Genomic DNA, 144,179 nt, shown 5'->3' with positions numbered 1-144,179 from the left:
CTGGAGAACCTTGCCCCAGCCCTGCCAGAAATTGCCACCTAGCTGGCACTGTAACTGCATCTTCAAAAGGTCATTCCACTGTACTATCAACCCAGCTGCTTCAGAAACATGATAAGACCAGTGAATTCCGTGAGCATGAGCCAAATACCACACTTCTTTGCCTGTGAAGTAAGTTTCTTGGTCAGGAACAATGCTGCATGGCATACCATGACAACAAATAAGGCATTCTGTAAATCCATGGATGGTAGTTTTGGCAGAAGCATCACATGCAAGGAAGACAAGTTTATACACAGAACAAGTATCTATTTCAGTAAGGGTGAACTACTGCCCCTTACAAGATGGATCAAACTGCCACCAAGTCACTGGCTCATCACCCCAGGCAAGGATACCATATTTGGGGCTTTGGGCTAGACTCTGATGCTGGCATACTGGACACCCAGGAATGGCGGTAGATCAATCTTTCTGAGTGGAAGTCCATGTTGCCGAGCCCAGGCATAAACTGCATTCCTGCCATCATGATCATATTGTTCATGAGCCCATTGGGCAATGACAGGGGTGGCTAAAAAAAGAGGTTGACTGTTATCCACAGACCAATTCGTCCTATCTACTTCATTATTAAAGTCCTCTTCTGCTAAGGTCATCTTTTGGTGAACATCTACATGGGACAAAAATATCTTCACATTCTTTGCCCATTTGGAGAGGTCCATCCACACACCTCTTCCCCAATTTTTTTTCCACCAATTTTCCAATCATGTTCTTTCCAGGCTCCTAACCATCCTGTCAAACTACTGGTTACAGCCCATGAATAAGTATACAGTCACACATCTGGCCATTTTTCCTTCCATGTGAAATGTACAACCAGCTGCACTGCCTGAAGCTCTCTGCACACTGAAGTTTTCCTTTCATGTTCAAGGATGTCCCAGAAAGTTGCTGTTGTGCTGGAGCCATTCACTTTCCAATGGTACTCACTAATGTACAGAATCATCTGTAAATTAGGCCTTAGTCTTCTCTTCCTCTATCAATTAATCATAAGGTACAGCTCATGAAGCCATAGGCTCAAGCTGGGGAACAAAAGGTATTATAGCAAGAGTAGGAACCTTGGCCATTGGGCCACTTCTTCATGCAACTTACTCATGCCTTCAGGACACTCCTGGGCCCAATCATGTATGTTCCACTTCCATTTGAAAGAATATTGCTGTTATGCATGCCTAACTTTAGGACCCTGTGGATCAGATAGCACCCAGTTCATGATGGACAGCTCAGGTTGCATAGTAACTTGGTGGTGGCCCATGGTCAATTATTCAGTTTTCACAAAGGTCTAGTTTCAGGCCAAGAACTCAGACAGTGGTTTGCAGATGATATGGCCTTGCTCCAAACTCCCAGTGGTCTCCTCTGTGATTCACCTATAAGGGCCTGCCAAAGGATCCAGACAACATCCTATCTGCCACTGACACCTCAAATACCATTGGACTTGCTGGATCATATTGCCCAAGTGGCAAATCAGGCTTCACAGCAGTCTGGACCTGTTGTAGAGCCTTCTTCTGCTCTGGACCCACTCAAAACTAGTAACCTTTCAAGTCACTTGGAAGATGGGCCAGAATAAAACAACCAAGTGAGGAATGTGTTGCCTCCAAAAATCTAAATAGATTCACCAGGCATTGTACTTCTTTCTTGTTTGAAGGAGGGGCCAAATATAATAACTTATCCTTTACCTTAGAAGGGATATCTCAGCTGGATAGAGTGGTGTACACCTGTAATCCCAGTATCTGGGGAGGATGAGGCAGAAGGATTGCAAGTCCAAAGCCAGCCTCAGGAAGTTAGTTAGGCCCTAAGCAACTCAATGAGCCTCTGTCTCAAAATAAAGTAAACAAAAATGCTGGGGAGGTAGTTCAGTGGCTAGGCATCCTTGGATTAAATCCCCAGTACAAAAAAAAAAAATGAAGGGATATCTCATCAGGCCCTACACCACTGGACTTCTAGAAATTTCACTGAGGTAGAAGGTCTTTTAATTTTAGATGGTTTATTTCCCATCTTTTAACATGCAGCTGGTTTACTAATAAGTCCAGAGTAGTTGCTTCCTCTTTATCACCTTGTTAAATCAGCATAATGTCATCAGTGTAATGTATCAGTGTGATAACTTGTAGAACAGAAAGGTGACCAGAGTCCTTATGAACTAAGTTATGACACAGGGCTGTCATAACTGGAGACATGGATATATCCTAGAGGTAGGTCAGTAAAGGTGTATTGCTAGTCTTGCCAGCTGAAAGCAAATTGATTCTGGGGGGGTTTATGAATAGGTATGGAAAAAAATCCAAATCAATAGCCACATATTAGATACCAGGAAATGTGTTAATCTGCTCAAGCAAAGAAACCACATCTGGTACGGCAGCCACAATTGAGTCACCACCTGATTAAGCTTTTGATAATCAACTATCATCCTCCAAGATCCATCTCTCTTCTTCACAGTTCAAATAGGAGATTTAAATGGAAATGTGGTGGGGACCACCATCCCTGCATCTTTCAAGTCCTTGATGGTGGCACTAACCTCTGCAATCCCTCCAGGGATGCAATTCTTTATTTACTATTTTCACAGGTAGAGACAACTCTAATGGCTTCCATTTGGCCTTTCCCACAATAATAGCCCTCACTCCACTACTCAGAGAACCAATGTGGGGGTTCTACCAAGCTAATTACATGTACCAGAATTATGCATTGTGGGACTGAGAAAATAGCCACAGGATGAGTTTTCAGGGAACCCCTGGACCAACTGTCATATCTTAGCCAAAATTCCATTGATCAACTGATCTCCACAAGTCCTTACTTTGACTGGAGGGCCATAGTGATGTTTTGGATCTCCCAGAATCAATGTCAATTCAGAGATAATGTCTGGTAGTCCCCAAAAGGTCCAATCATTGCCTTTTCCCCAATGCACAGTCATCCTGGTAAAAAGCCATAGGTCTCTTTGGGAAGCATGGGGGGAAAGATTAACAGTGAAAGCCTTTGGTATTGTACCACGGTCCATCCTCAAGGGGACCTAACCTCCCCTTCATTCATAGGAGGTCATTACTGTTTCCACGGGCAATGTAGGATTCCTTCCCTCATGGAGAGGTGGAGAGTTCAATACCACAGAGGATATGGATGGGGATGTTCCTTCTGTTAGTAACAGTGGGGAGGCTACTTCCTTGGGCAAGGAAAAAAAAAAACATTGGAACATAGGTGTTCAATGTCTCCAGCTTCTTCAGGGTCCTCCTACCACTTGTCTCCATCCCGATTTACAGGATTCCATTCTTTCCCAAGCAATATCCTCACATTAACTACAGACAGCCTTTGAGGCTGAGAGTTAAACTTGCCTCCCAATTCAGCCAATCACAGGATGAGGGTTTGTGTCTGGTTTTCAGCAACCTGAGCCCTATGGCTGCAGGAGAAAAGGTTCTCCTTTAGAGGACAATGAGAAGATTTAAGATTGGTTGTGACAATAAGGAGCTAGAAGGTGAACCTCTAAGTTCATCCTTCTCCTTTGTTGCTTTGTCCTGTGAAACCAGAAGTAACTGGCCAACATCATTATTTTCCTGAAATGTTCAAAAGTATAATGTTTAGAGTCACTAAACTCCTGTGCCTCTCTCAAATGGTGAATTGGGATCATCAAAAACATTTACTTGGCATATCTCTTTAAATAGTTCACAGCATGGGCTATCTGTATTCTCCATACTACCAGCTGGAGAAGCATCTTGAATCCTAACAACTCCAGAAGTCACTCCTGGTACCAAATTCTGTATGTCAGAGTTCTCTAGAGGAACAGAACCAACAGGATATATATATATATATATATATATATATATATATATATATATATATATATATATAATATACGCACACATTTATATATATATATACACACACATTCATATATATATACACACACATTCATATATATAAGATATATATATATATATATATATACACATTCATATATATATATGAGAATGATTATATGATTATAAAAAGGGCACTTATTAGATTAGTTTATAGGACCCGAAGTCAGATAGTCCCACAATGGCTGTCTGAAGGCTGGAGGACTGGAGAAACCAAGAGGGTTGCTCAGTCCAAGAAGTTGGAGCTTCAGAAGAAGGAACAATAATGCAGTTCCAGTCCAGGACTGAAGGCCTAGAAACTCCCTGGAGAATTGATGGTCACAATCCACTTCGGCAGAGTGAAGGACCTAAAGTTCAATATCCTCTGGTGATCACAGGAGGAATCCAAGTACCCATTCAAGAATTGAGCTATGTCTGCACTTGGCTTCTTTCTTCTTCCACGTGTTTTTCATCCAGGGCCCAGGCCTATGGAACTGAGACACCCAGGTTCAGTGCAGGTCTTCCCCCTTCATTTTGCTGTCCCACAAGTCAAATCATCTCTGGAAACACTCTCAATGAACACCCAGAAGTCTCTGAATCTTAAAGTATCTCAATCCAATCAGATTGACAACCCAGATTAATTATCACAAGTGCCTAGCACATAATCACTCCATAAAAATGGACATTCCCTTTCCTTCCTGATTCAGGAAATAAAGTTACTGACCAGAGAGGATGACATCAGGTTACAAGGTAAAGGAGTCAAAAATAAGAAGGTGATTTTACCCAATTTTCCAGAAGATCACAAACCCTGGAAATTCATGCTTGAATTTATGAGGCATTGATTCAATTCCTTTACAACAAGGATGAAACAAACTAAAGGCAAAAATGTGTGAACTTTGGGATCAGATTGCTTTTAGCTGCCATGTCAACAGAATATCCTGCCACAAGATGGCTTAAACAATAAAATATAATGTATTTCCTTACATAATAAGACATCCAGACATAATGTGTGCTATACAGTTAGTCAGCAGTTGAATTATTTCATGAAGGACATGGGGATATTTGATCCCTCTTTTCACTATTTGAAGTGTCCCATTCATCTTAGGGCTAGTTTCTCCTATGATTATAAGAAAGCTGCTTATATTAATCACTGTATGTATACCTGTTCACATCACATGCCTCTCCTTCAAGCATAAAGTAAAAAATATTTTATTTCAGTCTCACTTGGACTCCCATTGCTTGTTATCTATCCCTGAGCATAATAACTATCATCACAGGATTGCCAATCTCTGATTGGTTTAAGTCTTTACTACTAAACCAATCACCAGCAAGAGGGAGGGGATTACCATAATGCTTTACATAGCTAAACCCATGAAAACTAGAGAATTAATCCAGGAGGCCCAATATCCAGCTAATGGGGATTACAAAATAACAGAGGAAATGGAGGGTGAGGAAACAATAACAAATAAATAATACAAATGAATTTCTAAAAATAGGTACAAATCTCTAGATTGAAAGTTCCCCTTGAAAGCCCATCATAGTAAATTAAAACAAAACAAAATACAATTGTATAAACATTGTTGTGAAACATCAGGACACCAATAATAAAGAGAAAACCAAGATTTCTGACAGAGAAAAAGCAAGACTTAAAAACCTGACAGGTATTGGATGTTAGAGCACAAGGGACTTAACACTCCTGATGGAAATTATTGTCATCTAGAATTCTACACCAATTCAAACTATCAAGAAAGTGTTGGGAAGAATAAAGATGACTCATAAAAATCAATTTGCCACATGTTTTGCCTTGGTTCCTTGATAATGTGTTCCAGCAAGCAAAGGAGTAAACCACAGAAGAGACAAATACAAAATCTATGATGTGGTCAATCAGACCCAGGACAATAGTGAAAAAAAGTCCCTGGATGGCAACTATTGTCTTAGAATAGGAGTTCTCAACCAGTGGTGGTTTTGCCACCAAGAACAATTGCTAATGTCTGAAGACATTTTTGGTTGTCAGAGTTGGAGTGTGTGTGTGCATTGCATGCTTGTGCATACATTTGTGTGCATGTGTGATACTATATTTAATGGATATACCAGGTCAAGAATGCCACTAAACATCTTATAAAGCACAGGACAGCCCCTCACAACAAAGAACTATCTGATCTTAATATCAATAGTGTAAAAAACCCAGATTGGAGTATAAGGACAGACAGATTACAGGAAAAGAGTAGGGGGAATAGAAGACTTGATTTTAACAGAAATTTGCAGAAAATTAAGGGATGCAATAAAGACTAATAGTGTAAAAAATAGACAAAAGGGCTGGGGTTGTAGCTTAGTGTTAGAGTACTTGCCTAGCACATGCAAGGCACTTGGTTCGATCCTCAGCACCTCATAGAAATAAATAAAGATGTTATGTCCAACTATGACGATGAAAATAAATAAGTAAACAACCACCACCCTTAAAAATAGAAAAATATGAACAATTTCAAGAAAAATACAATTGTTGGATTTTCCTTGGCTCTTTAAAGAATAGTATTTACATAGTCACAATAATAAAACATTCCTTACTAATTTTAACCATTTGGAATTAAAGACAGAGCATGGACAACTTAATTATTAAAAGTAAAATCAAAAGTACAATGAAAGAAGCTGGGAAGAAGAAAGGGTAGAGGAAAGATGAAATACAGGCTAAGGGGAATTAACATCTTCATCTTACAAAGTGGAGAGTACTATGTGGTAGAACAAAAATGGAGGTGTACCTACGTTAAAATACAAGAATGTCTATTGTATTTGGGGCCTCTCCCAGCAGAAACTTCCCCACTCCCTCAAAGTCAGTTTTGGTAATATATTTTGAGAACTGAAATGTGAGCAAAAAGTGACATATATCATTTCTGGGAGGAAGCTCAAAGAGCCAGCTCATGCTTTGCCACTGAATTTCCTTCTACCACCATCCCCTTAGTGATTATAATATCATCCTGGGACCCAAAAGGGAGGATGATCATGACATGATACAAAGACCTCAGGTATTTAACAATGGAAATGTAGTGGGAGGAATAGCTCTTAGTGATGTTATACCAGTAAGATTTGAGGGGTTATTTGTTACTGCAGTATAATCTAGCCTACACTAATTAATAATAGAAAAGTAAAGTGTTGTAAACTATACTGAGAGTGAAAATTGAAGTAAGAAGTGACCTAAATCCCCATTATGAAGGCAGGAATTCAATAGATAATGTTTCAAATGAAAATAAATAAGCAGTCATGCTATTTAGTGATATGGATGAAAAACCAAAAAACAAACAAAACAACTGCTTAAAAATTAAGTTATTGCATAAGCAACAGGCCTAAGTTCCTAGAACATGCCTCTAATTCCAGCAGCTAGGGAGGCTGAGGCAGGAGGATTGTGAGTTCAAAGCCAGCCTCAGCAATTTAGCAAGGCCCTAAGCAACTTAGAAAGACTCTGTCTCTAAATAAAATACAAAAAGGGCTGGGGGTGTGGCTCAGTGGTTGAGTGCTCCTAGGTTCAATCCCTGGTACCAAAAAAAAAAGTTAATAAGCCTAAGATATGAAAAAGAAAGCAGGAGGAGTCTCATTTCATCATTAACTCTTCCAGACGTTTTATGGTTTAAAGTAATATTCTTGTGTTACTTTGATAATTTTTAAAATTTTCCATTTATTTGACTTTATTTTATATGCACTTTAAAAAATGATCTTTTGGGGCCCCAGGAATGTGTTCATAAAATTCAACTGCAGTCTTCCTAGAAGAGAAGTTGGACTTTATAGGACACAGATCTAATATACCTAATTCGTTCCTGAAGAACACTTCACTTTTGACCAGTTTAGCAGTCAAACTGGTAAACTGACAATTTGTCAACCACCTGCAAAATTAAGATGGGCAGGCCACAGTGATGCTTGTTTATAATCTCAACAACTTTGGAGGCTGAGACATGAGGACCACAAGTTCAAGGCCAGCCTCAGCAATTTAGTGAGATCCTGTCTCAAAAAAGAAAAAAAAATTAAAAAAAGGTCTGAGAATGTAACTCAGGAGTAAAGTGCCCATAGGTTTAATCCCCAGCACAGCACACAAATACACACACGCACACACACACAAAAGGTGGGAACAAAAGGATTCTGTTTATTTTGTGTCATTTAATAAATTTTCAGAGAGAAAAACTACATCACAAGGGTTTCTGCTCAGCAAGTAAAGTAATTTAAACTTGTTGTGGAATGGGCTATTTCTACAGCTGATATTGTTCTTTAATTGATTTTAAAAAAATTGAGCTGCAAAGTTTTCTCTAGTGTATTCCTCTCCTGTTGTGGGCCTGAACCTTTTTTCCAAAGTGTCCCCCACCAACATCAAAGTCTTCAAGAAAATCATCTATTACCTGGCCCCCAGATTGGCCCTTGCTACACTGTCTACCCTCTAAATAACTGAGATCCCAATCTGTACCAATGATATGGTCATTTAGGCAATCCCATTTAGGAATTGCATGGCATTTTCAACATCAGCTCTGTTACGGTATTTTACAAAACAGAAACCACAAGATGCTTTGTTCCATCCAGTCCCATAAATATACTCTTCTTAAAAAATTTTTTTAGTTGTAGATGGACACAATACCTTTATTTTATTTATTTTTATGTGGTGTTCAGGATCAAACCCAGTGCCTCACACAAGTCAGGCAAGCGCTCTACCACTGGGCTACAACCCCAGCCCCATAAATACATTCTTGATATCATTATATTCATTAAAGAGCTCATATATTGGCTCTGTATGAAATGAAAGATTCCCCATATACAGTGTAGAGTTCTCTTTCAGTAATTTTTCATACTCAACATTATCATCACTGAACTGCTGGTCCTGGTAATCACTCAGTTCCAGAAAGGAGACATTATTCAGAAATCTCAAGTCACTGAACATGGTATTGAGTGGACAGAGTGTAAATAGCAGTTTTCAGTCCCCCTTGGAAATAGTGATACCACCACTGCAGCCTGAGTTTGTTTAAAATTAAAAACAAAAAGGAAATTATAAGAAGGGAAATGAAAGTACAAACTTGTGGATATTTAATTCATATCCAAATGCAATGATACCTCAGCTCTTGACCATGTCAAGGCAAACTAAAAATGAGCAGTTCCAGGCCCAAAAAGATGATCATGAAATCCCACTTTTAAAATCTTCCTGAAAGAGTCTACATAGAGTCTGTTTATCTTTGGTTGACTTAAATCTTATATACTTAATCTGTTACCAAAGAGCACTTTTAATAAAACTGAGCTCTTGGAAATTATGGCATAAAACAGTAAAATGGATCAAATTTTCAAGGAAAATGGGCATTACTATCCTTGAATAAGGACTAGGCATTAGGTAAATCACATTTATGATCAGTGTCAAAGCACAAATACTGTTGGGACATATAGTGATAATTTGCAATCCAAGTCCACAATATGGGAATCAAAATATACTGCTGTTATATAATATTGTTATATATATATAATACTGTTATATAGCTCTGTAAAAATGAAAACTCTCTGGTATCATAAATAAATTTGGCCTAAATTAAGATTAGATTTTATTATCAATAATTCCAGTTACTCATCTTCAATTTTAGAAAGTCTTGCATTTAATTAGTTGACTATTCCAAGTCTATTTTTAAAATCTTTTTAGAGAATTTCAACTAATGCCATTTTCTCCCTTTACTAATTTTTCTTACAGAAGACAGAAGCACTAAAAATTATTCAATTGGTTTTGCAACACTTTTCAAAAATAGACATTAGTTTCCTTTCCCTCTCCTATTTTGCAGTGGCTCCCAAATTTTAGGGTGAAAGAAACGCTTACAGAACTAAGTTTAAATGCAGATTCGTTCAGCCCACCCTTAAGAGATTCTGATTCAGTAGATTTGGAGAGGGACCTGGGAATTAACCTACAACCCTCAGTGATCCAGCCGCAAGTAATATAAGGACCACAATTAAAGAAACTGCTGAGGAAGTGCATTCCCTTAACACACATTTAATGAGTACTCTATTTACCAAACATTATGCTAGGTGCTGTGAATACAGAAATACAAAGAAAGAGTGAAAAGCAATATTTTGGAAATCATAGAATCCCAGATACCAACATGATATGACTTGTAAACACAGTAGATAAGCAACAAATATCTGTTGAATGAACAAACAAATGAATGAGTTCATAACTGAGTGATATCAGACAATAAAATACAACATAGTGTGATTAGTACTATTTGAGAGCTATTTGTGGAGGTAGGAGAGAAGGAAACTAATATTTATTGAGTATCTGCTTTGTGACAGACATTGTCTACACTTCCCACTATCTCACACAGGAGGAGTAATAGTTAGCCCAAGTTGAGAACAACAGAGAATGCTTGTAGAGAAAGGGTTCAGACACTGCTTAGCAGAGAATGTGGGGTGTGTGTGCACATGTGCACGTACATTTTGGGGGCAGGAAATATAGGAGTTTAGGAAATAAATTAGGGAGAGAAAAGATGTGGTAGGGAAAAACACAGAGACTAATACAAGCAAAGAAAATTGAAATGGAAACCTAAAATAAATAAACAGGAGCAAAGAGTGATGTACAATTCAAAACCATAAAAGTGGGAGGCCCTGTCTATTTAGATGTCATTTGAAGAACAGTAGGAAGCCCACTGCCCCCCCCCAAAAAAATCAACTTCCTGACAGCCTTTCAATGATGTCTGAAAATATGTCACTGGAAACTCATTACTTTGAGTCATTGACAAATTGCCCTGCTAAAAAACAAATATCCCTCCCAGACTTCATTTCCTTTTTTTGATCTGGTTGCTAGATTGGCATATCAGAGAATGTGATAGTTATAGGGTATTTCATTTCATCCATGCATTGGACAAAGTTTCTTATAATTTCCTTGTAGATGAAATAGAAAAAATATAAACTGGACACTTACACTGTTTGTTGAGATGAGCCTGTAACTAGTTGAATCACTGTAGCCAAAGGAGTAAAAGAATGTTTTGGTCAGACTGGAAGGGAAGTTATAGAAGACAGCCAAAAGGCCCTGTTCCTGGTCATATCTTGTTTGGTTCATTTATAACTTTTACATAATACAAATAAGAGTTTTCTAAATGGTCTGTGCAGTCCAAAGATGGAAATGGCTTCTTTGAAGAGCAGTGAGCACTAGGCACCAAGGGATGCATGCCAACCTTGGAGAACCTCTTGAATGGCAGTCAAGCAGTAAGCAGGCCCCTTACAATCAGTGTGGTATTATGAATCAAGGATGAATTTAGGGGGTGCATACTGGGGATTGAATGCAGCAGAACTTGGTCACTGAGTTTCATTGCCAGCACTTTTTTTTTGTACTTGAGTTTGAACCAGAAGCACCTTCCAATAAGTCACATCCCAGCCCTAATTTTTTTTTTATTTGAGACAGGGTCTTGCTTAGTTGCTGAAGCTGACCTCAAACTTGTGATCCTCCTGCCTTAGCCTCCTGTATCACAGGGACAATAGGCCTGTGCCACCATGCCTGATTCAAGCATGAATTTTGAAGTCAAAAGACCTTGGTTCAAATTTCAGTGTCACCACTTACTAGCAATGTGATCCTGGGCAAGGCACTTATACTTTTTTCAATTTCCTCCTCTATCATCTGGGGATCAAAATACCTACCTTGAAGCAAATGCCATGACAAAATCAAATGTAAAAGCTTGACACACTGTAGGTGTTCAATAAATGGTAGATCTTATACCAATTATTCTGATTCAGTGACTCAGAATAGGAAATATAAATATATCTCAAATCTACCAACGACACAAATATAGGAGGGACTTTGAACTGATCTATGTAGTCATGGAGGAGGCTGAGCCCAAAATGACAATGTGATAATACTCAACAATTATAAGTATAAATTATTGTTTTAGTCTAAATGCATGCAAAAAGGATGGAGTGAGGTAGATATGAAAAGAGTCAAGCTTGGGAGCTCTATTTTACAATTGGGGCATCCCGCATATTAACATTTCTTTACTAATTTCTTCATTCATTCCATAAACATGTATGGGGCACTGTGGTATATTTCGAGGCAATAAGTATAAGATCCAACCCATTCCATCAAATAATTCACCACAATCTCAGAAGAAAGACAACTTAAAAGGTCAATTATAACAAAATGTGATTATTCTAATCATAAAAGCATATAATGGGCCCAAAGGGAATACACAGAAGGGAATGCAAAACTATAGAGGAAGAGATTAAGGAGAAGAAAACTTTCTATAGGATGTGATCCTTGAACCTTTTTTTTAAAAAAATATTTATTTTTGGATAGGTAACTCATACTTTTTTTTCTTTTTCTTTCTTTTTTCCCCCTTTGTGCTTGTATCTGAATACAGAGGGCCTTGTACATGCTAAGAAGCTAATTCAGATTTTTGGTACAAAGTACAAAATGCTAACCAAATTAACTCTTCCACTCCTGTTCCCCAGATACTCAGTTCTCTACAGAGGCAAATCACTACGTGAATCTATCCAGACATATTGAATCCAAGTTTGAAAGCCAAGAAAGGGTATGGCTATAGGACAAGGGATCATTATCAGCACAGACAAGAGTATGTTTGCAGGACAGAGGCACTATGGGGTGTCCAGCTTGATATCATTTGGGCATAAAAATAAGAAAGGATAGCAGGAGATAAGATTGAAAGTGTAGGCAGAGTTAGGTTGTGAGGGGCCTTGTTAGTCCCAGTGAGCAGTTTGAACTCTACTAATAAGAAGTGGGGTCTGCTAGATATAGAATCATATCATCTGCAAATAGTGATAATTTAATTTCTTCTTTTCCTATTTTTATGCCTTTAATTTCTTTCGTCTGTCTAATTGCTCTGGCCAGTGTTTCGAGAACTATGTTGAACAGAAGTGGAGAGAGAGGGCATCCCTGTCTTGTTCCAGATTTTAGAGGGAATGCCTTCAGTTTCTCTCCATTCAGAATGATGCTAGCCTGAGGCTTAGCATAGATTGCTTTTACAATATTGAGGTATGTTCCTGTTATCCCTAGTTTTTCTAGAGTTTTGAACATAAAGGGATGCTGTACTTTGTCAAATGCTTTTTCCGCATCTATCGAGATGATCATATGGTTCTTATGGTTAAGTCTATTGATGTGGTGAATAACATTTATTGATTTCCGTATATTGAACCAGCCTTGCATCCCAGGGATGAATCCAAACTGGAAATCCATATGCAACAAAATGAAACTGAATCCCTTTCTCTCGCCATGCACAAAAGTGAATTCAAAATGGATCAAGGAGCTTGATATCAAATCAGAGACGCGCCGTCTGATAGAAGAAAAAGTTGGCTACCATCTACATTCGGTGGGGTCGGGCTCCAAATTCCTCAATAGGACACCCATAGCACAAAAGTTAATAACTAGAATCAACAAATGGGACTTACTCAAACTAAAAAGTTTTTTCTCAGCAAAAGAAACAATAAGAGAGGTAAATAGGGAGCCTACATCCTGGGAACAAATCTTTACTCCTCACACTTCAGATAGAGCCCTAATATCCAGAGTATACAAAGAACTCAAAAAATTAGACAATAAGAGAACAAACAACCCAATCAACAAATGGGCCAAGGACCTGAACAGACACTTCTCAGAGGAGGACATACAGTCAATCAACAAGTACATGAAAAAATGCTCAACATCTCTAGCTGTCAGAGAAATGCAAATCAAAACCACCCTAAGATACCATCTCACTCCAGTAAGATTGGCAGCCATTAGGAAGTCAAACAACAACAAGTGCTGGCGAGGATGTGGGGAAAAGGGTACACTTGTACATTGCTGGTGGGACTGCAGATTGGTGCAGCCAATTTGGAAAGCAGTATGGAGATTTCTTGGAAAGCTGGGAATGGAGCCACCATTTGACCCAGCTATTCCCCTTCTTGGTCTATTCCCTAAAGACCTAAAAAGAGCATGCTACAGGGACACTGCTACATCGATGTTCATAGCAGCACAGTTCACAATAGCAAGACTGTGGAACCAACCTAGATGCCCTTCAATAGACGAATGGATAAAAAAAATGTGGCATTTATACACAATGGAGTATTACTCTGCATTAAAAAATGACAAAATCATAGAATTTACAGGGAAATGGATGGCGTTAGAGCAGATTATGCTAAGTGAAGCTAGCCAATCCCTAAAAAACAAATGCCAAATGTCTTCTTTGATATAAGGAAAGTAACTAAGAACAGAGTAGGGACGAAGAACAGGAGAAGAAGATTAACATTTAACAGGGATGAGAGGTGGGAGGGAAAGGGAGAGAGAAGGGAAATTGCACGGTAATGGAAGGAGACCCTCAGGGTTATACAGTGGAGGGGGTAGAGAGAGAGGAGGGGAGGGGAGGGGAGAGGTGGGGAGGGGGGAGGGTGGATGATGGGAAAGGCAGCGGAGCACAACAGACACTAGTATGGCAATTTGTAAATCAATGGATGTGTAACTGATGTGAATCTGCAATCTGTGTATGGGGTGAAGGTGGGAGTTCATAACCCACTTGAATCAAAGTGTGGAATATGATATGTCAAGAAATTTGTAATGTTTTGAACAACCCACAATAAAAAATTAAAAAAAAAAAAAGAAGTGGGGAACCATGATAGGGATTTAAGCAGGAGTGGTGTGATTGGATTCACATTAGATTAAACTCATTCTAGCACCAATATGGAAGAAGAACTAAAGTGGAGTAGGCCAAGAAGCAGGGAGACCAGTTAAGAAATTATTTGAATTGTTCAAAAAAGAGATAATGGAAAGCCAGGACTAATATGTTGTAATAACTTCAGGAAGAGACATATCACGTAGATATTAAGAAGACAGACTTAACAGGTCTCAATGTTTGATTGAAAGAAAAAATTAGGAGAACTCTCAAGTTTCAGGCCTGGACAACTGTGTGGATAGAGATTTAAGTCACCAAAATGTTGGCAGTGAGGTAGATAAGGGTGAAGGGCTGGGTTTGAGTAAAGAAGATGAATTTGGGACATACTGAGTTTGGTCTGAAGTTACTTATGGGATGTACCATATTTTACATGTCTAGTACTAATTTAGTATACAGGCCCTAAAGCTTCAAGGGAGATCTCAGGCTACAGATAAAGATTTAGAGATTAATAGCATGGTTGACAAAACCATACGGATGGATGAGTTGATCTAGGGAAAAGGTATAGAATGATTTTAAAAATCCTGGAAAAGACTGTCATTTAAGGGGTGGCAAAGGAAGGGTCCACAAAGGAGCATGAGAAGGAGTAATCAGAGAGGAATGAGGAAAATCAGGAAAGGTACAGAATCACCAAAGCCAAGGAGTAGACAGTTTTAAGAGAGGCATGAGGACAGAAGTAGAATGAGAGCAATCAATTATGTTCCACACAGCAGAGAGACTGCCAGTAATATAAAGACTTAAAATTGTTCATTGGATTTGGCAAATAGGATGTCATTGCTTTTTCTCATCTATAATAGTGGGTCAGAAAAACTGGAGTTGGGCTGAGTTTTGAAGAAGAGGTGAGGAGATGAAACATATATCTACACTTTAGAAAATCTTCCATGGTCATGGAAGAAGAGAATAGGGCAAGTGCCAGTTGGAGATACACTTGAAGGAAAGTTGTGTTTGTTTGCTTGTTTTTAAAGAAAGGAAATTTGAATATATCTAAATACTGATGGGAAGTAACCAGAAAAAGGACAAGTGGTTGAAAGACAGATGAGAAATGGGATTGCTGATAAAGAAAGTTCCCCAAGGAGGTGGGAGATCATGGGCTCCAAAGCACAGGTAGATGGATTAGCTTTGAACTAAAGAGCTATGTTTATTCCTTCAAGACAACAAAAAGAGGCTAGGACATTTAGGGATGAAGTTATGAGGCAGGACAAGGTGAGAGCAGAAAAATTAGCATTAGCATCTGATGGCTTATATTTTTATAATGAAATAAGAGGTAAGGTCATCTGCTTAGAATAAAGTGGAAAATGGAAAGATGATGATGAAGTGGAGTAGAGGTGAAAATGATTGAAAAGATATAGCTTATACCTGGGTCATCTAAAGAAAAGTAAATTCACTTAAAATGGTGGTCAGAATTGGAGTACAGAGGGAAACTATAAATGAGGTAGTGAGGTACTCAACATGTAAAAGAACTGGAGAGCAGCAGAGGGCAATGGAAAGGATCAGAAGAGAGTGGCTGTGCCATTCCCTGGCCCCACATGATAAGAAAGAACAGAGAACCTCTACCATTGAAATTTTTGATAGGTTGGTTATTTGGTAGATATTAGGTACCTGACCCAAAGCAAGTGTTCAATAAATATGAAGAGACTTACTCTTTTTAAAGCTATAACAATTATGAAATTGCTTAAGAAGATCATAGGAAGTAACAGTCCCCAAATTACTCAGTACTTGTCAAGTCATAATAGGGGGCAGTGTGTCCATTTCTAGGGGACATATTTGAAAGTGAATATTTGCAAGCCATAGTGCATCTAGAGAAGAGTCACGAAATCACCAAAGGGTGAGGGAATAGCTCAATGGTAAAATGCTTGCCTAGCATGTATAAGATTCTGAAAAATATAGAAGGAATGAAGGAATAACCAAGAACTGATTAGGAATTGGGTATATTTAGTCTAGCTAAGAGATGATTAAAGGAGGATATGACAGATTTTATGAAACATTTGATGGGCTATTTCTGCCCCATGTGATAAAAGTAAGATTAATGGATAGAAGTTACAGGAGAAGATTGCAAATTTTTTTTCAGAACAGTTTTTAATTCATCCAGTGATGAAATGTGAACTTACCTAGTCTATTCAAGGCTGATTAAATACCTATCCACTAATGGTGTCAGAAAGGCTGCCCCCCAAGGATAACCACCCCAATGGTTAAAGAGAAAATGGAAAAGCAATCCAGTTGTCAGGACCCACAGATCATCAAGCAAATTTGTAGATATTGTGAAAGACAATTTCCTACCAAAAAAAGTAGAGCTTGGCTGAAATAGAAGGTCCTTCCTGACTCTTGCTATTGGGCAAGAATTAGTCATAGACTCTAAAAATAGGGGGAAAAAAGAAAAGTAGCTCAAAATGATCACAATCAAAATCCTAAGGGGAGTAAGGAGAGAAGGTGGCAAGAAAAAGCAAATAACTTTCCAGGAAACAAATTTTACTGGGCTTCTGGAATTGGCCAGAGGATACTGCAAAGAACCTTTTCAATGTCTGCCTTAAACTAATGCCTGTATTGTTTCAACTATGTGGAGGGAATAAGATTTTGGACTCTAAAAAGCCAGACTGTTGCTTGCTTAATAGGAAGCCAGTAGTTCTTCCTCTTCTGAGGAAGGAAATTAGAAAGAGCTGGGATAGTAGTGTTACATGCATTATACTTTTGTCAGAGGGATCCTAGTAGTAGAGAGAGAGCTAAAAGCAGCTGTTGCAGCCTGGAACCCCCTTGGCTAGAGATCTAGCTTGTGCCAAGAGAAATTAATGCCTGTTTGAGACTTCTTGGAGCTCAGAGTGGGAGAAGATGCTCATACATATTTAACAGCTGTATTTAAGTGAGCAGTTGAACATAAACTGAAACAGACTAGCAGATCCAAAGCAGAGACAGTGACCTGGAGTAGCCTGCAGAGGAAAAGAGAACAAGTGACTGTTTTGTGTAGAAGCTGATTTCAATTTAATTAAGAAGCAGGTATTCATGGATATTTATTATTTGCACTATATGGCCCTGCCACTCAAAGTGTTGTCTTTGCACTAATAGGAGTAACATCACCAGAGAGCTTGTTAGAAATATAGGATCTCAGGCCTTTCCCAGACCTGCTCACTGATAATCTGCCTTTTAACAAGCATTGGGTGATTTGTATGCACAGTTCATTTCGAGAAGCACTGTCATATGTGGTTTCTTACTTGAGCTTTTGCCTAGCAAAACTCTAATTTCCTCCTCTTTCTTTCCCTTTGCTCCACCTCTCTTGTTTTCTGATTTTTTCCCTACTGAGCTAGCAAACAACTCTAATCACAGAAAATAACCCTAACAGTAGGGCTCCTAAAATACTCAGGTAAAGAAAAGGGTGGCCACATACATATTTTAAAGCACGGGTTTGGGTAATGGGAAATCATTGACTTGATCTGATGTATTATTTGTGTGCCATCTCTGAGGCTTTTTTCAATCTTTTTGACTTTTCTGAACCTTAGTCTCCTCATCTGAAAAATGAAGGCCATTATAATATTTTCTTCATAATACTATTGTGAAGATAAAAATGAGGAAAAGTTATGCAAACTGCCTAGCACAGTACCTGTCACAATGTAGGTGCTCAGTATATGGTACTGATTATTATTATTTTTTTAATTATTTTATTAGTTGTTGATGGAGCTTTATTTATTTATATGTGGTGCTGAGAATCAAACCCAGTGCCTCACATATGCTAGCAAGCACTCTACCACTGAGCCACAACCCCAGCCCTGGTAGTGATTATTATTAAAAAAAAAAAAAAGTTAGTTTTTCTGGGCATGGTGATGCACACCTGTAATCCCAGCAGCTCAGGAGGCTTAGGCAGGAGGATTGAGAGTTCAAAGCCAGCCTCAGCAACTTAGTGAGGCCTTCAAAAACTCAGTGAGACCCTGTCTCTAATAAAATATAAAAACAAAATGGTCTGGGGATGGGATTTAGTGGTTGAATGCCCCTGGGTTCAATCCCTGGTAACAAACAAAACAAAAAAAAAAAGTTTTGATGTGAAATTAGGAATACTGAAGAACTATGCTACGATCCTCTACAGTCTTCCAAAATTCCTGTAAGTTTTTTTCTGAAGAGCTTCCAGAAATCCCTTTCTACTTCATCTGATTCTACCTCCTTGATGACAGTGCCAAGATTCAAGCTAAAATATTTCTTATTCCATTGGATTTGCTTCTGGTTTCTGCTGAATTACAAGATTTCCTACTTTTTCATTGCAAATGACCCATGCTTCTAGTACATTAAAACTAAAAAATAATCGTCTGTGGGTTGGCCTGGAAATGTAATTCCACTTATAACATTTTTTTTCTCCTATGGAAAAATGCATGTCACCTTCCAAATAATTGACTTCAGAATGAACTTTGAAAACTCAGCCTGTCTCTAAGGTTGGAGACTGCCTGTATGACAACATATGGAGTGGTCACAAAAGACTAGATAAACCAAGTCCAGAATTCCAGAGGTGGCTGAAAGGCAAATGAGAAATAGTACAAGAAGTGGAAAGCAGGGCAGAGAGATCAATCTGAGTGCACAATATCAAGATTTAGAAAGCTAATACAGGAAAGGAGATATACCTTGGGAAGGATATTAAAAAACAGCAACAATGACAACACAAACCATTTTTCTACTACATTATGTCAGGAGCTACTAATCAGTATCTTGGGATCTACGAGCAATATCATGGCCTTTACAAGCTAACTCTCCAAGATGGTCACCCTCCTCCTGCCCCACTCTCTGCAGTTTGCCTTGATTCTCAGCTCAGAAAGGAAGATAGTAAGCAGTATTTCCCATCTTATTTATCCACACACACTGACACCCCATCCCCAAATTCAGCCAACTTCCCTGTGCCTTTAACCTCTCTGTTAGCTTTCCATTGCATTGACTAAAATAAGTGCAACTTAAAGAAGGAAAGGCTTATATTGGCTCATGATTTCAGATCCTGGTAAGCTGACTCTATTCCTTTGGGCCTAAGGTGAGGCAGAATATTATGGTGGAAAGGCATGGCAAAGGAAAATTACTCAGTTCGTGGCAGATGGGAAGCAGAGAGAGGGGAAGAAAGGAACATAGACAAGAAATAACATTTCAGGACACACTCCCAGTGACAGACTTCCTCCAACCATGCCCCAGCTACCTATAATTTCTACCACCTCCCAGCACTCCATTCAAATTGTTAACCTATCAAAAGGATTAATCCACTGATGAGATTAGAACCCTCATGATTCAATTATTTCCTAAAATCCCAACCTCTGAACATTGCCGCATTAAGGACCAAGTCTTCAAAACATGAGACTTTGTAAATCATTCCAGATCCCAAACATAATAACCTCCTCCCTTTTCCTAAAGGAATCATGGTGTCAAAAAGTACAACATAGTTTTTATACACAAAAGGGAAGATAAAATAAGATGACCAGTGAAGACAAGGTCCCCAGGATGGAGAGATATGGAAAGTTAGAAACAAAAGACCACAAAAAAGCAAAAGATGGTCAGGACAGTAGTGCATGCCTGTAACCCAGTGATTCAGGAGGATCATAAGTTTAAGGCCAGCCTCGGCAACTTAGCAGGTCTGTAAACAATTTAGTGAGACCCTGTCTCAAAATAAAAAATAAAAAGGGGCCTGGGGATGTGGCTCATTGGTTAAGCACCTCTGGGTTCAATCCTGGTACAAAAAAAAAGAGGAAGAAGAAGAAGGAGGAGGAGGAGGAGGAGGAGGAGGAGGTGGAAAAAGAAAAGGATTTTTGTGCCTTCTTATGGAAGTCATTAGCAAGAGGATCAACTGTGTCCAAGGGAACTCTGGGTTATCATGGCAACATTATAAATTCCCATTAAAATATCCACAGAGATCTGCAAAAATATTAAAATTTGCACTAGCTTAGGGAACTTGGGGGGGAATAACCACCAATTGCTAGTGGGGAAGGAATTTGGGCCAACCGTCATGGGAGATGGGGTTAGATTTAGGAGCATACTCATGGTCTACATAGAACTCTACCCTTTGATCAGAATAGTTAAACTGCCCAAGAAAAATGGAGATAACTCCTGATTCACTTCTACCAACTTTCTTCAGCTTTGCAATATAGAGACTGCACTGATGAGAAAAGCAGTCATGCCTTCGCTGTACCAAAGATATTTTTGGAGGCAACCAGAGTTCTGCTCCACTTCTTCCATTATCACCTGCTTTATTTTCCATATGCTTTTGGAGACTAGAACTTGAGCATACCATGTGTCTAGTATTGGTGGAACTGGTGGTCAGGGACAGAGATCATCATCAGGAAAAGCTCCAAACATATGCAGGCTTGGAGACATCATATCTGAAATAATGTAATACAATCAACTGCAGAGTCAGACAACCCAGAAGATCAGAGACAAGATTTCATCTCAGTCCCATAGAACCTAAAAATAATAATAACAGTGGCGACACTATCAACTGCCACCATTTGTTGTGCAATGATCATATGCCAAGAACTATATTAAGTACTTTACATATCACGCATTGTCTCATTTATTCCTCATAGCAAACAGAAATTGTTATTGAAGTTGTTTGAAAAGGTCAAGTGATAATAATGACATCTACCATTTATTGAACACTTACTATATTCTAACATTAAGTGTTACACATCAATCATCTTATTAGGTGAATGCCAACTAGGCACTAGAAAATTGGCTCAGGTAAACACTATGGCCTTCTCAATTCATCCTTTAAGGTTCAATTCAAGTCATCATCTCTTCCAGGAAGCCTTCCTGACCCTTCCAGTATTTTAGGTGTGCCTAGGTTGGGTATGTGTTCTTTCTGCCTGCATCCTGTGCTTCTGTCTTTCACAACACACACACACACACACACACACACACACACACACACACACACATATATATATATATATATATATAGAGAGAGAGAGAGAGAGATAATGTGATTGTTTATTTGAATGTACTCCCACCCCTAACACACACACATACACACACACTCCACACACACACACACACACACACACAACTGGACTGTTTACTCCAGAAGAGAGAACTCTTTAATTATTACATGCAACAACATATGACCTCCATAGTTAGTTCTATAAAGAGAGAACCTGGTAGATGTATTAATTCACTTGATTATGGAAATCATTTCACAAGGAACATGTATATCAAAACATCACTTTGTACACCTTACATAACAATTTTTATTTGTCAATTATACCAAAATAAAGCTAGAGGAAATAAATAAATAAAAGGAGAACTAAAATAAGAAAAACACAAAAGAAAACTTTTGCTGAATCCTGTCCTTGGAAGTCTCTGTGGGGATATGAGCTCTGAGCCTTTAGGGACCCAGCTATCCCAAGTCTCCAAATGTGTAGGCTGCTTCTTCAAGCAGCTTATTCTAACAGCCTGTCTCCTCACTCTTGCAGTATCTATCAAAGGGAGTGTGCAGTCCCAGGCACTCATCCTGTACTTAACAAAAGGCAGATATTGTATGGTCTCTTGCACCAGCCCCAGGCATTGGAGTTGAAGCTCTGAGGTGACTTGAGTTATGCTAACCTACTGGTGGAGTCTCAGCATTTTGTCACCAAAGGTGGCTTCTACATAATCTACGGAGAAGAGAAAGAGAGCTGGAACTATAGGCACCAGGATGTCAACAATGATTACCTGAAGCAGAGGGGTAAGTAATGTTCTCTGTGCTCTTATGTCTGTACCATGAATAGGCACATATAAAAAGGGGAAAACTGAGATGAAACCTGCTCTTGGGTGGCAGAATTGTGGGTAAGTCATAAAACTTCATCACATCTTCCCGCATCATCAGTTTTTAAAATGATCTTTGTTACTTTTTGAAAAAAAAATTTGGTAGTTGTAGATGGACAGAATGCCTTTATTTTATTTGTTTATTTCTATGTGATGCTAAGGATTGAACCCAGTGCCTCCACTCATGCTAGGAAAGTGCTCTGCCACTGAGCTACAGCCCCAGTCTCAATCTTTGTTACTTGTATAATAAATAAATATATATATATATATATATATATATATATATATATATATATATATATATTTGTGCTGGGGTTGGGGGCTCAGTGCATGCCTAGCATGCATGAGGCACTGGGTTTGATCCCGAGCACCACATAAAAATAAACAAACAAATAAAGGTATTGTGTCCATCTTCACTAAAAAATATTTTTAAAATTTTTTTTACAGTAAAACATGCTAATTTTTTAGTAAATGTGAAAACTAGAAAGTCCCCCTCCTTCACTCTTTTCCTTCGACACCTCATCCCTCCCTTCCCTGGAGGTAAGCACTATCAACACTTTAAGTGGAATCCCTCCACAGGGGGATCTATTTTATTTTTTAGGCATTTATGTATTTTTTCTATTTGTTAATGGATCTTTTGTTTTATTTATTTACATGTGGTGCTGAGGATTGAATCCAGGGCCTCACACATGCCAGGCAAGCGTTCTACCACTGAACCACAACCCCAGCTCAGGAGGATCTATTTTAATTTAAGCAACAGAAAAATGTGTGAATTCTGAATAGAGTAAACTCTCAGGGTTTTTTGCTGCTGTTGTTGTTGTTTGGTTTTTGTTTTGTGTACCAGGGATTGAATCCAGGGATGCTTAACCACTGAGCCACATCCCCAGCCCCCACCCCCTTTTTTTGAAAGAGAGAGAGAGAGAGAGAGAGAGAGAGAGAATTTTAATATTTATTTTTTAGTTTTTGGCAGACACAACATCTTTGTTTGTATGTGGTGCTGAGGATTGAACCCGGGCTGCACGCATGCCAGGCGAGCGTGCTACCGCTTAAACCACATCCCCAGCCCCCCAGCCCTTTTTGTATTTTATTTAGACACAGGGTCTTTCTGAGTTGCTTAGGACCTCACTACAATGCTGAGGCTGGCTTTGAATTTGTAATCCTCCTGCCTCAGCCTCCAGAAATGGGATTACAGGTGTGCTCCATGATGCCTGGCTAAAATCTCAGATTTGGTAGAAGGATGAAACCTCCAACTTTAGCTAAAATAAAATCATGTTTATAGAAGATCTAGGCTTGCGGGCTATATGAGGACTGACCTCTATGAGACTTTGTGACTTCTCCAGAGTCTACTTTTCCTTGAGAACAGGAGGAAGAGGGAAAAAATGAGAAGAAAAAAAGGAAGATCTAGAAAATGTAGAGATTCTTAAAGATAAGAACATGATTAATACTGCTGCTACTAGTACTGTTACGTTTGTCATTTTTAAAATATCATAATGGTAACCATTTATTGATCCCCATTAGGAAAATGAAGAGAAAGTGGACCTCGATAGAGATGAAGAAATCTATTACAACTGCTCATTTACATGTTCTCCATACAATTCCCCCTCAAACCATCCCCCATATATACAATATCCACTCTCAGCCAAAGCTCCACATAGAAAAAATTTCACAATCACAAAAATGTATATATCCTTTATGTACAAAAATTTTACCCTTGTTTTCTCATTAACTCTATCCCATTTAAATCAGTTCCCAGTAAGTTTGTACCCTGTCAGTTTTTATTTTTTTTAATTTTTTTAAGATATCTCATTAATTTTTATTTTTATTTTTTTTTAATTTTTTATTGTTGGTTGTTCAAAACATTACATAGTTCTTGATATATCATATTTCACACTTTGATTCAAGTGGGTTATGAACTCCCATTTTTACCCCATATACAGATTGCAGAATCACATCAGTTACACATCCATTGATTTACATATTGCCATACTAGTGTCTGTTGTGTTCTGATGACTTTCCTATCCTCTACTATCCCCCCTCCCCTCCCCTCCCCTCACCTCTTCTCTCTCTACCCCCTCTACTGTCATTCATTTCTCCCCCTTGTATTATTTTTCCCTTTTCCCTCACTTCCTCTTGTATGTACTTTTGTATAACCCTGAGGGTCTCCTTCCATTTCCATGCAATTTCCCTTCTCTCTCCCTTTCCCTCCCACCTCTCATCCCTGTTTAATGTTAATCTTCTTCTCATGCTCTTCGTCCCTACTCTGTTCTTAGTTATTCTCCTTATATCAAAGAAGACATTTGGCATTTGTTTTTTAGGGATTGGCTAGCTTCACTTAGCATAATCTGCTCTAATTCCATCCATTTCCCTGCAAATTCTGATTTAGTCATTTTTTAATGCAGAATAATACTCCATTGTGTATAAATGCCACAATTTTTTTTTATCCATTCATCTATTGAAGGGCATCTAGGTTGGTTCCACAGTCTTGCTATTGTGAATTGTGCTGCTATGAACATCGATGTAGCAGTGTCCCTGTAGCATGCTCTTTTTAGGTCTTTAGGGAATAGACCGAAAAGGGGAATAGCTGGGTCAAATGGTGGCTCCATTCCCAGCTTTCCAAGAAATCTCCATACTGCTTTCCAAATTGGCTGCACCAATTTGCAGTCCCACCAGCAATGTACAAGTGTACCCTTTTCCTCACATCCTCGCCAGCACTTGTTGTTTGACTTCATAATGGCTGCCAATCTTACTGGAGTGAGATGGTATCTTAGGGTGGTTTTGATTTGCATTTCTCTGACTGCTAGAGATGGTGAGCATTTTTTCATGTAATTGTTGATTGACTGTATGTCCTCCTCTGAGAAGTGTCTGTTCAGGTCCTTGGCCCATTTGTTGATTGGGTTGTTTGTTATCTTATTGTCTAATTTTTTGAGTTCTTTGTATACTCTGGATATTAGGGCTCTATCTGAAGTGTGAGGAGTAAAGATTTGTTCCCAGGATGTAGGCTCTCTATTTACCTCTCTTATTGTTTCTTTTGCTGAGAAAAAAACTTTTTAGTTTGAGTAAGTCCCATTTGCTGATTCTAGTTATTAACTTTTGTGCTATGGGTGTCCTATTGAGGAATTTGGAGCCTGACCCCACAGTATGTAGATCGTAGCCAACTTTTTCTTCTATCAGACGGCGTGTCTCTGATTTGATATCAAGCTCCTTGATCCATTTTGAATTAACTTTTGTGCAGGGCGAGAGAAAGGGATTCAGTTTCATTTTGTTGCATATGGATTTCCAGTTTTCCCAGCACCATTTGTTGAAGATGCTATCCTTCCTCCATTGCATGCTTTTAGCCCCTTTATCAAATATATGGTAGTTGTAGTTTTGTGGATTGGTTTCTGTGTCCTCTATTCTGTACCATTGGTCCACCCACCTGTTTTGGTACCAGTACCATGCTGTTTTTGTTACTATTGCTCTGTAGTATAGTTTGAAGTCTGGTATCGCTATACCGCCTGATTCACACTTCCGGCTTAGAATTGTATTTGCTATTCTGGGTCTTTCATTTTTCCATATGAATTTCATGATTGCTTTCTCTATTTCTACAAGAAATGCCATTGGGATTTTGATTGGCATTGCATTAAACCTATAGAGAACTTTTGGTAATATCGCCATTTTGATGATGTTAGTTCTGCCTATCCATGAACAGGGTATATTTTTCCATCTTCTAAGATCTTCTTCTATTTCTCTCTTTAGGGTTCTGTAGTTTTCATTGTATAAGTCTTTCACCTCTTTTGTTAGGTTGATTCCCAAGTTTTTTTTTTTTTTTGAAGATATTGTGAATGGAGTGGTTGTCCTCATTTCCATTTCAGAGGATTTGTCGCTGATATACAGGAATGCCTTTGATTTATGCGTGTTGATTTTATATCCTGCCACTTTGCTGAATTCATTTATTAGCTCTAATAGTTTCTTTGTAGACCCTTTTGGGTCTGCTAGGTATAGAATCATGTCACCTGCAAATAGTAAGTTCTTCTTTTCCTATTTTTATGCCTTTAATTTCTTTCGTCTGTCTAATTGCTCTGGCCAGTGTTTCGAGAACTATGTTGAACAGAAGTGGAGAGAGAGGGCATCCCTGTCTTGTTCCAGATTTTAGAGGGAATGCCTTCAGTTTTTCTCCATTCAGAATAATGCTAGCCTGAGGCTTAGCATAGATTGCTGTTACAATATTGAGGTATGTTCCGGTTATCCCTAGTTTTTCTAGAGTCTTGAACATAAAGGGATGCTGTACTTTGTCGAATGCTTTTTCCACATCTATTGAGATGATCATATGGTTCTTATTTTTAAGTCTATTGATGTGGTGAATAACATTTATTGATTTCCGTATATTGAACCAGCCTTGCATCCCAGGGATGAATCCTACTTGATCATGGTGCACAATTTTTTTGATATGTTTTTGTATCCGATTCGCCAGAATTTTATTGAGGATTATTGCATCTAGGTTCATTAGAGATATTGGTCTGTAGTTTTCTTTCTTTGAAGTGTCTTTGTCTGGTTTAGGTATCAGGGTGATGTTGGCCTCGTAGAATGAATTTGGAAGTTCTCCCTCTTTTTCTATTTCCTGAAGTAGCTTGAAAAGTATTGGTATTAGTTCCTCTTTAAAGGTTTTGTAAAACTCTGCTGTATACCCATCCGGTCCTGGGCTTTTCTTATTTGGTAGTCTTTTGATGGTTTCTTCTATTGCCTCAATTGATATTGGTCTGTTTAGGTTGTCTATATCCTCCTGACTCAATCTGGGCAGATCATATGACTTAAGAAATTTATCGATGCCTTCACTATCTTCTAATTTATTGGAGTATAAGGATTCAAAATAATTTTTTATTATCTTCTGTATTTCTGAAGTGTCTGTTATGATATTGCCTTTTTCATCACGTATGCTAGTAATTTGAGTTCTCTCTCTTCTTCTCTTCGCTAGCATGGCTAAGGGTCTGTCGATTTTATTTATTTTTTCAAAGAACCAACTTTTAGTTTTGTCAATTTTTTCAATTGTTTCTTTTGTTTCGATTTCATTAATTTCAGCTCTGATTTTAATTATTTCTTGCCTTCTACTTCTTTTGCTGTTGTTTTGCTCTTCTTTTTCAAGGATTTTGAGATGAAGTATGAGATCATTTATTTGTTGGTTTTTTCTTTTTTTAAGGAATGAACTCCAAGCAATGAATCTTCCTCTTAGAACTGCTTTCAATGTGTCCCATAGATTCTGATATGTTGTGTCTGTGTTTTCATTTATCTCTAAGAATTCTTTAATTTCCTCCTTGATGTCTTCTATAACCCATTGATCATTCAGTAACCTATTGTTCATTCTCCAAGTGATGCATGCTTTTTCCTTCCTTCTTTTATCATTGATTTTCAGTTTCATTCCATTATGATCAGATAAGATGCATTGTATTATCTCTACTCCTTTATATTGTCTAAGAGTTGCCCTGTGACATAATATATGATCTATTTTTGAGAAGGATCCATGTGCTGCTGAGAAAAAAGTGTAACTGCTTGATGTTGGGTGGTATATTCTATATATGTCAATTAAGTCTAGGTTATTAATTGTGTTATTGAGTTCTATAGTTTCCTTATTCCACTTTTGTTTGGAAGATCTGTCCAGTGGCAAGAGAGGTGTGTTGAAGTCTCCCATGATTATTGTATGGTGGTCTATTAGACTCTTGAACTTGAGAAGAGTTTGTTTGATGAACATAGCTGCACCATTGTTTGGGGCATATATATTTATGATTGTTATGTCTTGTTGGTGTATGGTTCCCTTAAGCAGTATTTAGTGTCCCTCTTTATCCCTTTTGATTAACTTTGGCTTGAAATCTATTTTATTTGATATGAGTATGGACACTCCTGCTTGTTTCCGAAGTCCATAAGAGTGATATGATTTTTCCCAACCTTTCACCTTCAGCCTATGTATGTCTTTTCCTATCAGATGCATCTCCTGTAGGCAGCATATTGTTGGGTCTTGTTTTGTGATCCATTCTACTAGCCTGTGTCTCTTAATTGGTGAGTTTAAGCCATTAACAGGGAGGGTTATTATTGAGATATGGGTTGTTCTTCCAGCCATATTTGTTTATTTATGTTACTAAACATGGTTTGTTTTCCTCTTTGATTATTTCCCCCCCCTTACTGTCCTACCTCCCACTGTTGGTTTTCATTGTTATTTTCCATTTCCTCTTCCTGTAATGTTTTGCCGAGGATGTTTTGAAGAGATAGTTTTCTAGCTGCAAATTCTTTTAACTTTTGTTTATCGTGGAAGGTTTTAATTTCATCTTCCATCCTGAAGCTTAATTTTGCTGGATACACAATTCTTGGTTGGAACCCATTTTCTTTCAGTGTTTGAAATATGTTATTCCAGGATCTTCTAGCTTTCAGTCTGTGTTGAAAGATCAGCTGTTATCCTGATTGGCTTACCCCTAAATGTAATCTGCTTCCTTTCTCTTGTAGCTTTTAAAATTCTCTCCTTATTCTGTATGTTGGGCATCTTCATTATAATGTGTCTAGGTGTGGATCTCTTATGATGTTGCACATTCGGCGTCCTGTAGGCTTCTAGAATTTGGGATTCTGTCTCATTCTTCAAGTCTGGGAAGTTTTCTCTTATTATTTCATTGAATAGATTGCTCATTCCTTTGGTTTGGAGCTCTATACCTTCCTGTATCCCAATGACTCTTAAGTTTGGTCTCTTTATGTTATCCCATATTTCTTGGATGTTCTGCTCATGGTTTCTTAACAGTCTTGCTGAGCTGTCTATGTTCTTTTCAAGTTGAAATACTTTGTCTTCATTGTCTGATGTTCTATCTTCTAAGTGTTCTACTCTGCTGGTAGTATTCTCAATTGAGTTTTTAAGTTGGTTCATTGCTTTCTGCATTTCTAGGATTTCTGTTTGTTTGTTTTTTATAACCTCTATCTCCCTGTATAGTTGATCTTTTGCTTCCTGGATTTGTTTGTGTAATTCATTGTCGAAGTGATCTTTAATTGTCTGATTTTGCTGTCTAATGTCTTCCTTGATACTCCAGATCATCTGAAGCATGTATATCCTGAATTCTTTATCTGACATTCCATCTGCTGCAGCTGTTACCTCTTCTAAAGTTGAGTTGACCTGCATTGCTTGTGGTCCTTTCTTTCCTTGTCTTTTCATACTGCTTGCGTTTCTTTCTGCTAGGTGAAACTGTTGTGTTTTTGAAAATTTTCCCCCCTATATATTTATATTGCTCTTGTATAGTTGAAAAGTCTCCCTTGCAGGGTCTGGCGGCGGTCTGCCTACCTTGCAGGCGCGGGCGGCAGCTCTGCTCTGGTCCCTCCTCCAATTGGTGTGAGGTGTCTACCACGCCCGCGGACCCCTAGGCCTGTTCTGCAGGTCAGTCGCAGGTCTGCCTACCTTGCAGGCGCGGGCGGTGGCTCTGCTCTGCCCTTACTCCAATTGGGGTGACCTGTCTACCATGCCGGCGGGTCGCTGGGCTTATTCTGGGTGCGAGAGGCGGCTCTGCTCTGCCCTTACTCCAATTAGGGTGTCGTGACTACCACGCCGGCAGGTCACTGGGCCTGTTCTGGGCGCGGGAGGCGGCTCTGCTCTGCCCCTACACCAATTGGGGTGACGTGTGTACCACGCCGGCAGGCCACCGGGCCTGATCCGCCGGTCGGTTGCAGGTCTGCCTACCCTGCAGGCGCGGGCGGCGGCTCTGCTCTGCCCCCCCTCCAATTGGTGTGACTTGTCTACCACACCCGCGGACCTCTGAGCCTGTTCCGGGCGCGGGCGAAGGCTCTGCTCTGCTCCTACTCCAATTGGGGTGACGTGCCTACCACCCCGGCCGGCCGCTGGGCCTGTTCCACCGGTCGGTCGCAGGTCTGCCTACCTTGCAGGCACGGGCGGCGGCTCTGCTCTGCCCCTACTCCAAATGGGGTGACGTGTCTGTCGCACCGGCAGGCCACTGGGCCTGTCCCGCTGGTCGGTCGCAGGTCTGCCCACCTTTCGGGCACGGGTGGCGGCTCTGCTCTGCCCTGCCCCTACTCCAATTGGGGTGTCGTGACTACCACGCTGGCAGGTCGCTGGGCCTGTTCCTGGCGCAGGCGGTGGCTCTGCTCTGCCCCTACTCCCATTGGGGTGACGTGTGTACCACGCCGGCAGGCCGCTGGGCCTGATCCGCCGGTCTGCTGCAGGTCTGTCTACCTTGCAGGCGCGGGCAGCGGCTCTGCCCTGCCCCTCGTACCACGCCCGCGGACCGCTGGGCCTGATCTGCAGGTTGGTCGCAGGTCTGCCCACCCTGCGGGCATGGGTGGCGGTTCCGCTCCGCCCCCACTCCAATTGGGGTCACGTGACCACCACACCGGCGGGCCGCTGGGCCTGATCCAGGCGCGGGCGAAGGCTCTGCTCTGCCCCTGCTCCAGTTGGGGTGACGTGTGTACCACGCTGGCAGGCCACTGGGCCTGATCCGCCGGTCTGTTGCAGGTCTGCTTACCTTGCAGGCGCGGGCGGTGGCTCTGCCCTGCCCCTCCTACCATGCCCGCGGACCACTGGGCCTGTTCTGCCGGTCGGTCGCAGGTCTGCCCACCTTGCGGGTGCGGGTGGCGGTTCCGCTCCGCCCCCTCTCCAATTGGGGTCACGCGACCACCAAGCCGGCGAGCTGCTGGGCCTGCTCCGGGCGTGGGCGGTGGCCCGGCTCCTCCCCTCTGGCTCGACGACAAAGTGAGAGAGACTCGGGTGTCTGTGACTCACCCTCCCTACCAGGAGACCAACTGTTTCTGTCACCGCTGGTATTGATGAAGTTCTCTCCTCCGCCGCTTTCTGATGACATCAGATCTCTGCCATGTTGGTATCCTATGCGAATGGCAGCATTTCGTTCCCTTTGCCGGGTGACCAAAGCAATGGGTGAGTCCTGACCGGCCCTCACAGGCCCCGTCTCAGTCCTGTTGCCACTGCCCACGAAGGCTCGGTTGGTATTTACCTCCACAGTACTCAGCAGGACCCGGACCGAGAAGCAGTTTCCGCGGGCTTCTTAGCCCTGGGCCAGAGCAGTTCCGGGAGCCGGAACTCGGCCGCTCCGTGCTCGGTGTATGCTCTGATAAGAGCAGGCTCCAAGGAGCAGTTTCCGCGGGTTATTTAGCACTGAGCCTGAGTAATTTGTCTGCAAGCGGCAGGTGAATGGCAGCCTGAAATTACCTGTTCTATGGCTGAATGATCTGCGATCAGTTGAAAACAGGGATGGTGACGTCAGCTCTCCAACATGGTGGCCGCTGGCCTCCTCTGTGGTCTGACCGGTGTGGAGAACCGAATTGGACCGCTTCCTTCCCCCGTCTCGAACCCAGAATTCAGCACTGAGTACGGTGCTTGCACGGCTGGCAGAAACTGCAGCGCTGTATCCCTGCATCACTATCTCCTCGTTTCCCAGCGCGCACCGCAGACTCTAGCTGTGGGGCGATTTGCTGAATAAGCAGTGTGACCCCCCGTGCAACAAATCTCTCACGTTTGAGCCCCCGTAGCCAATCCTCGTGCGATGGAAATCCTTCCTCCAGGTTCCGGAGCACCCCACTATTGCTGGAAATTCCTAACAAGATAGCCTTTAGCCATCCTGACTCGTCATTCTCCCACACAGTGACGCGGCACACGGGGGCAATGCACTCCCCTCGCCGCCATCTTCCCTCCCCTCTGTCATTTTTTTAATATATTTTTTTAGTGTACATGGACTCAATACCTTTATTTTATTTGTTTTTTTTTATGTGGTGCTGGGGATCAAACCCAATGCCTCACACATGCTAGGCAAGTGCTCTACCCCTGAGCCACAACCCTGGCCCCCTGTCATTTTTGTATCTAAAGAAAAGCCAAAGGCCAAATGTTTTCTCTGATATGCACATGTTAATCCACAATAAGGGGTGGTGGTTCATAGGGAAGAATAGAGTTACTTTAGATTAGGTATAGAGGGTGATGGGAGGGGAGGGAGCATAGGGGTAGGAAGGAGAGTAAAATGAATCAGACATTATTACCCTATATGCATATATGACTACATGACTGGTGTAACTCTATATCATGTACAACCAGAAGAATGAGAAGTTATACTCCATTTATGTATAAAAGTGTATCAAAGTGCATTCTACTGTTAAGTACAACTAATTAGAACAAATAAAAAAATTAAAAAGAACTCTATTAAGAAAACATGAAAAGAAGAAGGATGGACATTGAGACCATCTGGTTCAGCCTTCCATCTGCAGAGGTGTTTATTCTATTTGAGATCTTTGACTTATTTTTTATTTGATGGCCCCCATGGACAACTTAAAAATTTTCCTCCACTTGCCCATCTCCACATTTTATTTTCCTTTGGTCAACCACTCAACAAACATTTACTGCTGGGTGTGATGGCACATGCCTATAATCCCAACTACTTGGGAGCTGAGACAGGAAGATCACAAGTTCAATGTCAGCCTCAGCAATTTAGCAAGACCTTGTCTCAATATTTTTAAAAAAGAAAGAAAGGAAGGAAGGAAGGAAAGGTCTAGGGATATAACAGTGTTAGAGCACCCTGGGTTCAATACCCACTATTACAAAAAATTATTGAACATTCATCATGCTCAAGCACTGGGCTAAGAAAGCTTGCAAAAATTATCTGAATGTCCATTAATGGATAGAAAAAAATGTGCTGTGTGTGTATATACACAAAATGGAATATCATCCAGCCTTTTAAAATGAGGAAATCCTGCCACTTAAGACAACATGGATGAACCCCAATAATACTATGCTAAGTAAAATAATCCAGATACAACAATAAAAATACCACATGATCTTGCTTATATGTTGAATCTAAAAAAGATGAATTCGTAGAAGCAAAGAGTAGTATGGTGGTTACCAGTGGGAAGTGGAGTGGGGGAAAGGGGAGATGTTGGTCAAAGTGTAAAAAACTTCAGTTTTGTAGAATGGTGACTATAGTTAATAAAACTGTATTGTATACTTCTCACCATGCACACAAAAGGAAGGTAACTATGTGAAGAGATGGATGTGTTAGCATAACTCTATTCTATGTATTTGTACATCAAAACTTCACACTGTATGCTTTAAATACGTATAATTTTTTTTTAAAAAAAAGAAACTTGTGGTTGGGGATGTTATAGCTCCCAAACCTGGCTATCTGTCAGAATCACCTGGGGGAGTGTTTAAAAATATAGTTCCTTGATCTCTACCCCAAACGTATTGACTCAGAATTCTTGTGGTTGGGGTCTAATATGGGATAACTTATAAATGGTGTCCTCACCCCCAAAATTAATATTTTGAAATCCTAACCCCCAAGTACCTCAGAATGTGACTATATTTAGAGATGGTTTTTAAAGAGTCAATTCAGTTAAAATGAGCTCATTTGGGTGGGGCCCTAGTGAATATGATTAGTGTCCTTACAAGAAGAAGAATGGACATAGACATACAGACAGGAGACCATGTGAAAACACAAAAGACAGACATCTACAAGCCAAAGAGAGAGGCCTCAATAGAAACTTGCTCTACCGACATCTTGATCTTGGACTTTTAGCTTCTGGAACTATGAAAACATAAATTTTTTTACATAACCCAGTCTCTGGTATTGTTATGGCAGTCCTAATAAACTAATACAGGGTCCAAAATACCTGGGTTTTCAAAATAACCTTCCCAGGTGGTTCTAATATAACCATCCCAGTGCCAATCCAAATGTCTGAAGTTTGGTTAAGAGCAAGGGTGGGGCTTAAAATCACACTGACTTAGGGTCAAGTCTCATCTCTTCCATTTGCCAGCTGTAACCTTGGAAGACAATTTCATATCTCTGAAAGCTATAAAACAAGGCTGCCTCACAGACAGCTTCCTTAGGAATAAAAGGAAAATCATTGTAAAGGCTTTAGCACAATACTTGGCATATAGCAAAGGTGTATTCATGTGAGCTATTATTATTAATATTTTAAGGGACTGGTCTAAAATGGGGACTCTTAAAAATTCAGGGAACAAATGAACTTAGATGGAAAAATATTACATCATTATTTTCACCATACTGTAAGTGAAATTTATTTTCCTTCAATTAAAAATGCAGATAACAGATCACAGTAATATTAACAGTACCTGTGACTTTGCCATCAATAGAAATCACTAACAGTTTTATGTCATAATATTGTTAATACAGTATTTTAAAATATATTTACACTTGTTACTTTGAAGTTACCCTGGTTATCAAAGCTGCCTCTAAATCTTGCTATTTACTGCATTAATAATAAGCATTTATGTAACTATGCCACAATTTTCTTGTTTCTATATTTTGATAACTACACTTCAATATAATTGCTTTCTTCTGTAACCCTAAATATTTTATTTTGTGTTATCTAAAACCATTATTCTGAGAAAGGATCCATAAACTTCCCTATATGTCAAAAAGGCCTAAGGCACAAAAGAAGGATTATGAACCACTCATCTAGATTTTATAACTTTGCCAGCTTTAACAGTCTAGAAATCTGTGGTGAGCACTTTGGAAAGGGTTTGAGAAAGTTAATCTCATTCACCTAGTTAAGAAAGCCTAATAGCTGGGTATGGTGGTTCATACCTGTAATCCCAGTGGTTTGAGAGGCTACAGCAGGAGGATTGCAAATTTAAAGCCAGCCTGAGCAATTTAGCAAGTCTCAAGAAACTTAGTGAGGCTCTGTCTCTAAAAAAAAAAAAAATACAAAAAAAGAGGCTGGGGAGGGCTGGGGCTGTAGCTCAGTGGCAGAGCACTTGCCTAGCATGCGTGAGGCACTGGGTTTGATCCTCAGCACCACATAAAAATGAACAAATAAAATAAAGGCATGCTGTCCATCTACAACTACGGGACAAAAAAATTAAAGGTGGGGGCTGGGGCTGGGATTGTGGCTCAGCGGTAGAGCTCTCGCCTAGCACTGGCGGGACTCAAGTTCGATCCTCAGCACCACATAAAAATAAAGGCATTGTGTTGTGTCCATCTACACCAAAAAATAAATTAAAGAAAATTTAAAAATGGGGGGCTGGAGATGTGGCTCAGTGTTTAAGTGCCCCTGTTTTCAATCCCCTATTTAAAAAAAAAAGCTAACAAAATTGAGGATCAGTGATATAGAAACAAACTTGCCTAAAAATCACTTGTGTGCCTTTTTTTAAAACTAACTATTGGTAAATGCTTAAAGGGAAGCTACATATCCTCTAGACATGCTATATGCCCTCTCTGAATCTCAGTTTCCTTGTCTATTAATGGGGATGATGATAGTATCTAACTCACAGGGCTGTTGAGATAATTTAATGGCATGATGTCGTGCAAACCACTTAGCACAGTGCCTGGCACATAGTAGGTCAACAAAAATTCAACTATTATTCTTGTGCTGTCAATTTCTTTCTTGGTTCTCTATAGTACAAATGAAAATCTTTAAACATATTAGTAAATCATTGATTACATGGATTTTTTTTGAATATGCGATCTTGTTAAAATAGATGCTACACTTTGTAAATGTTTGATAAATCCATCATTTAAAATGTCACCTAAAGGGTAAAGGCACAAGCTCCAAAGGCAGAAAGTTATGGGTTGAAATCCAGATTCCACCACTTACTCTTTATGTTACCTGAGAGCTTCTTTATGTTTCCCAAGCCCATGTCATCCCTGGAATCATAATACCTAATTCATAGGATTGTTGTGAAGAGTAAATGAGACAATATATGTAAGTGCCTGGCACACAATAGGGATTTAATAAATTATATATATATATATATATATATATATATATATATATATATATATATAATTTTATTTATTTTCTCTTTTTTGGGGTGCTGGGGATAGAACCTAAGTCCTTATGCATGCTAGGCAAGTACTCTACTGAGCTACATCTCCAGTCCTTATTCTTTTTTAGGGGGTTTACTGGGGATTGAACTCAGGGACAATTGACCACTGAGCCACATCCCCAGCCCTATTTTGTATTTTATTTAAAGACAGGGTCTCACTGAGTTGCTTAGTGCCTCACTGTTGTTGAGGCTGACTTTGAACTCAAGATCCTCCTGTTTCAGCCTCCCAAGTCTCTGGGATTACAGGTGTGTGCCACCATGCCTGGCTCCCAGTCCTTATTCTTTTTACCTATGAATTTTGTCTATGAATCTGTTCTTTCAGTTATACCACAAATTCTTTGGGGTCTAAGGCTGTGTCTTATTTACCTCTGAATTCCCACTAACATAGTACCTGGCACAGGGCAAGAGTGAAAGGAGGTACTCCTGCTATTCCCTCTCTGTTCCACTCAGAAAGCCACTAGCTCTTTCTAGAAGTGAGTTCTCTCTCTGCTTTCTGAGTTTATGCAATAATATTTTTCTGCTTGGAATTTTTCCATTTAACACAATATATGTCAGCAAAGCAAGGTTCCACAGAGGGGAGCCAGGTGGCCCTGCCCAGTCAGCATTCCCTTGCAGAGGTATGCAGTATGTCAATATGAGCTGGACTTGTATGCAAACACATGACAGTTCTCTGAACTTTATCTCTGAACTATCTAGATTTTTCTATATCTCTATTATATTTTTTCTTGATCAGCCTAGATATGGTATGCAAAGCTGTACTGAATTATTAACAATGCTGCTTGAGAACAAGGACCACAACAAGGAAAATGTCAAGGGGACAAAATCTTGAATTTAATGGTGCCAAATGCCAAGAAGGAAATACTTCCACTGGGGCCTCTTCCCAAGGTTATGCACAAGGATAAGAGGACTCAGGCAAATATTAGAAGCAAAAGGTCTAGCAGTTCTCAAAACACAATTTAAGTAAACATTTATGGATCTAATATATTTTGTTATAACATTTAACATAAAATAATTATAAACAAGAGGAAAAATCATAAACACTGTAATTAAAAAACAATTCAGGGGGCTGGGGTTGTGGCTCAGTGGTAGAGCACTCACCTAGCACTTGCAAGACCCTGGGTTCAATCCTCAGCACCACATAAAATAAATAAATAAAATAAAGATATTGTATCCAACTACAACTAAAAAACAATAATAAATTCAGGGGCTGGGGATGCTGCAGTCTGGCTGGGCACAATCAGGAGCCACTTGTCAAAAGAAACTAACTTTATTTTTAGAACCACACACGCCAAACAAAACAGCCTCTCAGGAAAAACCCTCAGAGCCTCAACTGCCACCACCGGCTTTCCACAAGCCTCTCTCTCCCACACCAGCTTCTCTCCACCTCCCACAATCCTCCTCTCTTGAGGCCGATTGGCTGGGTCACGTGGGCGGAGCCAAAAAAGTCCCCCAATGAGCAGCTCCGTGGTCTGAAAGGGCAGGGAAACAGCCCAATGAGCATCACCGCAGAGGAGCCAATCAGCTAGATGTTGCTGGGGCCGAGGAGCCAATCAGCTAGATGTTGCTGGGGCCGCTGTGAGCCAATCATCAGCCAGCAGCTGGAAGTTTGCTGGCAGCTGGAAGTTTGCTGGGGCCCCTTTGGCTGTGGCTCTCAACATGGGGATGTGGTTCAAGCGGTAGTGCACTCTCCTGGCATGAGTGCAGCCGGGGTTCGATCCTTAGCACCACATACAAAGATGTTGTGTCCACCAAAAACTAAAAAATAAATATTAAAATTCTCTCTCTCTCTCTCTCTCTCTAAAAAAAAAAAAATCAGGGGGCTGGGGTGTGGCTCAGAGGTAGAGCACTCACATAGCATGTGTGAAGCATGTTTGATCCTCAGCACCACATAAAAATAAAATAAAGATATTGTGTCCACCTATAACTAGAAAATAAATACTTTTTTAAAAATTCAGTAGGCTAAAAGTCTACACAATGCAGATGAAATTTCATATTCTACTACCTCTTCTGGCTTTTACCCAAGAACATTAAAAAAAAAGACAAGGAAGAAGAAAAAGGGAAAATAATTCATCTAAAGGATTGGCTTTTGAGGGAAGAAATGGAGACTTCTTAGCAGTCTGTGAGAAGAACACAGGGATCATACTCAGTTCTGCTGGTCTTGTCAGTGACCATCAATCATCCCTGACCTTAGAATCCTATCAGGAGCAGAGGTATAGATTGTTTTTGGTTTTCTGGCCACTATAGCAGAGAGTACACCTTCCCCATTCTTATTCCCCTAAATTGGGGACTCCAAATAAGACTCACAGGGCTTTAGGAACAGGAATTAATTTATTGACCACCGTTTGCTCTTAATCACAGGTGTAGGTTATGGCACCTGGAAGAAAATTCAAATCCATGAAATCCAATCTGCAGCTACTACAAAAAGATGTGGTTCTGACCCTGACTGGGGTCCCTGTCTACAGCTTTGCAATGGCGGGCTGGGCTGGGCACTCTCTTGGTGCAGGAGCTCTGCCTCCTCCTCCACCTCTTCCTCCTCCTCCAATGTCTGTTACTGAGAACCAAAGCACTGTGGATTCCACCAGGAGGCACCCCTGGCGTCTGCCAAACATCTAACTTGGTGACGAAGACATAGACTTATTTCATGTCTAGAGCACAAGATGGCAGTATATACTGCTTTATTTCAAAAGTCATGGGCTTGTGAATGAATCGAGTGAAAAGGGGGTGGGGAGTGGGACTGAAATTGAAATCTATTTGAGTTTTATATGGAAACTGAACATTGCGAATATTTTTAATTTTTCCAGGAACCAGTAATTTTTGAATCTTACACGTTCAATATATTCCAAGTCTCCAAGTCCTGAGACACCTTAGAAGCCTACCACTTGCCCACCCAGCACATCCCTACATCTCACAAAGCTGGGGTATGACCCAGGGCACCAGACTGCCCCCTCTGCACATATCTGCCCTTTCACTGTACCTCAGCACCGGATTCATCCTCTCAGATCCCTCCGCCGGCAGTTTCCGAACGCATTGCTTCCCCAGTGCCCCTCAGGCCCGTGAACATTTAATCACCACATCTCTGAAAAGGGTAAGAAGGCCGGAGATTTCCCAAGGTGGCAGGTAGGAGTGAGAAAAGACTGAGGAGAGCAAGTTTACAAAACAGAGGGAGATGAATGAGAGGAAAGAGGGGGTGCTGAAGTGAAGGAAGTGAGGGGGAAATTAAGGGAGCTGAAAGAATTCAGAAAGAGAAAAAAGAGGAAAGGGGAAATGTAGAAGTGGAGAAAAAGAAATGAGAGAGAGAGGGGAAAGAGAAGAACTGGGGTTGGAAGGGAGATAGAGGAAACAGACAGATAAAGAAAAACTAAAAGAGAAAAATTAGCGAAAAAATGGAAAACGTGGAAGGTTCAAAGAAAGTAGGTGACTGTGGAAAGGGAGAAGGGTTAGAGCAGAGGTAAGTCCGCTAGCCAGCTGGCGTTCCAGAAAAACAGGAGAGGTTATTCAAATAGGATTCCGGAGAGAGGGGAGAGAGTAAGGGGGGCGGGGGAGAAGACAAGTGAAGTGAGAAGAAAGGGACAGAAACTGAGGACGAGTTTGACCGTGCTTCTTTGAGTTTGGCTTAAGACATTTACTGAGTATCCCTGACGTGTGTCTGGCGCTGACTATGCAGAGACGACCTGTTCTCCGCACCCCCCAAATAGGGTTTGTGGAGAGCGATGGTTGAAAGCCACGACACGCGGGGGCTCCCAAACGCGGCGTTTCTCCTGTAGGGGGACTCCTCCGCGGTGGGACTAGAAACATTTGCCCTCCCGCCAAGCTCCAGACCCGCTAGGCGGGGTGACATGGGAGGCGCGGCGCTCCAGACGGAGTGCTGGCAGATTTCTGGCGGAGGATGCGCCATGAGCGTTGAGGGAGCCCGAATCGAGGCGCTAGGCGCTCGGAGAAAGGGAGAGCAGGAACGGGTTCCATAGGAGTGCGAGCGGCTGCGTGGGCGCTAGGGTGAAGGCGGGGCGGGGCGAGGGGGCCAGACTGAGCCCGACCTGGGGCCCGCGCCTGCGAGGGAAGCGACAGCGGAGCGCGCTCCGCCGGCCCAGCTGGGGTCATTTACATGCTGTCATAGCCAGGTGCTGACTCCAAGGCGTGCGGCTGGCTCGCTCGCTCGCTCGCTCTCCGCTCCTGCCACCGCTCAGCCGGCACAACCCAAGAGAGCCTGAGAGCCTGTGAGCCAGGGTGGGAGGGAGCATAGGAGGGAGGGAGCGAGGGCGCGCCCCGGTTCTCCCTCTTGCCCTGTTGCCCGCCCTTCCTGCCGCCACAGGTCCGCCCCGAGCCCTGCTCACACTTGGGAAACTTGGGACTGCGCTGGGGCCGTGTGTGGCACCTCAGAGGGGGCGGCCCCGGCCACTAGAGGAGGGGGAGGAGGAGGAGGAAGTGAGCCCGAAGGATCCGCTCAGAGCTGTTTGTCCAGCTGTTTCTATTCGCACCCCGAGCAGTTACAACCAGAAGGGGGCCGAGCCTAGGGTGGCTGGCTTTAGGCGCTAATTTCCAACTCTTCTCCTCACAGCTTGTCTTTTCCAGGCACCCTGGAGTCCCCTAAGGCCAGCCCGGAGGGCGCGCACCTGCCAGCCGCCCCTGACCTCGAAGGCCAGGCGGCCCCCGAGCCTGAGAAGATGGCCCAGTCCAAGACCGACTGCCGCTCACCTGTCGGCCTTGATTGCTGCAACTGCTGCCTGGACCTGGCCCACCGGAGCGGGCTCCAGCGCGACAGTAGCGGGGAGAACAACAACCCGGGCAGCCCTATAGTGAGCAACTTTCGGCAGTTGCAGGAGAAGCTAATCTTTGAGAACCTCAACACTGACAAGCTCAACAGCATAATGCGGCAGGATTCGCTAGAACCAGTGCTGCGGGACCCCTGCTACCTGATTAACGAAGGCATCTGCAACCGCAACATCGACCAAACCATGCTCTCCATCCTGCTCTTCTTCCACAGGTGGGTGGCTGGGCACACGGGTGGGTGCGAGTCCAGGTTCACACCGGCCTCTGCTGGACCTTCACCTCTGACAAAAGGGGCAACCAGGAAGTTCATTAGGGGCACGGGGGAGATCAGGATCACTGGCTTTGGTAACTGGACTTTGAGGCTATTTGGAATCCCACAGAACTCAGGGGAGGACTGGCAGGTGCGAATATTTTGAAGGGGCCTACAAAGGCTCACCAGGAGAACTCTGGGGCCCAGAAGGTCGGCAGACCCCATAGGTATGGAGAGAGCTCTCAGTACCCATTTTCACAAATGCATACATTTCCACAGACCCCTTAGGACATTCTGCCGTGAGGTCCTCTTGGAATCTGAGTTCTACCCTATCCAAAAGCCCATTTCTAAATGCACAAGCTCGGATTGAAACTGCAAGGGCTTTTAAATTACTGAGTAGCCCTAACTGACAGTGAGGACAAGCAAAATGTCAAGACAAATTAGGCTGCAGCTGGTGGCAGAAGGTGGACGGTTGGGAATAAGAAAAACCAGAGACAGGTTAGGTTTTCTTGAGACTCTGGATGGGGGGACTCCATGGATCACAGCCTTTGATTTCAAATGTAGGCAAAAGGAACCCCAGAGAGCACCCTAGGACATCTCCTTGAGTGCCTCAAGAACTGCATATGGCAGTAAGGTGGATGAATCCATATCCATGCAAGCAGTGTTTGAGAGGGTAGGTTAGACTTTCTAGAAATCCTGTTGGGGAGGAAAGGAAGAGAGAGGAGAGGAGAGAAACACAGTGGGCATACCCAAGGCAGCTGTTGTCCCCCAATCTGAGATGATCTGGTAACAATGACTTAACAACTGAGGTCATTTTTTTTAAAATTTGTATTTGTTCTTTTTAGTTATACATGTCAGGAGAGTCTATTTTGACATATGTATACAAACATGGAGTATATGGTATTCTAATTATGATTCCAGTCTTGTGGACGTACACAATGTTGAGATTCACTATGTTGTATTCATATATGTACTTAGGAAAGTTATGTGAGGTTCATTCCACTGTCTTTCCTGTTTCTGTCCACACTCCCAATACAACTGAGCTAATTTAAAGACAAGGAAGGCAACTTTAGGAAACCTTGCCATGGGTTTGGCATTCTTAGTGGCAGGCTGTGTGTGTATGTGCAGGGATGGATTTTATTCATGCTCAATGACACAGGTTATGTAAGTGAAAGCCATCCCTGTTGTGCCAGACTGGATGGTAGTACAAGTTATGGTTCTACTTTTCTGTATGAGCCTGAGCAAGTTGCCTTACCTCTCTGGTCTCTAAGGCTCCTTCTAGCTCTGAGGTTCTAGGTCATGGGTAGGTGGTGTGCACAGACAAAGTGATAAGAAATACTGAGCACTCACAAAGTGCTTGGGTGCCTGTGAGGCTGAAAGGAGAAATTTAAAAAAAACAATAGAGAAAGGCAGGAGCGACCCTCACTTAATGCTAAGATCAGTTTTGCCTCCCTTGTCCCAAGACAAATCCACCATCGCCTCTCCCTCACTCTATTCCCAGTGGTTCCAGAGGGGGACAAGCAAGGCTGCCAACTTCGTTAGTATCACTGTAACAAGTTGTATTTCTCAGGCATTTGTGATGCCTTTCTCATCTATTGTTTCACTTTAGGTGTCAACTTATCTCATTTTCTAAAATAAACCAGGCCATGGATGGAACAGGTTTTGAGAGAATCTTCATTTCTGGTGAAAGATTACTACAAGTGTATTCATTCCACAGACGTTGAAACCCTGCAGAGCAAAATCCCTAACTGGCTCCTAAGGATCCACTCATCTCTGTTGGAGAGTGGCAGAGGGGGAGGGGTGGTACCGAAACCTGGAATTGTGTCTGTAGCATTTGTGTTCTTTCAGCTGGGAGAGAAACTGCCCCTCCAGGGCTTTGGTAAAGTGTGAAAGGGGTCACTTCCTCTGGTTCTGGGCCTAGGAGGATTGAACTTAAGTGAGCAAGGTGTGAAGTTGGGAGCCTGAAGATCAAAATTTTCACCTGTGCCACACCTCAGTGTGTCCTGGTTGTTTGGGTTTCTTGAATGGAAAGACCTCCTTTGTTATTCACATTACTGATGTTTGATTCTTGGTAAAACCTGGAAATGCTACAAGTTGGGGAAGAGGGGAGGTGTTGATGGCACTCATTGAGAAAGGAGAGTGAACTATTAGGAAGGTGCACCTGAGCACCCTGTCTCCTGGAAACAGAGCAACTCAGTGGCCTAAACTGATGAGGAGCAAACCAGCAAGTTGTCAGGCTTCCTTGAGTTTGAGGAGTGAATGGCAGGGTCCTGTGGTAACAATCTTATATTCTCTCTCTCATTTTTCTTGACAACTAGGACCTTAAAGAGCACAGATACTGGGCTGGGGGTATAGCTTAGTGGTAGAGCACATGCCTAGCATTCAAGAGACCCTGAGTTCCATCCCCAGCACTGGAAAGAAATGGGAGTGGGGTGAGGACTGAATTCAGTTTAGGCTTTGCCCAGAATGACATGCTCATTAGCAAACCAGGAGACCATTATTTCTAGTCATGGGACTTTTCCAATGTCTGGATTGGACAGTCTTCTCCTAAGTGAACATTTCCTTTATTACTTCATTTCATTCCCTGGGTTTCTATCACCATACTTCAGCTGCCGTTTTCACTCCTGTTCCTTTTCATGATTAGACATTTCAGGTTCCTGTTTCAGTGCCTTTCTCCTTAACCAACTTTTTCCAGCAAGACTGCCTGTCCTGCTGGAGAAAGTATGCTCCACATCCCTCATCCTGTAGCCTATTCCCTTGCTATGAGGGCTCCCGCATTCTTAGGAAGAGGGCAGGGCACACTCCTGATTTATATCTTGTTTATCTGCTTTGACCTGTCCCTGCTTCCCAGCTTAGCCCTTGATTTCCTTGGAACAAAAGAGTGTAAGAAATTTGCAGGTAGGGCTGTATTTGACTCACTTTGTTTCCCTCAGCTTCTACTTATACAGCCAGTACTTAATAAAGTTTTTTTTTTGGGTGGGGGGAGTGACTACTTAATAGTTGGTGCAGTCCCATGTAAAGATTTTATAACTTCAAATTTGTCCTGGAAAATCCTTATTAAAGTTTAAATATGGTTGTTCTTTTTTTCCCCATTTTTTAACACCACATGCAATGCCTCTAGTACCCTGGTAGAAGTCCTGATAGATGCTTCTGTGTATACACATATAAATCTGTGGCAATGGGTATGTAGCCTTTTGGTCTGTAAATGGTGCCTCTATACTATTGGGTGGAAGATGTGTGTTTTAAACACCATCCCCTCAGTCTTTTGTTATTTAACTAACAACTATAAAGGTTTAATAGCTAATGTTTATTTCATATTTTATAATGTGTACTCTGCATAATTTCAGTTAATATTTATACCAACCCAATGAAATGTTCACTATTATTTCATTCTAGAAAGAACAAAATGAAGGCTGGGGTTGTGGCTCAGTGGTAGAATGCTTGCCTAGCATGTGCAGGGTGCTGGGTTTGATCCTCAGCACCATATAAAAATAAAGTAAGGTATTGTGTCCAACTACAACTAAAATAAAATATTTTTTAAAAGAACAAAATTGAGACTCAGAAAAATTAAGTAACTTGCCCAGTGCTTCACAATGAAGAGTAGAACCTAGACTGTGACTGAGAGCATGAATTCTAGGATCTATGTGCTGTCTATGAAGAAAGTATTAAGAACACTAAAGAAGCTAGGTGCACATGCCTGTAATCCCAGCAGCTTTGGAGGCTGAGGCAGGAGGATCATGAGTTCAAAGCCAGCCTCAGCAAAATTGAGGTGCTAAGTAACTCAGTGAGACCCTATCTCTAAATAAAATACAAAATAGGGCTGGAGATGTGGCTCAGTGGTCAAGTGGCCCTGAGTTCAATCTCCAGTACAAAAAACACTAAAGAAGAACAAACTCGGGCTGGGGTTGTGGCTCAGCGGTAGAGTGCTTGCCTCACATGTGCAAGACCCTGGGTTTGATCCTCAGCACCACATAAAAATAAATAAGTGAAATAAAGGTATTGTGTATAATTTTAAAAAAATAAAGAATAAACTAACACTAGAGACTTTGTTAAACACTAAAGATGGGTCTATGAAGAAGAGGTAAATGTGAGCACACAACTTTTCCAAATGGGCAATATGTCCTTGTTAGGTAAGGGGACCAACAGTCTTGGTCCTGGAACACAGGACTTTCATTGATCGCACTGGGACAAATCTAGGAAAACTAGGACAGTTGGTTACCCTATTATTAGGGGATTTTACCTTGTGATTTGAGTAGGCTTCTACTGCTGGAAAACTTAGGAGGGAGACAAAATAAGCTGGGAACAACTGAAGTTTTCAACTAATGCATTCCTTATTTATTCTTTTTTTTTTTTTTGGTACCAGAAATGCTTAACCACTAACCCATACTCCAGACCTTTCTATTTTTTATTTTGAGAAAGGGGCTGACTGTGTTTCTGAGGGTCTCACTAAATTGCTGAATCTGGCTTTGAACTTGTAATCCTCCTGCCTCAGCCTCCAGAGTTGCTGGGATTACAGGTGTGTGACATCGTGCCTGGCTTATTTTATTTTATTTTGAGACAAGGTCTCCATAAATTACTCAGGCTGGCCTTAAATCTGTGATCCTCTTGCCTCAGCCTCCAGAGCCACCAGGATTACAGATATGTGCCCCCCAGGCCTAGCTGTAAATTCCAGTTTAAATGTAGCATAAACACATGAAAAACCTTGCTAATTTGAAATTTCAAGAACTTTAATTCTTCCACCGATGTGATATACCAAGCTAGAATGAGAGGTTTGGCAATAGTCTGCTGTTGTGATTGTTGTTACTGTAACCTCAAATTTATTTCTAGGATTTTACCCAAAACTTTAAAATCAACTCCATTCTGCCTTCGATCCCAGAGAATACTTCCCCAGTGTAATCTAAAATATTCTGTACATGAATTTCCCTTCAGTTCCTGAAGTCTTAGTATTCTATCTTTAAGCTTCTGACCTAGCACTAACTGGTTCTCACACATAGATGCTAAAATAATAATAATAATAATAATAATAATAATAATAATAGCATATCTTGAGCTGGGGTTGTGGCTCAGTGGTAGAGTGCTTGCCTAACACATGGGTTTGATCCTCAGCACCACACAAAAATAAATAAAGTTATTGTGTCCATCTACTGCTAAAAATATTTTTTTAAAGGTAGCATATCTTTCTGGTTGCTTTATGTGTGCTAATTTATTTAATATTCCCTATAATGCTAATATATAGTAGCATGGGGAAAGAAATAAATTTAGAGATTAGGCTTTCAAGAAAATTTTACATAAGAATATTTGTGCTTTAATTGAGTCTTAAAATTAATGATTTGAAGCTGGACACATTGTTGCGTGCCTGTAATCCTGGCAATTTAAGAGGCTGATGCAGGAGGTTTGTAAGTTTGAGGCCAGTCTAAGCAACTTAGTGAGACCCTGTCTCAAAATATTTGTGTGTGTGTGTGTGTGTGTGTGTGTGTTTGTGTTTCTAGGGATTGAACTCGGGTGCTGTATCACTGAGCTACATCCCAAGCCCTTTTTATTTTTTATTTTGAGACAGGGTCTCATTAAGGCTGGCCTTGAATTTGCGATCCTTCTGCCTCAGCTTCCCAATTTCTGGGATTACAGGCATGTGACACTGTGCCCAGCTCAAAATATTTTTAAAAGGCTGGAGGTGTAGCTCAGTGCTAGAGTGTCCCTGGGTTCCATCCCCACTATCTCCACAGATACTAATAATTTCATAATACATATTCCCGGACCTGGATTCTGAGAAAGTAGCCACTTATGTGGTGTGATATGAGGGGCTGCTTGCTATAGTGCATACATTCATACTATTTAAGATTCAGTTCTCTGTACCCACACTATCTAAAACTCCTCTCCCATAGCGTCAGTTGTATGTGGACCACACCGTGAGAAACCCTGAATTAGAGATTGCAGCCCTTTGTCAACTAATTTACCATTTGATTTCGAGGATGGAATTCTTTGCCATAGAGAGGTTTTGGGTTTCTATGTGGTTAAGCCTGTCATTCTTTGCCTTTGTGATTTTTAGTTTTGGTATCAAGCTTCAAAAGTCCTCTTTAGCCCAAGGTAATTTAAAATAACTATTTCCTGAGCGTTTAGTGGTCTGACAAAGAATAGGCACTCTTGGATTAAGGGACAGTTTCTTTTGAAAACACAAATGCCTTTGCAAACTTAACAAACTTAACATTCATGATTTGGATTCCTCATGTGAACCCCAATGTCTAAGAAATTCTCCTTTTCCTAAGGCAACGTGGAATTGCATATGCTAGGAGGCTAGGATACGGGGGGCAGTCCTTTTGTTGTTGATGAGTCTGATACCCTATAGCACCTACTGTTATATCTGGGTGTGTGTTATATATGTACGTATTGTCTTTAATATATATATTATACTTATATATATTAAGTATATATAACCACTATACATTACTACTACATACATATTATAGACAATGATGTATATATATATATATGTATATGTACATATATAATATAAAATTTGCCATTTTAATAATGTTTAATTTTACAGTTCAGTGGCATCAGGTACATCCACAGTGTTGTACAACCATCACCATTTCCAGAATCTTCTTATCATCCAACGTACCTCTGTACCCATTAAAATGAAAACCCATTCCCCTTTCCTCCCAATCCCTGGAAACCTCTATTTTACCTTCAGTCTGTATGAATTTTCCTATTCTAGATATTTTACATAGGTGGAGTAATACAATATATGGCCTTTGTGTCTTGCTTCTTTGACTCAGCATAATGTTTTCAAGGTTCTTCCATGTTGTAGCATGTAACATGCTTTTTAAGACCAATTAATATTCCATTGTGTGGATATAACACATTTTGTTTATCCATTTATCCATCAGTGAACACTTTTTGGTTGTTTTTACCTTTTGGCTATTGTGAAGATTGCTACTCCTCAGTTTAGCCCAGAGTGGACCCTGTGAGCCCAAAACTTAGAAAATAACTCTTTCCACGGTGACCTTATTTTTCTTCCCTGACTGAAGAGAAGGTTAACACTCCTGCTTATATTTACACTTCAGATAAACTGACAAGCTCTCAATTCCAGGTGGAGTGTTGGCTTCTTTCCAGACCTGGCCCTGAAGAGTCTGGGTAAATGGAGATTGATGTGTCTGGCCAAGGCTGCCAGGGTCTCCAGGCCCCCTGAGTGATGGAGCCCAGCAGAATACTTGCCCCCACCTGCTGGGTTGGTTGAGAGAACCAAGGCCACTGTGTTTGCACCTGGTAGTGGCAGTTGCATTATTTGCTCATCGTGATTCTGCTCCTACCTGAACTTTCTCCTCTTATGTAAGGTATCTCTCAAGATAACTGCAAAGCCATAATCTTCCATGGTTGGCTGGGTTTACATAACAAATTGGTTTGTGTCGTGCAATAGCCTCTTGAGCCCTGAAGAAACCAATGTGCCGAATGAGTCTAAAGCTTGGGCTCATTTGGTGGGGCACTTTGTGTGCTCAGTGTACTCGAGGGAGGAGAGCATTTCATGACCATAGGGGTCAGAAAGATGAAAGATGTCCCTTTTAGATGAAGAGAGCAATAATGGCCCAGGACATATTGTGCTGTCCCATTGCCTACAGTTATGGGACAGGGTTAGGGCTTCACTGTAATGCCACAACTTTCTCAGACAAACCCTCCAAAGAACCCCATGGGCTAACAGGAGCCCTGGGAAAGCCAGAAGGAGAGAGCCTAGCTTTAGAGCAACCTAGGTTGATGATGACTCAGCATGGAGAAAATGGCTTCTGGATGCCACTGTCTCCCATGCCGAAATCCGGCTTAGCTAAGGAGTTGGAGTGGGAATAAAGTGTGGTCTTTGAGAGCAGAAAGCAAATTTTTCAGGAAGGAGTAAATCTTATCAGTAGACAAGGCAAGTTTGCTTGGACCTTCCAGCTAGAAATCCCTGCCCCCAAGTAGCTATCGAACTTCCGGAATCCATCTAGGAGGTATAAGATCCCACCCAACATAGGAGACTGAATGGGAAGCTTCCCATTGTGCAGATGCCAGCCCAAGGGGAAAAAAAAGCTAGAAGCAGGCTTGGTCATTGATGACCCAGGCATGCTATCAGCCTTCCTCTCCTGGGAGCTGCTTTCCTCAAATAGGTCCAGCTTGAAATCAGGCCCCAGCCTATAGACAAAGCATCACAGGGACGTTCCCCATCCTTCCTCGAAGGAAGAATTTTCTCACAAAACAGCCTTAGTATTTAATCCACTTCCTCATGTCTTCTCTTCAGGAGAGATGGAGAGCAGCTGCTCACAGTTTAGGGGTCTGCCTGTATTGCCACTGTTTAGTGCTATCTAGGCATGTGATTGGCTCCAGCTAGCCCTGAAGAAGAAGGGAGTGAGAAATGAGAGGAAGGGAAGTGGCTCGAGTAGCTCCTTCCTGGCTCACCCTCCCCCAGAAACCCCTCCTTCAAGGCTGCCATTTAGCCTTGCTCCCAGCCTATATCAGCCTGAGGGCCCTGACTCATATCTCACACAGTGCCTTATGTAACAGCCAGATTACTGAGGCATCAAGCTTCTGCTTGCTCAGTGGCTGGCTTCCCTGAGGCCAAGCAGTCAGAAGCCTGCTGAGGGTCTATGTGGAGCTCATACTTTCCAAGGAAAAGCTTACTATCCCCATTGTCAGGCAAACAGTCTGCTCAGAATAAGTGCCAGACAGCAAAGGTGAGCCTCCTCAGCCCCCACTGAGCAACAAATATAAGCATACTGGTGAACTAGAGAGGACTTAGTTTGGCTTGAGGCATTTTTGTTGTGGGGTTGGTGGGTGCTCTTCTTTGACCCGATAGTGCACCACTAAAGAGCCAGCCTAGTGCATGGAGGGGTCCCAGAACAGGTCTGTGGAGTTCCTCTTCCTTTTGTTCGTTGATTCAGGTACTGTTTTAGGGACCCCAGGCTGACTGACAGCAGGTGGAAGGGTTTACTGGAAGTTAGAACAGCCTGTTTAAAGGAAGGCACTTCAAGGGGCTGGGGATAAAGGTCAGTGGTAGAGTACTTGCCTAGTATGTGTGAGGCCTTGGGTTCAATTCTGTACCAGCAACCAATTCCAAATCCATTCGTCATGAATCTCAAAGTCCCAAGGCCGATCGGAATTCGCAATGGTTCTTAGTTTTTCCTATTCACAGTTACGTCACCAGCTTGATGCAACTGAGGCCCCCATGAAACCAGGATTACTGGAGTCTCTGACATATTTCTCTAATAAACTAATCTGACTATCTACAACACACAATATTCCCATCAAATATCCCACTGGGCTCAAAGCTTGTGACTAAGCTCTTGTCTTTGCCCTAGCCTGTTCTGCTATGTTTCCATAAGTGGCTAACACCATGAGGGTAGGTGGGGACACTGCTCTGTAGTCTGAGAAAGAGAGAGAAAAAGGAGAAAATAGTAAAAAGCAAAAAAAAAGTGATTTGGAAATTATCAGTAGATATAGTTTGTAGCCCAACTCCTGAGTCCTTGAACAAGCTCAAGATCACCATCCCAGGGCTTAAGAGAGCTGGGCACCCCAAGTCTCTGAGATAGAGGTACAGAATTTTCCCTTTGGGGAGTCCTCCCAGGCTCTAGCACCTCACTTCTCCCTGTCCCTTTTGCCCTTTTGGTTCATCATAGTCAATTAGCAGGGTAAAAAGGAGAAGGAGGAGAAGAAGGTAAAAAAAAAAAAAAGAAAAGAAAGAATAAGAAAAAGAACTGCTCAGTTTTTAGGCAACTTAATCTGCCTGGCCAGATGCACAGAGAAATGAATGATGGTGCACCTTGTACTGAGCCACCAAACACTTCAATTAATCAATCCATCATTTATTGACCAAGGGTCTGCTATTTATTGAGCACTGACCCTGGATCTATTGAATACCTACCTACCGTACTAAGCACTCTAGAGGACCCTGGGGACATCAGAGGCTAGATGAGGGTGTGAGGAGCTGAGGGTGTAGCTGAGGGGAGTGGAGCAGCTGCACCCAAGGCCCATGGGGAACAGAGCACTGGCGCAGCCACAGATCTCTGAGAGCCAAGTTGGGGCTCCTTCTCCTTGAGGGAAAGACCTTAAGCTTAGTGGAACTTGGGCGGTGCCAAAGCAAACTAGGAAGGGAGAGTCTCTTTATGGTGGCGGCTTCCAGCAGAACCTTAAAGAATGGGTTGGCTTTGGCATGTGGGAAGCAGCTGGCTGGCTGACTAGCTGGCTGAGAGACTTTCTGGTTGGGAGAGGGGAGAAGAACCTTTCCAGTCCAGCAGGATTCCTGGTAGGAAGGTGCTGGCCTGGGGTGGGAACACTTTTGATTCTTTCTGGGATGAACCCAATGTCACCAAGCTTCAGGAACAAGAGAACCAGTCCTCTTCCTCGATGTCCTCTCTGCCTTGGGGCAGATTTACCCTATATCCTCTCCTCAGGAACCTGGGCTATTCCTGCATAAATGGAGGTCTTCAGGGCCTGGGAACAGGAAGAAAGTTCCTTGGAACCAGGAGAGATGAGCTTGAGGGTATAGTTAAAGGTGGGCACGCCAGAAGATACTGTGGCTTCATGTCTGTGCATCTCTGTCCTCAGTTTCTGCAAGGCCCCTTCTGAGGTGGGTAACAGAAGTATGGCAGTGTCAGGATGCTTGGGGGGTGGGGGTGCTGGTGGCCCCATAGGATGTCATTTTAGTCTTGATTGCAACTTGGTCAAACCCTTATTCCCTGATGCCCTCTAAGTGAAGTTCCTGAGGTAGGGCTAAGAAAAGTGGGAAAACTCAAGCTGGGAGGGAGTGGGAGGGAGCTAGGGTAGCAAAAGGGACTTCAGGTAAATTAGGGAAAGAGTGTGCTGTCTAAGGTTAAAGTGTTCCATCTTTGCTGTCTGGTATCCTCTCCCTCAGTTAGTGTCCTGGATTCACGTGCCCATAATCCTTTCTTACAAGTGGTCTACAGAATTCATATTCAGGTTCAATATCAGTTTCAATCAACAACAAATATTCATTACACATTTTCCATGTGCCAGGCTCAGTGTTAGGCACTGGGGATACAATAGGAAGTGTACAAAAGGCGTGGTTTAAGCAATCTTAGAATGGTAGTGGAATGGAGGAAACAGTCACTAACCAAATGGTCCCATTAATGAATGTATAGTCACAAACTAAGTGCCAGGAGGGAAAAGGAATAATCTTTGTCAAAGAATATAGCAAAGAGATTTCCTAAGGAAGTGATATCTGAACTAAATAAATGAATCTCTAATGCTGAAATTTTGATCATCAAACCCAGACTAGAGAAGACATTTTCAGACAGAGGACTTTCTAAGGGATCCATGAAGTCATGCCACGTAGGTAGCTCTCTCTCCTCTGGAAATATCTCTAGGACCGAAGTAACCAGCAGGTCCAAAGGGAAAGGACTAAAAACATTCTGACAAGAGATAAGTTTGAAGCCCATGGGGCAACTTGTATTCAATGTCATTCTATGCTAAAAATAGTCTGTGACAGTATGGAAATGTGTAAAGGCTGGCCCTGGGGATCAGTGATAAAGTGGGTATAGCCTGTGGGAAGGAAAATTTGTTTTTGTAAATTATTTTCTGTTCAGAATAAAAGAAAGGGGGAGGTGGGCTGGGTTTTCTTTCCCCTTCGGGGCTCCCTTCTGAGCAATGAATGTTTCTCATTGGACAGAAGCAGTAGGGCACAGAACTGCAGGCTGCACTCCTTTCTGGGGCCCAATGTGCAAATTCTCTGGGCTGCACATGTCAGATATTTGGCCAGGCTGAAAAATAGCCTGATATGGAAGTGAAGGGAGACTATACTCTGAGAAGAGCAGAGAAATTGATTGAGGAACCCCCACACAGGCAAAGCAGGTGAGAGCTGAGATCTCAGTATGATCCAAGTGAATCTAATTGTGATGGGTGCAGATAAAGGAAATGGGACTTGTTTAGCCAACAGGAGGTAAGCCTGGGCTTGAGGGACATGTTGGGCAAAGCTAAAGAAACTAAGATTATAGAGAAATTTAGGGTTCCTGGGGTGTGGTGGGGAATGGGGATGGTGTAGAGAGAGAAGAGAGGTTGATTTTCAAATATAAAAAAAAGTCACGACTCAGAGAGGGTGACTAGCTATTTCCCAGCCACACTAGGAACAGAACAAGAGGAAATGGGCCTACACAGTAGCATGAAGAACTGAGATTAGATAGCAGAAAGAACTTCCTGACTCAAGCGTTCAGAGAAACTAGACAAAATTACCAAGGAATGTTATATGTAATTTTAAAATATGGGAAAGATGGTGACAGTAGCCATTAAGAATTGGATAAAAGAGTGGAGGGACTGGTTTTATAAGGACCATGGACAGAAAGGGGCAGGCAGTTGGGAAAACAAAAGGGTCAGGAACAAGTACGTATAAGGAAAAGGCAAGTGCATGTGTGAAAGATGATGAAAATACTTTCATAATAAAAATGTCAATGAAATTTCCTTGGGAGGCAAGTCATACACTCTTCTCTGAATGGTGTGGGGAATGGAGTAAACTCATTAGGTCTTCCCCAGAATCCATAGACTTTGTCTCAACAGGGCACCTCATGCCCTACTCTTAACATTTTTGGGGAGCACCCCTATGCTGGAAACAATAGAGTAAGACTGCTCACCCCAGCTACTTGTGGGGAAAAACCTTTCTCTTTAATGCACACAACAAAGATTAGACACAGAGTATACAGTGGGAAACACAAACCATGGGCAATCCCTGCCACTGGAAACTTACAATTCAATGGCATAAACAGATGTCAAATAATAATTTCACAAATAACAATATCATGATAATTGATTGTAGTGAAGGAAAAGTGCAGGAAGCTGGGAGAACATAGGCTAAGGGGCTTCACCTAGGATTAAAGAATCTGTGAAAGAAAACTCACTTTATTGATACCTTGGGCACTACATGTGACCCACTGTGTGTCTTGCCCAAAATCAGTATCAAGAAAAGGCAACCTGAGCCCAGTAACTACTAATGTAGAAATGGAGATGTTGTGTGCCTACTGGGATGGGATTTTGAAACTCTTCCTGCTGACTGAAGCCCTGTCAGATAGGAGCAAACCCCCAAGGAAATTTTCTTACTGCCAAAATCAGGCAGCCTCAATTTAGGCAGAGTGATTCTCTAAGGGCCATAATGGCCTATCATCTGAAAGTCCAGATCAGGAAGACTTTGAAGAGCTTATCACCTGCCAGATGAACAGGATGGAGGTCAATGAAGAGAATAAAGAACTAATGTGCAGAAAATTACATTTGAAATTGGCCCTTAGAAATGACCATGTCTCCAAAATGCTGTGTCCTCAAGTCTCCTCTTTAAATATGGGAGGTTTTGCTGGTATCTTCTAATTTTAACTACAAGTTGTATCTGGTGCTGTTGAGCCTGGTCCTGGCAAGTCAGGATCCTAGAGAGGTAGGGCCCAGCTGTTTTTCCCTGTCCCTCTCTCAGAGGGATGAAGGGTTCTGGTACTTGTGAGGAGCTCCAATGGGCTTCTCTGCCCTTGAAAGGACCTGGAGGGGCACAAAGTGGCTCATAGGGCATTAGCATGAAGCACGGGGGCTTAACATCTGTTGGACAATCATTGATAGACTCAGTGGCCTTGGCAAGTGATAGCATTTCTGCATCTCAGTCTCCTCATCCAGAAATTGATGGCAATGTGGCTGGGAAAGTTAAGTGAGAGGATACTTCTAGAAAGTATACAGAATCCTTAGATTATCATTAGGAAAGTCACATTTAGTGCCAGAACACCTTATCTGGCTTGCCTTGCCTCTGCCTCTCTCCCTAAATCCTTACTCCTCTGACACCTTCCCTTTTGCGTCAATCGCATACCCTCTCCAGCCTCAAGCCAGCCCAGGCCTGAAAACCCATTTGGCAAGACTTTCCCCTATCAATGCTTGCACTCTGAACCTTCTGCGTTCACACTCAGTTATAAATGACTGAGAACACTTTGTGTTTCCCTCCTGCTGGGGAAGGAGGTGAACTGGAAAGAGCTTTTACGTTCTTACCAAAGATCAAAACCTATGTACACATAAGGGTGTCCTACTGGTATTGCTAGCAAATGGGAAAGGATTTCTGAGGGCAATGCGGGTGGGGAAGACCTCTTCAAGACCTGAGCTACTCTCCTCCCAAAGTTGGCTGCCTGGGCATGCACCTTGACAGAGACATGGAGGCTCAGAACTGGCAGAAACTTTCTTAGTCATCTGGTCTGAACCCTTCCTACTACAGATGAGGAAACTGAGGCTCAAAGTGGGGTTTGTATCTGCCCAAACCAAACAGCCAATTAGTGAGCAGCTAGAAAGAGAAACCATGTCTCCTGATTCTCTGATCCAATGGTGTTCCAACTTCCCATGGCTGTGCACATCCCATCCCAGTAGGTACACAACATCTCCATGCCAGGAGACCAGCTTCAGGCCCACCTGATGCCAAAAACAGTGTTTTATTTGATTTTATTTAATGGAATTGACCAGTGGTTTTGGTGTTGTGGAGCCCCAGTCCTGGAATCCTGATTCTGCTCAGGCTGGGGCTGCATGCCACAGCCACAGTCATGCTAGGGGGATAGAAAGGCCTGCTGTTCTGGTTGGAAAAGAAATCAGTTGCTGAAACATTGGTCTTTTTGAAAGTTCCAGCCACAGGGGCTGGCTGGCAGAGCTGCTGTCTGGGCTCCCCCAGAGGATCCGGCCCTCCCCTTCAGTCTGGGAGTTAGTTTAGGAAGCTGGCCCGGCCTCGGCAGAAGATCCCCAGGGCAGCACTTGCCCCAGGAGCTCCAGCTTTCGCTCAGAGCCTGGGAGCCCCCGAAGGCACTCAGGGCGAGCCAGCCCAGGCTGGCCCTGAGGTTCCCTGAGCACTTTTTCTTTAGAGCCCGGGAAAGAGTTTTCAATTGCTCCCGCCCTAGCCTAGCAGCTACAAGAAGGGAGGGAGGGAAGAAGGGAAAGAGGGAGGGAAGAAGGAAAAGAGGGAGGGAAGAAGGGAAAGAGGGAGGGAAGAAGGGAAAGAGGGAGGGAGGGAGGGAGGGAGAGAGAGAGAGAGAGAGAGAGAGAGAGAGCATTCAAGTAAGAGAGAGGAAAGAACCAACCCCAGCCAGCCAGGCAATCAAGGTGTCCCTCTGCAGCGGTGAGATGAAGGTGGAAAGGCTGGAGGAGCCCCAGCTCCTTGAGGAGCCCCAGCTCGGGGAAGACCCAGAGCCTGGGGAGGAAGCACAGTTCCTGGAGGAGTTACAGCTTGAGGTGGTAGAGAGTGGGTCAGATTTAGATCCAGAAGATCTGGGTTCGAGTCCAGACTTTGCCACCAATCTGATGCTTGAGCTTGAGTAAGTAACTCCCTGCCCTTCTGTGGGCTGATTTTCCTCCTTAAAAATCGGGGAGGGAGAGGCAAGATGGTCTGTAGGGTTTCTTCCAACTCAGATATTCATTTGGGAACACTATGCCTCTAAAATCTTGATGTGTGGGCTGGGGTTGTGGCTCAATGATAGAGTGCTTGCCTAGCATGCATGAGGCACTGGGTTCGATCCCCAGCACCACATAAAATAAAAACTAAATAAACAAAATAAAGGTATTGTGTCCATCTACAACTAAAAATATATTTTTTAAAAATCTTGATGAATGGGAATGGGATGCACAGAAATTTGAATTAGCTGTTGAACACCTGAATGTCAGAATAGTTTTACAGGGGGCAAAGGGTTCACGTAAACAAGATCAAACAAACAAAAAACAAAAAAAGAAGGCAATAAATGTGTAAGACTCATGAGCTTCAAATGGGGATCCAGGCAGAGTATTAATGAACAGAGTATTAGTTTTGATTTCCAGAATTCAAGGATGATACACTTTAAGCAGGTTAGTGATGAGAACTAGAGTGTTTGGGGATTTCATTAATATGCAGTTGCTAATGAACCCCTCAACCAAATGTCTCCCAGTGACCCCATCAGTCCCCAAATGCAATTGCTTAACCAAATTGCATTTCTTGAGTTCTTCATGTGTGTCTTTGCATAAATTCTCGATTGAATGCTGGGATGCGGGTGATTTTCAGATGTTCACAGACAGATCTAAAAGACAGCCTAAGAAGAGAGATGAAACTGACCACCTGTCTTAAAAACCTACTTTCTTGAAATGAGACCCACTGCTGCATGACTCATTTCAGATCCTTTTGGAAATCTGAAGGCCAATATATATGGCTACCCCCACCAATAATGTGCAGATATGTTTCCAATATGCTTGGTGGGTGTTAGTGTTTGATACATAACATTGCATTCAGATTCCTTTAACTTTGTGTTTATCCCTCCCTGGGTTATAGGATGAATGCCTGTAAGCCATAGCAGGTGGAGTTTCACTAACCAAAGAGCTCTTGCCAGGCCAGCCATGATACTTGGGGTTCCCTAAATGGCAGATCATCTAAGATGTCCTCTGCCTCTCTCCACCTGTTCAGACACCTGCCCACAGTCCTAGTACCCTTATTATCACACAGACTGTGCCCTTGCTGCTGCCCACCCCCCTTCTTGGCTCCATTTATTTGTTCAACAATAATTTCCTGACAGATTTCTGGCCACATAGGTAATCGTAATCAATCATAGATTCCTGAGATTGGAAGGGATCTTAATATTTCCACAGGACAATTGTTTTCGAAGATTACTGTAAGATATAGAGTCTTTCTTGCACCTTAGAGACTGTGGAGAGGGGAAGAAAAGAGAGGTAAGGGCAGAGGTGACTTTGAGGGAGCAAAGAAGAGGAAGAGAGAGACTGGAGGAGGACAAAAAGAAAGAGGAGAGGTAGATTATACCACCACTCTCACCAAATAGAGATTACACTTCAAAATAAGGTCATAGCTGGGTGCAGTGGTGTATACCTGTGATCCCAGCGGCAGGGAGGCTGAGGCAGGAGGATCAAAAGTTCAAAGTCAGCCTCAGCAACATAGGGAGACCCTAAGCAATTTGGTGAGACTCTGTCTCTAAATAAAATACAAAAAGGGCTGGAATATTGCTCAGTGGTTAAGTGCCCTGGGTTTAATCCCCAGTATCCCCCCCGCCAAAAAAAAAGGTCACAAATAAGAATCTACATGTGTTGTTTTAAAGTTTTTAGGGTTTTAGTCCTCAATCTATTTGCATTTCTTCACCAAAAGGTTTTGAAGCTGAGTTCTACTAAACTAGAAGGTGTCTCCACATAGATGGTACATATTAGGAGGTGAATCGACCCCCAAGGGAGCCAGGGAGGCAGAGCTCACAGCCTCAATTCAGCCTCCCTTAGAGCAGTCCTGGTCCTCCTTAAACTTTGTGTCCAAAGACCACAAGAGCTTTTAGGTTAGATTGGTGGGGGCAGGGCAGGGAAGTAAGGATGGAGAAGATTATTGTTTAACAACAACAAAAAATGTTATAAAGCACTGAAGGACCTTAACTCCCCAGCCCCCCAGCTGAACAGGAATTTTGTCTGAAACATCCCCAGGAAGTAGACATGCTGCCTGGGCTTAAAGGCATCTAGTATGAACTGGTTCCCTGGTTGATCCACAGTCCATCTGTTTAGTCCAGACCAAATCAGCACACATCTTTCTTGCTTGCAAAATGCTTTGGCCCCTCCTCTCATGTTCCTGCTGCGGGGCCTCCTTTGTCTTTTGACCACCTGGGGAGCAGACTTAGGGGAGGGGTGGCCCTGGCTGCCTGGGGGAATACGGTGTTCCCTGCTAAGGGTACCACGTGCTCTGTGTGGCCTCTGTGTGCGCAGGGCCAGACAGGCAGACTACTGATGTGGGCTTGCAGCACTCCAGCAGATGCAGCCCCTGGGGCCAAGGCGGAGGAAGTCCACTCCACCAAGGGCACTGGCCGAGTTAAGTGAAGTCTAGTGTGGAATTCTGGGCAGGGGAAATAGCTCGAGGGAAGGAACACTTGACCAGGAATAAGGGCCCAGTGTTCTATAGCCAACTCCAGCTTTGGCTGGGGCTGTCACCTGAAAGGAGAAAAATAATAACAGCCAGGACCCTGTCCCTGGAAGGAAAGAGGGAGGGAGCTAGGCTTAGGATGGTATCCTGGCCATTTGGGGCAGTCTAAAGCTCTGACAGCTTTACATTAGAGAAGAAAATAAAGCCGGGCTTGTTGGTGGCAGGAACCATCTGCACATGCTATACAGAGAGCACTGTTTCCCTGAGTGCGGTAAACATACGCTGGTGGTGTGCAAGATGATTTTAGGTGGCATGTGGACTAACTTTGTTTTTCTATTTTTATAGCTACTTATTTATTTAACATGTATTAGGGGAAAATGTGGCTAGCACATACACCCTATTTTAAAAATATTATTTCTAAGGATGAGGCATTTTTAAAAGGTGACTCTACTTAATTTAGAGAAAATATCTTGACCATGGTAGACAAGTAACTGGAGTTAGAGACATGCCATTGCATTGTGTGTAAGCAGGGGTGGGGCAAGAAGAGCCAGAGGATAAGTGACAGGAGTCATACAGTATGGTTTGAGATTGTCTTTTTCATGTGTACCTAGCTTGAAGTCCTCTTCTGACAGCCTTATTCCAAGTGTAAGAACAACCTGCTATTTTTATATCCCTGGTGTCCTGCTCTGCCCCTTGACACTCAACACTCCAGATTAGCAGCAGGCCCTTCTCTTGGTCGAGGGCACTGTCTCTACCACACTTGGTCAGACATGGGGAAATAGATGCTGGAGAATCAGTGGGGCCGTCCCCACTAGCCTCCACTGATTTCTTCTCAGCATTGTTCATGGGCATATTCAACTCAAATTTAAGGAGATGTTTCTGGGAAGCAAGGCAAGAAGTTCCAATCTTTCTCTGAATGCACAAAACTAGAGGAGAAGGATAGGAAATACGTCACTGCACCAATTTTGCATGGACATGCACCCATTTCCAGACAGACTGGGACAAGATTTCATGGGAAATGTGCATAACATCAAACTGTAAAAGAGGCTTCCCAATTCTGCTGAGAGTTTTTGATGAGCCAGTGTAAATCAGTTTGGTCCACTTCCTCCTTCTGTTGCCTACAGTAGAAAACATGATTCTTAGTCCTGCCTCCTCTTGGAACTCACCTAGTGAATTAGGAGGGAGAACTCTGAGGGGAAGCAGCAGGTGATGAATGTCATGGGACTGGTCTCCTGCCTTCTGGCTTGGTTGTATTTTTCAGGACATATTGTGTGTTTTTCCTATATGGTCCACTCCCTTGAACTGGCTTTAGCGCACAGTTTAATCTTCAAACATCTCTAAGAGAGGAAATAGCACAGTGTCCTTTGGCCATACATTCCAATGGTTGACAACCTCTGTTCCCTGAGATTGTTCCTCCTAGTTCTAGAGTCTTCCAGCTCTCCATATATGCTTAGTCATTAATTACCTCATTGACCTTTTTTTAAAAAAATTAGCTAAATCTATTTTTAAAGAAAACTTTGAACCAGGTTTTGTTTCTTCGTCCTTTAAATATTCTCCAAATTCCCCATCAGAGATTTCATTCCATCTTCTATAAAAGCTGAGAGCATAGCATGAACAGCTTTGCCTTCAGCCAGTCATCCCAATCCCACCTCTGATCAGTGACACACATTTGCAAGACAGCAGGTTAAGAAAGGAGCAAGAGTAACTGGATAGTGGAGGACCTGGTCACCTGTCCTAACACCCTCAACAAGCTATACTATAGGAAACTGGAGCTGTGTAGGGTTTCATTAGTGGCTGATGATCATGGAATAGAGAAGGAAGATGACCTCATGGTTTCTACATGCTTCTTTTCTATTTAGAGCATCCAAGATAATGATTGTTCCTTAATGATATTAAATTGTGTGCTAGCAATTCATTGCAGCTTCTGCCTTTTAGCTGCCCATCCACAGGGTCTCATTCTTTTTGTTGTTGTTCCTTTAGATAGACATGACAGTAGAACATATTTTGACATATTATACATAGATGGAGTATAACTTATTCTAATCAGGATCCCATTCTTGTGGTTGTACATGCTGTGGAGTTTCACTGGTTGTGTATTCATATGTAAATATAGGAAAGTTATGTCAGATTCCCTTCTTATATCTGAGTAGAATCACATTTGGATTATCCCTATATTCATTATCTACTTTGTGGATCATCCATGGCAATCACAAAATCCCCCCATACTTTCTAGCTAGTTTCTTGGAACTCAGGGGTATAAGATCACTTTAACACCAGTCTAAGCAAAACACAAATAAAGAAAGATCTTGTGAAATTCAATTACCCACTCACATATGGATTCCAAACCCAAGTATGTTTGAGTTTCATGTGGCTGCAGTAATGTAGGATATATGTCATAGATAATCCAAAGTATAAGATTAATATGGGGGATATTATGTATAGCTACCTATTTCTTTCAGTAGTTTTGCCTTCCTCCTTTTTTGGCTGATAGAAAAATGAGCTTTTATCCCTGGAGTATAGAGAAACTAGGAGGAGAAACTGGATGTGAGGAGAAGCTAAACTGACACCAAGCATTGCCAAGGATATTTCGCAAAGTAGAAAAGCCACCCAGAAACACTTGGGAGTTGATTTTCCAACACCAAGAAGCCATTTCTGTGTATCTTTGGAATGTGTCATATGGTTGTTTACACCATGGATTTGTACACAAAAGTCTAAGGGGCCTGCCCACTGGGACCTAGTTTGACTTGAGGAGGCAGAGCCAAGGAGTTCCCAGGAAATCAGTAGTTCCCTTTGCCCTCCTCACCACAGCCCAGTGGCTGTATCACTATGCCTGGTCTGATCAACTGGCTTGTGTGAGTCTGCAGGAGGTGGTGCAATTTGTCTGAGGAAAATCATGTCTGAGACAGGAAGGGGCAAGGCAGCCTCTTCAGCCAAGGATTTATGTATCTGTCACAGGAGGGAAGTGTGAGCTGAGAAATGACTCCCAGAAGTGCTAGAATTGGAAGAGGCAGCACTGCTACCTTTCACAGTCAGTGGTGTATTCATTGGGAATCCATGGTACCTCAGGAGACCAGCATCCTGGCCCTTCCTCCATTCCTCAAGTCCATGCTCCCTTCTCTTTCCCTTCCTCCCTCCATCTCTCCTCTCTGGCTCAGCTCTCACTTGGAAAAAAAAAACAGCAGAGTTGGCCAGGTGTATTCTGCCAGCAGCCAAGCAGTAGGTGAAGGAAGGACAGTGAAGAAAGGACAGCAAGGGCTTTTGCTGCTTTTTGCATTTCACAAGGGAACAGACCCCAGACCCTTGAGCCAGCCACAGCAGGCTTGTGGCTGATGCCATGTCACCAGGGCTGGCACTAATGAAAACTTGAGTGGATGGGGTTCCTACATTCCTAGAGCCCACAGCGACCATTCAGCTCACTTAGTTGGGCTCTATCTAGTCTTAATTCTTGCCCTCTTTGTGAATTGATTTTTGCATTTCTACCTGCCATGCATATCATGGCTATGGGCCCTCTGCTGTGCCAGGAACTGAATCTTTGCTCCAGTTCCTTTCCCCCTGTTGTGAGGTTGCCAGACCTGCCCCTTTGGCAACCTCATTAGACTCCAGTGGTGTCTCTGGGAATCTAAGCTGGACAGCAGCACTCATCTTCAGGACTTTATCATTCTTTGGTGGCTTCTAATCTCTTTAATGCAAAGGTACCCCCACCTGAAAAGTTGCATCCAGCTGTCTTGGGGAGCACCCACTCTGTTTAGGTCTGTGACCTGTACTGATAGAGATAGACAAGAAAAAGCCCAGGATTTCAGGCACAGCTTTTGTGCAATCCCTGCCTATTCTTTATTCTAATGACTATTTTTACCTCTCCTCTTCACAGAAGCAAGGGGTGGGCCATTCCAGGCCTTGAAGCTCAGTAGAGAAAGTCAATGCTACCCAGGCTCCAGATCTAGTTACTTCTTACCAGCACATGGCCCCTATATGACATGGGAAGATATGAGTGTAAATACTGGAGAAATGTCTCAGTGTCGAGAAGAGATTTTATCTCCCTTACTGTAAACTTGGTTGCTAAATCACAATCATTTCCAGCCCAGGTAGAAGAAGCAGGCCCATTCCTCAGAAAGCATTGAACTGTATAGTATTTGTTTTTGATACTGTCTTTTCTCCCTTCTATCCCCATTCTCCCTTCTGCTCTGTTCTACCTTCACTCAAACAACCCTCTGCTACTCAGGGCTGTCAACTCTGGAATGAAATATAGCTGATGGTACCAAAATTCCCTCATCCCCTGTCCTGTTAACCAGGGCCTTCCCGGCCTTGCTTTCTGCTAATGCTACTTGACACAATGACACCAGGTAAGGTGTGAACAGCTGACAGTAGCCGAATATGCTTTCCCTCCCAGATCACAATTCTGCTTAAGTGTGGACCTTCAGAAAGAGTAAGCAGAGTGAGTCATATGTTCAGTGGAGGGCAAGTGAATTGAGCTTTTGGGTCATAGTCCCTCCGACCTTTGTCTCCTCAAATCAGACCATGTGGGCAGCCACCTTTACCATTTGTGCATAAGGCCATCCCTGATGGGCTTAAACAGAGATATTGCAGTTGACCTTAATAGAAGGAACTGGGAAAACCTGACTAGGTGAAGTTCCCAGTTTAACCAGTGAAGGGGGTAGCTGGATCTTGCTTAGGCCTCTGGTCACTCCTCTGGCCAGCCAGGTAGACACTTTTAGAAGACGCAGGAAAGAGACCAAAAACACTCCCTCATACATACCTGACTCCGTTGACTTTTTAAGTATCTGAGAACACAAGAGTAAGTCAATTACTTGTAATAGCAAAAACATTCTTGCTTGCAGGGAGGAGTTCTGACCACGTACAGAGAGCAAGGGTTACACTCCTTCCCGAAGGGTCTGCTCTGAATCTATTTTTGGCTCATTTGCTCTTCTTTCCTCCATGAGTTCTGTTCCCTTCTAGGCCCCTCAGGAGCCTCTCTCTCCACCTCCTTCCCGGTGTCTGTGCTCACACAGCTTACGCAGGGGAAGTAATCCCTAGCCAAGTGATTCTCTCATCCAACACATTTTCCGAGATGGTCCCACTGCTCCTTCCAGAAGAGCAGGGACAAAGACTGTCTGGGCCGACATAACGACCTCTTCCCCTCCGCCCAAGCACACCGGAATTCCAAATGCTCTTGTTTCCTTCTAGCACAAATGACTTTTGCTGCTGATCCTCTGCTCTGGGTTACCCATTTCCTGCTCAGCCCTGGCACAGCAAACATGTCTCTGTAGCAGCCACCTCTGGGTAATTTGAGAAGCAGTTCTAGGCCACCACATGTGGAAAAGGAATCAGGGGAAGACACATGTGGAATAAGAATCTCCTAGAGAAAGATGCTGGGCTTTTGTCAGTGGCTTTAATAATATAGAAATACCAGCACTGGATGTTTCTAGGATGCCAGCATAATTTACTCTAAGGTGATTTTTAAATGATTATTATATTCTCCCAGTTTCAGGGATTTTAACAAAATCCCTGACACTATTCCATTTGCCTCAAAGAGTCAGCTACCACCCATCTCTTGGTTTCGTGAAAGTCTTTGGGCACACATACCCCTATCTGTCTTGGAGCCTCCAGCTTGTCCCTGCAGTATCTGATCAGTTTATGCCTAGTCAGTCAGATGTGCCCTGTTGCTGAGCCTGTTTGGTTGGGGAGGATGGGAAAATGGGGCAAGTACTCCAGGAGAGAGAGATTCTGTTTCCCCACCCCTGATTCTCTAGCTCTTTCTTCTTGTTATGTGTCTCCTGTTTCTGGGCTTCCATCCTAGTCAGGCCCAATCCCCCTTGCCTGTAATGCTGGGTTTGCAGTTTTCCTTGCCATACTCAGTCTGCCATCTCCTCCGCCACTTTCACCACTTTCCTTGGCTTAGCCTCTGGGCTGGTAGCAGGTTTCTGCCTGCCTGGCCACTGAGCCCACCTAAAGATGTTTGGCCAGTTCCTCTTGGCTTTTTTCTCCTCACCATGACAGGGATGTTCATTCATGATGGGACCATGGTTGAAAGGCATTGCTTTAGGAGACCTTAGGGAATAACTGCTTCCTTCTGAAATATATGTGTAAAATCAGTGATACTGCTCACATTCACTTGGCACACAGCTTTTTAAAACCCATTTCTGGGCCTATATTTCTTTTTTTTTCTTTCTTTTTATTTATGTAATTGTTTATTTATTTGTTACTTATTTATACCAGGGATTGAACCCAGAGGTGCTTAACCACTGAGCCACATCCCCAGCCTTTTAAAAAATATTTTATTTAACAAGAGGTCTTGCTAAGTTGCTTAGGGCCGCGATAATTTGCTGAGGCTGACTTTGAACTCATCCTCTTGCCTCAGCCTCCTGCGCCACTGGGATTACAGATATGCGCCACAGCACTGGACCTGGGTCTACATTTCTAATAAGCCTCTGACTTGAATTGCCAAAGCTGCAGCCCCATTCTACAGTGACTGAGAATGCAGGACTGTACCCCATACAAAGCTACAAAGCGTCTGAGTAGACAAAAAGTGTCGTACCCAACTCTTTTTGTCTTCTGCAACATTTTCTCACCCCTCTTCTCCATGCCCTGTCTTCCACCTCCTCCAGTGCCTAGGCTGAGGCTGTCCCTGGATGCCCAAGAGCATCAGGTACTAAGCAAGGGCTCTGCTCTGTACTCCCAATTGACAGGTATGCTCCTTTGGAGCCTTAGGGAGCCACTGGATTGATCTCAAGGGCAAGTAGAGAGCCTAGCCAGAGGGACCTAGGCCCTTTCCCCCAATGTCAACCTAAGTAGCCCTGCTTTGGTCTCTTTTATAATTTTAATTTTCCATGTGAGATTCTGTTCAAAAGAAGGTGTCTCTTAATTTTTTAAAGCCACTACTCTTGGCCTTCCTCTCTCCTTATCAAAATTAACCTACCTCTTGTTTCCCCTCTGGCTTTGAACTCTGCTAGCGGACAGTGGGGGTAATGCTAATCAAATAACAATCCCTGCAGATGGGCTCTCTGGCTGAGGTTGGCTGACAATGCCAATACTTTCATCCAGTTTAGATGGTGAGGAGAGCAGGCAGATTGGCACTCTGCTTCTCACATCATGTGGCTGCCTCCCCACCCATCATTAATAATAATTCCTCACATTTGCATAGCACTTGACAATTTCCAAAGCACTTTCACAGACTTTATCATATTTGATCCTCTGGAAAGCCTGTGAAGGCCGCCAGGGCAGGGACTGTTATTTACATTTTACAGACACAGAGACTCTTGAGACCATTTAATCATTGGCTTCTCTGAAGAGCTCGCTAAAGGGGACTAGTTGGGGGAGCTAAAGGGCTGGTTAAAAGGAACAAGAGTTGGAACAAGGGTTATGAAAGGAATGATAAGGGGGGAGATGAGGCAGAAGGGAGGAAGAGACTACAGTGCCCTGGATCCATCAATCCTGTTTGCAAATCATTTCAGAAGCAGTAAGGAACCAATTGGAGGAGGCAAAGATTTCTTCTTCATGACAGTGGTTGATGGGGCTCTGGAACAGGCCACTAACCCACCTTGTCTCATCCCCACTCCACAAACCTGATCTTGTCACACAGCTCTCTAGCAGCTTGTGGGGCAGAATTTCAAGTTCTAGAACTGGAAAGGCCAACAGAGATCATCTAGTCTAGCCCTTCACTTTTTAGGAGAGGAAATAGAAAGCCAGAGACATCAAAAAAAGCTTGCCCAATGTCACACAGAAAAGCAGAGGCATCTCCTAACTTGGCATTCTAGAGAGTTTTCCTCTATAACACATTGCTCTGTGTTTGTGTTTATATGTGTACATGTGGGGGGGGCGCTATATGTGCAGGGGTGTGAAGAAGACCCATGGGCAGTGCCCAGAATGCCTGTCTGGTAAGCTGATGTGGCCTGGACCTTGCATACATATGCAGTGACTAGGGGTTAAAGCCATTTATAGGGCCCGGGGTATGATAGGGTGTGAGAAAGACAGGGTTCAGGGTTTCTCTCCCAAGGGGATTCACCCATATAAACTGCTCCAGGTAATTAAGATCCCAGAAGAATTGGCAGCTGCTTGCTGAACAAATTAGACTCTGCCTTTATGGGCATGTTCTGTGCTGGAGATCAGAGGGCCCTCCCTGATGTTTGGTTCATTAGTCATTGTTCCCTGTCAGAGCAAGCACTCAGAAAATTGGATGTCTGGCAACAGTCTGTATTCAGAAATTCAATAGCAGGAGCAGCAACGGCAAGAGCCGAGTGTCTGGGACAGTGCTTCATGCACAGTAGGTGCTTGAAAAATGCTTGTTAGCTAACTAATGAACTAAGTAAAGAAAGCCTTTAGTCCTCTGTGCTATTCAGAATGAAACAGTGTCAATAACAGATCTGATTGCTTTTCAACTGAGCCACATTTGAACTTTTTAATGGGCAGGCTGGCGGGACATGGGGAAAATCCAGAGTCTAGATTTCCTATGCAGACTACACTGTGCAGATCACAGCACCCACTGCTTAGATGTTGCATTACTTTCTGCTTGGGTGGAGGAGACTCACTGCTCCCTCTGAGCTTGCCCATGACTTCCATCTAGTTGAATCTGAAAGCCTTTTTTCCAGTTCTAGTGGCTTTTTTTGGGGAAAGTGGGCTTTAAAATCAATTTTTCTTCTTCACCATCTTGCCATAGCACAGGCCTGCCAGGTTCATTTGTATAGGCACTTTCATATTGTTCTTAAATGTCAGGGAAAGATTTTTGTTTTTGTTTTGCTTTGTTTCTTATACTAAATGTTCCTAGTTCAAAATACCCAGGATTCCTTGCAAAGGTCAGCTAACATAGCAAGACTAAGAGAATTGTAGAAGCTTTTGGCAGCCACTAAAGGTTACCACTGGTGTCTTGTCTATAGGCCAAGGGAGTGAACTCTGCAAGGGATTTCAAATGTCCTTGATGGACTTTTCCACCATGCTAAGTAACATTAGTAAAAGTACTTATCCAATTCACCTAGCTATCCCGTTGTTTCTTCAAATCCAGTCTATCAAAGAAGAAAGCACTAATAATTTTATTAAGCATGGACTATTTTTGCCTTTTTTTGGGAAAGAATGTATGTGTAACTATATACTGTGTCAGGAATTAAGGAATATGGATGGATGTAAAAAGCAACATCTGTTTACATTATATGCGAAAGGTTAGAAAAATGTATGGTAAACATATTTATGTTGGAGGTTACCTGTATTCATGAAGGGACAGCTAGAAGGATAGCATCTGGGAGGGTTGGTGTTCTAGTGTGAGTGACATATACATGTAACTCCATCTGAGTCTACTCCTGTATGAGACTTGACAGCCAGGATGGTGAGGGTATATGTGAAGGAGGTATATGTGCTTGCCTACCTGAGTCTATGTGTGAGCATGTGTCTGTCTATCTGCCTGCCTGCCTGTCCATCTATGAGAGTGTATGTGTCTGGACTATCTTCAAATTGTAGGCCTACCTGAGAGAACCATCTTGGCTTTTCTTCACTCCCAGACCACTTAGTTCTTTGCCTCTTCTTTCTCCTTCTTAGGGAGATATTTTCTACCACGTTTCCCCATTTCTCTGTTTCATGATCTCTATCATCCCCCTTAGCACCCTTTCTTCCAGGCCTCTTGCAGTCTTCCAACAAAGTGGGGGTAACTACACCAGGGGGAAAGGCGGCACTCAACAATTGGGAAACAATCTCCAAGCCAATGAAATGTCTGCTGAAAGATTGTTCTTGGATCAGTGGGAATCCTGCGGGTCACCCTTGGACAGATTAACATCATCAAGAAACGTAATATAGATATTCAATCCTTGAATTTTGGTGAATTAATTAAAGCCTTGTTTTTAGTTCTGTTCAGAAGGAAAATCATTTGTTATCTTTAGTCTGACCCTGTGCCTTCAAGGAACTCTTATTCTGTGAAAATAAGAGCTGAGGTAGGCAATTCACATGTACTTGTGAAATCTAAGCAGATTATCTCACCAGTGGCTATAACTGTAATAAACTAGAGTGACCTCCGTTTAAACAAACAGATGTTTGGAGCTGACAATTGAAGTGCAAACATGACCCTTAATTAATGTCTTAGTTAATAATAAGTTGTTCAGTCTTTAGAGATATTAGCTAAATTCTCAGCCTTTAGCTATTATTTGTGTCTCCAGGCTACCTTTGGATTCTGTTAAGAAATTTAAAAATTTTAGCTATTCAGTCTGTGATTAGCTGGAGAAGCAGGCAAGAAGTAAAACCTAGAGACAGTTCTGATTTGAAGTATATTTTAGGAAAAGGATTCCTAAATACTCAGGGTCCCCATCCATAAATGTATGCCATTATCAAAACCAGTCCCTTGGTAGGCACAGTGGTGCACACCTGTAATCCCAATGACTCAGCAGGATGAGACAGGAGGATCACAAATTTGAGGACAGCCATAGCAACTTAGTGAGACCCTGTCTCAAAATTTTAAAAAGTAGAATAAAAATAAAGGGCTAGGGATGTGGCTCAGTGCTAAAGTATCTCTGGGTTCAATCCCCCATATTAAAACAAAACAAAACAGTCCCTTTATAACCTCTCATAGGTAAACTCACAAACAAGGTATATGTTAATGCACTTTAATGATTAGGCATCTAATTTCAAATTATTTCCTATCAAAAATACACTGTGGATCCAGTGTAGTCACATGACTAAATTCAGATAGACTGCCACTTCTGGAAAGAAACCTAAAGAGCGACCTAAAGCTCTATTGCCAAAGAGATGAATAAAGCAGAGTGCTGGAAAATGGAATGTCCAGCTCCTAGGCTTAATCATTGCTTAGTGTGAGGCACCCATCCTTGTCCCAACTGCTTATTTGTTATTTCATCAAGATGGGACAGGGAGGGTTTGGTTAAGTCAACTGACATGCTGGCTTTGGGTGGCCCTCCCTGCAAGAATAGCTCTTTCTTTGCTGCAACGGATACATCCAGCTGCAGATTTCCGTCATCACTGGCCACACTTGCAGATGAATTCAGAAATTATACTGGCCTCCCCAATTGTTGTTAGTGAGTTGAACAAGCACTATTGAAACCATCCTCTTGCCCACACCACTGTACTGGTTGCTACAGGAGGAGGGAGGAGGGGGGAGAAAAAAAATGCAAAGGCCTGCTCCCACCTTTCTGAAGCTGTGGGTCATGTTGTGGAGATGGGATACATGCAGAAAAGTCACTCAAGGACAATTACAAAGGTATATGTCTGCAGATGCAAAATAGTACGAGCCAAAATGATGGGATTTTGTGTTAGGTGAAATTAGGTGCCAGTTACAGCTGTCTGGGATCCTAGTATAGAACTTCATTAGTGCAAGGTTAAGACCTTGTTCTAACTCTTATATGTGCACCACAGTCCCAAGCAAGAACAAGGAGAATGGAAGTGGCTAGGGTGGGTTCCATAGCATGTGTTTAAGCTGAAATAGCCATGAAGTTGGCATGGCTTTCTTTCATGCTGAGCTCTTTATTTCAATGGAATGTCTCCCAGATATACAGGTCACCATATCTCAGAAAACAGTATGCAAAATTTCCCCACCGGCCAAAGTGAAGGGTTGGCAGCTTACAATAATGGAAGGTTGGCCATATCAGAGAGAGCAGGGCAATGGTACCATTGACTTCTGATGCAGCCCAGTCCCTGACTTGAGCACAAACCTAATTGATTTAATTTTGGCCTGGGAATACTGGGGTCAGCCTTGTGGACTTTGCCATCTGCCTATAATCTGACTCCAGAGTTTGCTCAAAGTTGAAGAAGTTCTCTATGGCTTATCACCTTTTCAAAGCTGGTAGGCACTCCCACCCACCCACTTCCTTTTCTGTGTAATTTTCAGCTACATATATAGTCCTCAACTGGAGTAATACATGGGAAGGAGAAAGGTGGGCTCTGAATCCCAAAGGAGTGCTAAGGGCTGCATACCTGGGTTTGCCCCCACATTGCTCCCACTGCCAACCAGTGGAAAACTAGGGCTGAGCTTCTCCCTTCTTCCAGAGCTTGAGCCCTGAGTAGGAATTGACTAGAAAGGGTCAAGGCAAGAAAGGGCAAGGGTCCACATTTCCACTCAGGCTTGACGTCAAGCCCAGAGTGTGCTGCTCACCTGGCCTAGTAGTGTCAACAGACATGTTGGTTTACAAATGAAGTGGTCTAGAGTATCCCCAGCCCCACCCTGACATCTTGGTCAACCTCAGCTTGCCAGGATATGCTGTGCACCTCAACTCTGGAGCTGGGTCTACTGCTTCTGGTTCCTGAAATTCTGGCCTGGACCTTGGGTCGGCATGTCTTTTTCCAACCATGGTCAGGACCTAGAAGTGTTTGAGGCAGGGCCCTGACTTCTAGTGTCAATTCTTCTGCTAACTAGAAATCTCTTCTTCACGTTGAGCCTCAGGTTTGTCATCTGTAAGATAAAAGGGTTGAACTAGATAATCCCTAAGGTGTCCTTCTGGCTCCAATGTCTGTTCTGGGTCTAAGTGCCCTCCCTTTTTTATGAGGTAAACATTTTGGGGGGAGTGAGGGACATTTGAGGACTTCCAGTTTGGAAGCTGGGGCAAAGTTCCCAGGCTGTGTTTGTTTTTCCGTCGTGTCTGCTTCTTCCCAACTGGCTTCTTGCATTGCTTAGGGCTAAGGGCCACTCTGGTTTGGGCTGTGGGTGGGTGTGGCAGGGCAGAATGTCCACTGGGTCAGTGGTTCAAGGCCCTGGAAGCCTAGGCTAGCAGGGGAATACTATTGCTTTAGCTCAGCTCAGCTGCTGGAGCCCCCTACTTCAATAACATTGCCACTGACCCCAAGAGGTCATGTGGAGCCCCTCGCAGGCAGGCAGGCAGTGTTGTGGGGCTGATTCCATGTGGGAACAGACACTGTTCTTGGGGCTCCTGATGAGTGGGGATTTCTCGGGGATGATGCGAAGAGCCAGTGCTGATCCCAGGGTAGGATCAGGTTCTCCTCAGGAATCTGGGAAACTCACATGGAGGCGCCATGGGAGCTGGTCAAACTGTGGGATTGGAGGGTCTTTTCATTAAACTGTAAATAGGACTGGGCAGGGGACCCCAGACGTTATACACTTGGGTTCTTCCACAGGCCTGGCTCTTCTTTTTCTGGGGGTGGGGAGTAAAGGAGGGGAGAAAGGCCTTCATAAATACATGGGACAAGGGGTTACAAGAAGGGAGAGCTTGTTGTTCTATCTGATTATGTGATCCTGGGACTCCCCCTATTTCCAGCCTTTTCCAGGGAAGCATTACTGAGTTGGAAACAGCCTAAGCAGGCAGAACAGTGATGATGTGCCACACAGAAGGCAGTGTCGGCTACAACAAACAAGCACAACCTCAGACAAATAAACACAGTATTGAGAACACATTCTGTCTTTCTCTCTCCCATCCGTGTGTATGTGCATGCATGTGTGCAAGTGCACATGCACACACACACACTTACATGTGCTCACAAACACAGAGGCCTCACTGCACACTCATCCCAGGACCTCAAACATGGCTCTGTGACACTGACTTTCTGTGGCGATGCCAGTGGCCCAGCCCATACCACCTGCAGGTACAACATCACTTTGTTTAGGTATGGAGGAGGGACAAAGTTCCTTGGAAGGGGAGGAGCATTTTTGAAGGAAGGAAGGGAGGGAGGGAGAAAGAAAGAAAGGAAGAGAGAGAGAAAGAAAGAAAGAAAGAAAAAAGAAAACAAAGCAAGGCTGAAGTCCTCCCACAGGCAGGCTCGTGCTCCGGGTGTGCTTTCGCAGGCCAGAAACTACAGAACTGGGAGTACTGCCAAGTGCTTTATCAAAGGAAACAGCCCGCCCAACAGCTGGAGATGGGCTCTTGCCAGCTGTGTGTGCCTCTCGGTCTCTCCTTCTCCTTTTCTCTCCCTTTCTCCTATCTCCATCCATCCATCTCTTGAGCCCACAGACAGACTTCCTTGGACCACAGAGAATACCCTTGATGCTAAATAAGTTGAGTCATTGCTGTCCCAGCTGGATGGAGGAGGCTGCCTTGTGAGGGGATATGTTGCCCAAAATCTGGGCTCTAGGCATTGAGTGAGGGGTGCTGGGTCTCAGGCATTTCTGCTGCAACTGGATCATTGGAGAGATACAGTCCAAGAGTCTCTCCTTAGCCTCCCTGTCACCCACCATGGGAGGCGGGTACCTGGCTGGGCAGTGTGTTGGCAGCAGCAGGGTGTTTTTCAGCAACTTTGCCATCCATATTCATTAATTAGTTAATTACTTGGATTCATTTCCCTAAGCCTTGGGCTTCCCAATGGGGGAGGAGACAATGTGGGGACAGGGGAGAGTTCTGAAGAAAAGTGTTCTCTCTTTCCTGGGGATGGCAGGTCTACCACCAGACACTGAGGAGAGAAAGGGCAAGGGGGACCTCCTGTGGCTTCATTCCTTCTTCCAGCCTGCATCCACTTAAGGCTCCTGGATTTCCAGCTAAAGTGGCCAGCACAGCCCTGTAAGGCTGCCCTGAGCCGTGTTTGTAGAAGCAACCCAATGGAATGGAGAATAGGGCCAGCAGAGGCTGCCCAGGACTGGACTCAAGGAGCTGAAGGCAACAGTCCCATCCCTGAAGAGATCCAAGGGCTGCTTTATATTCCCTGAACATACAACCTGCACCCCTTGCCTCAGCCAGCCCCTGGGGATGGCCTAGGCAAAGCTAACATTTCCCTTAAGAGCCTGGCCATATGTCAAGGGCATTATCCTTACTATGTTCATCTCTATATTCCCGAGGGTTGCCTTGTGCCAGGGGCTTAAGTATTATCTGCTGATCTGGACTTGGAGAAACTTTGAAGTTTGGGTCTCAATGAATGGGAGGCAAAATTTGGCCATGTGTATTCCCTAAGGTTGCCATGTTGAGCTTATTTTGCTTTTGTTTGTTTGTTTGTTTGTTTGTTTTGTGTACTGAAGATTGAACCCAGGGTGCTTTACCACTTTTTAATTTTTTTTTATTTTGTGATAGGGTCTCACTAAGTTGCCAATGCTGGCCTCAAACTTGTGGTCCTCCTGTCTTAGCCTCCCGAGTCACTGGGATTATAGGTATGTGCCACCATGCCCAGTACTTATTTCTTCTTTAACAGAGTTCTACTGATGAGATGGCAGGCACCATGCTGGTTGCTATGGGGATTTCCAAGAGGGGTGAGACCAAAAACTTAGATCATCTTAGCTTCTGGCATCTGGTGGGCACCCTGCTAACCACCCTCATTCTCTTTCACTCCCACTCTCTTACCAGGTGGTTCTTCTCTCCTGGCTGAGCTCTTGGATCTTCCCTCTTAGCACTCTCTTCCTTCCTTCCCTGAGGCTTCTTGTACAAATGGGTGCACTCATGCACTTTGTCACACGTGGGTGGCCCTGAAGTATAATGAGTACAGGCTTTGGAGCCAGAGAGACCTCAATTTGAATCCCTAGTCAGCCTCTTCCTATCACTGATGGTATACTTAAGTTGTTCCATTTCTCTGAGCCTCAGATTTCCCCTCTGTAAACTTGATAATGATACGGATAATATGAATCCCATGATTTGAGGAAGGTTAGTTGAGATAACATACCTATTGTATGTGAAGTGCTTTGAGCACTGTTTGGCACAAAGTAGGCACACAATGACTGTTAGCTGCTAGTGTCCATTACTGTAGCCCTGTGTCTGTGTGATAATTAAGGGTATCTGTCACATACAACTGAGCTGATAAGAGTGACTATGTGATAAACCATAGAAAGACTAGAGATCCTGACCGGGACTCTCAGAAAACCTCTTAGTGATTCTGGTTGTCTAGCCCTAACAGCCAAAATCCTGAGTAGAACAAGGTGTAGAAGTCAAGAGACAGGCACAACTCAACCCTTTATTCCTACATCTATCCTTCCCAAGCAAAGCTTCCTCTCAGACCATAGTACACACCAGACTGGCTCCTGGGCATGGGGCCAAATGTCTTCTGGAAAGTTCCACCTTCAGGCTGGGGATGTGGCTCAAGCGGTAGCACGCTCGCCTGGCATGCATGCGGCCCGGGTTCGATCCTCAGCAAACAAAGATGTTGTGCCCGCCAAAAACTAAAAAAAAAAAAAAGAAAGTTCCACCTTCCCCAACTTCTCTGGACTCTGATTTCCTGACTTCACTTATTTGGGGTCTTCTTTGTCCCACCTCTCTTCCCTACCCCATGCTCTAACACACATGTCCTTGCCACATTTTTCTTAGTGTGTGGTCAACCTTCAGTGTATCTTAAAAGACCAGGCTAGAACTTGAAAGGACTGCTTCTATCATGGCCTGTTTATGACCTTCTTCTCCCTGAGGATGTGTGTGTGTGTGTGTGTGTGTGTTAATGTAGAACCTGCAGCCTTAAGGTGCCAGTTCCTCTGTATGTTAAACTTTGTGGCATCAAGATTTCTCATTCCTAGTCCAAATACAGATTGTTCAACCTGCCATCAGCAGTGGCCTCTGAACACTGGGCAGTCAGAAGGAGGCTGACGTGGGTATCGACATGATTTGTGATCTAGGTCTTCACGAATGGAGGTTTGTAGGGTTTGCCCCCTCCAGTTCCCTCACGGGGGCACTTCCGATGGTTGGCACCAGCAGCACGTCAGCTGCAGGGAGCAAATGGTGAGAGGGAAGAGATTCCAGGTCTTCTTTGGCTATGACTGATTCCTTATTTCCTCTCCTTTCCCAGTTTGGGAGCATTTGTTGCTGTTTGAAGGGCTGGGCAGTGCCAACACCACAATAAACAGCTTGTCCAGTACACACAAGCTCTTTGGGCCCTGAAATGTCAGCTGGCCAACTGGCTCACAGCTAGACCCTGCTGCGTGTCGTTTGCATCCGGCCCCGACAATGCCGCTCAGCACTTGTAGAGCCATGTGTCATAGCAACAAGACTGGGGGTGGGGGCCCCCACAGTGACCCAGTCCTAGCTCCGGTAAGCCAAGCTCAAGGGCCACCCTTAGGACCCCTGGGTAAAATGACAGCCTCAGGGATCCAGATTTGCTGGTCTCAGCCCAGCAAAGCTGCTGGCTATCCCCCCTCTCCTGCCCTAGGTCTGGCCCCATGGGCAGCAGCCAGCCAGACTCCCTATGTCCCATATGGCTAGACCTCTGACGGGTGTTGGACAGAAACATCTAGCCCAGTGAATATTAGTGGGGTATGGGACGTGTGCCTCCAGGGGGTGCAGACTGAGCACAAAGGGCAAGGAAACAGAGGGAGTGGCAGCAGGGTCTGGTGGCAAGAGTGCCAGGCCAGGATCCAGGAAACCTGGGCTCTGCTCCCAGCCTCTGCCACCAACTCCCTTGGCGTCCTTGAGCAAGATCACCCAGAGGGCAGGGTTGGGGGAGCAGGCACAGGGCCAAGACCTTGCCTAGAAGATGAGCTGCAAAATCTTGTTCATACACTTGGGAGTTGGGGGTGGGGTGTTTAATCAGGAAAACTTTTCACCGAACACCTACCTCACTGCCTTTAAATGCCTTGGATGCATTTTGACCAGTAATGGAACCAAGCTTAGGTGCCCAGAGGACATATGAGAAGAAAGAAGGTGGCTTCTTCCAAAATGCCTTTCCTTTGATTTGCTTGGGAGACCAACAGGCAGGGAATCCCTGCTGCCAAGACTGAGAGCAGAGAGCAAAGTTGACCATTAGCTATAAAAGTCTATGGGATTGTTCTCACTTCTGCCACTTGCAGCCACCCAGCACAACTTCTCTGGGAATGTGAAGTTTGTCCCTAGTCCTAGGAGTTTTTATAGAAGAAACCTCTCTAGGCTTACAACACAAGGTACCCATGTCTCAATACCCTGATGTTCAGGGATCCACACCATGATACATGCTTACTCTCAGGACCCATCTCACTTATCATCCCTGGACTTCCTCTTCCTGGTAGCAACAAATCTCCTATTTATCTGGCCCTGTGTGCTCAATGGGAACTCATGGGGCATAATAGCATTCAATCACACAAAACACCGTTAATAGAAGCCACCAGTGTCTGACACTGAATTGATGCTCAATATATATTTGTCAAATGAATCCAGGCTTGACTGAACTCATAATATTCTTATATAAAGGACTACATTTAACAGCAGATTCCAAGGTCTGTGGTAGGACCAGTTCAGGGGCAGGAAGAAGAAGCCTGTTTGAGACCATCCAAGAAACAGCATGGGGGCAGTCACCCTCTGTGTGCATGGAGGGAAGGTGGGATACACCCATGGTGTGTAAAGGGGGAGAATGTCTGGGCAAAGGGCCAATATCCACTCCAGTCTGAGAGCCTCAGACACTTCCTAGCACAGGAAGGCCCCATGGTGGTGTCTAATTGGCTTTTGGGTTGCTCTCTGAGTGAAAAGAACCTGTGTGGCAAAGCAGGGTCAGGACTGAGCTTCTAGAATGTCTAGTGAACTTTGGGCAGCTCCTGGTTATTACCAACTAGGTGCCAGTTGCCAGGGAGCACCTTGAATCTGAAGAGCATTGCCAGAGGGAACTGGGAGGGCCTTGGCCAGGGTCTTCACAAATCACTCACTTCAGTATGCCTCCTGTCTCCGGTTGGTTCAGGAACTCTAAAAGTCTGGACTTTGCAGCTTCCCTTGCTGGATTACTGTGTTGTCTGTGCCTTCACAGCAGGGTGGGTAAGAAAGAGTGGCCCAGGAGGGAAAAACAAACAGAGGAAAGGTCCCAGGGTCTGTTGACGTTATAAGTGCTATTGATTGTACAAAATATTTCCACCAAGAGGACAGTGAACTGACCTCGTTTTGCAGCAGGCTTGGACTCTGACGCCACTGTCTAGGCCATGAACTGAGAATCTGAGAGGCTATGGCTTTATCTCAACACATACTTGATAGTCACCACTCTCTGGAAGGCCAAGCTGGGCCTCCCAATGTGGGATGCGGGAGGATGTGGGTGGTTCCAGGCCTCTCAGCAACTTCTACCTTTCCCCAGGGACATTATATGACCCTGAGCTCATACACTCTCAGGTTTTCCAAGACCTAGTTGTTAGAGGAAGGAGGCTTTTCAATCAAGAATGACCAGAGAAATAAAACACAGGTAGGAAGAAAGTGGTGGAAAGAGCACTGAACTAGGAGTTGGTGACTTTGGGCTTGCATCCCAGCTCTGACATGAACTAGCCATCTGAATTCAGGCCATCAATTTCTCCTCTATGGGCCTCAGTTTTCTCATCTGTTAAGTGATAGGTAGAGAGGTTTGAAAATCCAGCAGACCTATGACCAGGCAAGGTGGTGCACACTTATATTCCCAGTGGCTCAGGAGGCTGAGGCAGGAGGATCATAAGTTCAAACCAAGCCTCAGCAATTTAGCAAGACCCTAAGCAACTCAGTGAGACCCTATCTCTAAAATATTTAAAAGAAGGACTAGGGGTGTGACTAAGTGGTTAAGTGCACCTGGGTTCAATCCCTGGTACATACATACATACATATATACATACATACATACATACATACATAAATACATAAAATCCATTAGACTTGTGAAAATGCAGACATTAGGAAGGAGAAGAATATGAAAAAGAGAAGAAGGGACAAAAATGAAAACCTACAGGCAGTACAGAAGGGGAATAATGGGAAAGAAGTGTGTTGCGTCTTGGTCAAGTGAGGCCTTGAGTGGAGACTTTGTGGCCTAGATCTTATTCCCAATTCTATCACTAATAAGCTATATGACAAAAGGCAGGTAACTTCTCCCCTGTGTATGTCATTCAAGTGGGAGGAAGGATTTAGCCCCCTGCCACCTGGACTACTTTGTATTTGGAGAAACTAGATATAAACATGGCAAACAAGTAGTGGTGTGACATGGATAATAGATACATCTGGAGATGGGGAAGGTAATGGTGGTTGGCAGGTTAAGGTTCCTTTCATCTCTTTGAATATGTGAGAAAACAAAGCACAATGAAAAAGAAGCTAGAAGATGCCAAATCAACCAAAGGGGAGAATTGTGTGTTTAGGGAAGAAGCCAGTCAGTGTGGATCAGGCATTTATGACAGAAGGAAAGAAGGATAGCATGCTCAGAGCAATTATGGGGACAGAGAGGAAGGAGGATAAGGAAAAGGCAAGGCAAGGTCATTTCAAAGGAGTGATTAGAAAGGGCATTCATGAATATTTGGTGAGAGGGGGCTTGGCTGGAGGGCATGCTGGTGAGAAGCCACCATGGAATGGAAATTTTTGTATTTTGCCACTGAGCCACATCCGTCCTTTTATTTTAGGGGGGGATACCAGGGATTGAACTCAGGGGGCACTCAACTAATGAGCTATATCCCCAGCCCTATTTTGTGGATTTTTTTTTTTTTTTGAGACAGGATCACTTACCATTGCTGAGGCTGGCTTTGAACTCGCCATCCTCCTGCCTCAGCCTCCTGAACCGCTGGGATTACAGCCATGTGCCACCATGCCTGGCTCCCAATCCTTTTTTATTTTTTTATTTTGAGACAGAATCTTACTAAGTTGCCAAGTTTGGTCTTGAACTTGTGATCCTCCTGCCTCAACCTCCCCAAGTCACTGGAATTACAGGTGTGCATTACTGCACCCTGCAGCATGGAGATCTTAAGCAGGTCTCAAAATAAGATTTTGAGGAAGGTGGTGAGAGCTCCAACAGACTGGCCAAACAATGACCCCCACATGTAACGTAGGGAACTAGAACACCTTCAAACTATCAGACATTCTTCCATTGGGAAGTGTGGTCAAGGGCCCATCACTAAGTGTTTGATACTCTTGGATTTGACACATTACTGATCCTTGCCCAGGACCAGAGATAGAGTCCATGCAGGCGTAGAGTCATCTTGCCAGAAGTGACATGACAATTTCTTGTCAGGGCCAAGAGCAAAGGTTGGTCTGTCTGCTACGTGACCTCTGCCTCTGGATGATCTTAAACAAATCCCTAGTTGTAATATTGGCCCCTTAGAGGGGAAAAAACAATCCCATATAACTGAGCTCAAAGGGCTTAGGAGGCCAAACCCTACTTTCTGGTATCTTATGGGACATTTGATGGCAGGGCCCATGCTTAAGACACAGGCAGTGCGGGCTGGGTGAGGGGGGAAGAGTATGATCTGAGAGTCATCTGAATCCTCAAATCCCAGTTCCTACTGTGTGACCTTGAACTGATCACAACTTCCCTGGGTTTCTCCTTCCTTGTCTGGCATCTGGCATGTCATTTTTTAAAAACATAACATTGTTATGAATAATAAGTGAAATAATGCATGAAGAATACTTGTCACAGTTCCTGGTACATAATAAACTCTCAGTAAATGTCAGCTATCATTATTATTGTGATTATTATTACTATTACCACTACTGATAATAAATATGACAGTTTGCCACTTTTCTTGCCAGCTTCCCATTTCCCTGTTCCCTCTTTGACTTCAGAGTCCTGCCATGCCAAAAGTACATCTGTGGAGCCTTGGACCTCCAAGATCACCTTCCTTAGCTCCATTACAAGAGCAGCTTTCTAAGATGGCCTCTCCATGAAGTACCAGCTTTCCCCAATCTGTCTGCCAGTAAAGGGCCCCAGCTGCAGGCAGAAAGAGGGAGACAGGTGGCAGGGTCCAACAAAACAAGGCCATGCATTACCACTTTGTCACCAGTTCCCTGGCAAGGCCTACCCAAGGTCACCTTTTGCTTCTAATTTCCTCCTTTGGAGAGAGGAGGGTTGAGACACAACACGAGGGAACATTTTTATTTTTTGTGATATTGGGGATTAAACCCAGGGCCTTGTGCATGCTAGGCAAATGCTTCACCACTGAGTTACATCCCTAGCCCTGGAGGGAGCATTTAGATAAATGCAAGAGCTTTGTCTTCACAATTTGGGAGAAACTCCCTCTCTAATATATTCTAGACCAAGAGATGTTCCAGACAAGAGGAATGGCGTCACCTTGCACAGAGGGCGGAACTAAAAGGTCCATGCTATGCTATGGTGGGCCTCATTCTCCCACCCCTAGGCCAAAGCCCCAGTGCTCTTAATTCTGGGGTAGAATACCAGGTTTCTTCAGATGTGAATACTCAGGTGTGGCCCTGCAGAGGGAGCTGATTGTCAGTGCTGGGATATTTAGAAGGTTTCCCAAACTGCTTCCCAGCCTCTCTTCCCTGGGGGAAAAGTGGGGGCATCAGAGAAACTCAATGGCACTAGGCCAGGGAGGATGTAGCATGCAGGTCCTAGAGATCAAATGGCCTAGCCCATTTTCTGGGTTGAGAGATGAAGGAGAAGATGGGAGGGAAGAGTAGACAGGCAGGGCCTGCAGAACCTAGAGGTGGAGCAGGCAATTGTCTACCTGGCAAGATTTCAGGGCCCCCAAAGCAGACTCCACCCCAAACATCTCCTCCAGAACATGTAACCAAACAATGGCATGTCTCTTGAACACATGTTGAGTATTCTGCAACGTCCTTAGCCTTTGGAGAAAATTGTCAAGTCCGTATTACCTCCGGAGTCCCTTCCTCTTTACTGCTTTGATGGGGAGAGCCTGAATGAAGTCAGGGCTGGGAGAGAGTCATGGACAAGCTGGAGAGGGAGAGAGCATGGCAGGAGGCCCTTGCATGGTGAAGGAAGGCCTGAGGGTGGCAGGATGGGCGGTGGGGGGAGACAAGGGTGGGGCAGGAGATGTTCTTAAAGAAGGGTGGAGATGCACAGGAGATCGAATGTGGCTAAGGGCCAAGCCCTGGAGAAGAGACAAGTTAGGAGAGAGGAAAGGGGCAGGCCTAGGGTATGTGGACATTTTTGGTAAATATACTGCCATAGAATCTGAATGAGTCCTTCAAGTATAACAGGGCAGGGAGAGGCATCATAATTCCTGATTGCCATTTGGAAAGCCTCCCTCTGCCATTTGGAAAGCACCCGCCTCTCTCTCTCTCTCTCTCTCTCTCTCTCTCTCTCTCTCTCTCTCTCTCTCACACACACACACACACACACACACACACAGTCTCTAATTTTCCTAACAGCCCTGGCATGGTAGGGGAGGTATAATTACCTCCATTTGACTGATGAAGAAACTTAGACACAGAGAGATTAAGTAATTTACCCAGAGTTTTACAGACTGTTTTAATGGCTGAGATGGGACCAGAGCTTTGGTCAGATGAAGGCCTGAATTGGCCTAATGAATGTCCAGAATAGGTAACCCCCTCCATGGCATTATTTCAGGAATGCTAAGAAAGCCCATTGCCCTCAAAAATCTTTCTCTCCCTACTCACAATTTTACTCTTAAGAGATTTTTGGGGGGGGACTGAAACTGTGGCCCCTCTTATAATGTGAAAGGGTGCTGCTGCCCAGAAACCCAAGGAAGGAGGATCTCAAATTCAAAACCAGCCTCAGCAACTTAGCAAGGCCCTAAGCAACTTATAGAGACCCTGTCTCAAAATTTATATATATATATATATATATATATATATATATATATATATATATATATATATAAAAACAAGGGCTGGGGATGTGGCTCAGTGGTTAAGTACCCCTGGGTTCAATCCCTGGTACCAAACAAACAAAAGGTGCTACTTAAGGCAAGAGTAGAGAGGGCAGGAGAGAATGTCTCAGTAACTCAGAATACAATCTGGGAGTGTTCCTAGGAGAAGGCCTGGGCAATGGAGCAGGGCAGGGGGTATGTAAGAGGGGGAGGGACCCAAAGCTGGCAAACCTCTACCCTTTTGCATAAGGAGGAAAGGAGTGATGTCAGGGCGAATGTGGGCAACCCTGGTAAGGGGGGCAGCTCTGCCCAGAAGTGAAGTTGGACAACTCTAATGGGTGACTACACCAGCTGAGTCCTTGGAGGGAGGTTAGGGAAGGAATTCCATGTAGCCTTGGGAGAACAGGGAGGGGGAGGGCCATGGTGGTGGCTGGAGAAGGAAGCTGGACTTGTGGAGGGGTGGAGTGAGGGTGGGGGAAGCTATTCATGGAGCTGGCCTGGAGCCAGGGGCCAGTCCCAAGGGGGTGAGGGGAGGCTTCAGAGCTCTGGGCCCCATTCCAGCTCCTGACCTTGAGTCACCATGCAACTCCGCACTTTTCCTACCTCAGCCCAGACACCCATCAGGTCTCTGTTATCTGGGCTTCCCGTTTTAAAGAAAACTGTGTAAACGTTACTGACTCCTCCTCCTGACCAATCCTGCCCTTCCTACAAACCTCTTGCCCCCACCCCAATCCAGCATCCTGCAAACCTCCTGGGTCTCATGGAAGCTTGCTTTCTGCCTTTGGTCTCAAATCTGCCCCTCCCGGTTGCAGGGTGCCCCTGCACCTGGTGGTGCAGACACATCCTGGACCTGAGGACAAGGGCCTGAAGTTCTCACTTATCCCTTGGCCTAGGCCTCTTGACTCTGAGATAGAGCTGCAAATATCTGTGTCTCAGAAGATCATGGAAGAGCCTATTAAAACTGGCATCAACTTTAGAAGTCAGTTTTGCTGTCCATTCATTCAGTTCAGCTATTCAGCATACCTGTGCCAGACACTTGAGACATGTTCCTGGCTTCATGAAGCTCTCAGTTTGAATAACTGTATCTTTCTTAAAAGAAGCACCCAAATAAATATATATTTCCATCCCCAATCTTCTCATCTTATAATTAGGGGGAACTAGGGACAGAATGCTTATGGGGCTTTTCAAGGTTGTTCTGGTAGCCAGTGGCAAAAGCAGGCCAGAACCCAGGCTTCCTAATTACTATTCCAGTGTTCTTTCCACTATGTTCTTTTTTTTTCCTTTATTTTAGTCCTGGGGATTGAACCCCAGGGTTTCACACATGCTAGGCAAGCACTCTACTACTAAGTGACACCCCAGCCCTTTTTATTTTTTATTTTGAGGCAGGGTCTTATTAAGTTGCCCAGACTGGCCTTGATCTTGCAATCCTTCTGCCTCAGCTTCCTCAGTATCTGAGATTACAGGCATGTGCTACTGTACCTGGCTTGACTGTATTTTTGGTTTTGATTTTGGTACAGGGAATTGAACCCAGGGGCATTTAACCACTAAGCCACATCCCCAGCCCTTTTTTATATTTTACTTAGAGACAGGGTCTCACTGAGTTGCTTAGGGATTCATTAAGTTGCTGAGGCTGGCTTTAAACTCACGATCCTCCTGCCTCAGCTTCCTGAGCCACTAGGATTACAGGTGTGCACCACTACTCCAAGCTCCTCTGTGTTCTTAAAAGAATACATCATGGGTGAAAGAGGGTAGTATTTACCCCATACATAGAACCAGACATACCAATAGAGTAGAGGGTGATCTTCTTGGCAAGATTTGAAGAGCATTGATAAGCAATCTCCCCTCACAATTGCCACCCCCCACCTATGACTAAAATTATATCATTGACTGAATCCTTTAGATTAAAGCCCCTGTGATCTGACTAAGGAAAACCTGTTAAGCCATTACCTGCCATTTACACAAATTTCTTCGATCTGTGCTTCAGGGCTGTCCCAGATACATTTGATTTGTGGGAGGGAAACTGGGAGTGTCACTTAAAGAGGGCATTGCTGGAGAGGCAAGTAACCCCCCCACCTCTGCATCAGTGGGCCCCCTGAAACTCCAGACAACAGGAAGGCACTGGTTGCCTAAGGGGACAGGTAGGAGGAAGGTACCAAAAGGAAGCAGGAAGGTTCTGAAGACAGGCTCCTACTTCACAGTTTAGCCTGGGGGCCTGTCCTGCACAGACACAGTGATGGGTGACATTTTGTTTCAAAATACATGTTTACATTTGGTCTTTCCTTATACTGGATTATACTGAGTCTTTTGTCCCTTCTCCAGCCTGATGTCTGGGTAGTTTGTACCTATTTGCCCTTTCTGAAGGGCCCATCCCTAAGAATGGGCAAGAAGCTGCCCTTCAACAATCTGCCAATCCCTAAATTGAAATGCAGATTCATCCCATCTTAGAATTCTAGAGGGTGCTCACTCTTCAGGGAAATTATCTGACTTGGTGTTGCTTTAGTCAGTGGAAAGGGCCAGCTTCCAACCAAGGTCTTCCCTACCAAGACCCTGCTAAGGACTCATCAGATTCAGCTGCAGCTGCTGTGAAGGGGCATTCAGTGAGAAGTCACAATAATGCAAGTTCCAGTCATTGCCTAGAATGCAGTTGTGCCTGGAACTCAAAACAAAGTGCAATACCCAGCTAGAGATAGCCCAGCCCTTTGGATTCTCTTCTGGCCTCTGCTCCTTACTAGTTGTGCAGCCCCAGGTAAGTCATTGAACATCTCTGTGCCTCAGTTTCCTCATCCATACTATGGCCTGATGATAACCCAATATCTAATCCTAAGACTGTGGACAAAATTTAAAAAGCTAATGTATATATTATTCTTAGCCAAGTGCCCTCTAAACATTCAGTACTCGGGAGCTGCTGCTGTTATTTGTACCAGATGAGGCTTTGAGATCTCCCAGTGGAAGGTCAAGACCTCACAGTTATCCATCCTTGCCCTCTTGTTAAATGGAGATTTTCATATGTCAGTTTTGCTTAAAGCGAGGCCCACCTGCCGGGCATTCCCTGCTCTGGTGATTCATGGGTGGGATTCATTCCACGCACCTATTTTAAGCTGTTCTACATTTTCTCCCTCCTGATGTGGATGTGTTTACACAGGGGAGGTCAGTCCCAGTCAAAACAAGATGAAAATACACTGCTGGCTGGAAGCCCCAGGCTAACTGGTTTCAGGTCCTCTCCCAGCTGTCAGCACCTCACAACAGGGCCACAGGGGTGGGGGGATGCCCAGTCCTACTCCCCTCACCCTCTTGAGGCCAGCTCTGCCTGGTGTCAGGCAGTTGGCTGTCACCTGGTCAAGCCAGAGGGAGCCCCAGGGCTGAGGATTTTCCAGAGTTTTACAAGGGCAAGAAGGACAGATAATGAGGGACAAGGGCTGCCCTCACCAGCTCTATTGTGAGTATGTCTCCTTCCAGGGCCACCTGGTGCACAGGTATAGAAGACCACAGCTAACAGAGAATGGCAGAAAATGGCCAAACAAAGCTCCCCTGCCCTTCTGCTTGGAATTTCCCTCACTGGACTCATTCCTTTAGGTTATCCAGAGGCTCTTGGTAGAAGAAAATTGTCCCAGGGAAGGAGAATCCATCTAACCTCTCAGCCACAGACTTTCCCAGGGTCAATTTCTCAGCTATGCCACCTTATAAATGAGGTGGTAGAGTTTGAGGAGGACTCATCCAGGAAGGATGTTTTGGTGAGCAAGCAAATGGGGTCTCCCAGGCAGATAAATGTACCCAACATGGCCAAGGCAGCATTGCTGCTTTGCACAGCATCTTCATAACAATGTGCTCTTTTTATTTTTATTTTTTTCAGTACTTGAGTTTGAACTCAGGGGTGCTTTACCACTGAGCTACATCCTGAGCCCTTTTTTTAAACTTTATTCTATGTATTTATTTTTATGTGGTGCTGAGGCTCAAGCCCAGTGCCTCACACATGGTAGACAAGCACTTTACCACTGAGCACAACCTCAGACCCTGAGTCCTTTTGAATATTTGAGATAGTGTCTCATTAAGTTTCTGAGGCTAGCCTCAAACTTAAATGATCCTCCTGCCTCAGCCTCCCAAGTTACCGGGATTATAGTTGCCCATCTCTGTGCCCAGAATAACAGTTTGTTTTTATTTACCAAGAAGAGATGGAAAAAGCAATCACCTTGCATGGTGTGTATGCTATAGGAGAGGAATAGTATGATTGCCATTTCAGTCATGAGGATCTGGAAGCCTTCTATGCAGTCTTCCAGCTAGCTAATGGCCAATGTGGAAAAAGAATTCTGTCCTCCTGACAATTTAATTCTCACTTGATCAAGTTCATCTAGAATGGTGCTACGGCAGTCCTTAGGGAGTCCCTCCCTTAACTCCCTTAATGCATCAGGAGAGTCCCTCTCAATTCTCCTTATCACAACTATTTGTCTGAAGGATCAGTATCAGCCACATGGGTGAAACCCATCATTGCAGCAGCCTATTATTGGAGAGAACTCACCTGGTGACATGACAGATGTCTCTAGGTTATCTCCCAACTGTGCTCAGGAGCCATAAACTCTATTACTCTTTTTTTAATACCTTTATTTTATTTATTTATTTTTATGTGGTGCTGAGAATCGAACCCAGTGCCTCACACATGCTAGGCAAGTGCTCTACCACTGAGCTACAACCACAGCCCCATAAACTCTATTACTCTTAAAGCTGCCCATTCACAAGCAATTTGGGTTTTTTGACAGCTGTTTGGGAGCATTTGCATGTCACCAGAAAGCCCAAGGCCGCCAGGTAACAAGTACCCATTGTGATAAGCCCCCAGCACAACACCAATCTATATTTAGCAAGTCTGAGTCACTTCTCCCAGAAGCCCCCTACTGTTCAGACCAAGCTGAAGAGGTCATCATGTTCCTTCCCTGAGAAAAACTAAATAGTTCCCCCTCTGAGAAAGACCTTTCATTTTAATAGGGCACCTCAAGATTTCAAACCCAAGGATGACATTAATGATTAGGATTTCCTTTCTCTTGGTAAGCATCAGGATATTTTTATCTGGGATTATTTTGTCATTCCCCACCCCTGCCCCATCATTCTAGTTACATGGCTGTCACTCAGAGAATCAGGCCTGCTAGCCCTAAGTCCCTCTTTGATATTGGTGCCAGCTGAGACTTGGCTGCCCTGCTCCTGGGCTTTATCACCCTCTACTGCTCCCTGTGTGTGACCTGTTCGCAAGTGACCCAGCCCCTTTAGCTAAAGATGGAAAGTGACCAAAGTCACAGCATTACTGGAGAATCAGGAGCACATAGCTGGGTAAATTATCCCTTTTATTTAAGAGGTAGGGCCTTGCTTTCAGGTCGTTAGTGACCACTTATTCAACTAAACTGTGTTTGAGTTTTCCAAGTATGTTTGATTTTCACAGGTCTTTCGTATTTTAACTGCAGAATTTCTCTCAAACAATGACTGTTCCCAAATTCAAGTGTTAACAAAACGCTAATACATGAATTTGCCTAGTTCTTCTCCACTGGGGCCCTTAGCAAAATCCTAACACTTAGCCAGTTCTTTTATTTATTTATTAACCACATTTGCCCTGTGTCCGTGCCATGGGGGTACAATGATAGATAAGACAAGCCCCTGCCCTCACAGAACATATATTCTAATCTAGGAAGCCAATGGATGCTTACTTGAGTCTTTTTGTTGCCTGTTGCCCACTTTTAATCATGGGCCTCTCTGGCTGTGCCTGCAGCAATAGAGGTCCTGCTGATGACTGACTTTGCCATCAAAGAGGCTCTCAAGGTCAAAAAGTTGTATAAGTCAGGACAGGCAATGGTGGCACACACCTGAGTTGCTGTAATCCCAGCAACTCAGGAGGCTGAGGCAAGAGGATCTCAAAGTTTGAGGCTAGCCTCAGCAACTTAGTGAGGCCTTGTCTCAAAATATAAAAAGGGCTGGGGAAATAGCTTAGGGGTAGAGTACTCCTGGGTTCAATCCCCAGTACAGAAAAAAATGTGCAAGTTAGAAGTCCTTTGTACTGGAAAGATTGCTATGAACTCCAAAAGAATAATTTAAATACTGATTCATGTTAACAATAATTCCACAAACCACCCTTCCCCATAGGTAGTATGGATAATTTGTGGAACTATGGGAACAAAAATCACAACTGGACAAAAGTTTAGAAGTGTTAGACTTTGAAACAGCTTTGTAAGTGCTACACATTTGGAGAGCCATTTTACCAGGGGTGATTAGGGGATCAGGACCCTTACTCATCACAGAGTTTATCATATTAATATGGCCCTTTTTCACTCTCCGAAGAACTCAAGAATGCCGCCTACAGGATATCCATAAGTTTGGAAACATAAACCAAATATATATAATGCCATCAAGAACATCTTTTATCTGTGCTGGGGTTGTGGCTCAGTGGTAAAGCACTTGTGTAGCATGTTTGAGGCACTGGATTCCATCCTCAGTGTCACATAAAAATAAATAAATAAATGAATAAATAAATAAATAAAGTAAAGGTACTAGGTCCATAAAAATAATCTTTAATCTGTTAAAGACGTAAAATGCAATTACCTATGTTTCCAAACCTTAGAGCATCTATAAACATGTATACCATGCATGTATGTATATGTTATAGGAGAGAAAGAGCACAATTTTCATTTCAGGGATGAGGATAAAACCCTGTAGGATGTTTTGAAGCTTCTGTGCAGTCCTCCAACTAGTTAATGGCCAATGTGGAAAGAGAATTCTGTCCTCCTGACTTAATTTAATTCTCACTTGATCAAGTTCATCTATAATGGGTGCTAGGGCAGTCCTCAGGGAGTCCCTCCCTTCACATATGCATCAGGAGAGTCCCTCTCAGTTCTGCTTATCACAACTATTTGTCTGAAGGATCAGTATCGGCCATATGAATCAAACTCATCATTGCAGCAGCCTATTGTTGGAGAGAACTGACCTGGTGACATGACAGATGTCTCTAGGTTATCTCCTAACTGTGCTCAGGCCTTGGTTCCCCAAGATGTCCAAGGAAGATCTCTAAGACTCCTTTCTTCCCAACTGCTGAGCTAGTAACTGTCTACAGTTGGCTGTTCCTCAGTTTCCATATTTACTTTAGCTCTTTTGCAACTCTGTCAACAAACTCCACAGTATTATTAGTTTTAGCAAATAACAGGATGTCAGAACTGTTGACCAGGATTCAGTAGTTTGCTGTTAGAGTCCTATCCCAGGACATAGGGGCTAGTGTTCCTCTTATTTTTTAAGGTGTATGAGCATTGGCAAGAAGCTTTTCCTGGTCAGGCCCACCATGCTCTGCTGTCCATAGGTCTTTAATGCCTCTCATGCCCATAAAGTTTCCACCCACAAAGACCTGGGCACTTCTGTCTTTACTTGGTGGCATAAAGACATCTGTAAGTAGTTTTTCAAAAATAATCAACTCTGATACTTGGAATTTTCCATTTGTGTGCTTTATCTTCATAGTCATGTATGGCTTTTCAAAGAAGTTTGTACTTGGTAAGGTGACTTCAGTGCTTAGTATTCATGTCATCAGGAATGGTTCGGCGATGATAGTTTAGGCTGGTAGTAAGAATTTCTAGGCTTTTGACCCAACTCAAAATATCTTTTTTTTTTCCAACCCTACCCACAACATGAACTGACTCAAGGAGTGAGAGAAGAGGTTAAAAGGGTCACTGTGCTGCTGGTAGGGAGCTAGGCAGTCCAGGCCTTGGAGGGAAGCATAGCCTTTGTTTATTTATAAGCCCCAAACCTAGCAGGCAGTGTAATTTAAACATAAAAATAAAATACCCAAGCACAGGCCGGATGGTACCACAAAGAACAGTGAATTCCCTTCTCAATCCCCCTTGGCAGTAGGGAGTTGTGAGCAGTAGAGGCAGCCTCATTGCCAGGGAGAAGCTCACAAGCCATGGAATGGGGTGATCATGGAAGGGGCAGGTGAGCTCCAAGCTTGGATCAGGGTGGTGATAGGTATGTTTGTAGTCAGCCTCAGCAGGTTCCTGATGGGGAATGAGTCACCCCCTCCAGTTAACCTGGGAATCAACCCATATTTGACTGGGTGGTGACAGTCACTGGGCTACAGGAAAGCTGGCTTCTGTAGAAGGGAGGTAGGGCTGGTTCATTGACCAAACACAAGAAAAATATTATCCCCTTTCTGTTCTCTGGCCTGGGTTCTTTTCTCTTCCCCACTGTGATGTGCCCCCAAACCCCAACCTCCCAGGTGGAGAGTTCCCACTGACAACTGTGAAGTGTCTTAGAAGAAATTTGTTTCTCATAAGAGAGAGGCAAATTTTGCCAAAGATTTGGATATAAATCAGAGTAGGTTCAATGAAAAGACCGTGCCCTGTGCCCTGTGCTTCTCTTTCTTCCTGATGAGGAGTGTGTATTTGTTGTCAGCAGTTCCTTTGTGTGTGTGTGTGGGGGGGGGGGGTGCTGGGAATTGAACCCAGGGGCACTTTACCACTGATCTACATCTCCAGCCCTTTTTCTTATTTTGAGTTAGGGGCTACACTAAGTTGCTGAGGCTGGCCTCGAACTTGCAATCATCCTACCTCAGCCTGCCAAATTGCTGAGATTACAGGTGTGCACTGCCATGCCCGGCTTTCTTTGCAGGGGGCGGGGGTAGGTTTGTTGGATATTGAACCTGAGCCCTTGTGCATGCTAAGCAAGTGCTTTACCACTGAGCTACATCCCACCCCCTCTTGTCAGCAATTCTTAAAAGGAGTTCTATAAACTGGTGCAAAAAGAGCTATATTGAAATCACTTGAAAAATATCCTCCCCCAGCTCCAGACCCATCCCGCATGACTTGCTAGAGCTAGTGCCCTGTACAAATCTTCTCAGGTGATTCTAGTTTTAAGAATCTCATCCAGATCCATTTCTTTCTCTCCCCAATCCACTCTCAAGGTTTACTTGCTGTGTGTCCAGTTATCTTCTGACTCTGATTCATCACTCACTACCCTGTTGAAAGTAAAACGATAATTTAGGTCATACTGAAGTGCTTGAACTGTTAGTGACTGAATGTGGCACCTTCTCAAGGCTTTTGCATTGAAAAAGAAACTTTTCTTCCTCTTAGTGTATAGAATTGTAGGACAGATCACTGGAAATCAAAGTCATGACTCTGGTGGTGACCTTTCTAGGTACCTCAGTAGCAAGTCTGGGAAACAGCTCTGACTGAGAGGGATTTTTTTTTTTTCTCAATGCCCTTGAGATCATACTTCTGAGGTAGCCAGACACAGAGGGCACTTTTTTCAGGACTGGCTCTAGTTAGAACTGTCCTCAGGAGGAGTCTGTGGGATGCCTTAGGCATCCATGTGATTGATTGTGTACAAATGGTGCTTGTCTTTTATTCTCCCTCATTTAAAAGAGTCCATTATAATGTTTGATTGACGTCTTTGAAAACTGCAGTTCCGGGACTTCCTGTTCACAGGGTGCAGTGTGACCATTCAAGCTGGTTCTCCTTGTGCCCACCTGATTGCCACCCCAAGTTTCCCTTTAAGACCTTGCCACCTATGACCCCTGTACAACATGCAGCCAACTCTGGATGTTAGAGAAAGCAGAGGCCATGACTTTCGACACTCTAGCTTAAACTAAATATCCTGCCTTGCCATCTTGCCACACCTTGTGGCATTACTGCCCCTTTGGGGTCATGGGGAAGCTGGCAACAGTAAAAAGAGAGAGAAAGAGATATGATGACCTATCTGTCTCACTATCTCTGAGAATCAGACTGCGGAAGGCTGGAGAAGGTGTTTGCATAAATGTGTGAGTGCTTTGTGCTTCCCTTTCTTCCTGATAAGGTGTATGTAATTCCTTGTCAGCAATTCTTAAACCAGGCGGGAGGCTTTCCTTAACCCCGCCCACTACTCTTTTGAGTTTCCTGGCACTGTTCCCATGGTTGGAGGGCCCTGCCCAGAGAGAAGCTCACCCTGTTTCTCTCCTTTTTTTTCTGTTTTGGGAGTAGTGTTCCCCCTGCCCCCCACCTGAGGTGGGCGGTCTTCTCTCATCAAGGAAGGGGGGGGGGGATCTGCAGAGCCAGAGGCCCTTTGCAATCAGCAGAGCTGCTCTTCACAAGTCATAGAGTACTGCAACACAGGATCAAGGAGCCACCTCAAGTGAGCCCACAATGAAGAGTGTTACTGTGAGGTAAGCAAGGGCTCAAGAGCACAATATGAGGGCCCTAGGATGCTCGTAATGCTTACCCGTAGTGGCTGAGGAGCTGGAGCCCCTGAAGAGGCCCAGCATTATTAACCATCCTTTTGTTCCTTAGTGAACCTGTACCACTTCAAAGGTCACACATTCTACAGTGGGGCCCACAGTGGAGAGCCAGGTGCTCCACCTCAGGGCCCCTGCTCTCTCCACAGGCCCCTTGTCTGCTGGCTCTGCCTCCCTGACAAGACTCTCCTGGCTTTTTCCAAGCACTGCCCATAGCCCTAAGTCTTTCCTCAAAGTAACCTTGGCAACTGCCGGAGAAAATTACTTAGAATTTTGGCCAGTGGGATGGCTCTACAGAGCAGAGGGGATGGGAAGAGGCCCTGCCAGTGTCCTGTTGGTGGGGATAGGCTGGCGGAGGGCTTCTGCAGAACAGTTAATGTGGATAGTGGCCATGTTTTTGCTGCTTTCTTTCCCAGCCCCAGAAAGGCAGTGTACCAGGATTTCCAGAGGGTGGTCTATGAGAAGGGGGCTTTTTTTTTCTTTCTTTTTTTGTGGTGGTGCTAGGGATTGAACCCAGGGCCTTGTGCATGTGAGGCAAGCAACTGAGGCCATAGAAGGGGGCTTTTTGCATACCTGACAATGCTTACTGGTCTGTAAGGAAGGACAAGGAATTTTATCATCAGCTTTTAAGGAGATGGCACAAGGGTAAGATAGCTGACCAAAGGAGGAAAGCCAAGAGCCCCTTCTCAGAAGGACAGGCTGGCAACTCAGAAAACAAACACCTGTACCTTATTCCCTTGCTTTACAAACTGTTGGTGTTGAGTCAGGTGCAGTGGCACATGCCTGTAATCACAGCAACTCAGAGGCTGAGGTAGGGGGTCAAAAGTTCAAAGCCAGCCTCAGCAATTTAGCAAGGCTCTAAGCAAGTCAGTGATACCCTATCTCTAAATAAAAATAAAAAGGACTGAGGATGTGGCTCCATGGTTAAGCACCCCTGGGTTCAATCCCCGGCACCAAAAAAAAAAAAAAAAATTAAAACAAACTCTTGGTGTTAAGGAAGGGAATCAGGGTAAGGGACGCTTCCTGTCACTACTGGCCACAGTGTCGGAGGGGCTGTAGGTCCTATAGAAACCCTAAGCTTCAGGACTGCTGCTTTACTCCCAGTCAGGAAGGCACTGGCTGAAGGGCACAGTGGGAAGAAGAAAAACACACCCCATCTTTTGGAGTGAAGTAGTGTTCAGGGATGGGAGTGGTGTAATCCTCCTGAACTCCAAGCTACTGTACTGTGCACCTCAGAGCCCCAGATTTTTTTCCTGTAGCAAGCCTTTCACTGAGGTCTAACAAGTAGGGAAATCTTTCTGAATTTGCCACAAACTCGGGATATTTTGGAAGGATGCACAATTCGGGGCTTGTATTCCTGGTTTGCTTTTTAATGCTTTTCTGAAACGTGCCTTGGGCTTTGAATACGTATTCAGTCAACTTAACTGAATTGAATTGAATATTAATGACAGTGAGTGTGGGGAAGAGAAAGGAATGCAATTCCATTTACCGGGGTTAATTTTACAAACCTCTTTTTAAGGAATATCTGTTTTGTACTTGTAGCTGGATAATGGGGAGGGTAGAAAATGAGAAGGTTTAGAAAAATTATGGAGGTAAATTTTCCCAGCTGAAACGCATAAGAGGAAAGGAGACAGGCATAAAAATTGACACAGGTTCATGAAATTTAAGATCCACTAAGCTTTTGACTAAATTCCTGGATAAATCACTAATACTTCTAGTCCAGATGAGATGCCAGGACAGCCCCCCACCATGGTAAGTCATCAAAGTTGGGGTGATAAAGATGATTTGAAGAGTAGTTTTGGGCTTCTCTGAATATGGGTTGGTGGGGTAGGATCCCTTGCTAAAACAGGGTATGGCTCTGCCGCCTGCCATCCTAGTGTCACTCAGAGATTGTTTGTGAAGCTCACACGGGACCCTGTCCAGGAGGAAGCTGAAAGGCACAATTCATTGCTCTTGCCATCATCTAGTACCAGGGTGTGCCCAAAATCATTTGCTAGAGCTGCTTCTCCAAGAGAGTATCCATCTCTCTATGAGGATTCTCCTTGGGCTCCCTCCCATCCCCCATCACTTTCTATACCCTCCTCCCCATTTTCTTGCCCCCTACAAACTCGGGACTCCCAGCCGTGTCCATGCAGGGCACTTCACATATCCACAGAGAACAAGGCACTTTCTCTGTCATCGTCTTTCCTTCTTGCTTCCCTCCTTCTGGACTTTGGGGATTTTCCATGAAGACAAAATAACTATGTAAGTGGCCGTGGCCTTCCTGTCTGTAGTCTCCCACATTGGAGTGGAACCAGAGGGGAAGAGAGAAGATAAGAGAGAAGGAAGGAAAAATTAAACTATGGCATTTCAGCCTCCTTATTCCCCAAGCCTCTTCAGAAAAAGGGACAAGTAAGTAATGAGAACTAGACAGAGCCTCAGTTGGAAGGGGGCCGCAGGATGTGTGTGGGGGGGTGTTTTTCAACCTGTCTCATCAGCACTGTGCGCTCTAGGGCTCAATATCCTTTTTGTATTTCCTTTTCCAGCTCCTAACCCAGTGTTTGCTTTGTGGCTTGTCCCACACCTCTTGCATGGTGTCTTTTTCCACTTCTCCCGACATAGGACCCTGTGTTTTGCTGGCAATGTTGCCGAATCCTTGGGTGGAACATTCCCTCTAGAAAATAAGGAAGACTTGCCTATAAATAATTTCCTTTTGGCTGTATGGTACACAATGCTTCAAATGTGACAAAAGGGGAAGTGAGATGTTCCTCCTCACTGCCTCCCCCATCCAACCGCACCCTCCCTGAGCTTGCTCGCCACCCCCTTGTCAGCATGTTGAGAGTCTTCCTGAGGCTTCTGCTGCTCAGACTTTGCCCAGTCACCCTTTCCCTGTCCCGTGGGAACCGGGAGTTAGAAGGGATCTTGTCCTGAAGAGGGTGGCTTTTGAAGTAGAAGAGACCAGCAGGGATGCTTAGACTCTTCTTCCAGCTCAAAGAGAATAAGTTGGCTTCTAGAATCTCCTGAAATGGGGGGAGTTGGCTCCATCCTCATTATGTTCTCCTCTGCTAGAAGGTTGCCCCTGAGAGAGAGTCAGCAGTGTCTGTTTTGTCACAAAGTCCCATGGCATTAAAGCTAGAACCGAGAGACAGTGAAGGGCCTCACTCATCAGGCGCTTTTTGCTGCACTGACTCTGGATCTAGCCTGTGTTGTAAATTCTGGGATGTAAGAAGGAGAGTTTGACAATATTTATGAATATTACTGTTGCAGAGCTATTTTTTGTTTGTTTATTTTTGGATTTTTTTTTTTTTTTTGCAGGGGGGAATGTAGCAGCGATTAAACCCAGGGGTATTTAACCATTGAGCCATACCCCAAGCCTTTTTTTCAGGAGGGTACCAGGGATTGAATTCAGGGGCACTTGACTACTGAGCCACCTCTCCAGCCCTATTTTATATTTTATTTAGAAACAGGGTCTCGCCGAGTTGCTTAGAGCTTCACTAAATTGCTGAGGCTGGCTTTGAACTTGCAATCCTCCTGCCTCAGCCGCCAGAGCTGTTGGGATTACAGGCATGCACCACCATGCCTGGCTGTTGCAGGGCTATTGAAGCTAGGCCACTGCTTCCTGTATGTGGCCCACCTTCATAGGACACAAGGACACTTAAAGTTTCAAGGATCAGCACATTACTCAGAAATATTAGATTGGATAATGGATATCATGTATAGCACAAACTTCTATACTCTCTAAGGTTTAGTGCAGCTGTTCTGGGCAGAGGAATTTTCTTTCTTTTTTTTTTTTTTTTTTTTTTTTTTTTAGTTCTAGATATTGAGCTGAAGGGCACTTAACCACTGAGCCACATCCCCAGCTCATTTTTATTTTATTTTTATTTTTATTTTGAAACAAGGTCTCACAAAGTTGCTTAGGGCCTCACTAAGTTACTGAGGCTGGCTTTGAACTTGGAATCATCCTTCTGGGCAGAGGAATTTTTTTTTTTATTTTTTGGTACCAGGGATTGAACTCGGGGATGCTCAACCATTGAGCCACATCCCCAGCCCTATTTTTGTATTTCATTTAGAGACAGGGTCTCACTGAGTTGCTTAGTGCCTCGCCTTTGCTGAGGCTGGGTTTGAACTCACAATCCTCCCGCCTCAGCCTCCCCAGCCACTAGGATTACAGGTGTGCACCACAGCCAAGGGCAGAGGAATTTTCTGATGTGCCAAGGGTTTAAAAAAAAAAAAAAAAAAACTTTGGGTTCCTCTTCCTCCTCCTACCCCTACTAACTATCTCTATCTCCCTTGTCCTTGTTGTTAGAAAATCTTTGTATAGAGACATTTAAGTCCATTGTCATCTTCTATTGGATTCTGGGATCTAGTCATTTTAATAATAGAGGATCATAAGGCCTCGGGTGATCATTTCTCACATAACAGAATTAAAGGTAGCTATGTGGATGAGAGATTGGCCCTAACTGGACTGGGACCAGGCATCTTTTTGAAGTTTGTTTTTTTTAACTAAATCCCAGATATGAACTTATTTTCTTGTTGATCTTCTCCCAAAAGCTGAGCATAGCAAGAAGAGAGGGTGGGATCTGGGAGCAGTAACACATGCCTGTAATCCCAGAAGATTTGGAGTTTGAGGCAGGAAAATTGCTAGTTCAAAGCCAGCCTCAGCGACTTAGAGAGGCCCTAAGCAATTTAGTGAGACTCTGTCTGAAAATCAAAAATCAAAATGGCTGGGGATGTGGCTCAGTGTAAAATGCTCCTGGTTCAATCCCTGCTACCAAAAAAAAAAAAAAGAAAGAAAAAGAAAAGAAAAAGGCAGGGACGAATTATTTAAGGGTGCCAGTGAGTAGGGCCTAAGGAACTTGAGGTTTGACTGCACTGTGGTTGTTATTCCAAGACTGCACACCTTATTTGGAATACTGGGTATTCCCCAAGACTATATATCCATTCTGGAATTTGGGTGAATATTTCCTAGGGAGATAGCTTTCTTTGAGGACTATTTGACTGCCTTTTGAATGAATGTGAGTGAACTTGTGCCTTTTCTAAAGCCCATTGGGACAGTTTAGATATTCTTCAGGCCCCAACTGGTCAGAAAACTATCTGTGCTTACAGAATTCAAAGTCAACCTCTGGCCTCTCAAATACTAGTGCAGCCAGCATCCTAGGGACACTTCCCCTGCCCCTCACCCTTTCTTCCTCCATACCCCTCTTTGACACCTCCAACCCATCCCCCAACTGCCTCTACTCATTCATTCAAGTCTCCCCTCATTCAAAAAATCAATCCCCTGCTCCACTGTGCTGATAATTTATGTTTTGACTTAAGATGTTCCGTGTGGGAAATTCTTGATGCTTCTTAGCATGGTTTCATGTTTAAAATACTACACAAGTGGGTTTAAAATACTACACAAGTGGGTGTACTATGAACAGTGTACTATGATCAGGAAGACTTGAACTGAAGTCCCACATCTGCAATTTGTTAGCTGTGTGTGTGTGAGAGAGAGAGAGACAGAGACAGAGACAGTGAGAGACAGAGAGAAATAGATACTGTGGATTGAACCTAGAGATAGTCTACCAGAGAGCTATATCCCAGCTATTTTTATTTTTTATTTTCAGATAGGGTCTTGGTAAGCTTCCCAGGCTGTTCTCAAACTTGTGATCCTCCTGTCTCAGCTTCCTGAGTCACTGAGATTACAGGCATGCACCATTATACCTGTGTGCAATTTATTAGCTCTGCCACCTTGGGCAAGGTAGCCTCTCAGACCCTGTTTCTTCATAAGTGAAATGATTGCACAGCCAGCACAGTGTCTGCCCACAACTGATGCTCCATTAATTGTAGCAATTATGGTCAGTGTGTCTCAAATTAAGCTTGGTTTTTCTTTTTCTTTTCTTATTTATTTGGTATTGGGGATTGAATCAAAGGGTACTTTACTACTAAGCTATACCCCCAGTCGTTTTTATTTATTTTTTTAAATTTTGAGACAAGGTCTTGCTAAGTTTCTTAGGATCTCAGAAAGTTGCTGAGGCTGGCCCCAAACTTGCAATCCTCCTGCCTCAGCCTCCCCAAGTCCCTGGGATTGCAGGCCTGCACCACTTCACCCAGCTTCAGCTTTTTCTGTTTTTTGGTACCAGGGATTGAACCCAGAGGTACTTAGTCACTGGGACACATCCCTAGCCTCTTTTTAATATTTTATTTAGAGACAGGATCTTGCTCAGTTGAGTGCCTCACTACGTTGCTGAGGCTGGTTTTGAACTCGTGATCCTCCTGCCTCAGCCTCTGAAGCTGCTGGGATTATAGGCGTGTACCATCATGCCCAGCTTCAGCTTGTTTTTTAATTGAAGTATAATAAGTGAACAATTCAAACACAGCTCTGATAGTAATCTTAACCCTTTTTCCCATCCCTCTTCAAACTGCCTGGATTTCTCTGCCTCTGTTTTCACCTAAGGGACTCACCCATCAAAAGAGCTGTTTTACTTCTGCCCTGTACCCTGTTTTCCTAGCAGTGTCCTCCCAATCCTGGCCAACCCAGCTTATTTCTCTCCCCTTTTTACCTCACCCTCCCTTGGAATCTTGGGATGGGTAACAATAGTTTAGGAAAAATTAACAAGGCAATGAAAGATCAACCCAGACTCTTCCTGGACCAAGAAAGCTCTGGGTGGCACAAAGAGCAGATTAATATGTCAGGGAATTCCAATATCAGTTAAGCTATTGATTAAAGTATTTTTTTCTCAGATAACTTTTCTGATGACCTATAAATATAGTCTGTACTTTGTTCAGTCTACTGCACACAGCTTAGTGCAAACACCAGGTTCAGAGAGCCTGTGTCCTAATGTTATGTTATACATATTATGTTATGTTATACATAACATTAGGATTCATTTTGACATAATTATACAATATACTTTGATGAGGATCATCTCCCACCTAAAGTAGGAAGAAGTGGGCTAAGGCAGTGGGTTTGCTTGGGTAGTTTTATTGGCTAGCCCTTTGAAAATAATAATGAGCATTTTATACATGTTACCACCACTGAAATCCACCAGTGGAGCCCCGTGCCATAGCCAGAGATGTTGGCTATTTGGTGGCATAACTGTACTGGAAACCCAGATGCAATCAAGGCCTTCAGACTGGGTTTGGCTGGAGCTTTGGCTAGGGTGTTGGTGCCAGGTACCTGGTTAAGAGAAATATCCTGAAGCAAATAATAATTACCCTCTTTGCTGATAAGAGGGCCCAGTACTTTTCCAGTAGCGTGATTGCATTAGGATATTTCTTTGGACCACAGCCTGTGGAACACTGATTTATGGGTACTGGCCTTAACTTTATCCAAACTATTGTATATTTGGTGGAACCCAGTGTTCTCCTTGTGGTCCCCCGTTTGTATAAATAACATGTGCTGTTGCATCACCTATCCCTTTTCCTGCCTAGGTTGCCCTTGTAGATGTAATTGTGCTTCTGTCCACCAGGTGGCCTCACTTAGGTAGGAGAGAAAGGAGCTAGAAACACCTCAAGTCTCCCATGCCTTTTTTTTTTTTTTTTTAAGTTTGAGGCTGAAAAGAATGAAAATATGTTTTGATGGAAACATATATAACTATTATTAGGCAACAATCATATCATTTTCCTTGTGGCCCAGAGTCCTCTTTCCATGAAATACCTTCTACTGCTATATGCATGGCTGGACCCATCACATGGCAGGAGTTTTCCTGGGTGGTTTATATAGTAGTCTTCTTGTCCTTTGCTCTTCATAGGAAAGTAACAAATTTTCTTATGTTTTTATTGTGCATTATAATTATACATAATATCGAGGTTCAATCTGATATATGGTGGAGGAAAGTAACAAAAAATTGTTTCCTTTTAGTTATACATAACATTAGGATTCATTTTGACATAATTATACAAGCATGGAATATAATTTGCTCCAATTCAGTCCCTAGTACTTCCCTTTTCCTTCCCTTATACCCTCCCTCTGTTCCCTTCCTTATGCACTCACCCTGTTCCCTTTACTTAATTTTTAAAATTACTGCCTTGTAGATATACATAATGGTGAAATTTACTTTTTAAAAATAGGGACATGAGATCCCGGGTTATTTTGAATGTATTTTATTTACAGAGTAAGGTGTGGAGACCGAAGAGAAAAGGGGTAGTATCTGTGGTCATTCCTGTGCCCACTCTCATACCCTATCTCTTCTCCACCTCCTCTATTGCCAACCTAGCTGCTCCCCCATACATGTTCATCCACTCTTGTACACCCTCTCCTCCATACACATGCATAAACAGATTAATGCAGACCTCTGTGTGTATTCCTTGCATGTCACCAATATGTGAACCTGTCAGTACACAGGTAGATACTCCCACACCTGTAAATTCTAAGGAAGAAATAGGCGGATGGGTTTTGGAGTTTGGAGCAGGCTGGTAGCCAAGTCAGAGGACAGCTGCATTAGTAAGAGTGAGTGTGCAGGTGACACAGTATATGTGCTGGGGGGAGACTGAGAGAGCAGTCAGAAGGAGAAAGGCTTCTGATGGTGAGGGTGGGTGTCCGTGGAGTGACAATGAGAGCATTGCAAAACCATCAGGGTACTCTGGCTGACACCTGGAGAAGCGCTTTTAAAAGCAGCACCGCCCTCTACTGAGTGCTTTCTGCCTCCTGTTAGGCTGTTGTTTCTCATTTCTTTGCAAAACAGCTCCAGTTTGGGTTTTACCAATCTCCAGAGTCCTCTTTGGAGATGCCAGTTGGCACAAGAAAGTGCTGAACTGTTTACAGCCCCAGTCTAAGGTTCAGGGAGGGGATGTGGTTTTACTGGGCCACAAAGCCCGGTACAGGACTCATTTGCATGGCCCCTGACGCCATGTGACGCAGCCAGCTCCTCCTATATAAAGAAGCAGGAGCCGAAATATCTCTGAGTCTGGGTTGGACTGGAGGCAGTGGAGTTTGTGACACACTAGGTGACACCCCTCGAGGCACTTCCCTTCAACTCCAGCTGGAGCGCCTGTCTGGCTTTGGGTCCGCTCCGCTGCCCTCACCCCCCTCCTAGCTCTAGGGCCAGACTCCAGCGCGGAGCCCAGCCCGGTACAGCTTGCCAGCAGCCAGCGGTTGCCCAGCCCGCCCAGGCAGGCCCGAAGCACTGCCCGAGCTCCCCGGCAATCCGAGCCATGAACACCGAAATGTATCAGACCCCCATGGAGGTGGCGGTCTATCAGCTGCACAATTTCTCCATCTCCTTCTTCTCTTCCCTGCTTGGAGGGGATGTGGTTTCCGTTAAGCTGGATAACAGGTAACGACTGGCCCCAGCTCCAGCCTGGCGCTGGCGGGGGCTGGGCTGGGCTGGGAGCTGGATCTCTGAGCGAGCCCTATGCTGCCGGCCCCAGTTCCCTGTGGTGCAGCATCCTGGGAAGGGGCGGGGGTAAGGGACGCAGGAAGGGGGGTCACCACCGCGCTGGGATCCGCCGTCGTCGGAGCGTCCCTGCGGCTGCTGCGCCGTGAGAACCAGCTGCTGCAGCCGCAGAGGCAGCCAGAGGCAGAGGGATCAAGGACGGGCAGGGGTGCACCACCGGGGAGAAGGCCGGAAGCTTCTGAGCAGAGAAGAAATTCTTAGCTAGGTTCTGAGCCCGGTAGGTTTGCCTGGGACCTTTTGGGCCTGCGGTGGGGGCCTTCCTAGACCTGGCGCCCTCATTGTTTGTGTATCCCTGGGCAGGCTACGCTGGCCCATGTGCCCCAGGACCCGGGCTGCTCAGGTCGGTAGGAACTCCGGGCGGCATCGCTGAGCTAGCCTGGGTGGGGAGGTGCAGCTTCCTGCAGGGGCCAGAGAAGGACCCGCTGCCAAACTGCCTGGAACTCCAGGCCAGGGAAGCAGGGGAGAGGAAGACCCAGGGCAGATGGAAGACTTTGGTCACAACTGCCAGGTACTCAGAGTGGAACCGAGAGGGTAACGGGTCGCTTTGCTTTTGTCTTGACAGTGCCTCCGGAGCCAGTGTGGTGGCCATAGACAACAAGATTGAGCAGGCAATGGTGAGTGGCATCACTGTGTCATTCCCATCCCCAGACTTAGCTGCTGCTTATGTAACTCTGGGCAGAACTGAGGGGGTGGGCACAAAAGCTGTTAGCCAAAGGCCTGAGAAAGCCAAAGCCAGATTCCTATCCTCCCTGGAGACATTTGGTAAAGTCTGGTTAGAGTTACAGCAGTCTACCCTTGCTGGGCTCCCTTTCTCCTCCCCTCCTCCATCCCAGGGCTTTGCTGCAGCCTCTGGCTCCCTCCTGGGCTGCTGCAGGGCAGGGAGCTGAGACTCTTGTATTTGTATCCTGCAGTTGGCAGGGGCCAGAGCAAATTGGATGCAACTGCACTGCAGTGCCTCTGCAGTGACTGGGCTGGGGTCAGAAGTTGGGAGGAAATAGAAAGCCAAGCACCCCACACCATCTCCCTCTGCTTACCAGGTAGAGGTCAGACTTCACTGAGCAAGCAAAATGGCTATAGGGGCTCGGGGCTTCTCACAATTAGAAGCCCCTTAATTGTTCTCTGAAGCCTAAATGACACACTTCCCCACCCCTAGTGTAATCAGTCATCAAATTCAGAGAGGATGGAGCAATCTCTACACCCCCCACCAGCAAATGCCTGTCCAACCAGGCTGCAGGCCAGCTGCGACTCTAATGTGCTGAGTCCTGTGAAGGGGAAGAGACTCCCAAATAACCAATTTTATTTCTTTGGTGAAGATTTGTAAAGGAGACCAACAAGATGGGGTGTGCTGCAGGTCCCCGTGGACCCCTGATTTAGACCAGCAGCTGGGCCAACCAGCAACCAGTAGAATTCTCACTCCAAAAGTCCCTACAACAGCCAGACTTGAAAATCTTTAGGAACTTGCAGAAAGGTGGACCTTTCTTTTTCAAAACATGGCTCCCAACTCTGGCAAGGCCCAAATTCTACAGTACTCCTGTGTGAAGGTTTAAGTGCTTCAGAGAGGAGCTATGAGGAATTGGGCTACAGGAGTGGCATGCTGAGGGAAGGCTTCAAGGCAGTAACATGAAAGCTAGGGCAGGCAGCCCCATGGCAGGGTGAAGGTACTGCAGAGGGGCCTTAATAGCTGAAGAATCTCTTTGTGTGGTTTCCTCCTTGGCAGGATCTGGTGAAGAATCACCTGATGTATGCTGTGAGAGAGGAGGTGGAGATACTGAAGGAGCAGATCCGAGAGCTGGTGGAGAAGAACTCCCAGCTGGAGCGTGAGAACACCCTCCTGAAGACCCTGGCGAGCCCCGAACAGCTGGAGAAGTTCCAGTCTCGGCTGAGTCCTGAAGAGCCAGCTGCCGAATCCCCACAAGCACCTGAAGCCCCCGGTGGTTCTGCGGTGTAAGTGGCTCTGTCCTTAGGGTGGGCAGAGCCACGAAACTTGTTCTACATAGTTCTTTCCGGTTTGTTTTTGGCTCCCCAAGCATCATCTCACGTGGAGAACTTTACACCTAGCATAGCTGGTGCCAAGAGATGTCCCAAGGACATGGCCACCTGGGTCCACTCCAGTGACAGACCCCTGACAAAGAGCAGGTCTCTGGAGGCTGAGTTGCATGGGGCTTCAAAACCCCAAGCCAGTGAGCCTCTAATGCCACTGCGCCCTGGGGGCTCCCAGGGCCTGGGCAACTTAGCTGCAACTGGCAAAGGAGAAAGGTAGTTTGACATGTGATGCCAGTTTGCTCCAGAATGTATAAAGGGGTCTGTTTTTCATTTCCATGGACATCTTCAACAGCTTTACCTGATGACTGTTCTATGAAGAAGCCACTTGTGTTTTAAGCAGAGGCAACCTCTCCCTTCTCCCCTGCCTCGCCAAGGCAGGGGGCACAGATGGGAGAGATTGAGCCAGGTCAGCCTTCTGTCGGTTAATATGGTCTAATGCATGGCTTTGTGCACAGCCCTGTGTGGGATTACAGCTTTGGGATGAGCGCTTACAAAGTTCTGTTTGGTTAGTATTGGCATAGTTTTTTTATATAGCCATAAATGCGTATATATACTTATAGGGCTAGATCTATATCTTAGTGTAGCGATGTATCCATATATACATACACCTACATGTTGAAGGGCCTGACCAGCTTTGGGAGTATTGACTGGTCCCTTATCTCATAAAGCTAATTCTTTGACTGTGCTCATTTACCACGTCAATCCAGTTTGTCCTTTAGATTAAGTAAAACTCAAGAGTAAAGGCAGGGAGAGGAGGGCCAGCCCTCAGAATGCGGCCACGGATGCCTTGCTGCTGTACCCTTTCTTTCCCCAACTCTCCACTGAAGACATGTGAAATCCTTTTTCGAATGCCAAACCCACCATTCACTGGTGCTGACTACATAGAATGGGGTTGAGAGAAGATCAGCTTGGACTTCACATTGTCATTTGAGAACTTTTTTTTTTTTTTTTTTTAATTCTGGTGGAACACTTTCAGTTGAACAGATAGATGGCATCCTGCTGTGGATGAGGGAATGACTTTGATCCCATTGGGGCCTGAGGGATGTGCCCAGGAAATTTGTTTCCAAGGGGGTTCTGTGACAGTGAACTTTCCACTTTCTGACACCTTATCCTGATGTATGTCTCCAGGATTTGGATTTGGATTTTTCAAATGTAGCTTGAAGTTTCAATAAACTTTGCTCTTTTTTTTTCTAAAAATAAACTTGGTGTCTGACTGAGTATAAAGAGACGGGGCAATGGAGGCCCTCACCCAGTGGGGGTGGAGGAGGCTGTTTTTCTGATCAAGCAAATATTTATTGAGCACCCCTAAGGGCCAGGCCTATGCTACGTTCATGGTCATGTGTCATCCACATAACCTCCATATAAAGGACATGTTCTCACTGTTGGTAAGGAAGCTAAGACTTGGTGAGTTGAAGTGACTTACTTGCCCAAAGTTAACACAGCTGCTATGCAAATTTGTCTCAAACTCCCAGCTGTCCCTCTGTCCTGGTCTAGCTTTCATATTAGAGCTTCAGAGTGAGTGTTCAGGTGTCTACTGATACCCAAACTCAGCTTCAGGGGGTGATTTGGGAGGAAGGATATCCCCCAAGAAGGGCCCAAAGAAAACAGCAGGATATATGTGTGAAAGAGCAAGGAGAGAGGAACCAAATAAATAATGACTGGATTTCCTTCTAAAATCACCATACCACAGTGCATTCTCCTTAATATCAATCCACACATGACATTTGATCTTGGCTAGAGGGTCTTAGAAAAAGACAGGGAATTGGGAGGTGACAAAGCCACATCACTGTTCCCTGCTCCTCCCACCCTGCCCAAAGAAAGAAGCCTTCAATCCCTGATTCTCCACTGTGAAAGTTCATTCACCAAACGCATAGTCAGTGTTGGAAGAGTAGCTTCTGACCCCAGCTTCCCTCTTTCACCTCTTTGGGGTTCATGATCACCCACCACCATTTCCCAGCCCTACTTCTCTACCATTTCTTGCTGTTTCTATGATTGGCTATGGATGAGCATTTAGTGTCTCCTCTATCATGCCCCAAAATGGACCCACCCTGGCCCCTGAGCTTTGTAAGTCCACTGTGTTCCCAGGGGAGACCATCACCCCTATTAGTGACTCCCTTCAATCTGAGCTTCCTGTAGCATGAGCCTGCTACCTAACCCTTGGCCACTTGTGACTGATCAGCACTCCTTGATTTACCTCAAGGTAACCAAGATTTCTTGGCCCCCTCCCTTTCACCAGTCATTGCCTAAATGTAATCAAAATGGCACTTTTTTTTTCTGTCAGGTTCATCCACATGGCCTTTTCTTTTCCAATCACCAAGACCCTTCTTTAGAATTTTGCAAACCCTTGGTTGCTGGTCTATCAAATCCCAGTTTCCCTACCCATTTCCAATGCTGCTACTCATGATGCCAAGTTCGTCATCTACACCTGAAAATTTGATCACGGCATGCAGATTGCACAGCTACTGAAAGTTCACCAACTTTGGCCTAGTGAACTGGAATCCCCCAGGCAGCCACGCCCAACCTGCCCAGGTTCTCCCAGTACACCCCCCCACCCCCCCCACCCCCGCAACTAAGATCAGGGCTCTGTGCACTGTTTACACCTGGTTTCCAGCTGAACAACAATGAACAGATGAAAAAAGTAAACCCAGAAAATAACTCAGCAATACTCCAAACCTCTCTGGACATCAAGTCCTTTCTGTACAAGAAAGGGGAAAAAAAACATATCCCATAGTCACATAGTGGTAAAGAGAGAACAATTTTGTTTCCTAGGCAACCCCAACCAAACAGAGACAAACACTGTGACTTCTGAGGCCACAGTGGTTACATGACTAGATAAGAGGAACTTCAGATGTTTGTTGTTCACGTATAGAAGCAAGTCCTTGTTGTTGTTTTTCCACACAAAATGACTAGGCATGGAGAAAGGCCAAAAAAAACATATTGTTCTTGGACTTTTGTGGCCTTTGGAGTTCTGGGCTCAGCTGGTTCTGCTGGACCCAGAACAAGAAAAAGAACAATGAGATCTGTAGCAGTAATCATCCCCTGACTGAGCATGCCACCTCACCTTGTGTCCTCTAATCTACTGCCTCATAGGATCTCAAAGGCAGCCCCTCCAAGCATAGCGACAAGGATGGAAAGAGCACCACTCTGCAGCCCACCCCCAATGTGGAACATTCTGTTTCCTGCCCTTCGAATGAGGCAGTTATGATTTACCTCCATTTGACAGACAAGAAAACTGAGAGCCAGATCCCATCGTTCCCACAGATCCCATGGGGCAATGGTTCCTCTTTTGAATGTCAAAAATATCCTCAGACTTCCCCCAACTCCATGATAGTAGAACTTTTAGTGTTTTTTTTTTTTTTTTTTTGAGAGAGAGAGAGAACAACATCGTGACAAAAAGTGACTGAATTCAGTCGGACTTTTAAAAGAATTGATTGTATTTGTAACAAAAATACAGACATGGGTTTGAAAACTAAAATAGTAATGCATATGTTCATTAGGTATATGTATGTGTACACACACAATTTCAAAACATCATGTTGTATACATGATGTTTTAAATTACATGATGTTTTAAATAAATACATACAATTTTAATAGTTTTTATTTTTTTAAGACAAAGCTAGAACAGAAATCCGGGGATAGAATATTTGTGTAAAATAAAAAAGGACCAGGGCTGGGCTCAGTGGCAGTGCACTTGCCTAGCATGTGTGAGGCACTGGGTTCCATCCTCAGCACCACATAAAAATAAACTAAATAAAGTTATGTGTTCATCTACAACTAAAAAATATTTTTTTTTTTTTTAAAAAAAGGGACTTTTAGGCTGGAGACAACCACAGGGTAAGATGCTCCTGAGAGAGAAGTCATGGAGAGAGCAGATGAGGAGACAGGGCCATTGGGGCCAGGAGTGAAAGGAGAAGGACCTCTGGAAAGACCATAGGAAGGAAGATGCATGACCCTCTGGTATTTGGAAGTTATCTTAACATCATTCTACTTAGTCTGGAAAATATTGCTTTTAAATCTCATTTCTCCTCCTAGTTGGTTAGAAATTAATGGACTAATTAGAGCTTTGTAGACAGCTCAGGTCCTCAGGTTTTCTCATACAGAGAAGCTTGTTGGAATACAAACAATACTTAACTACCTCCACTAGATCAGGAAAGGATTAACAGAGAACCCCATCAGTTAGCTATTCCAAGGAGAATGGTTTCCAGAGAGGAGCTGGCTGGAAGGAATAATTAATTATGATAGCTATCTGGGCTAGGGCTATCACTCAGTAGTGGAGCACTTGCCTAACATATATGAGGCCCTGGGTTCCATCCCCAGTACCACAAAAAATTGTTTCCAATAATGCTAGCTATCGCTTACAAGGCACTTAATTGATGACAGACATAGTTCTAAGCTTTTTATATCTCTTGACTCTTTAACTTCTCTCCACAAACATATGAGAAATATTCTATTGAAATCCTCATTTCACAGAAAATGAAAATGAGAAAAATGAAAGCATTTATGGCACAGAGAGGTTAAGTAGCTTGCCCAAAGTCATGCAGCTAGTGAATGGCACAGCCTCTATGTGGGAGGTGGGGGAAGATGAGATGGATGCATGGAGACACAGGATAAACAATCTGAAATATTGAGTTAATTCCTCCTATGTAACCAGAAGTGTTCCAGTGGTGGTGGGCAAGAAGGGAGACCACTCCAAACAAGTAGAGGGACTAGCATAACAAAAAAAAAAAAAAAAAAAAGACCAATGTGTCTGGGAGAAGTGGAGGTAAACACAGATTTGGAAAGGGGAGGTTAGGAAGTTGACTTTGAATGGCTCCCAGCCAAATGACTTGAGATAACATCTAATAGGTCTCAGGGAGCCATGGTAGGCTTCTGAGCAAGGAAGTGATGTGATGTGAAAGATATTTGTAGAAGATGGGTCCTGGCAGCTGGAGAGGCTAGAACAGAGAAAAGCTAGCAGGCAGCCAGCTGCTGCTGTAATCCAGGTGTGAGGTGATGAGGGCCAGCCAGGGCAGGAATAAAGGGTCATGGAAAGGAAAGAACAAGGCCCAAAGACAGTGAACAGTGGTATTTCTCCAAGTGTGGTCTGCAATCCACCCGCATCAGGTTGATGGGAATTTAAAGTGTAGATGCCAGCTCCTAACCCCATACTACAGAGGCGGGTAGGGCTCAGGAATCCATAACTCTAATATATCCCTGGTGATATGTAACTTGGGAAAGCTGGAGGACCCTCCATGAAGTAAAAAATCAGCATGACCTGATGGCAAAGTGAGTCAGGAGGAGGAGAGAGCAAAATAGCCACAAGTCAAGGATGTCACGAAAGTTTGTGTTTCATATATATATATAAAATTTGCCTTATTTACTTATTTATTCATTTGTTTTTGGTATTGGGGATTGAACCCAGGGTGTTTTACTACTAAGCCTTATTGCCAGTCCTTTTCATTTTTTTTTTCCATTTTGAGCCAGGTCTCACTAAGTTGCTCGGGGTCTTGTTAAGTTGCTGAGGCTGGCCTCAAACTTGATGTCCTCCTGTGTCAGTCTCCCAAGTCACTAGGATTATAGGTATGCGCAACAATGCCTGGTGAATTTAGCAGTTTCAAAGAATTCATCTCTCTTCTGAAAAAATGACAGCTTTTTCTTAAATCCCTGTTTCTATCAGTGCTTCCATGGTCTCCCAATCCCGTAGACTCAAAACTTTCATGGAATCAGAAGTTGAGGCATTAGGGATATTCCAGTCCAGTAGCATTAAATATATTCCTACTGTTTATCCACCTATCTCCAGAACTTTGCCATCATCCCAAACTGAAGTTCTGTACTCATAAAACACCCCTCTACCAGCCTCTAGTGCTATGAAAGTTTTAAATCTGGCCAACCATGGTGGTGCACACCTGTAATTCCAGTGACTAGGGAGCCTGAGGGAGGAGGATCACAAGTTAGAGGTCAGCCTCAGCTACTTAGCGAGTCCCTAAGCAATTTAGTGAGATCCTGTTTTGAAAAATAAAAATGAAAAAAGCTAGGAATGTGGCTCAGTGGTTAAGTGCCCCTGGGTTTAATCCCCAGTACAAAAAAAAAAAAAAAAGGAAGGGAGGGAAGGAGGCAAAGAGGGAAAGAGAGAGGGAATATTTTGAATCTGGAGGATTGGGAGGCCATGGTAGCACTGAAAGAAACAGGGATTTAGAAAAAGGATGTAATTTTTCATAAGGGAGATGAATTCCAGTTTTGATATCTGGCTGAGCTAAGCATATTTACATATAGAAATATACCAGCTGTAGAAAAAGAAAGTGAAGTCAAGGGTTAGAGCATGAGATGTGTGTGTGCCTACATGTCATGAGAACCAAAGTGATGCACAAGGAGATATGCTCCAGAGAAGTAGCTCCAGAGCAGGGTGAGCACAAGGCCAAGAACCAAGAAAAGCTGTGAGGAAAGAGCTAGGGGAAGCTCTAACAGAACACTGAGGTTTGTTGATCTCCTCTCTGTTTTTAATCTTTTGGTGTATTGTTTTCCATGCTTCCTCGTCAGAGTCCTTACCATAATCCCTACCATTTTATAAAATTAAACTAGTCTCTAAATGTCACTTTGTCACAAGGCTGAGACAGCTGGATATTCTAAAAAGAGGTAGTCAAGAGCACACGCCTGTAATCCCAGTGACTCTGGAGTCTGAGACAGGAGGATTGCAAGATTGAAGCCAGCCTTAGCAACTTAGTGAGACCTTTAGTCATCTGGTGAGATCCTATCTCAATTTTTTTTAAATAAAATAAAAAGGACTGGAGACTTAGTTCAGTGGTAAAGTGCCTGGGTTGGATCCCTATTACCAAAAAAAATTTAAAAAGTGAACTCAGCATATATTTTAAAAAGGACTGGTGGTTATTCAAAGTTGTCAAACCATCTTGTGAAACTACAGGGTTTTTAAAATTCTACTTTAAAAATTAGAGTTTTAGCAAGGTGAAATGGCATACACCTGTAACCCAGCAGCTGTGGAGACGGAAGCAAGAGGATCCCAAGTTGGAGACCAGCGTCAGAACTTAGCAAGGCCGTAATTCAAATTTCTAAAAAAGAGCTTGAGATGTAGCTCAGTGATAGAACACCTCTGGATTCAATCCCCAGTACTTGGGGGGAAAGGTCCTGGATTGTAGTCCTAGTCTTTGACTAGTAAATTCTATGACCTTAGGCAAGTCATGTCACGTCTAGATATCAATTTTCCAAGTTGCCAAACAAAGTGGTTCCACAGGATTGTTTCTAAGCCTGTGCTAAGGATCCCTCTGGGCTTGTTCATGTTACCTCATTGGTCTAGGCCTCAGTTTCCCATCTGGCCCTCAAATTCTATTTGGTCTCCTATCTAGATATTATCAAGTTGCACTGTTAAGAGCAGGAAATTGATGCTCTTAAGAACTAATACATGAGCTGGGGATGGAGCTCAGTGATAGACTGCTTGGCTAGCATGCATGAGGTCCTGGGTTTGACTCCCAATTCCAGTTGTTGTAATCCCAGTAACTCTGGAGGCTGAGACAGGAGGATTGCAAATTTGAGGCCAGCGACTTTGTAATTAATCAATGTACAGAGACTTTGATTAATAAGCCAATACACGGTTCAGTGTGTACCACACTCCATGTCATTTTGTAGAGGAAGGAATCATCTGTACAGCCTTATTTCTCAGCCTTTTTCATTTCATGAGCTACTTCCAGTTGACTATATTGTGACAACACACTTTAAAGCTCTGGGTCACCAAATTAGAATGGGAGGGAGACCCTCTTGCATAGGCAGAGGGAACAGGCTTATAATTGAATGTTTTATGATTGCTGGGAATTGTAGCTTAGTGTAGCTTAGTGGCAGAGCACTTGCTTAGCATGTTCAAGGCCCTGGGCCAGTCTCTGTACAGAAAGAAAGACCTGTGATTGGTACAGTTACATGGAGAGGAGAGCAAAGCAACAAAATAAGAGATGAGGTGGAGGGGCCAGGCAGGAGAGAACTAGAAGAGGAAGAATAGGAGCAAAAAGGGTGGCCCCAGCCCATTGGAGCTTCCTTAGCTGGGCTCCCCCACTATTTTCCTGCTGTTCCACTGAGGAACTTGCTGCCTCTACCTAAGAGAAAATGGGATGAATTCACCACCGAAGACTGGATCTATAGGTCCTGATTTCTCTCAAACATGCCTACCTCGCTGCTCATTGCAATCCAGGACCCAGTTGTTTACAAATATAAACTTAATCTGATCATGTATGGAGCCATCTTTAGGCACAAGTGAGTTAAGTCACACCTGGGATCAGAACCCAGAGTACCCTTAAGGGCTGGACAGGGCTCTAGAGATCATCTGTCCCAGCCTCCTCAATTCCCAGATGACATCACTGATGGCCAGAGGGAGAAACAGCTGTTCCAATCACTCAGTCAGTTAGCAGGGACAGGATGAATCCCCTGTGGTGATGACGCTCTACATATGAGCAGGCCCTAGGCCTCAGTGTTCCCATTTGTAAAATGAGGGGTTGGGCAAGAGCAGTTGAAAAAGAGCAATAGTTTTTGTTACTTGTTTGCTGGGGATTAAACCTAGGGCCTTGCACATGCTAGGCAAGCACTCTCCCACTGAGCTACACCTCTTTTTCATTTTCTGTTTTGAGGCAGGGTCTCACTAAGTTGCTCAGGCTGGTCTTTAATTTACAATCCTTTTGCCTCAGCTTCCTGAGTAGCTGGAATTATAGCACCCAGGACAGAGCCATAGTTTTTAGCTTTATCTGCACATGAAAGTCACCTGAGGGGAGTTTAAAGAAATCTGGATGTCCCATCCCCAGACATGTTCCCAAAACTGGTCTGGTGTTGGGACCTGGGTATAAGTGATTCCTGGGTGATCTGTGAGGATTATTCCAATTATTTTTTCAGCACCAGGGATTGAACCCAGGGGTGCTTGACCACTGAACAACATCCCCAGCCATTTTGGTGTTTTTATTTTTGATACAGAGTCTCACTGAGTTGCTTAGAGCCTCACTAAGTTGTTGAGGCTGGCTTTGAACTTGTGATCTTCCTGCCTCAGCCTTTGGAATTACAGGCGTGTACCACCATGTGCAGCAATTATTCCAATCTTGACATCCAGATTCATTTATTCATTCAACAAACAGTGGCATCTACTGCCTGTTGGGCAGTGTGAAAGACACGAGGGATGCACCAGTGCTTAGGTCACTTGTGGCCTCTGTGCTCCTGGGGCTAGTATCATGTATGCCCAAGGAGGTAACAGATGAGGCGGGATGCAGAGTTGGAAAGGTGGAACAGGGCACACAGCCTCACCCCTTCTGTGTTCTCTCAGCCTGCAGAGTACACCGGCTCTGGCCTGCTCTTCCAGCCCAGCAGTAACTGGAGTAGCACAGGCTCTGCCCCTTGGAGACCACTTGCGCTTGTCCACCTGTGGCAGGGACAGGGTGACTGACTAGGGGTTGCATATCAGCAAGGCTGTTTGGCTGCAATTCAATTCCTCTTCTCCCAAATAGCTTTATGATTAATAAAGGTGACATTTTTATCTCCTGCATGACTCGTGTGTGTCTCTCTTGACTGATTCTCATTTCAGGCAGAAGAAAAGAGGTGCTATTTATCAGCCTCCTCAAACTCCATAACACTCTATTGGGCATGACGGGCAGTACACAGATAACCCTATAGCCCCTTCTCAGTTACTTTCGCAGGCTTCTCCTCTTCTATTTGCAGTACCTCTGGCTCAGTTTTGCCTTTTCTGTCCTTCCTCCCTGCTTGGTTCCATCTATTCCCAAAGTCTTAAGTAATGTCACTATGTCAGTGACTCTAACTTCAGTGCTATTACCAGCTCCCATTACTGTGGGCTCCAGGCTTCCTTTGTATATTTCACAAGTACATTAATACCTATGTGACCAAAATCAAAGTTTTTTGGCTTTTTTTTTTGGGGGGGGGTACTGGGGATTGAAACCAGGGGTGCTTAACCACTGAGTCATATCCCCAGTACTTTTTAATATTTTATTTAGAGATAGGGTCTCTTTTAGTTGCTAAGTGCCTCACTAAATTGCTGAGGCTGGCTTTGAACTCCTGATCCTCCTGCCTCAGCCTCCCAAGCCACTGGGATTATAGGTGTGCACCATGGTGCCCAGCAAGATCAAAGTCTTGACTCCTGCCTCCCACAATGGAATCCATATAGCTGCTCAAACCAGAAGCTTTGATTCCCCACCATTACCCACAGCTCCCACACCCAATCCACCATCCAATGTCATTCACTCAAGTTCCAACAAGCACCTCTGTACAGCCCCATTGCCACTAGCTGGTCTAACTCACCTTCCTTTCTCATGGGAAAGCAAAAGCCTCACACATTGGACCATCTCTTTACACATGGGATTCTGACCAATTCTCCACAGCAGTTAGAGTGACCTTCTTTTTAAATTTTTTTTTGTAGTTGTACATGGACAGCATGCCTTTATTTTATTTGCTTATTTTTCTATGTGGTGTTAAAGATCAAACCCAGTGCCTCACACGTGCTAAGCAAGTGCTCTGCCACTGAGCCCCAGCCCTAGCCCCAGAGTGACCTTCTTATTGCAAAATCAGATCATAGCATTCCCTTGCTTTAAGCTTATCAATGGCTTATCATTGTACTTAGAACAAAGTTCAAACTCTTTCCCCTGCTGAGCTTCTTTCATTCCTCAAATACTCCACAGAGCCTGGCTTAGGAGGCTAATGCGGGAGGATCATGATTTGAAAGCCGGCCTCAGTATCTCAGCGAGGCCCTAAGCAACTCAGCAAGACCCTGTCTCTAAATAAAATATAAAAAGGGCTTGGTATGTGGCTCAGTGGTCAAGCACTCCTGGGTTCAATCCCCAGTATCTAAAATAAAGTAAAATAAAATATTCCATATAATGCCATTGTGCATGTGGCTTCCAGCAGCACCCTCACTCCTGCTGTCTGCTCTGTGGTTTGTTCCTATCCCTTGGCTCTTCCTTCCTCTTAGAGATCTTTGCCCAGCACTCTATCTAAAGAAATGTTCCCTGTTATCATTTTTCTTTTTGCACTTCCCTCCATATTGCAAGGATTCATTCATTTTTGTTGTTGTTCATTTCTGCCTTGCCACTCTGGAAGCTCTGAGGTCAGGACCCATACCTGTTTCATGTACTGTGATGTCCTCAGAACTAAACACAATACTGGATTATGCTGAACAACAAAGAAATTTCTGGAACTTTCAGATACTGTTGCAGGTGATGGTGGGTTGGGGAAGAAATTTTTGGATGAGGACAGAGTGAGGAGGGAACTTTTTCAAAATCTTCCAAATTGCACAAGTAAACTGACCTGTTGATCACGTCAATTATAAATGCAATAAACTGTTTGTTCTGTCAGTGACTTTTAATTGACCTTTTCTGTGTGCCAGGCATCAGGCTAGCACTGGATATTGGAGTAAACCTGAGAGACAGCATTCAGGGTCCTCGTAGGGCTTACTGTTAAGGGAAAATATACCTGCAGCCTGTTGGTATTCCTGTGACTCTTGCCTAGGGAAAGTTCCTACTGGTACCCTTAAGACCTTCTAAATGTTTTATTTTCCCCATAGCCACACTTTAACCCATAAAACTCCAGCCCATTATCTGGAGCTGTTTATCAAGGCACAGACTCATTTTAGAGAGGAGGTATAGTACTACCTAGGATTAGCTCTGTCTATAACAGAAAAAATAACACTTGCTTTGAAGACATAGTATAACCAGGTGCAGTGGTACACACCTGTAATCCCAGAGGCTTGGGGGTCAGAGACAGGAGGATGGCAGGTTTGAGGCCAGCCTCAGCAATTTAGCAAGGCCCTAAGAAACCTAGTGACACCCTGTCTCAAAATAAAACATAAAAAGGGCTGGGGATGTGACTCAGTGGTAAAGTACCCCTAGGTTAAATTTTCAGTACAAAAAAACCCAACAAAACCATAGTGTAGCCAGGCATCTTGGCACACACCTGTAATCCCAGTAACTCAGATGGCTGAGGTAGGAGGACTGCACATTCCAGGCCAGCCTCAGGAATTTAAATTAAAAATAAAAAGGGTTGGGGATGTAGCCCAATGGTAAAACAACCTGGATTCAATCCTTTGTACCAGGGGAAAGAATAGTGTATTTATCTCTCATAAGAGAAATCTGAAGGCAAACAGTGCAGGCTTGATATGGAATTTCACCAGAGACTCCAACTACTTCCAAGTTCCTATCCCCCATATTTAGCATATTGCCTCACTGTCCAAGATGACTGCTCAAGCTCCAGCCTTTGTATCTACAATCTAGGTGGCAGAAAGGAGGAAGGGGAAGGAAAATGGCTCCTTCCTTTTGAGAAACCTCCCAGAAGTACTACACAATGCTTCTACTCAACATCTCATTGGATGGAACTTAATCTGTCTACTCCTAATTAAAAGAAAGGTTTTCTTTAATGAGTATATTGCACTTCCAAGCAAACACAGGTTCTATTAATCAGGAAGAGAAGAGTAGACATCGGAGTAAGCAACCAGTAGTTTCTTTTTTGGGCATTTAGACATTTTTTTTTAGTTGTAGATGGACAAAATATTTTTATTTTATTTATTTATTTTTATGTGGTGCTGGGGATTGAACCCAGGGCCTCACACATGCTAGGCAAGTGCTCTACCACTGAGCCATAACCCCTGCCCAGGTATTTAGAAATTTTGAGAGATAAGGACAGGAAAGAAGAAATAGGGAAAAAAGCACAAAAAAAGAGTTTTATAGGACTGGGGATATAGCTCAGTTGGTAGAGTGCATGCATTGCATATGCAAGGCTCTGGGTTCAATCCCCAGAAACACCAAAAAATAAAGAAAATAAAAATAAGTTTCATAAAAAGGTCCAAGACCACTGATTTCCATATAAGGGAATGTGTCTACCCCCATGGGCTAGAGCTGGCTGGCAGTTGAGGCCATATATCTTGGGAACAGAGCAAGCAGGACAGAGTCCTGGGTATGAAGGTTTTCCCAGAACGACCCAGGCAAGAGGCCCTCAGGAAATAAACCAAGAGATCTGTCACCAGAGAAATTCCAAAAACTTGGATCCCAGACTATTCTCTTAAATATTTTTCTTGAAGCAAAGGGGATACCACTCCCTAAAATAGGCCCCAGGTCAAGATCTGGGGCCAGATATTCAAAGTCAAAGTTCAAGAAAAGATTCTCTTCATTTTTTTGTGTGTGTGGATGTAAATGGAGCACAAGTACATAATCTTCAGATCTTGGAGCTTAAAGAGGCCTGAAGAGTCATAGAACCCAGGGCTGAGGTTGGAGCTCAGTGGTAAAGCACTTGCCTAGCAAGTGTGAAGCACTGGGTTCGATCCTCAGCACCACATATAAATAAATAAAAAAAGGTCCATCGACAACTAGAAAAAAATATATATTTTTTTAAATTTTTAAAATTTATTTTTTAGGTGTAGATGGACACAACACAATGCCTTTATTTATATGTGGTGCTGAGGATTGAACCCGGGTCCTGCCCATGCTAGGTGAGCGCTCTACCACTGAGCCACAATCCCAGCCCCCCAGAAAATATTTTTTAAAAAAAGCCTTTCTTAAAAAAAAAAAGAGTCATGGAGTCCAATCTCTGCCACACTTACTTCCACTCTGCAACCTCATGCTGAGGACAGGCAGGTTGTGTTGGGAAGATGTAAAATTCAGGGGATTATTTTCAATTAAGATGTAGCTTTTTGCAGAGCTCGTGGATGTTTAGTGGGTAAAAATTATCCAATATCACCAAGTTACTCAAACCTAGAAGTACAGGAGCCATTCCAACAGACTCCAACCTTGCTGAATAGCAGTCCCTAACCCAGCATATCAGAGAATGACAGACAACTCTCACTAAGTCAGATAGCTCCCTGCAATTCCCTTCTACTTCCTCCTCTAAAGGCATCAACACCGTTTCAACAGCTTCTGTCCTGTAGAGGCTCAACACATACGTTTCTTTTGCCTTTGGAAAAAGCCACAGGGCTGGGCGTAGTGGTGCACACCTGTAATCCCAGTGGCTCAAGAGGCTGAGGCAGGAAGAGCACAGGTTCAAAGCCAACATCAGCAATTTAGTGAGGCTGTAAGTAACCTAGTGATACCCTGTCTCTAAATTTAAAATAAAAAGGGCTGGGGATGTGGCTCAGTGGTTAATTGCCCTTGGGTTCAACTTTAAACACACACACACACACACACACACACAGCAATGGACACAGTGGCACATGCCTATAATCCCAGTAATTCAGGAGGCTGAGGCAAGAGGATCATAAATTCAAAGCTGGCCTCAGAAATTTAATGAGATCCTGCATCCGAAGAAATAAGAACTGCTCAGTGGTAGAGCAGTAGAGCATCCATGGGTTCTCCAGTACTGCAAAGGGGCGCGGGGGGGGGGGGGCTCTTTAGAACTTCGATCTTGGGTGCACCAAATAGAACTCTTGTACTTCTAGTTTCTTTTGAAGGCCCTACAGCTTGATTATCTTCCATCTCTCCCATGGAGTCTGGGAAATGGGACACCAGGGCATTGTTACAAAGTGCTGGGGGAATTAGGACTTAAAGAAAACAATTTTCCTGCCTCTCGGCAGGCTCCATTCTGGTGCCAAGCAGAGCTATGGAAGTTTGCACCTGACCCTGCCCATCCAGTAAGCAAGAATTAAATACTCAGGCAGAACACGCCTGCCCCTCCCATGAATGCTGAACATTCTGTTTTTTACCCTTAGGAAGAAACTGGTAAATAACTGCATTCTCTTCTCCCAGTCACACACCCCCTTCTTTGCAAAACCAAAGAATTGGGTCACATTACATAAGTCTATGTGGTTTTGAAGGGCTGAACATCAAGCTTCGAATTGTTGTCCCACACATATTGGAGCACAACCCCTTTTCTCCTGGGTAACACAAAGGAAAGCTGCTGACTTCCAAAGTTTGGTAAGGGTTGTTAAGTTGTTTTTCCATACACTCCTGATCATTTTAGCCCATGGGATTTATTTGGGTTCCTCTTCTAGAAGGGTGTTAGAATTCAGGGAATTATGAAATGACATTAAATAAGATATAATCACAACTGTATTTTTAGAAGAAAAAAAGTACTTAAGAGCTAGGGCTGAGGCTCAGTGGTAGAGTGCTTGCCTAGCATGGGTGAGGTACTAGGGTCATTCTCCAGCAGAAGGAAAGGAAAGGAAAGGGAAAGGGAAAGGGAATGGAAAAGTGAAAGAAAAGAAGGGAAGAGGGAAAGGAAGAAGCAGGAATGCCTAAAATTAGCCCAGACAGGCACTCCATTGTGGTATGGGCAAAGGAAAGTTACTAGAAATATCTGCCATCAAATGACCAAGGTCAATCCCCTCCTCCTGTAGATTCAATCATTTAGTTATTCATTAGTTCAGGCAATAAATATTTATGGAGAAACTCTTTGGTACCAGGCTGAAAGATGAGGTTCCTAATTTCATGGAATTTACCTTCCAGTGGAGGGAGACACACAGACAACAGAGAAACAAATAATATCCAATAGAGAAGAAACTGAGGCTGGGAGAGAGGACATGCCCAAGGTCACATATGCAGCTCTTCTGACTGGCAGTGTCTCCATTTCTCATTGAATATATTCAGTGCCCTACCATGTGCCAGGAATAACACTAGGCATTGAGCATGTAAAATAAATAAGACAGACAAGGTTTGTGTTCTTGCAGAACTCATAGTATAGTCCAGGAGACAGAGTGTGACTAAACACACACACACAAAAAAAAAAAAACATTGAGACTTCTGATTTCTGGTTCAGCACACTGTCCTACCAACAAGTAAAGAGCTGAAAGAATTGAAAAATCAACAACACTTCTTAGATCTGTAAGAGAAATTAGGTCATAGGGCAAACTGCTACCCCCAAAATTGGAGAGGAGGCAGATGTAGAGATTCACAACTTTGCAGAGCAAAACCTGCTGCAGGCACCAGGGCCAGAGTAGAAAAACCTGAACTGTAATTGACAAATTGCCGCAGGCTCAGTATAAACAAGCTGGAGAGTTAAAAACTCCAGGAGCCACCTGGTGGGGGGTGGGGGTGAAGGGTGGGGGAAGCACTTTTGTGAGTTTTACCTCCAGGAGCTCAACCAGATCCTCACTGCTAATATCAGAAAAACTCACTCCTGCTTCTAGCAGGAGGAGGGGGAATATATTTTGAAATATACCAGAGCATTCTGTTCTTTAAAAGGACTCAGGAAAAACAATTATACTAAATCTTAACCTTCTGAGGTTCTAGCATAGCCTCATCATCCTGGGACAAGGACATGTTCAACTCAATTCTCTCTAGCCTTCCACCCAGGGGGGAAGAAAACACACAACTCCAGCCTACTGTAGCTATTCTGTCCCGCCTCAGGGGCACAGGGAATGAAAAGTCCGGTGAAAATCAAAGTGCAGAGGCACAAGGTCACCAAAAGAGAGACCTAAGCATAAGATCATAGAACCTGGGTATGGTGACACATGCCTGCAATCTCAGCAACTCCAGTGGCTGAGGCTGAAGGATCGCAAATTCAAGGTCAGCCTCAGCAATATAAGAGATCCTGTCTGGAAAAAAAATTTAAAAGTAGGGGGTGAGATAGGGGGCTGGTAGTGGAGCCCCGCCCCCTGCCCTGCCCCACCTAGGGGTGCAATCCCTAGTACTGCAAAAACAAAAAATAACAGAAAGTTTCCCCTCCTCACATCTTACCACCACATCATTAAAGGTCTATTTACATCAATTTCTTTTATTCAGTATATCACATACATGTTTCCACTTAACTTACAAGGCCTATTTAAAGGAAAAGGTACAGTTTGAGGAGACTGAGTAATCATCAGAACCAGAATCACATGTGGGCAGCATGTAAGATAATCAGACCAGAATTTTTTTAAAGCTATGATGAATATGCTAAAGGTTTTAATGGATAAAGAAGATAACATGCAAGAATGGATACATAATGTGATCAAGGAAATGGAAATTCTAAGAAAGAATAAAACATGAGTGCTAGAGATCAAAAACACTTGCACAGTGTTTTTGCAAAAATGCAGGCACAGCGGTGCATACTTGTAATCCCAGCTATTTGGAAGGTTGAGGTAGAGGATCTTAAGTTTGAGGCCAGCCTAGGCAATTGAGTGAGACTCTGTCTCAAAAGAAAAAAAACAAAAAGGACTCAGTAGTTCAGCACCCCTGGGTTCAATTCCCAGAACCAAACACACACACACACACACACACACACACACACAGTGAAAAACTACAAAAGTATAAATATATATAATGGTTTACTGGAAGAGAGAAAGGGGCCAAAGAAATAGGAAGCAATAATGACTGAGAATTTCCCCAAACTAATACCAGACACCAAATCACAGATCCAGGAAGCTCAGAGAACACCAAGCAGAATAAATTCCCCTAAAAATGTACACCTTGGAATATTATATTCAAACTTCAGAAAAAAAATCAAAGATAAAGAAAAAATCAGGGCTGGGGTTGTGGCTCAGTGGTAGAGTGCTTGCCTCACATGCATGAGTCACTGGGTTGAATTCTCAGCACCACATATAAATAAATGAATAAAATAAAGGTCCAATACTAAAAATATTTTTTTAAAAAGAAAAAACCTTAAAGAAGTGAGAAGAAAAAATAATTTACCTATAGAGGATAAAAGATAAGAATTACATCTGACTTTTCCTCAGAAACTAAACAAGAAGAGAGTGCTGTGAAATATGTAAAATTTTGAGAGAGAGAAAAAATAAACAAAATTCTATTGCCTGCAAAATAATTCTTCAGAGATAATGAGGAAAAAAGACTTCCTCAAATAAAAATTGAGGAAATTTGTTGCCAGTAGAACTACCTTGAGAGAAATGTTAAAAGTTCTTCAGAATACAAACAACAATAAATGTTGGGGAGGATGTAGGGAAATGGTACACTCACACATTGCTGGTAGAAATGCAAATTGGTGCAACCATTCTTCAAAGTGGTATGGAGGTTCCTCAAAAAACTTGGAATGGAACTACTATTTGACCCAGCTATCCCATTCCTTGGTTTATACACAAAATTATAATATTACAGTGATGCAGTCACATCAATGTTTATAGCAGCTCAATTCACAATAGCTAAACTATGGAACCAAATTAGGTGCCCTTCAACAGATGAATGGATAAGGAAAATGTGGTACATATACACAATGGAATTTTACTCAGCCTTAAAGAATGAAATTATGGCATTTGTAGGTAAATGGATAGAACTAAAGAATATCATGCTAAGTGAAATAAGCCAATCCCAAAGAACCAAAGGCCAAATGTTTTCTCTGATATGCAGATGCTAACTGAAGAATAAAGTTACTTTAGTTTAGGTATAGGGGAGTGAAGGGAGGGAAAGGGGTATGGGGGTAGGAAAGATATTAGAATGAATCAGACATTGGTACCCTATGTACATATATGACTACACCTCCAGTGGGTTTCTATATCATGTACAACCAGAAGAATGAGAAATTATACTCCACTTATGTATGATGTGTCAAAGTGGATTCTACTGTCATGTATAACTAATTAGAACAAATAAAAAATGATTTTAAACAAGTTCTTCTGAGAGAAGGAAAATGATGAAGGTCAGAAATTCAGCTCAGCATAAAGGAAATGCATTGGGGAATGAATAAGTCAAAGTAATATGAGAATTTTATTTTTCTTATTCTTGATCGACCTAACAGATAGAAATGTATTCAAAATAATAGTAACAATGGCCAGGTGTGGTAGTGCATGCCTGTCATCCCAGTTGCTTGGGAGGCTGAGCGAGCAGGATCATGAGATCAAAGCCAGCCTCAGCAAAGGTGGGGTGCTAAGCAACTCAGTGAGACCCTTTCTCTGAATAGAATATAAAATAGAGCTGGAGATGTGGCTCAGTGGTCAAGTGCCCCTGCTACCCGCCCCCCCCCCAAAAAAAATGAAATAAGACAAAGATTGTCAAAGTAGATCAAAAATCAAAACCCAACAATAGGTTGTGTACAAGAAACCCACCTGAAATATAGACATGTATGGTGGCTCAAGCCTATAATCCTGGCTACTCTTCCTGAGTAGAAATTCTTCAATTTCCTATTGAGGAGAGAGGATTGCAAGTTCAAATCCAGCCTGGACAACTGGGTTGTCTGTCTCAAAAAAGAAGAAGAAGAAGGAGGAGGACTGAGGATGTAGCTTAGTGGTAAAGTGCCAACAGGTTCAATCCCCAGTACCCTCCCCCCCACACACACACACAAAGAAATACAAATAGGTTTAAAGTAAAAGCATGGAAAAAAGATATACCATGCTAACATTAATCAAGAGAAAGTGGAAGTAGTTATATTAATTTCAAACAGAGCAGAAATTAGAGCAAGGAAAGTTATCAGAAATAGAGGCATTACTTAATGATAAAGGGGTCGATTCTCCAAGAAATCATTGTGAACTTCAATGTTGTTATGTCTAACAAAAGAGTTCAAATCCATGATGCAAAGTATGATACAACTGCAAATAGAAATAGATGAATTCACTAATATATTTGGAGACTTCAACACCACCATATCAAAAACAAAAAGATTCATCAGGCAGAAAATCAGTTAGAATATAGTTGAACACAACAGCACCATCAATAACTGGATATACAACTGACATCTATAGACTACTTCATTCAATGGCAGCAAAATGCACATTCTTCGCAAGCTCACATGGAACATTCACGAAGACAGATCACACTCTGGGCCATAAAACACACCTTAAAATTTAAAAGACTAGAAATCATATAATGTCTGCTCCCAGATCATAAGAGAATTAAGCAAGAAATTAACAACAGAAGTACAATATGTCAAAATATACTCTGCTGTCATGTACATATAAAAAGAACAAATTTAAAAAAAAAGAAATCAGTAACAGAAAGATAGTGGGGAAAGCCCCAAATACTTGGATATTAGACAATGCACAAGTCAAAAAAAATCTTGAAAACACTCAAAATATTTCAAACTAAATAAAAATGAAAATACAATTTAGCAAAAATTGGGGAATACAACAAAAGCAGTGCATACAGGGAAGTTTATAGTATTGAGTGCATGTATTATAAAAGAAGAAACTTCTAAAAATCAATCATCTAAGCTCCCTTTTTAGGGAACAGGTAGGGAGCAATTTATATCCAAAGTAGCATAAAAATAAAAAAGAAAAGTTAGAGCATAAATCAATGAAATTGAAAATAGAAAAGAAAACTAAAAGCTGGTTCTTTGGAAAAAAATCAGTAAAATCAATAAAGCTCTTGCTAGACTAAGAAAAAATGCAGAAGACACAAACAACTCATATCTTAAGTGAAATACAGGATATTACTAGAGATCCTATGGATATTAAAAGGATAATAAAGAAATATGGTAGACATCTCTAAGCCCACAAATTTGATAACCTAGATGAAATGGACCAGTTCCTTGGAAGACACAATTTGCCAAGAGAACATAGAAGAGAAGAATTATTCATTCAACTAATGAATTCAAACTATTCAAGAGAGCTTTTATTATGGAAACTTTCTCACAGACACAAAAATACAATCTAGAGGGCTGGGGTGTGGCTTAATGGTATAGCGCTTGCCTAGCATGTGGGAGGCACTGGGTTCAATACTCAGCACCACATAAAAATAAATAAATAAGATAAAGGTCCAAAATTTTTTTTAAAAAAATGAATCTAGACACAAACCTTACACCCTTCATAAAAGTTAATTCAAATGAATCATAAATCTAAATGTAAAACACAAACTACAAAACCCCGTATGACATAGAAAAAACCTTGGATGGCCTTGGATATAGTGTTGACTTTTCAGATCCAACACTAAATGCATGATCCATGAGAGAAATAATTGATATACTAGATTTCATTAAAATTAAACACCTTGGGCTGGGGTTGTAACTCAGTGATGGAGTGTTTGCCTTCCACACGTGAGGCACTAGGTTCGAACCTCAGAACCACATATATATAAAATAAAGGTATTGTGTCCAACTACAACTAAAAAAAATATTAAATAAATAAATAGATTAATTAATTAAAGGTATTGTGTTCATCTGCAACTAAAAAAAAAATTAAACACCTCTACAAAAGACACCATGAAGAGATAATGAAAATGTTTACAAAACACACACATCTGATAACGCTAACCAAAATATGCCAAGAACTCTTTAAACTGAACAATAAGAAAATATACAACCTGACTAAAAAATGGGCACAAGACCTGAATAGAAGTCTCACCAAAAATAGATACAGATGAAAAATAAGCATGTGAAAAGATGGTCAGCATCATATGTCTATAGGGAACTGCAAATCAAACAATGAGACATGTATTAAAATGTCCAAAATCGAGAACATTGGCAAAACGAAAAGCTGCTGAAGATGTGGAACAATACAAACTTTTATTCTTTGCTGTTGGGAATGCAAAATGGTACAGTCCATTTTGGAAGAAAGTTGAGCTGTTTCTTATAAAATTAAACGTTCTCATATCACATGAGCCAGCATTGGGACCCCTTGGTTTTTACCCAAATAACTTGAAAACGTGTCTGCACAAAAACTTGCACACAGAGCTTGACTCATAATTGCCCAAACCTGAGAACAACCAAGATGCCCTTAAACAGATGAATGCATAAATAAACTGTGGTACATCCAGAGAGTAAAATACTTTTTCAATGCTAAAAAGAAATTAGATATCCAATCATGAAAAGAAATAGAGGAGCTTTAAATGTATATTACTAAGTGAAGGAAGCCAAACTGAAAAGGCTATAGAGACTATGATTTAAGTATATGACATTCTGTAAAAAGCAAAATTGCAGAGACAGAAAAAAGGCCAGGGCTTCCAAGAGTTAAGGAGGACCAGAGGAATAGGTGGAGCACAGGGGCTTTTTACGGCAGTAACACTGTTTTGTATAATACTGTAATAGTAAAGACATGCAATTATCATACATGAAAATTTAGAGAGTCAAGTGCTATATCACCCACTTATAATCCTAGTGATTCAGGAGGCTGAAGCAAGAGGATTGCAAGTTTGAGGCCAGCCTCAGCAACTTAGCAAGATGCTGTCTCAAAATATAAAGGGCTAGGGATGTAGCTTAGTCATAGAACTCCCCTGAGTTCAATTCCCAATGCTAGAAAAATATAGAGTGTACAAAACAAGAGTGAACCCTATGGCAATTTATGGACTTTGGGTTATAATGATCATTGTTGTACTCTAGTAGTGGTTATAGACCGTCAGGGAGGGAGTCTGTGTATGTGTGGGGACATGAGTACCTGAGCACATTCTGTACTTTCTGGCCAACTTTGCTATGAACCTCATATTGCTCTAAAAATAGTTTATTCAGCTGGGCATGGTGGCTCAGGCCTGTAATCCCAGTGGCTTGGGAGGCTGAGGCAGGAGAATTGAGAGTTCAAAGCTAGCCTCAACAACGGTGAGGTGCTAAGCAACTCAGTGAGACCCTGTCTCTAAATAAAATACAAAATAGGGCTGGGGATGGGGCTCAGTGGTCGAATGCCCCTGAGTTCAACCCCGGTACAAAAAAAAAAAAAACACACGTTCATTCATTTTTTTAAAATGTAGAAAGTTGGGGTCTCAGGTCCCTGAGAGATCATCTGTCCACTCCACTTACTTGGCAGATGGAGCAGTCAAGGCCCAGCAAGTAGAAGATACTTGCACAAAGTCACACAGCAAGCTACTAGCAGAGCCTGGGTTACAATCAGGGATTTTGCCTCTCTGTCCACTATAGCTCATGCTGCCAAGTATCAAGGGCCAGCCCATTGTTTGTTGTTTGTTTATTTGTTTTAGTACCAGGGATTATACCCATGGGTGCTTTACCACTTAGCCACATCCTCAGCCCTTTTTATTTTTTTATCTAGAGGCAGGGTCTCGCTGAGTTGCTTACGCCCTGGCTAAGTTGCTGAGGCTGGAATTGAACTCTCTATCCTCCTGCCTCAGCCTTCCAAACTGTTGGGATTACAGGCATGCACCACTGCACCTGACAGCCCATTATTTTTCAGTTAGTGTTTTGTATGTTCCTTCTGAAGGAACATACAGGCTCTGTTGTCCACAAAGGTACAGAACATTTTAGCCCAAAGCCCATCTTCCCGAGAAGACAAACTCTGAAATAAGTGGGCCTTTCTGCTTCATAAAACATCCCACTGTTGCTGAGTGTGGTGGCACACACCTGTAATACCAGCAGCTTGGGAGGCTGAGGCAGGAGGATCATAACTTCAAAGCCAGTCTCAGCAATGGTGAGGTGCTAAGCGACTCAGTGAGACCCTGTCTCTAAATAAAATACAAAATAGGGCTGGGGATGTGGTTCAGTGGTTGAGTGCCTCTGAGTTCAATCCTGAATAACCCCTTCCTCCCCCCAAAATTCTCAAAAGATCCCACAGTTACCACATCCAAGTCTCCCTGCTGCCCTAAGTTCTGCTGAACTTTTAGGGCTAGGGGTGGCCTCAAAGGCAAGAACCAGGGAAGTAGCCTAAGGCCTTTCTCCCAGTTCTCAGCCTTCTTGATCCTGGTCAAAGTCCAAAGCAGGATAAAACAATCAGGGAACCCATTCATTAGGTCCTATTTATTCCTTGTAAAGGCCCATATTTTTTTTAAAAGGATACTTTGTACTTTGATTAACACCATAGGCTCCATGCATATATTAAAATGTGTTTGAATTGTGAGCACATTTGATACAGGCACTGTTTACACTTCCCAGAGCAGAGCCAGAATTCCCATTCTGTGTCAGCTCTGTCCTTTCCAGATACCTAGGATCCAGGCCCAGGGTTCTGTTTCTGCCTCAGTCTGGCTGGGCACAAAATAACCAAGCCGCCATGAGGCACTTGTAGGTTCAAACAGGAACTCCTTTATTGCCCGAACTCCACTGGCACTCCACGGCACTCCCCGGGAACTCTCCCAGCCCTCAACGGGGCTCTGCTAGAACCCAAGGGAAACTCCACGAGAACTCAAAAGTAGCGGGCACCCGAGGCAGCAGGAGCCGCCCTATTGCCAGACAGCAGGGGTCTATATACAACTGAATACACAGCCTGTTTCAACCCAGCATCATCCAGTCCCAGCAATTATACACAGCTTAACTTAATTATCATCATCTTAATGGCTCACTGGCGTCACCTCTCAACCACTCCTTCTGGCAAAAATGCCAGGCGCCATCCCAACTCGGCTGTGGCTCTTAACATGTTTGAACAAAGACAGGATGACATCCAGCACTATCCAAGTTAGTAAAGAGCCCAGATTCTCAATGATTCAATATTCACTGCTTCCTTCCCATTGAAAATGATTTCATGGAACAGGGCTATTGCCTGTAATCCCAGCAACTCAGGAGGCTGAGGCAGGATGATTGCAAGAGGCCACATTTATTTATTTATTTATTGGTACTGGGGGTTGAATCAGTGGCATTTAACCACTGAGCCACATCCCCAGCCCTTTTTTTATATTTTATTTTGAGGCAGAGTATCAATGTGTTGTTTAGGCCCTCTCTAAATTGCTGAGACTGGCTTTGAACTTGCAATTATCCTGCCTCAGCCTCCCAAACTACTGGGATTACAGGTGTACACCACTGGGCAAGAAACCACTTTTTAAAAGTATTTTTTACTGAAAAACAAGTTTTAAATAAAAAAATTAATTAACACATAGAATCATACATATTTATGGGGTACAGTATAGCATTTCAATACATGTATACAATATATAATGATCAGATCATGGTAATTGGCATATCCATTATCTCGCACATTTATCATTTTTTTGCATTGAAGATACTGAAAATCCTCTCTACCAGCTATTTTGAAATATACAAGTAATCAGAACACCTCCTCTTATCTTCATAGTCCACACTACCATCTGCTTGTACCAGAGTGCTTGCAATAGCCTCCTAAGGGGCCTCCGTGTTCCCACTCTCACCACCTTCAGTCTATATTCCTCCCTAGAGCCACAGGGATTGCCGCAGCATGAATTGGCCTGTATCACTTCTCTGCTCAAAATCTTCCCATGGCCTCCCATCTCATTCAGAATAAAATTCAGGCTCCATACCATTGCATAAAAGAAAGTCCACATTCTGGTTCCTGCCTGCCCTCTCCAGACTTCTGTCACAATAGACCTCTCCCACTCAATACTCCTATCACCTTACAGAGCATACTGTTCGCTCTACTGGACTTTTGCTGGTAACTGTTCCCTCTGCCTGAAATAATCTCCCATTCCGGTCAGCCAACCTAGTGACCACATACTCATCTTTCAAGACAGCAATAGAAACCTTTCCCAGTAGTCCCAGGCTGAATCAACCACTGCATCCATGGCGTCCTGGAATTCATCACCAAGAAATGGCTCATAAGCACCTATTACAGTGCTATTTTCACCCCCCTTCTTGTCGTTAACCAATTCTATTCATTCCTAGTTTATTCTTCTGTTTCTTTCTATACAAATGAGCAGATGCATCTATACTTTTAACGTCCCCTTATTTCTTTCTTTTTTTTCGTTTTTTAATTAACAATATATTCTACAAATCACTCCCTATCACTCTTTTTTTCATAATAACATAATATTCTCCCTATGGCTATTCTGTAATCTATTCAATCACACTCTTATGTATAGGCATTTAGGTAGTTTCTACTATTTTACAATCATAAACAAAACTGTAATGAATAACCTTGTGCCTATGCATTTCCATATGGTTGGAAGTCAATTCCTTGAAATGAGATTGGTGAGTCAAATAATTACACTGATACTTTTGGGAGATATTGTCAAATTCCCCTCCAAAGAATTATATCAGTTTTCTTTCTTATGAGAGTCACCTCAGACATTTTGGAAGCTGGTTTTGTCAGAACATTAACTAGCTCCATTTCCTAGCTGCCCTTTTTTGACTGATTCATACTGGTGCACAAGAAAGCCCTACAGACACTCAGCACACAACCCTGCCTCTTGAGCACCCACATCCTTCAGATAGCAGTGGGAAAAAAAGCTGTACACCTCTAGAAATGCACCTGCATCTTCTGTCTTTCATATTCTTTGTGTAGGAGAAACAATAAGCAAATTCCATAAGCAAATTCCACTCGCTTGGAGTGCCCAAGGCTACAGGCCAATCGGAAGGTACTTAAACCACTATCAATTAGCTTGAAGGACAGAGGAAGAAGTACAAGGAAAGTTTAATACTTTTCCGGGCTCAATAAGTACCAATTTGGTTCGTTTGAAGGCCTCTAATAAGAACTGGCATCCATCTTGTAAATAAATAAGCTAATCTATTGAGAAAAATAATAATAGATTTAATTTACTGCGCTTCAAGGATCACACAGTACTTTCACACACATATATTATCTCATTTGATCCTTACAATGGAAGTATCCATGCTGGAACAATTGCTTTGCTGGCCAATCTTTGATGTACATTAAGTGGTTCGTGGACTTTAACTGTGATTTATCCACCCAGACTTCAAAGAGTTAACTAGAGTTGAACTCTAGACAACCTGGACTTATTAGAGGCACAGGGCTGGAGGAAGCCTGGGAGCAGGAAGTGGTCAGGAAGCCAAGTCGGCCCCAGGCTCAAATTTCCCTGACCAAGAGCTTCAGATGAATTATGGTGGAAAACCCCCAACTGCACTGTATCCTCTCCCTTTAATTTAGGCATTTAATAAACAGATTGCATCGTTCTCCAGAAATGAGGAAGGTTAATAATTTCCTTGGACAAAGAATTCCAAGCAGCCCTTGCGGCTTTGCACAGACCTTCAAAAGAACTTCTGCAGACAGAGTCTGTGAAATTTTTTATACTCGTCTATTAAATGTTTACTCGGCGGGCCCTGCCCTCATTAATATCATTAGAGTACAGAACTAAGAACCCATTCAGGATTGGTCAGACATCCAAGAACCTAAGGGACACATCAGGAAGCTGTGCTCCTGCCAGTTTTCCCAGTGCCAGTGCCCTTCTGCTTCTCCCTGGATGCCCAGGACTCCCCACCCACTGCATGAAAGTAGATAATTTCCAGGAGATCCTTAAAAGAGAGCTTCTCTTGACCATTCAGTTCACAGATAATCAAAGTGTCTACCCGCTTCCACCAACATGTGAGGCTGGCACTCAAAATGTAAAGTGGGGAGGAGGGGTAATTTTCTCTGATAGGCAGTCCTAGTTTGTCTGAGCTTCAGGAACAATCTGGAACAATACAGCCTGTACAAGTTGCTGTGTAAGAAAGCAATTATGAACATAGGGTGTGGGCTCTGGGTCAGGCAGAACCAAGTCCAGACCTTGGCTGAGCCCCACTCTGTGTTCTTTGGTAAATCACTTAACCTCTCTGAAACTTGTTTTCCTCATTGTTAAAGGGTGTTGTGAGGGGTGCATAATAGTATCAACTTCACAGGAAGTGTGGTGGGAGTTAAATGAGACAAAAACCAAAATGCATATCCTGGCATCTGGTGCTAAGGAGCTATTAGACTCTTAGCGTGTCACAACTAGAAGAGGTCTTAGAGAACATTTACTCTGACCCTCTCATTTTCCAGATGGTAAAAATGGGGAGAGAGGGTATATAATTCATTAACAAAATAATCAGGATTACAAAAGGTTTCCTGACCCTTTTCAATCTCCATGGCTTTTCTCTGTCCAAAGCAATGAGTAGGCAGTGAACAGAGTGCCTGACCAGCTGAAGTCCAGGCTGTGGAGATGACAAATGCCTGTTTGGCTGGCACAGTATTTGGCTGGCAGCTATGCCAACTTGAAGGTGAGGGCTTATGAGATGAGGGATTTTCCTGTCTAGGATTGTTTTCATGATTATCTATATCCCAGATGATTTCAGCAAAACGTTGATTGAAAACCCATTTAGTGAGGCTTGGGTTGTGGCTCAGTGGCAAAGTACTTGCCTAACACATGTGAGACACTGGGTTCGATCCTCAGCACCATGTAAAAATAAGTAAACAAATGAATAAAATAAAGGTATTGTGTTCAACAACTACTAAAAAAACAGTATTAAAAATAGAAAATCTATTTGTTGTCATTTTTCCCTAACTGGTCCTCAACCTAGTCCTCCCCAGAAAACAAATGCTTCTCCCAAGCTTTGGAGAGACTGGACCTTCATCAGGAACGAAGGTCTCCGCAAAATCTTTTCGACCGGGTGTGGCTGGAGGAGGGAAGGAACTTCTCCGCCCAGATCACTATGTGGCGGGAAGTTCTGTGGCTTTTGCAAGGACAAGTGAAGGGGGGCAGGAGGGGGAGAAGGAAGAACCAAGGATGCTGTAGCTCTTGTGATTGGCCATCCATGGGTGTGGTGTGTCAAAGAGCAGCCAATCCTATTCAAGCTCAGGCATCGCTGGCCCGCCCTCCTGACCTCACGTGGCCCTTCATGAGGTTTCTGTTTGCTTGCTCTGGGACCCAGGGAGCACTGGGAGTTCTGCCCAGCTCAGCACTTTGCTATACTATGCAGGCAGGAAGGAACTGGCCCGCCCTGTAACTACTTAGCTCCTGTCTGAGCAACGGCCAGACTAAACAGGGTTAGGATGTGTAACTGAGGGCTGATGCTGCCTTCACTGCACCCCCATACAGTGGGAGCACAGAGCCATTTAAATAACAGATACTAACATGGCTTCTTTTCCTTCCCTACTCTGAGCATCAGCTTCCAAAACTCCAAATTTGCTGTAGTATGCCAAGGAATTTATCTTTCAGAATCCAATCCTTGCTTGGTCCTTGATTAACTTCCCACTTAATGGGAGAATAGGAATAGGGAAGCAGGGTGATCTTCAACAAGTTACTCCCCATCTCTGTGCCTCAGTTTCTTCATCTGTAAAAAGTGTGGGCTGAACTCTCATTGAGGTCTCCATAGCCACCACCTTAGGCCAAGTCACCATCATAACCTCCCAACTTATCTCTCTTGTTCCACTCTTGTCCCCCTTCAATCCATTACTAACACAGCAGCCTGGGACTGTCTTTGAAATTCAAGACAGTAGTATGTATGAATCAGATATAACTTTCCTATATTCATATATGAATACACGACCAGTGTAACTCCACATCATGTATAACCGCAAGAATGAGAAGTTATACTCCATGTATGTATAATATGTCAAAATACACTCCACTGTCATGTATATCTAAAAAGAAAAAAATAAAAAATGATAGGACTCCCCCCCCCTAAAAAAAACTCAGATTAGATTGCAGTACCCACCCCAGCTTCAAATTGTCCCATTCCATTCTTGGAAAAAATGAAATCTCCTTATGATGATCCACAAGGCCCTATGGAATCTGGCCCCTAGCTGGCTGCCTAGTCTCATCTCCTTCCTCTTATTCCCTCCCTTTCTCTGTTCCAGCCACATCAGCTTTCTTGAACATTCCACATGCTTACCTTGGGTCCTTATGTACTTGTCTCCTTCAACCTATTTAACTCCTGTTCATGTTTCCAGTTTCAGTTCAAGGTCACTTCTCCAGGTAAACCCTCTTTGAACAGCCCCACTCCCCTCCACTTTCACTAGATGTTCTTCTTTTCCTTCATGGCACATTTTACAACTGCAATGTTTTATACAATTACTTAACATCCATCTCCCCTGCTAAACTGTAAGCTCTGTGAGGGCAGGAACTTTATTGGTCTTGTTTACCTGTTTATCTCTGGTACCTAGCACATACGAGGAGCTCAGTTAAAAAAAAATGGTTAAATGAATGAATGATGCATCCTGGCAGCTCAGACAGCCCACAGTGCCAGATCCACATTCTCTATTATGACTGTGGCAAGTCTCTGTGTTCCCACCTCTCTAGGGCTATAAAGCAATAATGTTAACCAGTTGACGCCACTGTCAGACAAGCTGAAAGGGCAAATCTGTCCTTAGAAGACATTCAGAATGCAGTCACTCTCCTAAGGCCAAATACAAAAGACTAGTTTATGTTATTCAGGCCTTATGCTCCTCATGAGTGGTTCAGTTCCTCAAATATCTATTGGGCATATATCTGTATGCCTGGTCCTGTCCAAAATGCTGATAGTCTAAAGGCATTGGTCTTCCCAGACTTGGTCAGGGCACTTCAAGAATTCACATGTAAACAACCAATTCCCATATGAGCCAAACTGTGATAAGTGCCTGGGAGAACAGAGGAAAGAGCAACTGAGTACTGATTGTCCTGTGGAAATTTAATAGAGAAGGAGGAGTGGCCAAAGATTGTTACAAGAGGGTAATCAGATTAGTCATGGAGCATGGATGTGTTTCCTGATGAAAAGATGAACATGAGGGAAGGATGCCCTCTTTGGAGGAACATCTCAGGACAGATTCTCTGTCCACTGAGTGGCCACCAGGGCCTGAGTGCTGAGGTGACAGAACCTCAAGCACACTAATGTACGTTAACACCCTCTACCAGAGAAGCTCTTGAATGATTGGGTATTGGCACCACCCAAGGAACCTCTGAAACATGCAGAATCCACGACTTCCTCCTGCCCAGCCCTGGGGATTCTGATTTAGTGGGTCAGGTGTGGGGCCTGGTCAATTCCGTGTTTAATAAATCTTCCCTCCACATGATTGTGAGGCAAGTAGTCCAAAGAGAAAACTCAAAAGAACACAGATTCCATGGTTTGACAGGTGGCGGATGCAAGTGGGAACTTCATTGGAAGCCTAGGTTCCATACTGGGTTCTGAGAACTTTAGCTGCAGCATGGATTGATGGTAGGGGGCAGGTTTGTGGTGAACAGCAGAGTCCAGGTAAGGGTGGAAGTTAATGGTGGAAGAAAGCAATGCTGAACCCATGACAAGAATCCTCAGGATTTTGGTGGCCACCCATTTCTAAGTGTACTCCTCTCAGGTCAGGGATATCTCTTGGACGCCAGGAACAGCAGAATCCCCAGGCTTCTCCACAACTCTGAACAGGCAGTGCTGGAAACAAGTACACTGGGGTCCACGGGCTTAGCCTATGGGTGAGAGGGAGCATTAGAGCAGGAAGTGAGAACATTCCATTCTTTTTTTTTTAATTTTAATATTTATTTTTTAGTTCTCGGCGGACACAACATCTTTGTTTGTATGTGGTGCTGAGGATCGAACCCGGGCCGCACGCATGCCAGGCGAGCGAGCTACCGCTTGAGCCACATCCCCAGCCCGAGAACATTACATTCTTTCATTCAGTCATGTATTCTTTCTACAAATTGGTGCTGAGGGCCAGGAGATACCACCAGCTGCCCACTGGTCAAAATCAGAAACCAGAGATTCATCCTAGACTGTTCCATCTCTCTTAATCACCCCCCCCCCAACAGAAATCTGTTTAATCTGCTTTCATTGATTCAACCTTCTAAATATCTTTTGACTCCTACCCTCCTCTTCATCCACCCTGTTATTGCCTTAGTGCCAGGACTCACTAACTCTTGCCTGGACCATTTCAGAAGTTTCTTTACTGCTCTCTTTACATCCTGGCTAGCCTTACTCTAATCCATTTCTGAAACTGTAGCCAGACTGATTTGATGATATCTTATTTATTTATTTTTTTGTACCAGGGACTTAACCCTGGGGTGCTTAACCACTAAGCCACATTCACAGCCATTTTCATATTTTATTTTGACAAAGGGTCTTGCTAAGTTGCTTACAGCCTAAATTGCTGAGGCTGACTTTGAATGGGTGATCCTCCTGTCTGAGCCTCCCAAACCCCTGGGATTACAGGTGTACACCACCATCCCTGACCAATCTCTTATTTTTAAAGAGCTTTATTGAGGTATAGTTTACATATAATTCCCTAATTTTAACTATACAATTCAGTGATTTAGCATATTGACAGTTGTATAACCATCACTGCAATTCAATTTAATAACATTTTCTGTCTTGGGGTAGAGCTCAGCAGTAGAGCACTTGTTTACCATATAACAGGCCTTGAGTTTGACACCCCCAGCACAGCAAAAAATTTTTTCATCACCCTTAAAAGACCTCTAGAGCCAGGCGTGGAAGCACATGCTTGTAATTACAGCAGCTCAGAAGGCTGAGGCAGGAGGATCACAAGTTCAAAGCCAGCCTCAGCAAAAGCGTGGCACTAAGCAACTCAGAGAACCCCTGTCTCTAAAGAAAAGACAAAATAGGGCTGGGGATGTGGCTCAGTGGTCAAGTGCCCTAAGTTAAATTCCTGGTACCAAAAACAAAATTCCATTAGAAATCACTCCCCATTCCCACCTATAGTCTCGGGCATCCACAAAGCTTTCTGTTTCCATGGAGCTGCTTTTTCTGAACATCTCATATAAATGGAGTCATACAAGATGTGGTCTTGTGTGGTCTTTGACTGCCTCTCTTAATGCAAAGTCTGCTCAGTTAAAACCCTTGAACAGTTCCCATCATTCACCATCCAAACATCTCACATTAATGTTTAAGGTCCTTCACACTTGACTCTGCTCTGAAACTTCTAAAACATTCTTTCTTGCCTCCATGCCTTTGTGTCTTGCAGTTCCCTGGCTCAGAATGTCCTTCCCCTCTCCCTAGACAGGCATTGCCTCTGCCACATCTTCAACATCCCATTTCCCCAAATTCTGTTTACCACTTCTATCAGTGCATGTATTTTTCACCTTGTATATGTACTATTCATGACACACCTCACCTTGCATTGCAATTATCCATATGCATTGGTTTCCTAGATGGGAGTTCCTGGAGGGCACAAATTCTACACTTTTTCTTCTCTGTAACCTGTCATCTACAGCAGACCCTGACCCTGTAGTTATTTAACCCAAGAGAACTGTATAAGACTAAATCTAGAAATTTTCCTAGAGAAGCTCACAGTCTCAGGGAGAAAACAAAATCACTCATTAGCCAACATAAACTATATCCACTCAGGCCCCCTTATGCAGTGGTGGGAGGAGGGAAAGAATAAAATGGACAAGGTATGGCACATGCCCTTTCGGAGCTTGGATCAAGTTGAGAAGACAAACTCCACAGATGAACAGGCTGCAGTGTAAAACATTACATAATCAAATGTTAGATGCAACACTGGGTGTGTCAAGAATCTAGGAAAAGAGTCAAGTGACTGGTGTTGGGATGCTTAGAGTAAGCCTCATGCAGGAGGAACTGGAAGATGGGCAAGGTCAGGAAGGATGTGGACAGAAGTGGGAAATGTATAGCAGATGAGTGGCCTGAGCAACATCTTGGGGCGGAGGGAAGGATGGTTTGGAAGACACAGAACCTGGGGGCCAAGAAATCAGTTTGGAAGCTAGTGACTTCATCCAAGACAGTGAGAAGGGCCTGAACTAAAGCTCTGTAGGTAGAAATGGATATGAAGCTGGAGTAGAACTTCCAGAGTTATCGACAAACACCACAGGACACAATGCCAGACATACACTGAAACAAAAAATTGTCATGTTTCTGAAATCCAAATGTAACTAGGCATTCCTGCATTTTATCTGGCATTCCTACCCTAGACAATCCCTGGTGGAGAAAAAGGTTGGGCCAAACTAAATATCGTGAATTTCATGCCATGATGTTTACCTTTGTCTTGGTGGTAATGAAGAGCTACTGACAGCTTTTAGCTGGGGGTACTGATGGATCTGATATGCCTTTCAAAGAGATGGCTCAGGTAGTGGTGAGGAAAATGGGCAGCTGGGAGAACAACTCTGGATGCTGGGGATGAGGTCCAGGGCCAGAAGATCAGGGCCCGAGTCATGGCAGAGGTAGGGGCATAGAGAGGAAAATGGGATGCAGGAGCAATGCAGCTCACATCAGATGGGGCCGCCTCAATGACAAGCTTATGCTGGAGGAGAAAGGCATGGGGGTTGCCTGTCAGGGGAGCAGCCTCCAAGGAGGATGGGCCCAGCATCCTGGGATTTTCCCCACAAACTCCTGCTGCCCTAGGGAAGAAGGTGAGGATTAGGGAGAAACACCTAGCAGCTGCCATAGCCAAAACTCTCCCAGACTTTCTCCTGGCCAGTTAGTCTTGCACACTTCCCTTTTCCCTTGGGCTCCGGCACCCATCCAGAGCACACAGTGTTCTCCAAAGCAGATGAAAGCATTCTGGGTTGGATGATTCACCATCCCTGGCCAGAAGGGCCAGGGCAGAGACTAGACAATCCCAAAGAATACTCCAAAAGGCCTCCTGTGCAAACCCAAACACAAAGCTTCACACAGGGGAAAACAACAGATGTCAAAACTGTGCTGGCCTTTTCTGGGGTGACTTTCAGCACAGCTAGTGAAAGCAACCCCCCATCTCAGCGCTGCTGGCTAGGAGTATCTAGAACACTCTCCTAGCCCAAGCCTCACACTCCTTGGGGATACAAGAGCCAAGAAGGCAGAGCCTGCTTCTGGGTATTGATTTGCTCTGCTTAGAGCGGGCTTCCAAGCTAACCTTGAGTCCCTCCCCTATCCCAAGATCTTCAGGGCTGCACATGGATCTGCACATGGTTTGGGCAGGGACAGGAGGCTGACAGCAAGAAAGGGCTCTTCCCCACAGGCTGCAGAGGGGAAGCAAGAATTTTCCTAAGGTCTTTGCTATCTTTCGCTAGGATCTGTGGAACTCAGTGGTCCATCTCAGAGTTGCCAGCACCTTCTTTGGAAACATCTGAGACCATTATGCAGTCAGTGGGGAGGCTGCCTAGTATAGTGGTTAAGGACAGAGGCTCTGAACTCAAATAGATCTGAATCATAGGCCTTTCTCTCCCTGTACTAACTGTAGATCTTGGACAAGTTACTCAGCCTCCCTGAGCCTGAATTTCCATTACCAAAGTGTAAATTGGTGATAATAAGGGTATTTAGGATTAAATGAGATCATGTAAAGTATCTGGCTTTGCATCTGGCACTTAGTAAGCATTTAATACATGTTAGCTATTATAATTATCCCCCTTTGGTTATCCTTCAACAGATTCTTTTACCCAAGGTCACACAGTCCAGGACCACTCCTTTAGGCCACCATTGTCTGGCCATAGAGCTCTCCCCAAGGGTCCTTCTCTGAAGCTCTCAGTTCTTGCTCCAGAGATGATTATTCTCCTGGGACCCCTCACCCTAACTCAGAGTCATTTGCCTCCATACTGGTACCTTTTACCTTTTCTCTCTGGTGTCATTGTTGGAGAAGGAGCAGACGCAAAGGGAAAAGGGAAGGGGCACAGAAAAAGCTGGTTGTGGCTAGGCTGGGCAGGATAGTGAAGATGCTAAGTATTTTTCCTGTCAGCATTTTTAAAAACTTTTTTATTTGTCGATGGACCTTTATTTTATTTATTTTTATGTGATGCTGAGAATCGAACCCAGTGCATCACACATGCTAGGCAAGCACTCTACCACTGAGCTACGACCCCAGTCCCTTGTCAGCATCTTATTCTTTGTGGGGGGACAGTTGCATAAGGCCTGAATTCTCTGAGAATTTCCAACCCCAATCCTGTCCAAATCTGGGCTGCCCCAGGGCTAGGGCCCCCTCCCAAGGAGGCTCACTGGCCTTTGGGTGGAAGGAAGAAGCAGCTCAAGGAACTCAAAAGATCACTTCCCACATAGCCCTCCCCCTGGCTCCCCTCTATGCAGCCCTGCAATGCCACACTCCATTGCTCTCTTGCAGGCACCCATGTGCCTCAATTCACCCCATGCACCCCAAACCCAAGAGACAAAGCTAGGCTTGAAAAGTGAAGGGGTCCTGGGGTAGAGACATTTGTTTAATCTTTAAACTTTACACAGGTCTCCAAGGGCTCTGCTAGCACTTGTCCCAGCACCTCAGAGAGCAAGTGTGAAACTGTCCGTAGTGCTAAATCAATTAGGATGGCCTCAGCAATCAATGCTTGATTTAATGCTAGCTTCACTGCCCAACTTTTACTGCACCTTCTAGGTAGAATCTCATTAGCTCCTGTCCAATCTCCAGGAAAAGAGACAAGCAAGCTCTTGAGAAAAAGAGGGCACAAATAGCTAAATTCAAACCTACTTTGTCGTGGTGTGTGTGGGGGAAAACAGGTAGTAAATGGAGGAGGGGGAAAAAGAGATGTTATGCTTAAAACATCTGGGAAATGGTATCAGTCCTTTCAAAGCAGGGCAGACTGGGGGGCCTTTCCACTGGCCTTGCCCAGCTGTTTCTCTCCCACTCAGAACGAAATGTTCTGTCTTTTTGTGGTTATAACCTCTTTTCCCCTGGAATGACTTGCCCATGTCTGGATCACGATCAGGGCTGCTGCTCTTAAGACTCTCACGCAATAATAAATTACCCAGGCGGCCTCGGTGCAAAATCTCCTCCCCTGCCCCGCCCCCCTCCTCCCCCCTCCTCCCCCCTCTGAGCTCCTCGCCCCTGCAGTTGCTCGCTAGGCGGCTTCTGAGCTCTTGAGCTTCGGCACCGCTCGCCTCTGGCTCCCCCTCCCCGGTGACTGGCGGCACATGTCTCCCCACGCGGTCGCCGGCTGGGGAAGCGGAGGCATGTGGGCCTCCATGCTGCTGCCACACGCGGGCGGGCGGGGCTCCTGGAGGCAAGTTCCGGGTGACTGCCTTGGGGACTAGAGGCACCAGGGAGGCAGGGAGTTCTTTAGATTTTTCCGAAAGCGTTTGACACACGGCCTCACACAGAGCTGCGCCAAGAAAACAAAACAAGCTTCACTAACGTCGGAGAAGTGGGGGAGGAAGTGTTTGGCTCCGGAATACCAGAACTAGAGTGGGATGAGGCAGTGGGCACGGTGCAGTGGAGAGGCAGGCAGGGCTTCGGAAACCAAGCTGAGGGACAGGGAGCAGCGCTAGGGTCAAATGCCTCGGGGGCCGCCCAAGCAGTTACTGGGAAAGGAGAAAGTGGTCACGCAGAAAGTCGGTGGTTCCCAAATTTGGCTGCAAATTAGAATCATCCCGTTCCAGGGAGCTTCTCCAATCCTGATTCCCAGGCCTCGCCTTGCACCAATGATCAGGATCCCCAGTCCCACAAAAGAAAAAGGACTATCTAGGGGTGGGACCTAAGCACAAGTAGTTTTTGAAACTCCCCAGGTGGTTCCACTGTGCACAGAGTTTGAAAATCAGACTTTTAAGAGCATGCACAGAGCAGGTTCCTGGACCAGCCGACCAGCACCCAGGATTATACCTGGAAGCATGTCAGAAATGCAGTATCTCACATGCACCAACCCCTGGATTCAATCCCCCAAACCTCAAAAACAAACAAACAAACAAACAAACAAAAAAAACATACAGATCTCAAGCTCCAACCTACTGACTCAGTACCTGCATTTCTTAAATAACAACTTTATTAAGACAATTCACAGCATAAAATTCACCCTTTAAAATACACAATCCAGCAGATTTTAACATTCACAATTTGTGTAACCAACACTCTGTTTCCATTTTCATCACTCCAAAAAGGAACCCCAATCCCTTTAGTAGTCACTCCTTATTTCCCTCCTCCCCTCAACCATGGGTAACCACTGTTGTACTTTCTGTCACTATTGATTTCCCTGTTCTGGATATGAGCATTTACACACTGTTTTAGCAACACCAACATGAAAGACTACCTCAGTCCCCTCCCACAATCATTGTCCTGTGGACATGAGGGTACTGACTTGCTAGATGTTGGGCTTTTGTTTCAAAAGCCAAAAATCTGGATTTTATGTGAAATCTTGCACTTTTCAAAAGCTTGGCAACTAATTCAAATTTTTGAGAGACTCTGTTTGAGCCAAATAAAACCTGCCTGGGGCTGGATTCTGCCTGTTAGCTGCCAGTTTGCAACTTCTGATGTTTACTAGGTTCTCACCCATGCCCACCAAAATCCTTCCCTACTCCAGCCATACTCTTTCCTTATTCCAATTTCCGAAAATGTGGGGAAATAACTGCTTAGTAGCCTCCTTCTAAAATCTTCTTGTATCTTATTCTTCCCTTTTCCAAAAAGGCAGCCATGCATTTATTGAGGACCTACTATGTACTTGGTGCTTTGTTTTTTAAATCTTCACTATAGCCTTTATGGCAGATATTATCACCCCAGTTTTAAAGACAAGTAAACTGAGACTTAGAGAGGTTGAGTAACTTTCCTGATGTTGCACAGTCACTAAGTGACAAAGCCTGAGCTCCTTTCACCTTACCACACTGCCTTTACTTTACTAATCTTTGCCCAGAGGCTCCATATTTTATCTTTCTCTCTCTCTTTCTTTCTTTTGATATTGGGGATTGAACACAGGAATACTTTACTCTGAGCCACACCCCCAGCCCTTTTAGTTTTTATTTTGAGACAGGGTCTCATTAAGTTGCTTAGGGCCTATGCTAAATTGCTGAGGCTGACTTTGAACCTGCGATCCTCCTGCTTCAACCTCCTGAGTCGTTGGGATTACAGGCATGGGCCACCGTGCCCAGCCTCTTTCTTTCTATTCTAAACCTTCTTTGTTTTCCCCAGTTTCTGGCCATAGCTGTCTGGTGAGGACTAGACTTTCAGAGTGTGGTCTCGGAAAGCCTAGAATCTATGTTTGCTGTGGAGTCTCAATTTGAAACACTTAGGCTTGTTTCCCCATAAGTACACTCATCCTTGTCAAATATGTGTCCTGATCTATGGCTTGGAAAATGTGGTCCACATAAATGAGCTGTGCTCTATTTTGAGGCTGATTCATATTCAGTTGTGGTCAACTCCCTCCTTTACTTGGTGTTTTTCCTTGTTATTTGTGCTGAGCCAAATTATGTTGTTAGGTTTTGTCACTAACAAACCTCTTGCACTTGTCCCCACTGAGTTCATCCTGGTTTCAAAGAACCTTCTTCCTCTGACCTGCTCATCTAGAATTCCCTCTTGTATCTCCTGTGGGTTTGGCCCCTTCCCAAACTTCCCTTGTTTGCACTTCAAACTTTGGGAAACTCATTTCCATCCTCCACAAAGGTCCCATTTGGTATGCTCCCTTCACTGCTCTGGAAACCCCAGTTAGGCCTCCTGGGAGATGGTGGAAACAGGTGGAGGGAGGCAGAATTTGTTCCCCTAAAGAGGTATATCTGGCTATGCCTGGGGAATGTCCCCTCCTGGTGGCCTTAGGTCGGAAACTCTTGTAGGGCCAGCTCCAGAGCTAATGTGATCCCAAGAAGGTGTCAAGGCCCATGGACTTCTTCTTCTTTTTTTAAGAGAGAGAGAGAGAGAGAGAGAGAGAGAGAGAGAGAGAGAGAGAGAATTTTTAATATTTATTTATTTTTAGTTTTTGTTTGTATGTGGTGCTGAGGATCGAACCCGGGCCGCAAGCATGCCAGGCGAGCGCGCTACCGCTTGAGCCACATCCCCAGCCCGCCCATGGACTTCTTTACCAGTGAGAGAGATCTTTGGTCTTGGAAGATCCTTTGCCAAGACATTCCTATTTAAGCAACTCAGGAGGCTGAAACAGAAGGACTACAAGTTTGAGGCCAGACTGGGCAGCTTTGTGAGACGCTATCTCAAAATAAACAAGGGCTAAGGAATGGAGCTTAGTGGTAGAGTGCTCCTGGGTTCCATTCCCAGTATATATATGCCTAGTGTGTGTGTGTGTGTGTGTGTGTGTGTGTGTGTGTGATATCACACACACACACACAGAGTCATTTAACCATTTAACGCAGTCCTGGCCCCTTGGGACATCCCATTGTTTGAGCCAATGAGCTGCCCTGCGGAATCCCAGGCGGGTTGCTAAGCACTGGGCTCTCAAACAATGTGGTGCGACAGTTCCTCAGCCTGCCCCAGGGGCCTCCCCAAGCCACAAGGGTGTGGTTTGCAGTCTGGGTACATTGTGTACCCTAGCTTGCTCGCTTGCTCGCTTGCTCGGGGCGGGTTTGTGGTTCCTGGTGCTGTGCAGCAGAGCCCCGCCCATGCCTTTCCTCTCCAGCCACAAAAACAAGCTTAGACACCAAGGGGGAGGAATTGAAACAGAACCTGTTACTGTACAGCTGGTCAGCACCCCCCAGACTATAAGGCGGAGCCTCCCCTCCCCCTTTTGAAGGTGTCCCACATGTGGAACAGTGTCAGAGGCTTTCCACTGCTGGTTCTTTGCCTGCCTTCCCATGCCTTCCAGGTGCCTAAGCCACAGAGCAATGGTCTACTCAGAATAGCAAGCTGTATTTCCTAGAGACCCCCAAACATGGCTTTCACTTATCTGCCAGCACTCACTCAGGGTCTCCACATTCCTCTGGCTATTACTCTGCTAAGTTCCTGGGCCACTCTGTGACTTGATTGTTATTTGCATCATTATTATTAGCTACCGTTGATTAAAGACCCATATGATACTGGGTGCTTTTAACCTTCAGTCCTCAAAGCCACTTTGTAAGGTAATCCTGGGAGATATTCATTTCGTATTCACAACATGCAGGCCCCGCGGTAAATACTTCACATATCTCATTTAATCCTCTCAATTTTGATATAGGCCCCTGTACTGTTATTAACCTCATTTTACAGACAAGGAAACTGAGGCACAGAGAGGTTAAATACTATGCCCAAGATCATAGACTACCAAGTGGCAGAATTAGGATTTGAATCCAAGTCAGCTGCTGCACTGAGTCCATGGTCTTTCCACTGCACTGAACTGCCTGCTTTTCCCTCAGGATGAGTCTTCACTGGCAAACAGACTGGGCCTCAGAGAGGAGGATGTGCTCCCTAGAGAAGCTT

At 43.7% G+C, this 144,179-nt stretch overlaps 1 protein-coding gene across 4 annotated transcripts; it reads left to right on the top strand.

Moving 5' to 3' along the window:
- The first annotated feature begins 40,380 nt into the window (after positions 1-40,380).
- Tsc22d3 (TSC22 domain family member 3) lies at positions 40,381-105,030 on the top strand. 4 transcript variants are annotated; one of them, XM_046420743.2, is made up of 3 exons: positions 40,381-41,025; positions 102,349-102,400; positions 103,504-105,030. In XM_046420743.2, the coding sequence occupies exons 1-3, from the start codon at positions 40,706-40,708 to the stop codon at positions 103,732-103,734; spliced, it is 603 nt and encodes a 200-aa protein (XP_046276699.1). In that variant the 5' UTR covers positions 40,381-40,705; the 3' UTR covers positions 103,735-105,030. The 4 variants fall into 4 exon arrangements, with proteins under 4 accessions (XP_046276699.1, XP_058427603.1, XP_046276700.1 ...); XM_058571620.1 differs by lacking the exon at positions 40,381-41,025 and adding an exon at positions 94,722-94,821; XM_046420744.2 differs by lacking the exon at positions 40,381-41,025 and adding an exon at positions 101,282-101,666.
- The last annotated feature ends 39,149 nt before the right edge of the window (positions 105,031-144,179 follow it).

The sequence above is a fragment of the Marmota monax genome, unplaced genomic scaffold (assembly GCF_021218885.2).
Source record: "Marmota monax isolate L192 unplaced genomic scaffold, Marmota_monax_Labrador192_F-V1.1 WCK01_AAM20220418_F8-fsc00050, whole genome shotgun sequence".
In the NCBI taxonomy this organism is placed as follows: domain Eukaryota; kingdom Metazoa; phylum Chordata; class Mammalia; order Rodentia; family Sciuridae; genus Marmota; species Marmota monax.
Note: the sequence above shows the minus strand (reverse complement) of the source record. Positions and strands in the feature narration are given on the sequence as shown.

Coding starts and splice junctions, on each gene's coding strand:
- Tsc22d3 (XM_046420743.2), top strand. CDS start 40,706: ATGGCCCAGTCCAAGACCGACTGCCGCTCACCTGTCGGCCTTGATTGC. Junction 41,026..102,348: donor ATCCTGCTCTTCTTCCACAG/GTGGGTGGCTGG, acceptor TTGTCTTGACAG/TGCCTCCGGAGCCAGTGTGG. Junction 102,401..103,503: donor ACAAGATTGAGCAGGCAATG/GTGAGTGGCATC, acceptor CCTCCTTGGCAG/GATCTGGTGAAGAATCACCT.